This window comes from Aythya marila (genome assembly GCF_965140915.1).
Source record: "Aythya marila genome assembly, chromosome: Z".
Taxonomy (NCBI): Eukaryota; Metazoa; Chordata; class Aves; order Anseriformes; family Anatidae; genus Aythya; species Aythya marila.
In genome coordinates, this window is record NC_139080.1 from 63,345,506 (window position 1) to 63,483,363 (window position 137,858).

The 137,858-nt window shown below is 42.4% G+C and overlaps 3 protein-coding genes and 1 long non-coding RNA gene across 6 annotated transcripts in view; 1 reads left to right on the plus strand and 3 right to left on the minus strand.

Annotated features, from left to right (window-relative positions):
* TRIM36 (tripartite motif containing 36) overlaps positions 1–10,884 on the minus strand; it is a 22,250-nt gene extending 11,366 nt beyond the window's left edge. Inside the window, exons 1-3 of one of the 2 annotated variants that reach the window (XM_082782771.1) lie at positions 10,684–10,884; positions 9,824–10,058; positions 2,432–2,757 (exon numbers count right to left, since the gene is read on the minus strand). In XM_082782771.1, the coding sequence (XP_082638897.1) occupies positions 2,432–2,757; positions 9,824–10,058; positions 10,684–10,710 (588 nt within the window). In that variant the 5' untranslated portion in view covers positions 10,711–10,884. Of the gene's footprint in view, positions 1–2,431; positions 2,776–9,823; positions 10,059–10,683 lie in introns of both variants that reach the window. The other variant, XM_082782770.1, reaches the window with a different exon arrangement.
* Positions 10,885–30,004: 19,120 nt separating this feature from the next.
* Positions 30,005–67,694, minus strand: PGGT1B (protein geranylgeranyltransferase type I subunit beta). Its single transcript, XM_082784025.1, is given in 10 exon segments — positions 30,005–30,647; positions 30,650–30,781; positions 35,723–35,831; positions 36,105–36,289; positions 37,818–37,863; positions 43,250–43,382; positions 46,241–46,392; positions 53,917–53,984; positions 61,992–62,110; positions 67,450–67,694. Coding segments are annotated over 10 exon segments (1,116 nt in total). The 5' UTR covers positions 67,575–67,694; the 3' UTR covers positions 30,005–30,600.
* CCDC112 (coiled-coil domain containing 112) lies at positions 67,671–77,186 on the minus strand (the record flags this gene model as incomplete). Of its 2 annotated transcripts, XM_082784024.1 has the most annotated exons (10): positions 77,107–77,186; positions 76,377–76,492; positions 74,438–74,559; positions 72,614–72,703; positions 71,173–71,248; positions 70,186–70,576; positions 68,927–69,343; positions 68,135–68,230; positions 67,858–67,973; positions 67,671–67,773 (listed from the first exon to the last, which is right to left on the minus strand). In XM_082784024.1, the coding sequence occupies exons 1-10, from the start codon at positions 77,179–77,181 to the stop codon at positions 67,743–67,745; spliced, it is 1,530 nt and encodes a 509-aa protein (XP_082640150.1). In that variant the 5' UTR covers positions 77,182–77,186. The 2 variants fall into 2 exon arrangements, with proteins under 2 accessions (XP_082640150.1, XP_082640149.1); XM_082784023.1 differs by having other exon boundaries at positions 67,743–67,973.
* Positions 76,989–88,350, plus strand: LOC309890314. The gene is made up of 4 exons (XR_014319401.1): positions 76,989–77,006; positions 79,977–80,056; positions 82,029–82,120; positions 88,308–88,350. It is a non-coding gene; the product is annotated as an uncharacterized lncRNA (long non-coding RNA).
* The last annotated feature ends 49,508 nt before the right edge of the window (positions 88,351–137,858 follow it).

A 137,858-nucleotide genomic window follows, 5' to 3' on the forward strand; every position in this document is an offset into this window, starting at 1 on the left:
TTTAAAGAGCTACATCAAGCGTTTCTGTGATTTATCATGGATAAATCCTGATAAATTCTGTGATTTATCATGGCCATGGATATCAAAACTATTTCTTCCCCTTTTGCCCTCCTTCAGCAGAATTCAGAATTCAGCTGCTGATTTTTAAACCTAGTTTTAATCTAGATGTAGTTTAACAGCACGTGGTACCTGCAGGAGTACACAGAGACCATCAGATGGCTTTGGCATTTTGAGTAGAAATACTGCTGCAGTGAGGGCTGAGATACCACAGAAGCGAAGTTTAGGTGTGGTACAGCATTCCACATCAACAGGTAGAAGATAGCAGACAAACTCTTCATTTCCAAGTTTCACTTTTACCCAATAAAGTGGCGTTTCACAAAATTAACCACCTTCTAGCCCATTTCAAAGCATTTCAAGCACAGGCTTGCTGTTAACTGGAACGGATATGTTAGAAAGAACTGCACAATTCCAGATATCCACCATCTCCAAGCTCGCTACTTCTTGAGTTGCAAATTCTTCCAGCCTCAGAAGACAGAGCACCAGTAAAGAGCTTCTTACACCACCCACAACATTGAATTTAATGAAGTGAATCAGCACTCCCTGAACACGGTGGGACCTTCAGGGACACAGGGGCACCTGGGCCAATGCACACTGTGCATCAGACCCTACTCTCCTCATCACCTGGGTCAGCCTGCTCGCAGGGCACGCAATCCTTCCCCCCCTCAGGATAGACCCTGGGAGCACCTGGAATGTTTGCCTGGAGTAAAGGTATGTTAGCTTCACCTTAAATGCCTCTCCTTATGCTACATCCCTCCTAAATTAGGGACAGGAGCAATATGCTAGAAACTAGCTCATTACTGGGGCTACTTTTAATTGTTCTTGCCCCTATGCCCTGCCCCAAAATGTACAAGTAGAGCTATGCACCACGACACCACCTGCATGGGACCAAGACCCAGCAAGCTGTGAGCACAGCTGGTCTGCTCCAGCAAGTGCTAGCCCTGAGCACCACTGCCACGAGGAAATCCATGAAAATCAGCTCACTGCACTCTCCTCATCACCAGCCACAGGTATGCAGCAAATGCTGGGACACCAAGGTCTGCTGTGGTCTTTTGCCAGAGGGATGGCAGACGTGACAATTCCTCTTATCACACAACTCAAATGCACCAGGGCACAGCCTTGTTCTGCATCACACTTTGCAGGAGAAACAACACATCAATTTGCAGGCACTCTGTTTTGTCTGAACGCAGCAGCAGTGTGTGAAGTAGAAATTTTGCCATTACATCAGTCTCTCTTACTATAGCTAGAGAATTGCACGGTGTAATTTCAACTGAGACCTGAACTCCCATCCTCAGCCACTGCTAGATGCAAGAAGAAAGGCCAGAAAAAGATGTTTGTGTTGGATCAAGTTCAGGCTCAAAACATCCAAAGGGACCTCAGACACTCCTCACATGCCTGGCATACCCTTCACAATCTTTGCTGCCCTCCTTAGGACATTCTCTGATAGTTTTACACCCCTATACTGTGATGCCCAAAACTGCACTGAAGGTGAGGCCACACCAGCACAGAGCAGAGCAGGACTATCCCTTCCCTTGACCAGCTGGCAGTGCTGTGCCTGATGCACCAAATCCCACACAAGCTCAGAGCCAGCTGGGAGTCTGTCATTCTCACAGTCACGCTCCTCTGAATTAAGGCTCCTGAGATCCCAGGGTCCATCTTCGGTGTTAAAAACAATGGGAAGAAGGCATTAAACATCCCTGTTTTACTGGCATCCCCATCTGTGAGGTGCCCAACCTGCTCCTGCACTCTGAAGAGGTGGTACTTAAAAAGTGACCAGCACTGATGGACCCCAGTGCCTTCAAAAGCAGCTCCCAAGGGACCTTACCAACTCGTCCCCTGAGCAGTCGCAAGTCTGCTCTCCCCACACCCAGGACTGAAGTTTTAGTGGCAGTTTTTCTCCTGTCACCAAAGCCTTGAAGCTCAGCTACTTCACGGTGGCTGTGGCCAAGATGTGACCAATCACTACTTCACCCACGAGATCTCTCCGTTCACAAGCAACAAATCCAGGGGGCACCTCTCCTGGTCGGCTCCCTTATTGCAATTCTAGATATTCAACATCATTAAGTCTTGAAAAAAAAAAAAAAAAGGCAGAAAAAGCATCTCAAATGACAATTAACACAATCCATTACCAAAGTAAAATAAAATAAAATAAAATTCCAAACGCTTATTTTTAGGGTTGCCTTTAAGTGTGTTCTCAATGTATGTTTCAACAGCAACTACTTTAAAAAAACAAAAGCTTACGATTCACTCCAGAAATGACCGCAGGACTCAATAAAGCAACGCTGGTCCTTGAAAGGCCCTGCCGCAGCACAAACTCGTCAGAAGCAATACCTGAATACAGCAATCTGAATTCCAAAAGGTACAGTGTACTCACCTTGGGTCTGAAATTGGTGGTTGGTCCGACATACTCATGCTGGGCTTTGAGGGTTCCCCAGGGGTGGTGTACTTTGAAACACTCGTTGCAATAGCTTGCGCTGCAGTCCATGCAGCTCTTTGTGGATTCTTGAGGTGGAGGTTTGCAGAAGTCACACATGATAGCTATGGCTGCCCTGGCTGCCTGCCTGTGCCTTTCCACAATGGTTTCCAATGTAAAATTGCGAAACAAGCCATTGATGCCACGTTCTCCAAGGTCAATATCGTGCTGACAGCCAGGACAAGGGAACAGAGTTGTTCTAGGAGTCAGTGAATTGCGCTTTCTGCCTGTGTAGACAGCAAATCCTGATTTAGAAGGAGCACAAACAGAAGAGTTTTAGGTTTTAAAGGTAGAAGCGCGGGAGCTTATGAACCAATTCCAAACTACGGTAGCACATCATCCAGACCAGTACGATCAATACCAACTCATACACACTCTGCCAAGCCAAAGAGGGTAAGCTTGCCATGAGAAGGTACTGTCACCTTTGAGTCCAGGGGACGCTACAAACTACTCTAAAACTTAATCCTATGTGAAGGCAGATTTAACTGTTCCACTTCTACCTTCTGCTTCCTGCAGCTTTGTTTCTTGCAGTGCCAGAACAGTGACACCACCTTCTTCTTCAGAGCAAGCACTGCACTGCCAGGCACGAGTGCAGACAGGTCCTTTCCTGCTCAGAGCTCATCCTTGGTGGAGGGGACTGCCTCAGCTTGTGGCCTTGACCGGCCAGAGACTTTGCACAGCAGTAAATCTATGCCTTCCCAAACCTAAGGAACATTTATGTTAGCTACACACAGCACAGGGACTAGCCCTTCCCTGGATGAAAGGCCATGATAAAGGAGGACTGCTAAATAAGCCCCAAATACCAAGGGAGACACTGAGATGAAGAAGTTGGAGAGTTTCCTCCACCCTGAATTAGGGAACCATAACTACGGACAAATAACTACAGACAATTTTCTCCTCCTCTCTCAAATAAAGCGACTGAAGGCTTGAGTCAAGCTGCAAGCTGAAAGGAGCCTCTGGAGCCTCACGCAGACCTGAAAGCTATTTACAGCAAGCACAATGCTCTTAAAGCTACCTGAACCCAAGGGGAATGACGATCAAAAAGCAGTCACTTAAGGATTTCTGAAACAGGCTAAGCCAGCATATAGGCCTAGTGTGTACCTTCTCTGCTTCCCCTTGTAAAGAAGCAAAAAACTCATCCTCTGCAGCTGGACCATGGTTTTTAAATCCCTTTGAGAGGAATGCATGCTGCTGTAACTAACAAGTTCATGAATGGAGGTGACAAACCTGAATTCTTAGTCTTGAAATGGGTTCTTCTTCAGAAAGGGAAATTTGTTCTTATCTAAACTTAGTCATTACCTTCCCTTCAGAAATGTTGATGCCTTATTTCTTTTTGAAGCATCCTTTGACACCAGACAAAAAGACACTTGCTTTGCACTGCTCTTCTGCCGCTGCTTTACCCAGCACTTCACAACTCCCTTTCCTATCGTGCCCTTTCAAGTCTCTCTAATAAGAAAAAAGAAAACCAACACGCACAAAACCCAACAACGCTCCCACAAGGAACTAGCTCCTTTGAACGCCTTTGAAATGTGCCCCATGATAGTTATGTGTGATCGTCAGCTTAGAAACCACATCCAGAAGCATGAATAAGAGCGCACAAGCTGGCAGTCTCACACCTCAGCTGGTCCCACACCTTCCTGCAGGTTCTGAGCAGAACCACCCGACCACGTCTACAGGACACCATACACATGACCCAAGTCACCATGCACAACTCTCTGGCTAAGGGAAGCAGAGGATTGGTGGGTTTAAGTTTTTTAATTTAATTTTTTTTTTCTGGTACTTACTTGCAGTGTATTAATTACCCAAACTGCATGTCCTGCAATACCTGTAACTTGGCATACACAGCAACACACACATGCAATGCACAGAACAGCAGTGAAACACAAACTGGGTCTTGAACGTATGCTCCAAGTGAGCACTGTGCACAGAAACGCAGAGACCTTCTACACAGACTTGTACAATGGCCTCAACAAAAGGATGATTTTGCATGCAGTGCCATGCAGTCAATCGCTATAGAAAGGGATTCAGAGCACTTACATTTGCTAAAGCTAAGAAAATAATGGCACGGTGTTGTATGTACAGGGACTGCCTACAAGCAGTTTACTACAGCAGAGAGCAAGCAATGACAAAGCAAGAAAACAAGGGGAAAAAACAAAACAACATGGTGCAGTGGTCAAGTTTAAGAATACAATCCGAAATTCTTCTCCAGGAGCATGCTTTGGAAGCCTGGCCCAGGCGGCTCACGCGTGGGACTGGTGTTTGTCAACGCAAAGGTGAGCTCAGCTGCAGTCCAATTGAGGCCTTTCATTCTGCCAGTCGTGGGACAAAACCGGACTGTCGTCACGAGCCGTGCTCGGCAGCAGCTGGTGACACTCTTCTGCACAGGGAAGCCCCACACAAGTCTTAAGATGTCTCATCCCTTTTCTCTGAGAGCCAGTTTTGCTGCTTCCTGCTCTAAAACCTGAGAGCGTGCTTCCTCGGCTCTCCTGCGTGCCCGGCCAGTTCTGCAGTTCACAGTAGGGAAACATCCTTTTTTTTTTTTTGCCTCCAACAGGTGCTAATGCTTACATGCAGCATGAGGTAGCCTGCTTTCTCCAAGCATATGAGGTTCATATGCTTGTATGTTAAAAAGAAAGCGCTGATGAAGTGATAAATTACTTGGAGCATACCACTCCTATCTGCCTTGCATTCAGTTTCCTGAAACGGAGCTGCAAGCACTTCACACAGCAAGAAACTGGAGTTTTCTACTCAAGATGTGTGGCTCAGAGAAACTCAGATCCATCCCATATTGTCTTTTACATTTTGCCAATCCAGTTTCCAACAAGTATGTATTTTTTTACAAATATTAGGAAGCACCACAAGAAATCTCCCATTGCGGTTTGTCAACAAACCACTTCACTTGCAATGAGTAACTCTATGAGCAACCTAAAAAATAAGCACAGCATGTGCTCAGTCTTAGACTCCAAACCCACAAATACTAGAATATGAAGACTCGAGTCAAAGAGCAACCTTGCATATGCCTTACGCTTAAACTTCCTCTTACCAAGCAGAGGTGCCAACACTTCAAAGGCAGAGAAGCCCAACCTGAACCTCAGGGTTTGCAAAGGGATAAGACATCTTAGCGATAAAATTGTGTTTTCCAAGTGAACAGTATCACCAGCATTTCATGATAATGGAAGACATGAAAGTTAAATGTGTGAGTTAAAAAAAAAAAAAAAAGGAATATTTTAAAAGTCAACTGGATTTTTCATAAAACCTTTTAAAAATGCAAATGTCTATGGCCACCCCAAACTCAATTAATGCTTTTGGATGGATGCTTAGGAAGGAATAAATAAAAAAAAAAAAAAAAGAAAGATACTAAGTCAGTAGCTGCAAAGCATCATTTTCAGATACTTTAATCTTCCCCATATCCATGGTGCTTTCTCCAAAAAAAAGGTAATTTAGGACAGCTTTCTCAGAACTGTCCGTGTCCTGTGTTACCTTTGGTTTATGACACTTCCAGTCTTCACCTGAGGCAAACGAATGCCCACGTCCTACTAGCCCTGTTGCTGTTCACACTAAGTATGAAATTTGGATTTGTGTTTAGTTCTGTTCATTCCTTTCTCAAAGGACACAGTACCTTTAACAATTGCTCATGTGTCTGCCATTATTATGGTAACATGAAGCTTTTTTTTTTTTTGACACCAAAGAAAAAATATTTACGATAGTAAGCCCAAACAGTGTCTGAGATGCTCAGACTAGCTCAATTTCAGTAACTAGATATATTTCAAACCAAGAGACACTGGCTATTCCTTCAACCTGACTGTGTCACTAAGCACACCAAACACTACAAGGGTATCAGTTTGAAATATTTAGTTTTCCTCATGCATTCAGGCCTTGTACTGAATTGCCAGATCCAGAACTACCTACTCAGATTAACAAGGTGTAAATTTCAGTCTGCTTCTTTATCAGAGGCAATTAAAGAGAGCTCAGATACAGTGAAGAACTGGTTTTACCTTCCACTTAGAAGTGACAGCAAACCATGACCTCTTAATAGTTAACAATCAATAAAATATGTACACTTCACTACTAGAAAGATACTGAAACTTGAGTGTGTAAATTCCTGCATTTTTGTTTTAAGGGGAAGAGAGAACCTTTGTTACTTGCACCTATCAAAGTATGTTTAGCCATGCATACACACACGAAAAAAAACAACCCTTAATTGAATTTCAGTCCAGTTGACCTTTAAGTCAGCGCTAAACAGAATGAAAAGCTTTCCTAATAGAAGTCTGTTGCTTTACCTTTGCTCACTGCAAAAGCCATTTTGTGGACTTGACCACTGACAGAAAGCTATATGCTAACCAACAATATTTAACTCTAGAGTTAAACACTAAACTATCTAGAGCCAATACAAGAATTGAAGCGTTTCTACCTCTCCACCCAAAAGACCTCCTCTGTGAGGCTGCGAACAATGAACAGAAAGCTGTTAAGAAATTGGAAAAAAAAAAAAAGAGATATACCATTGGTTTACAATGGCTTAAATGAAGAGCATCAACTGTTTTCCCTCCTGGAGATGATAAAACACTGCAGGGCTGAAATGAAAGAGTGTTTAATTTCCTAGAACGACGACACAGCTGTAGCATTTAGGCAGAAAAGAAACAGGGAGAAAGAAGAGACGGGAGAGGAAAAAAGATCTATTTCAAACATTCAATTTCTGCATCGCCCATCAATTCTGCACAAGTGTCAACATAACCACATCACATGCTTTATTCTAACTACACCAACATTTTAATTACACTAACATTACGACAGATTAGCAGTATGAAATACCCTTTATTTTCTTTTCGTATACAGCAATTTCTTGTCAAAGTTATTTTATATACAGCACGTTGTTTTTTTTAACCTGCACATTAGATTTTAAGAACACGCACTCCATTTCAACTACGAGTTGTGGCCTTTTTAAGATAAATTGTATTTGTAAATGCAAGTTGTGTGTGCACAAGAACCACAGAACATGGACCAGTTCCTTCTGGGACTCAAGCATTTAAATGCCAAAATCATTTTTAATAGATTGTACTCCTCATGAAGTTAGTAAGGATTTCTTATGTGAAAAAAGAAAAGAAAGAAAAAAACACAACAGGAGGAAGATGTCACACGTTGTCAAATGCGATGACTTGACAGTGACATGCCCTGCACACCCCTATGAGACATTCTTGTGGTTTTTGGTATACATTTGAAGCCCCACTTTGGATGTTGCCTTGTGTCTCTGTGCTCTTATGAAACTGTTCCATTATCAATCCCACTGAGGATTACAGAACGAATTAAGCGAGGGGATGTAGTTTCTTCAGACGCAGGACGTGAGTGGTACAAATGTAAGCTGCAAGCTGGATGGATGTTATTGGTACCAAACCTGTGAGGGCAGAGCTCACACTCCACAGAGTGAAAGAGCTATAATACCTGTAACATCAGAAGCAAAGACAGCATAACCTGAATGTCCAAACGTGTTCTTTAAAGCTCCCATTTCCATATGCTTTTCATTTTGCAAATCTGAACTGTCTAGGATGGTAATTCTCCTATGATGTGCCTCTGCCCAATGCTCTTTGGGGGAACGGGGTGAAGCCCATTATTTCGAGGGACCAGCACTCTCCTGCTGCTCATCAAATGGGGACAAAGATGTTAGCAAAGCATTTCTCTCCCTCAGCTAACAGGTCAGTTCAGGAGATACCACACATTACTGCCTATCAGTTTGCTGGGATGGTGGCCGACAGCTGTGGATTTGAGGAGGACAATGCCTGCAATAAACTGATTGCATAGATCTCAGGGGGCAGGAGCACCAAATATGGGTCTTTACTGCCCTGCTGTTAAGGATGTAATAAAGCAGTAACACAAAACCTCATGAAAAAGGCTGTCAACAACTACTGCAGAACTGCAAACTCTATTCTTCAAACCCTAATTCTCAAGTCTCTGAGATTCCTCGCTCCTCCCTTCTACTACAGCCACACACAGGAGGATGCGACAACATTTGGTTCCTTGCAGTAATTCAGTGTCAGCTTCTCAGCTGAGCCTCTGCCTCCTTCAGTGCGCAGGGTGTGGGCTGTGCCATGCACCATGGAAGGACCGCAGCGTGTCAGGTCCTCACTGCTACTGGCTGATGGGGAGCAAGGACTACCTCCCAGGCTGCCAGGAGCCCCTTCAGTCAAAGCTTGTGTCAAGCCGCAGCTACAAAGGCTGGGTGGACTGCGTGTGGTGGCCACATCAACCACAGGGCTACCCATCCCACTCCCTGAAAACAGGGCTGGAATGGGGATAACTGCCCACCCCATCTGGGGATTCCTTCACGTTGTATAAGCACCAGTCAGCCAAGCAATGGCAGACGCAGCGTTCGCTTCTTAGACTAATTTGAAAGAGTATCTGTATAAATGAGTTAGGTGTTGTTTAAGACAAGACAGTGATTTTGAACTTTGAGAATTGGGAAGGGGAAGATGATTTTTTGTGATCTATGAAGTGCAAGATACAGATTTAGGGCGTGTCTTGCGAGTGACTTCCCAGAGCACTGCAGTGTGGTTTTATAGCACATGATTTTTTCAGCATGAAGCCTAAAAGCCAAGGTGAGGTTTCTGTTAAGCATAGCACACACAAAGTACTTCCAGTATATGTGTAAGAGCCGATCATATTACTGACGGATTAGAGAGCTGAGCAGAGTCAAAATCTGTATATTGTGATACCACAAAGAGCATTATGAATTCTCACGCTAAGTGTTCCTTAAAGGCTCAGGCAGACCACGCTGAAACAAACTGTTAGCACTTTCTTCTCACAGTCAAGTCTTCCAGTTCTTCAACCACACAATGATCACCATCTGTGGAAAACAACTTACTGCAAATATCAAGAAATGGGTAGGGAACACTATAATTTGTAAAGTCTGCAAAGCCTCAGAGGCAGGTCCAAACTGCAGAATTTGGGCTGGCCGAAATCTGGGAGAACAGCCTGCACAGTGCTACTGACAAAATTGCTGAAATCTACAACTTGATGCTCGACAGAAATTGAAATAAAGGAATAAACAAACACAGTGACTACAAGCATTTACAAGATGCCACAAAGACAAATGTATTCTGTATGAAATGGAGTGCATTGTCCTTAAAATTAAAACATTCCCATTGTTCTTTCCACAGAATGCACAAGACCTGCACTATCCCCAAGTCATCTATTCAACTGTGTCAGGAGCAGTGAGAAGAGATTTTACCAATGCAGATACCATTCATCTCGAGTCAGCCTAACACACAAAATAGGAAAAATGTGCAAAATCCAGATACATACCTGATCTACTAATCCTGTCAATCCTATCCATGCTGGGAGAAGAGATTCGAATTCGAGGGCTGCTCTGATTAGAGGATTCAGACCCCCCATCAGCGAAAGAGTCCTCAAGTGTGAAGAGTATTTCTTTCACGCATTTGTGACAGACGTTGTGCTGACACGGCAGGATCAGCGGGTGGGTGAACAGCTCCTTGCATGCTGGGCAGATGAGCTCTCTTTCAATACTCTTTGTGGCAACCTTCATGACAGAAAGAGGGGAAAAACAGGCGTGAGTGGTGAAGGCGTGAGCCGCTGGGGCTTGGTGCGTGTCGCGCCCGTGCATGCCACCAAACCCCAGCTCTGCCGAGCGATGGTTTCAGGTGTTGCGAGGTGTTGCGAGGTGCTGCCCTGGTTATCGCCGCCAGCAAAGCTTTATTTAACATTGATGAGCGCAGTGGCAGCACTCCTTCCAGGCGACGCGCACAGGCGGCTACCCTGCGCGGTTCATCTCTGGGTCACGTCTGCATTGCAGGGGGAGGCAAGCCGAGGCGGGGAGCAGCCCGGGTGGCCACCTGGGGACCTGCTGAGATGCAAGCCACCGTGTCGCCCCGCAGCAGCAGCCCCACTCGCCCAGCCGGCAGCCCGAGCCCTGCACACCTGAGCCCCGATGCCCGCAGCTCCCCCGGGTGGCACCACGGGGGCCACCTGCTCTCGCTCGTCCCTCGAAGCCACCAAAAGTAAATAAGTAAATAGATAAACAAACAAACAAACAAACACGTAAAAGCCCCAACCGCACGGGACGAGACGGGGCGGAGGGGATGGGGATGGAGGGGGGGCACGGTGGCGACATGGCGACAACGCCGCCCCCCCCCACTCACACTCACCTCGGGCTCCAGCCCGTCACCCTCCATTGCCGGCGCCTCCCTGTGCGGCTGTCGGGGCGTCGGTGGAGGGCGGAGGCCGGGAAGAGAAGGAGAGAGGAGAAGGGAAGGGAAGGAGGGAGGGAAGGAGGGCGGCGGAGGGACAGAGGCCGCCCGCCCACTGCCGCCGAGCGGGGCGCGGCGGCGCACAATGGCGGGCGGGAGGCGGCGGCACCTGGAGCCGCGGGGGGCGGCCACGCCCGGCGGCAGCGGCCCGGCAGGGGGCAGGCGCGGCTTGGCTGGGCTCAGCCCCCTCCACACGACCCCTGCCGTGTGGGCAGCCCGATATTTGCCCGTTCACCTCGGGGTACAGCGCCCAGGGACCCCCCCCACCTCGGCGGCAGAGCCCCCCGGGAGCGTGGCGCCCTGTCCCGTCCCGTCCCGTCCCGTCCCCACAGCCTGCCTCTCGCCTCAGCGGCACCCCGAGTGCACCCCTTGCACCCACAGCTGGGGCAAACAGGGCTCTGTGGTCCCCTCAACCGCCTTGTCGAGGCTATTTCTGAGGCTCCAAGCTGAGGCATGTGGTGTCCTTGCCCTACACAAGCGGAGGTTTAGTCCATGAGAACAGGTGGACAGTGGCAATCCCGAGACGCTGACCACGCAGCAAGCCCTAAAACTGACCTACGCGTTACTGCATAGCCTGCCTGAGAGGCCAGAAGCAAGGATAAGAAGTTCACTTCTGCTCTCAGAGTTGTACTTTGTGTCAGTCAATAAAACAGGCTTGAAATCAGGCTTGCTTGGGTTCTGGTCGTTACATGGCAGCTTCAGCAGCCTGGCCGTGAGGTCTGAACGGAAAATTTCACTCTGGAGTTACGAAGCCAGAGGAAGATCAGAGGAAGATCAGAGGTGATTACGAAGCCAGAGCACTACAAAGAACATTATTTAGAGAACACACGTTAAAAAAAAAAAATGATTTCACGTTTAGTTTAGAACCAGACTCATCAAAGTAGATGGGTGCTCTCGCAATGAGGCTGCCAATGCCTGTGACGGGCAGTGTGTTTATTCAGGCCGAAACACGCCACCTAACCAGCGAGGGGGCAGAACAGGCTGGCAGGGATGTGCTGGGCTGTCCGCCTCCCCACCAGGTTTTGTGCAGCCACCTGTGAGCTTGTGAGTAAAAATGTCAACCCCAAATCTCTGCTATTATCCCCAAATGTTACAGGCAGGCTTTAAAGGATGTTGCTTTTAAGAAGCCCTTTACTGCATTAGCGCATTGCTCATTGCCGACACTGGACGTGGTCAACTTGGGTCCAAATGAGTAAATTCTCATCCGCAGACCAGAATGAAGCCAGTTTGGCTCTGCTGCTGCCTTCAGTAGTGTCAAGGACTTTGCCTTGGGCCAGGAAAACCGCCCTGCTCCACATGCCGGTGGTGTGATGCCAGCAAAGGCTGACATTAGGGCAGGCAGACCTGGGGCACGCGTTGACTCCAGTCTCCCCGCAGCCCCGCAGGGGCATCCCCGTGCCAGCTGCTTTTACGGTCAGGACATGTGGGTGACTCTTCAATCCCCTGATAGATCGTTAAGGCATTAACTTGCTTGTGTCTGTTTGCTCTGGCTTCAGGGTACTTTAGAGCAGGATTTTAATTACCACCTCCTCCTACTCCACCACCATGTTAAGACATGTGCCAAAAGCTGCATTAGCACTGAGTTGCTGAGAGAAAAGAACAGTTAGGGATCACTGGTAAGTTAAAGAAGTGCGAGCAGAAGCCACGGCCAGAAGGGGCTCCTGCTCTTGGCCTCTGTGGAAGGGAATGGTAAGACCAGCGTGGCCACAGGTGTCGGCCCTACCCGTCTGCTTTGCTTCCAGAGAGACACGCATTCATCAGCTGGACACCTCTTGTGCTAGCAAGGGGTTTCTTTTACACCAAGGAGTCCCTGTAAAGTAGTGAAGGTGGCTCAGCCCACCCTGCAGAGCTCACTCCCACCCTCAGCTGGGGGGCCTGGCTGGGAGCTGCAGATGAAACTGGAGGGGAGCAGGGGCTGTCACCCCTGTTCTGCCACCTCCCTGAGGTTGAACACACTCGTTCATTTAACCAGGACTACCCAGCATTCTCCCATGCACTCATCTGCATTAATTATCAGTGCAATTCAAAGATGAGCAAAGTTTTCAATTAGCTGGAAAAATCCTGCACTTCTCTGACAGTATTTGGGCTGTGATCAGGGTCCTGCACTTTTAAGCAGTACAGCCCTGACCCAAAGAGCTCAGGACATCCTGGCAATGCCTTCACTGCCTTCAGCAGCCATGCTCAAAGTCACTACCAAATTTTCCAAGACAATTTTGTTTGCACTACTTTTGCATCCTGCACTCGTCTCCTGAACCGAACCACTGTCTGGCTGGCAGGAGAGTCACACCACAGCACCGCCAATGTGTACACAGCAGAAACAAACAGGATGCCGTGTGAGACCTGTTCCTGAGCTCACACGATAGTACAGGCACAGTCCTGGGGACTGAGGTACCGGACAGACACCTTCCTTTCCGTGCAATGGTAAGTATTTTCTGCCAGGATGGAAGCTGTGGGGTTTTAGACCATATTTACATCTCTCTGTAAATTGTCACTGGTGAAATCTGCTTCTCTACTTAGCCTTGAGAAATTCAGCCTTGAAGATCGCTGTTTTCCCCAGGACTTACTCAGTCCTGCAGGCTGAAAGACACATGGTTAGCTCAGCAATAAGGCTGGACTTTATGCTTCCTGAGACAAATGTGTCCATTTTGGCTTAGGAATACAGGCTCATCGTTGTCTTCCTGACAGCTACCATTCAGCTGCGTCATCCCAAACAGCCAGCAAGAGCCCACAGACCTCGGGTGTTTGAAAATAAAATTATAATCTCTTGAGGATTTCTGGGCATAAATTTAAAACTATCAAGCCCTAATCCTTTGGTTCTGGTTGTTTATCTGCCCTGCAGAGAAGTGCTACGTGCCCACAGCCTTCATGGTCGGACGGGTTTCCTAACGAATCCCATAACCTGATCAGCTGGACCGAACAAGTTTGGAAGGTCACATTAGCTGCTGCTGCTGCACACAGAGTGCTCAGCCAATAAAGACTGTGCTCATCAAACTGCCAGCATTTTAGGACTGTGCTCGGGTTTGGAAAGGATTTGTGTTGGATCAGTATATCTTGGCTTTTCCACCTTGTGCAGTGTGTACAGTATTCTGTTTCACGTCCAGGACGTGTGGCGAGCAACAGAATCAGGGGATCCAAGGAGCAGCCACAGGCAACAGTCTGCACAGAAGACACTGCTGTTTCCCTTCCTTACTTGTAATTACTTGCTGAGAAAAAGAAAGAATTACAACTGAAAGGCTTCCTAAAAGAATACAGAATTCAGACTGAAATACCTTCTAGCTCTGTTTTACAGGATTCTGGAAGAGAAGCATACCTGTGAATAAATACTACTGTTTAACAGAAATGAAATATAGGACTTATTTTTAAAAGGATTTAGAACTTTATGTATAAGAAATCCAAATTACCAGAAGCTCACCCATGGGCTCGGTTTCTGATGTTATATAAGATATGGTGTGAAAAGCACGAAAAATACAGACGTGGCAGAGGGTGGGCTGCTGTTCTGCCCTGCTGCCTTCCCTCCTTCACTTCTGGTGGCTGCTTTCCCCACCACCATCGCACAGGGGCAGCCCACTCTTGCCCCCTCACATCCCCTGCTCTTGTCAGCTCCTCAGAGAACCACTGCCAAAACAGTGAGGGCAGGCCCGCAAACACACCTTCCACACACAGGCTGACTAGCCCAGATAAGTAATTCAGATTAAAAGCTGCAAAGACAGGCAAATTGGATTTTAGTTCCTCTTAGCCACTGGATTTCAAACTCAGGCTCCTCTACAATACCTGGCTTAAGCTGTTACCTGAAACTGAACTCCATGTTACCTTTACAGCTCTTTTAACCCAAGTCTTTCAACCCAAGTCACCTTCCTGCATAAGCACTCCTCTCAAAACAGACATAATCAAACACTCATCTTGATGCTCTCTGAGCAGGAGTAAAATTCATCTTAAAGCAAAGCGTCTTCATGGGGACTCAAAATGTAGACAAGTTCTTTTCTGCTCATCAGGAGATATGAGAAGCTTTTCTTCTGAAGGATGAGGGGTTCATCAGGTTCACGTGAGTCAGGCTGCTCAGAGCAAACCTCCAAGTCCCTGCAGCAGTAATCTCTGCTTATTTCCTTTTTGCAGCTCCTCATGTGATTCATTTTTGTACCACTGCCCAGCTCTATCCCTTACCCCCACCTGGGGAAAGAAGAAATGCCATCACAAGAGAGCTGTGTATCAGTCACTATATAAAACCAGGCAGAAGACAGGGACAGAAACTGGTGTCACCTGCAGGGTCCTGGTGGAGAACATGCAGAATTTCAAATGCTTTTAAAACTATTCTCAGAAAGTTCTCATGTTCATATCATTTGGGATTTGGGGCTTGTTTCTAGTACTGTCCATTTCTCTAAATGCTTCTTCTGGAGAAATGTTATTTATTCCATTCCTCATAAATGACAAGTTCTTGATTTCTGCAAACCATACTGAGAGCAGGAATACATCTTAGAGCAGAGCAAAAGAATGAGATAAAAACAGAGAAGAGTAGGGATTTGATTAAAAACCAGAGTATACCGAGATCCTTATTTCAACAAAATCAATAGCTGTTGCACAAGGACAGTGCCAGTATTGCTGTCCTCTCTCTGAAATTCACACTATTTTATATTGGTTTACTGATTTTTATTCCACTTGCAGGAAAATGCCTGAAATGGCTCTAAAGAAGGGACGAGTATTATTATCAATCAGACCATCAGACACAAATATTTATTCACAGCATCTAAAAATACTTTGAAGTTAAAGCTACAAGAGACACAGATGAATTCCAATGAAGGAAACATAGGGCTGTGCAAGTAAAACAATTCTGAGTAGACTGAGGGTGAATAACTGCAGGGGTGTTCATGTGGCTGACTGCTGCAAGAGGAAACTTACACACAGTGAGAAGTAAAGAGAAGGAAAGAAGGTTGAAACCCTTTCTATAATATTATGGCACTTTTATGACAGTCCTTTCCTGTGATTTGAACTGGGATTTAAGAGTCCTGAAAGAAAGTCATACAATCTCCTAATGCCTTAGTGCCTCTGCTATAAAATGCACTTGATTGTTAATCTATCTCACAGGGATATTTGGGAGTGCTCAGATGCTACTGTGACGTTTGTGACAGGTGCCTTGGGGGCCTAGGATATCTCACAGAGCATTGTACTGAGCCTAAGCAGATGTCGTGGGTGTATGGATTACACGAGGGCTGCCTTCTTGGGGCTAGAAGTGTTACCCGCGTCTCTGTGTCCCAGGTATAATGTGCAACTTGTGAAACAGAGTCACAGGGGAATAATCAGTACAAATCATTAGGAAAGATAACAAGTTGGCAAAGTGATGTTCCCCTGGGGGACAGCAATATGCAATCATTTGCCCTGGTGTGAGGGTTGACAAGCTAAGTGGAAAAACATTGTGACTGCCAAAAGAGATAACGTGCCCAGGGTTCAGGCACTGGTGTGCAGGGAGGGAATTAATACCTGTTGGGATGTCACACCGCAGAGACAGGAGCGTGCGGGAATAAGGAATTGGTGATATATCCTCTTTCCCTAACAGGAGCTCTTTGTTTGGAGAAAACCAGATGCTTAGCAGTTAATGCAGAGTACGCTAACGCTCCCCGGCTTTGTTGCAACAGCTTTATTGATGCGAGAGGTTTGGAAAGGCAAAACTGGGGTAATGGGATCTGTAAGCAATAATACCCTGCTCCTAAGCACGTACAGTTTACCACACAGAAGCATCCTTTCGCTAGCATGATTTATGTCACCCGAGAAAGAAGCTTCATTATCGCAGCAGAATATCTCTCAGCTCCTGGATAACATCAATAAATTACAAAGGGGCTGTAATCTAAACCCCGGGCTGGAGGTAAGGACATGCAAGCGGAAAACACAGAAAGCAGGAGGCCTCCGAGGTGGCCCCTGGAGAGCTGGGGGCAGAGTGACCGCCACTATGGAAAGTCTGTAAAGGTCACAGGACAGCTACTGCTCCGCTTTCCTTCACACACGTCAAGCATCCCTGGGGCTGGGACTTGGCAATGCGATGCTCTGCGTACAAGGAACAGCACTGTTTGCAGTAAACATGCACATTTCACTCCAACGTGCGAACTCGGCTGTCTATCGAGGCATATGCTCTCGTGGAGGGAAGTCTGATCCAAGCTACCAGCACAGGCGGCACAGGCTGTCACCCTCTTGCAGGGAAATCATGGGCAAAAAGGGGTTTCTTGACTGAAACCCTTCATGATTTTGTGTATCATGTAAAATGGATGGGACAGGAACAAGACCCGGCCATCCAAATTGACCCAGGCGCCCTCGGCATGGCTCCTGCTGGGCCTTAAGCAGGAGATGACTGGGGCAGGCCCTCTCTCAACCAGGCCCAAGGGGTCTGCACTTGGAAGAGGGGAGGGGGACGGGGAGTTTGTGGTGGGCACAAACAGCAGTGTGCAAAGGCACCTCTGGAGCTGACACAGGACACATGCAGAACACGCACACTCTTCCAAATAACCCCTTTGTTTATCACTCTTGGGTTTAAGGCTAAAAATGCAGCGCTTGCTTTGTGTTTCCTAAACCTGTCAGAGCGGAGTCTCTGAGGGGAGGGGAGAAGAAGCTCCTTCTGCTTTGTATATGCACCAGCAGCTCACAAACACGAGAAGCTGGATTTATGACCCCCTTCTTGTGAGAAATGCACTGGCTACTTTCCCTCAAAATATTTTCAAGCCCTGAATCATTTCCTGCGGGTGCCACTTCCCACTCCGGCGCTGCCCGCAGCCAGCCCAACCATGGGTGACAGGAAAAGCACCCAGCACCCTGCCAGCCCACGTGCGGCCCCGTTGGAGCCCCATGTCCACAGGTCAGCTCAGGGACGGGCCACACGAGTGCCAGACGCCGAGCTGATGGGCCCAGCAGTGCCCCGCACGGCTGGGGTTTTGTTGGGCCTCCATCCGGCAGCCGCAGGAGTGTGCTGCGGGTGCGAAGCGGGCGTACATAATGCATCGCGCTCAGAGGCACGTCAATAAACAAGCAAAATAAATAAATAAATAAACAAACAATCAAACAATGATGATGGTTATAATAATATAGGATGATATAGTAAATAATAATGCATTATTATTTATAATGCACGTATATTGTTTATAACAATGAAATAGCACAAAACATAAAGAAATCATATACATAAAACAAAAATAAAAAATAAAATTATATAAAATAAAATAACACGAAGTATAATGTAATGAATGAAATAATATACATAAAATAAAATGAATAAAAATTAAAAAATGATAAAATGAAATGATACAAAATAAAATATGATGAAATGATATAAATAAAATAAAAATAAAATAACAATGAAATAAGATGAGATGAGATAAAATAGAATAAATAAAATTAAAAATGATAATTTTAATGAGATGAGATGTGAGATGAGATAAAAAATAAAATAAAATAAAATAAAATAAAATAAAATAAAATAAAATAAAATAAAATAAAATAAAATAAAATAAAATAAAATAACGTAGGATAAGGTAAAATAAAATAACGTAGGATAAGGTGAGATAAAGGCGGAGGGGACGTGGGAAACGCCGGGAGGAGGAGGAGGAGGAGGCGGAGGCGGCACCGCCCGCCCCATCCCAGCCCGGCGGCACCCCGGGGGCGCGCCCCTCGCCCCGTCCCCGGCCGCAGGGGGGTCCCGGCGCGGCCCCCCGCGCCCCCCTCTCCTCCATCCCTTACCTTCCCTCGCTCCAGCAGCTCCGCGATGTAGCCGAAGCGGCCGCCCTCGGCCGCCCCCGCCATGCCGCAGCCGCCGGGGGCGTTGCGGGAGCGGCGGCGGCCGGGCGGCAGCGCCCCGGCCGGCGGGGGGGAGCGGGGGGCACGGCGGGGTGCGGGCGGCTGGGGGCGGCGTGGGGAGGTGGGCGAGGGGCTGTGAAGGGGGCTGCTGCTGCTGGCATGCGGTGCAGAGCGGTGCCCGGCCGGCTGCATGGCTGGGGGGGGCGTCAGGCAGGGTGGGACTGGGTCTGCATGTGCTGCCTGCCGTGCTGCCGCCCGGGCGGGGGGGATGCGGCGTGCCTGGAGGCTGCCGAGGCACAGGGAGGGGTGCCGGCACCCTGCTGCTTGGGGAGGAGATCCTCGGGGTCTGATGAGGCGTTCAGCGGGGCAGCTAGCAGGAGGGACTCTGTAAAACGCCGTCCAGAAGAGCTGGGCAAGGGCACCCCGTGGGGTGGCCGGCGATGGGTGCTTGAGGCACGGCAGGTGTCGCAGCCCTGCTCCGTGAGGGCCTCCGCTCTCCACAGCTGGAATCACCTGCTAGTGATGGTGGGAGCAGGACGGGTCACTTCAGATGACTTCTTACTCCCCTGGTCCCTCGCCAGCTCTCCCCCGGACCAAAGGGTGGAAGGGGACAAACCGCGCTTACCCTTCGGATATCGGGTGGCCCATGGGGCACATCACCCCGGCGTGGTGAACGCATAGCGAAGGGTGTTTTATAACGGGATAACATATCCCTTCGGAGGCTGTATTTCCTAAGCTTGTTGATACAGTAGTAATGCTACACCGTATGCTCTCGGCAGGTTACTCACAGAAACAATATACCTTTCTTTCTCAGGAAATGGGACTCATGAATAGCCACCGGACTTTTCTGTTACTAGATACTGTAGAATTACATATATCAGATGACTCATTAATCAAATAGCCTGTTATTGGGGTATAGGGAAGCTTTCAGCATTCCCCGTATTGCTTTTGTGCAAGTAGCAAAGAGTTTATCGGAATAAACGATGGGCAGTGGCACGGTGGACAGTCAGTTGTCATCGCCCACGCAGCTGAGAAGCCTGTGATATATAATTTAACTCCAACCAAGATATTTTGCTCCTCTGATCTAATTCCAGCTCAACAAGTGGCAGCCATGTGGGGAAGCTTTGATGCTGTGGTTTTGGAGGGTATGAGCACGGCCAGGGGCTGGGTATGAGGGCTGTGCAGCTCCTCACCTGGCTGCACCCAGGCTCCCTGCCAGCCGCAGCACCCCGGCATCAGGGAGGGTTGCACCGTGGCATCGGCATCAACCTCTGAACGATAACCGGAGCCCAGCAGCAAACATACCTTTGACCGTGCTGGTCAGTAATGACGAGCCATGCAAAAAGCTGAGGAATTTACAGCCCTTCCTGCTCTATATAGGAAATGATGGCTCCTCACTGCTGCCTTCAGCTGGAGGTGTGTCTGCACCCACACCTCATGGCAGGGCTGTCACGTTCGTGATAATCGATGCCCTGCGTCCTGCGAGGCCGTGCTCTGACGTGGCATGCGTCTGTCCAGCGTCCTTCGGCCATGAATCACACTGGTATTTTGACCTAGCTGCTGCTTACAAAAGAGATGTAAATGTAGCCCAAGTCATGAAGGGCAAAGAAGATACAGGAGAAGAAGGACAAAGCTGGTGGTTCTTTCATGCCATCTATTTGGAGTGGTTTTGTTTCAGCACTAGCTCTGTTAGCATCCTGGGCTCGGGTGGCTGTCAGTGACAGGCAAGCAGGACAAGGTCACTGCCTGCTTTTGCATTGATCTTACATCTTTGGCAGTGGCATCCTCCCAGGTGGCTCTTTGTGGAAAGATCCCTGTACAACAGCCCTGTGTGCCATCAGCCCTGCAGAAGGGGGTATTCCCGCAGACTGTTGCAAGGCTTGGGGGCCTCATGGATGGGTCGGAATCACTCACATGAGCTATCCCCACAGATCTAGACTGGCCAGGGGTTTGGGACTGCTCCCTGCAGCAGATATTGATTCCCTTGGCTATCCCAAGGGGTCCTATCTACCTCCCCTGGGACAGAGGAAAGTTTGCACCAGCCTTTATCTCAAGCGGCTGCGGGCTGACAGAGGAATGTGTGCTTGGAAGGCCGGGGACAGGTGGAGAAGCCTCATGTTGTTGCAGCTGGTGGCCCAGGGGCTTTAGCCACACTTGGTATCTGGTTGCTGTGTTTCACGCAACCTTTGCAAGGTAGGCTGTATGGCAGAAATAGTGGGGAATGCCTCACCTGCTCCACATAAATCGCTGGTATGAATTTGCTTTCTCTGCTATTCCTCCCCCAGTTTTCTGTCTCAGGTTGGTTCCTTTCTATGGAACATCGACACCCAAAAATGCATCCAAAACTTCGGTGATCAGGAAATTATCAACGTCAGAACACGTCATGTTTTCTTGAAATTAATCAGTAGAATGATTCAATTTCCTTCATATCACTTAGACTGGAAGTGTCTCCAAAAAAGCAAGGATTCTTGGCCCAATTATGCACTAATTGTTTTATACCAGTGGAAAATCTGGTCCTGCATTCTTATCCTGAAATGTTACACGGCACAATGCTTTGCCTTGACACGCTAATGCAGAAAATAAATTGTAAAGGAAATTTATGTTTCCTGACCTGTGAATTACATTGATTCTCCCAGGACAGCAGTGACAGCTCTAGATTTTCTGGTTGATGTCCTCCATCTAAGTTTCTAATTCCTAACTAAATCTGCACAGTGAAGCCTGACACTATATTCTTTTTGCTCCCCCAGGATTGTAAAGTGTTTTCCCATTTACACAGTACAGATGATACACTCAAACATACACCTGTGGTAGCAGTCCAGCATCACCCTCAGCAGGGGCCTTGCCCCACTGCATGCCACATGTGAAGTTGTTGGCCATCGTGACCTGAGGAAATCTACTCAAAGGCAGGTTTGTAACCAGCTGCAGGTGGCCATACAGAAGGGGCTAATACAAATATTTCAGTACTAAGGAGATACAAAGTGCTATGCTTCTATTTTACGGTAGGAAATGGATAGTGGAATATTTACATGGAGGAAATGGATCTGTGTAGGTGCACTGCCATCTCAGAGGACTCAGATGTCACCAGCAGTTTCAACATCAGAGATGGCAAGAAAGATGATGCAATAGGTAGTGGAAAAGTGTGCTGACATTCACTAGGACCTACCTCAGTGTTAAAGTGTACATTTGGGCAAACATTTGAAATCATGAAAAAACAAAACACAAAACATGCATATCCAGGGATGTCTGCCTGTGGTAAGGACTATGGCGTGCATTAATTCTCCTAACAATTTTTAGAGGCCTACATCCGAATTGAGCAATAATGAAGAGATTTTCTGTAAATAGTTTATGAATTTTATGTAAACTGTTTCGTTCCATGGGGAGTAATGTTGACGGGAACTGTCACGAAGAAGAAGAAAAATTGTCTTGAAACAGATGAGACCTGATGATTGGAAAGATTTTGCAAGCAGGACAAATGTGACCAAACTGTATTTCAAAGCTTGCAGTACCTGCATGCAGATCTAAAGCTCTCTCTGCAACAAAACCCATCCCTACTAGTTCTTTTTGGGACCACAGGGTTGTTTCCATTCCCACCTTCATTGCTCTGGGGATAAACCCCATATAAGCCTTTTAGTAAGCAGTCAGGGAGCTGTCTACTTCTGCATCCATTCTATGTTCAGCTGAGGTTCCACCAAAGCCACCCCGAGAAGACAAACTCCTGCCTCACTCTCTGACACTGGTGTTAATAGCCCCTGTACTGGGTCTGGAGTGAGTCTGTGATTCCTGGGAATCCCCAGATCCCTTTCCACACTACAGCTGACTATTCACATCCTTGCTTCATGTTGGGGAATGTGATTTTGCCTCCTCCACGTCTCCAGTCTAGACTTCCTTAGCGATCTGATTTTTATTCCCCACCAACACAGTCTGAAACAGAGTTTTACTGAGTTTTGCATACCTCATTCTGATAGATACTGGCAAACCCCAAAAGATCACTAAACATGTAGCACGGAATATAGCACAGTTCTGCAGCTGCTCTGAGGCTAAGTGTGATGTTGTCCATCATTGATGGCCAGAAGAAACAGTCTCACCTTCAGCCTGTACCTCACATTTCCTTTATTTCTGGCTGCAAGTCCTCTGGCTAAGGCAAATTTAGTAAAATTAAAAGGTGAATTTCAAATCCACGATGTTTTGGAGCCAGATGTTTTGTTCTGCTATGTTCAACAGAGGGCAGCTGCAACTTGTGTTCAGACTTTTTGTCACCTTTAGGTATCTACAGGTATAAATCTGTATCAGATATATATCTCTCTACATCTGTCTATACAGATATCTAGATATAGGTACAGGTAGGTATCTACTTCTAGGCTCTAAATGGCAATGCTCCATTTAGAGAGCTCCATTCAAATACCATGAATATCTCTACCCAATACTTTTCAGGTATAAACACACAAATAAAGCACAGAGCTAAAAATGCATCCATGCCACATGAAAATTTATTTTTATGTATGATTTCGTCTAGACTTTCCCATATGACTCTAACACAATATCACACACCCCTGGGAAAAAGCTTATTTAAGAAATATGGGTTAAGTATGTAGATTATTATTAATATTTAATGTATTGAGTATGTTATTATATATTTATAAGGAATCAGCTAAAGTACATAATGATACATACCATGAATATATAATGCAATTGCCATTTTTTGCTACAACTACAGTTAATCAAGTTTGACAATGTAAAGAGAATTTCGTGTATATGTGGAGTTTTAACAAATACTGAGTAAAACAGCAGGCTTGAGCCTACTAATTTACTAAGCCTATTGATTTACTTAAAAGAATTTGTCTAATTAAATCAGAGACATGGAAATTGGGTGAAGATATGGGAAAGATGAGCCCTACCGATCTCTGCATACGAATGCAGTGATGCATATTTCAGTAATTTTGCATGTGATACAGAGGGGACATGTCTGAAACAGTGCAGGCACTGAGGAGGGGGGCAGAGCCCTGAAAGCTTTTTAGACTCAGCTGGCCTTCAGAGAATATCACATCTCTTTGCAGAGCTTGTCCAATTGTGTGTCCAGGGTTTGAAGGCAGCAGCTGTGCTCTGACACTTAACTATGCCAGGGTTGGGTTGGACTAACTTTCCTTTCACAGAGTAGCGTGCCCTGTGTTCATTCAATGACTCTGCCCTGTGCTTTTACCAATCTTTAATCCCTCCTGACAGTGTGTTCAGTTTCACTGTGGAGTGGCTTTGCACATCTGTGCAGGCCCTGAGGCCTGCTGGACACCTGCTGCCCGTCCCCACTTTGCACCAGGCCAGGGTTGCCGTGTCCCTTTCCTTGCCTGTCCCACAGGCACCTGAGGTCCTCCTGGCCAGGCCCTGCCACCTGCTTACAGCACCAGCGTAGTTTGCTCATGTGTATAAAGGGATGGGCAGCGCTGAGCTAAAGGCCTAAAATGCCACTGGCGGGAGGTTGTCTGAAGTCACAGCAAGGCAAAATGTTCCAGTTGTATTGACAGAAAGCCAAGGGTCAGCACTGAAGAGCAGTCACTCTCCTGCTCCCTGGTCCTGCTGTGAGGAGCACACAGGGGACGGGGTAGAGCAGCTCCAGCCCCAGCTGTGAGATGGATGCCAGGGCTGGGCAGGGACTGTGTGAGGCCAAGCCTCCCACTTCTGGCTTGTGCAAGTGCAAGCAGAGCACCACGACAAGCTGAGACCATGCAATAAGATAGCTCGGCAGTTCCTCTGGAGGATGTTCTGCAGGGCAGAGCGAGGCACCGCAAACTTGGTCACCACAGAAAGGTCCTGTCACACAGATCTGCAGAAGCACAGCCCCTCCTGGTGGGACTGTGGGTCCAACCGTGGGCAGACAGCTGCTTAATGTGCTCCTAAAGGTTCGTTCCTTTGACTTGATGTCTTCAGCAGTTCTCCATGGCATGTTTAAAGAGGCCTCTGTACTGCAGCAGCCTGACAGAGGGGAGTGGGTTTCCCTCTGGTTCAGCTGTAAGGCACAACTTACACGTTGCCCCACTTGCTTTGCCTTGCTGTGAATAGAGGAAAGTCAAAAGCACATTGCTCTGCCAGGGGTGGCTCCTCCCAGAGTCCTCCCCAGACAGCGCCCAGCCCAGGATTTCAAAATGGTTAAAGACCAGAAAAACCTTTCTCCCACTAGTTAGAAATATTGCCTTATTTGTTACCTTTTTACTGTTTTCATGTAGAGCCGTGACAGGCAAAATAAACTATGTTGGTGAAAAGGACATCTTTGTCTGGTGTGATTCCCGCTCCCCCTGTTTAAATTAATCAAGAATAATCTGCTCCTGATTGAGGTCTTCCCTTACTAGTGCAGTGCACAGACTTCCACCAGTGGCTGACATCAGAGCATTTATTTCTGACAGGCAAAAATAAAATAAAATAAAATAAAATAAAATTAAATTAAAATATAAAATAAAATAAAAGACTTCCTTCACTGTGTTCCTGCTCACTCCAAATCTAGCTGGCATCAAAACTCACCTCAAGGCTCAGCTTATTCAGAGGCAGAAGCAGGCCCATGGGTAGCTGCAGCAGGCTGGCCAGCCAGGAAGGGGACAGGAGGGGGGTCTGGCCCAGACGGGCTACCAGATCAGCAGCTGCTGCAGAATTTAATATCCTTTTATAGCAAGGAGATCGTGGGAACGCTTGCTCCTCATAGCCCATGGAGTCCTTGGCTTAAAAAGCTGCCCTCCCTGGGGACTATATGCCACGTAATATCCCAAACGCCAGCCTGTGCGTCTGCTTAGGTTTCTGCCACAGCCAAAATCAGCGTGTTTTCCTTTGCTTTGCACGGGGACCTGTAAACACCCCCCTGTTCTGGAGCTTGGGAACTGTGACTTGGAGTCACACAAGGTGTGTGAAAGCCTGCAATAGCGAGGGCTACAGCCCTCAGGCCTGATGCAGGACAAGGGGCGCCCAGAACAGAGGGAGAAGCGTGGTAAGAGTGCACACCACAGGGCATGGAGCAGGCTCTGGTGCTTGCTGGGGTCACCACCTACACAGCAGCCTTCCTACCAAGAGATGGTTTATGTCTGCTGTCACAGGCCCTACTACTACCAGCAGTGCCAGATTCTGCAAGAGGAAGTTGGTCAAGGCTGGGGCTATGTACAGTGAAAACAAAAGTCAAGGCACGGAGCCATCAGAAAAGTTTGGTAGCAGTAACAGTACTGGAAACAACCAGTAAGGTTGTTTCCACAGCCTGCGTATGAAGCTATCTATAGCATCTGGGGAGCCACAGAGGGCATTTTTTATCAACACTGAAGGATGTGTGCTGCCTGGCCATACACTTCAAGCCATATAGAGAGACATACACAAAAATAAAGAAAAGTCCAGTGATCATGTTGGAAAACCTCATCCAGACACATCTCTATCAGGATCTTGCCCTTGGCTGCACCATCAGAAGGATGCTGGGCAGGCAGCACTGCCCGGGGACTGCTGATCTGTAACATGTGAGTACAAAGGCTGGTGTGCAAATGTGCTCAGTTCTTCCAAAACTTCTGATTTTCTTTAGATTATCTTCGTATTATTTACAGAAACATCCCCCACCTTGCAGTTTAGTATTTTAAGTCTTACCAGCAAAAAATTAGTGTGTTGAAGCAGCACTGAATAACTTGTTTTGGTAAAAAAATAGGCCAGGAGGGTCCTTAAGAGTACACCAAACTGTCCTGAGGCAGGATAAGCTGTCCCTGTGTCATTCTTGGCTTAGTCTAACCTGATGTGAAAGGACAGCCTCACTGAAAACTCCACAGCTTCCCCAGGGCAATAGGTTTACAGAGATGCCTTTCAGGGCAATGCTCCTCCAAAATAAGTTTGAAGTTGAATAAGGTTTTTATGGAAATGTTATAATAAGCAGTAAAAAGGCTGGGCTCAAGATTAAAATGTAGTTTTGTAAAGTGAGCCTGTTTTTGTAAGGTACGGTCATGATTTAAAGAAAGTTGCTAAATGGGCAGCACAACACCAAACAAATATAGCTCTGTGCTTAGGAAAACCTTCAAATTACCCAAGGGCAGCATGCAATTTTAGCAGCATTCCAGCATATTTAGCTTTCCAGGCAGCATAAGCACCACTCCTTTTCCACAAACACCGAGGTGATGAACAGTGAAAAGCTGTGTCTTGATTTCTCTTCTGTCATTTTCCTGCCAAGTCATCCCTTTTGCTGATTCCCCATAAAATGGTCACAGGGGTGAGGCAAAGCCTGTGTAACATGTGCTGTATCAAAGGGGACGAGGGGAGAGATCCAGATGGAAATTCAGTGATGGCTCTTGCAGAATTAGCTTCATGAAGGCCTCCAGGCTATCTCACAAGGGTATTTGAACTCTGTCACTGCTAGCTCACAAAGTGGTTGTTTAACAGGACACAGGGCAGCCTCCTGGTCCTTGATAACCAGAGCCCAGTTGTCACCACAACTGTGTTAACACTACGAGTTAACGCAGAAGCCACCTTTGCATGAATACATGTCTGCCAAAACACAAGCTTCTCTATATAGACACATCTCCCTCCTTTCCCTTGCGAGCTTAACATAAACAGCCTAATCTGGCAAGTCAAGCGCAATGTCCTCACCACAAACCTTTCCCCTCCCAGGCACATTTTGAAATTCTCAGATTGCTGCTGCAGATTGTTCTCATATAGATTTTCTCTTCCTTGATGAACTTCTCATTTTTGTTGAGACAGAGCTTCTTCCTTCCTTGGGATCCTGCACATTCTCCAGCAATAGTAATTATTTTTATCCTGTCCCTAAGTACAGGGTCTGTACCTACAAAAGTACATTTTAAAGGGTGGTCACACACTTCAGTGGTCAAACAAGGCGTTTTGCCAGTGCTTCAGAAACTAAGGTAGTGTGGGATTTTCGCTGCCCTTGGTGGTGCAACTTGAAAGCCTCTGGACATTTTCACGTTCAGTGCCCAGAGAAGGTGCTGCGTGGGCAGTCGTCACTCAGAGCATGTGACTGGTTTGGAAAAACCCACCAACATGAGACACAGCTCACCAGAAATCAGTTTTTCCTGTTTCACAAAACAACAGGTCATTGATTTTTATTGAATTCAGAAACTAATTGGACAAATAGAGACAAGTAAGACAAACTTTAGAACAGTGTGTTGAAAGTGTAATTCTATAGTGTACTGCTATCACTTGGTAGAGTGATTTAGTAGTCATTTAGTATAGAGATAGTGACACTTACTCTGTTTCACCCTGTGGTTGCTGAAAGTGAGAGGAACTGCTTAAATGGTCATTACTTGCAATAGCAAACCAAGAACTTTTCAGGACTGCAGTATTTAACACTAACCAAAACAGACCAATATTCTCATTGAACAGATGAATTTCAGAGATGTTTCGTGTTTTAGATGCTCCAGTAGGATCTGCTTACCTGGGGGTTCTTTCTCTTTTTCATGTCCCGACAACGTATCTTCTACCTCATCAGTGGCACCAAAAGCAGTTACCAATATCAGAGTTCTTCTTGGGCTGTCCACAATAGCTCTTACTTTGCAAATCCTTCACCCTCTACCACAATGGAACCCCTAACAGAATGGCTAAGGACTCACTACAAAGCTAAATGTATTTTTCTGGGGACACTACTGTTTCAAAGGGATATTTCATTTTTGATACTGGCTTCCACTGAGAGCAGAGTATTTAACTTCTTCAGCTCCTTTTAAGTTGTCTTTTACTTTGCTATGGGGCACTGAACACAGAGCAAGGAAGCCTGTTATTACGTTTCACATACATACTTCAGATGTTCCTCCAATGTCCAATTTACTTGTTAGTCATTTTTTTTCATAGCATGTAATTGTTCCATTTAGAACCAAATTTCCTCTAGATGAAAAGCCCATAAATAAATATGTACATACTTAGCAACAGTTCTCCAAAGTGGTTCTATCATGTCTGCCAGCAGCTACGTACAAGAGATTAAAGTTGCTGTGAAAGCCTTAATGATGATGTTTAAAACCTCAGTCCTCAGATCCTATTGAAAGGATGCATTTAACTCCCCTCGTTCAACAAGCTACTTCAAAGCTATTCTTCTAGAATAGGAGTTGAAGACATTGTTTGTGAACAATCAGTGATAGGGGCATCCAGCTGACATATATTTGTCAGCTGAGCCAACATCACCGAGCTTTGAGTGCTGATGAGGATTACGTAAGGCATTAATTTTATAAATACAGTCTTGACAGGCAGGCAGAATAAAGGAGTGGGTCTGTTGTACCACACCATTGCTGGAACATCAAAAGGTTGTGGCAATGTAGCTGTTCCACATAATTAATGCAAGCAAGCCCTTATAGCCAAGACATTTTACACCCTCAAGGACATGTTAAAGTCACTGAAGTAATTAATTTCTTATTTAGGTTCAGCCTCAGCAATGTAAAACTGTGGTTAATGCAAAATTGTTACAGGTGGGAAGTAATCTGATGGATAGCTTTTGTAGCTATGCTTACATTTTACATTTCACATACAAGTTTACATGCATTTGAACTTCAGTTTTTAAAGGGATTTTAAGTCATTACCTATGAATTTTTTGTCTATCAACTTATCATTCATTATTTTCTAGTCAGAAGACATGGTAAATGCAAAAATGTGAAAGGCAATGCAGTCTAGTATTAACCACAGAAGTCAGTCAGGATCAAAACAGCCACTCCACAGGCACACTCAATGGCCATCACCTGCTTGTTTGATGTTAAGAATGGCAAATCATGTATGCAGTGTTGGTTATTAACACATATTTTTGTCAACTTAAAAAAGATTAAAGATTCCAAAGAAGTCAAAAAATGCTGTTTATGCCAGAGAGGTGTAAGCAGTTTGCTGGCTTGAAAAACAACTGTGGGAGTTAGTGGGAAACAAATACGCCTTCTGCAGGTTTTAGAAAAGGGAAACTCTGCTGTCAACATTCAGTCTGAGAAAGATGCTGCTATTTAGCCAGGAAAAAAAAAAAGTTGTAGAAGAACTGGTGCCCAAGGGGAAATGTAAAACATGTATTAACAAGCCATATAGGCATAGTAGCTTACAGATCAACAACAACAAAAAACAAAAACAAAACAACAACAACAAAAAAGAATTAGCTGCTTTTGCCCTATAAAACATTGTTAAATTACTTGCACTGAGAAATCAACTAGTTTTTCCACAGAATATGAGTTTTCACTGTTATGTCATGACTTCTGGTTCTCTACCCTGTTATTCTTTAGAATTGAGAACACGGTTAACAGGCAGTGAAACTCAGGAGCCACAGCTCAAGATTTTGCAAGTATGGATTTACTCCAAGATAATCAAATGCAGCGTTCCTCATGCAGCCAGAAAAGTATCAATACTGGGTCTGTCTGCCAGCAGAGACTTACTTAGAGCAGCTTATTTTGAGCATAATACCATATATCAAAACACCACACAATCATTAATATCCCATGAAGATGGTATTTCAGATAAAAACACTTTGGCTAACAATCCACCGCATATGTATAGAAGGTACCCAGGAGAACCATGAAATTCATTTAGTGATGCCACACAACTTTGAAAGTCCAGTATATTGAATAAAATAATTTTATTTTTATTTACTTGATTTTATTTTTTTAACAAAGTTTATGGAATCTGAAAGTAGACGATAACTGAGATTTAATATGGGAATATTCTCTACCCAAAAATATGTCAGACATCAAGATCATAAAGAACTCCAAGGTTCTGTGCTATACTGTATGATATGTAAACAGATTTTGAAAATACTTTCCCATTATATATTTTGACACAGTATGCACAAATTTAAAAAAATAAAATAAAAATGAAGTTTAATTGCCTCAAGGGATTTCTTAGTCATAAAGCCATTTGAAGAGCCATTTACAGTCTGTGGTTACAAGCATCTACATAATCAAAATATCCCCTTTTTCATAATGCAGAGTAACCTGCTGAAGATAATCCCCTATCAAAGTGATGCCAGCAACACAGATCTGATTGCATGACTCCAGCACTTAAAAGAGCACGTTGGTTATACATGGCTTTTAACCTTGGGCTACAATTATGCTACCAGAACTAAATTCAAGTGTAAATCAGTCATGTAGAGATGTCTGTGTCGTCTGAACACTGTTTAGAGTCCTTGTTTTCCAGATCTGGTGAAGATGGTGAAGGCGCTCTGAGGTTCTTGTGCTTACATTCAGGGCAGGATGAACTTTGCAGATGCCAGATTCTCCGATTAACGACAAGCCACAGATCCCAAAGTAGGCATGTAAAGCATCTGAAAGGAGGACAGAATATGAAAAATAGAATTGTGTGTCTTTCAGTTGTAGCAGTCAAGTATTCTGGGTTTCAGCCCTCCTGAATAATCACAGCCAAGGAAAACACACAGCTGTTACATTTTAAATTTGATATTTTCCACAATAAAACAATTTCTGCTCAAACTTGCCAGCATGAACTGACGGTCTACAATCTCTAAGACTAGAATAATTTTTATTTTATAACAATTCTTGCCCATTACTATACTTCCGAGTGCTCAGGCCAAACAGCAAAGAGTTTCAGGAGCTGGAAATAATTTCCTTCAAGACAGCAAATGTTTTTTCCCCAAATATGAAGGATTTTTTTGGCTATGTGGTGGACTGATGACTAAAGAAATACTAATAGCTGACAGACAGCAAGACTTAGAAGTATAGACTTACCTATCTTCCCCGCTTCCTGAGCAAATACCCTAAGAACAGGAATTCATTAAGTGGCTTGATCAACTGTAACAGATGACTAACAGCTCTTATTTCCCCTGCCCCACTCTGCTCCTGATGCCTACCTTACACAGGGACTAAAGCTTGCTGAACCTCCATGACATACAGCAACTCAGGAAACATATAAGCAAGTGTAAACAGACAGTTTTCTGACATTTTAGTGAATGAAACTGCTTTGCAGAAGGGTTCAATATACACCAGTGTTAGTGCAAAAACAGGAAAGGAGAATGCACCTGTAGTTGGGCCAGCTGGGAAGAAGAGAAGTGAACCTCCTCACCCTGTGCAACAGCAAGTCATTAGATTGGAATATCTGACCAAGAAATCACAGACTAAATTTGGAGAGTATTAACAAATTAATGTGTACATTACAAGTTCTCAACATGCAGTAATCTTTTACTAATGTGTAAGTGAAGTCGTATCTGACTAAAATGATAGGGGGACCTCTGAGAGAACAGATTTACGAAAAGGGGGAAAAAAACCTGAGCTGCCGCCCACCTGTGGGGCACCCGTGCTGGAGCAGTTTGCTCCTGGGGGATGGATGGATGGATGGACCCCGTGGGATGGAGCCATGTGGGAGCAGTGCTTGAAGAGCTTTGGGAAAAGCAGTTCAGGAAGGACAGCACCCCGTGGGAGGGACCCCACGTGGAGCAGGGGCAGAGAGGGACTGTGAGGGAGTGGCAGAGATGAAGCGTCAGGGACTGACTGCAGGCCCCATTCCCCTGAGCTGCTTGGGGGAAGGTGATGGGAGAGGGTGGAAGGGGAGGGTGGTTTTAGTTTCTTTCCCTTTTTTCTCACTTCTCTAGATTGTTAGCTATACGTAATAAATGTTATTAATCTCCCTATGCTGAATCTGTTTTGCCTGTGATGATCATTGTTGAGTGATCTTCCTGTCCTATTCTCAACCCCTAAGACCTTTGCGTCATATTTTCTTCCCCTCTCCCTTTGTGGAGGGGTAGTCAGATAGCAGTTGTGGTGGAGCTCAGCTGCCCAGCTGACTAAAAACACTGCAGTTAGGCAAGGTGAACTCAGCTTCAGGAGGTAATAAATGCACTAAAAATCATATACAAACCTAGTTACCTGTACATGGTGAGTTTAGCTATGAAGTTCAACTGTTCTGCAAACCCATACCAACTTAACACTCGCATTCTAGAAAAAACACATTTATGGAGTCTATGTACTACGCTGTTACAAGCTATAAAAGAACACGTTTTTTCACTGCTGAAATACATTTGTCCAAATATTTCATGAGCAACTCAAAAGCATAGAAAACAACAAAGTGTATGCACTATAACAGCAAAAACTCACTTTAGTGTTTTACATTTAGTAATCGCACACATTTTCAACTTCTTGCTCTCTTTTTTTATTCATGTTAGATCTTTTCATCCTTCTCTTGCAGCATGTGTAATTCACACATGCTTCCATTCCTTTTCTACTGCCTATCATTTACAGGTAACAAACAAGATGCATAACAGTTGCTGCATGACTTCCTGGGGCATACAGCTGTGCATCTAGCAACTTAAAAAAAAGTTTATAAGTTTATTAAATCCAGTAGTGATTTATGCTCAAGTTAAAAAAATATATGTTTATGTATATGTTCTAGGAAAATGTTGCAGTTTAACCTGGGTAGGCAGCTAAGCATCACATGGCTTCTCCCTCTCTTTCCCTCCTCCACCTCCAGCAGAATGGGGGAAGAGGAAAAGAAGAGCAAAAGTGAGAAAACTCCCTGGCTGATATAAAAATTTCAACTGGTAACGCAAAGGTGCGTCTGCCTGTAAAGCAAAACAAGGCACTCACTTAGTACTTCCCATCAGCAGGCAGGTGTTCAGCCACTTCAGGAAAACAAGGCTCATCACACGTAAGGGTTGCTTGGGGAAACGAACACCTTAAATGCCACAGTCTTCCCTTCCTCATTCCCCCAGCTATTATTGCTGACTATGATGCCATATGGTACGGGATAGTGTGAGAAACAGAGAAGACCTTGTTGCTGCTGTGTAAACACTGTCTGGCAATATCTAAAACACTGACGTCTTATCAGCACTGTGTTGGTCACAAATCCAAAGCACAGCATCATATGGGCTACTGCTAAGAAAATTAACTTTATCACAGCCACCAGACCCAGTACAAAAAAAGGAAAAGTTCTGTAGGACTGTAGGATTTGGGGGTTTAATGTTTGTTTCAAGTGGCATTAACCTCAGATAGCAAATCTAATTACTAAGAATGAAACTTTGAAAAAAGAAAATATCGCTTTCATCTGCCTCATACGGACATGTTCAAATAAGTTTATCAGACAGTTGTAAATAAAGAACTGAACAAATACAGTAGGTATGCAATTCTGTTTTGAAGTATGAATCTCCCTAGAAAGCCAGTGTCCATATATATCCCCTTTATACAACAGTAATAACACTACTACAGTGATATCCAGAAGATTCATCAGATAAAAACCTTTCCTTGGCACACTCTTACATTCTTACTACTTACTTACTGAATGTTATATCACATCTGAGTTTTGTAACAAAAACAAATTGAAGCCACTATTATCAAATGTTTAAAAACTCTAAATACTTCAAGGCGAGTGAATTATTTCATATTGACCCTCACCAGATGTGTTAACGTGTTTGCAAGATAACTCATACCATTCTCATTACCTTCTCATTTTGAATTTACATTAACTCAACATGAGTGTGTACACTTAACCACCAACATGCTTTTGACAACAACAGAGCTGCACAGATGCTTCACGTTAGCAAAGTGTGAAATCTTAATTGTGGCAGACATACAACATTCAAAAAGACAGCTTCCCTTCCAGTTTCTAGACTGAACTTGTAGGAAACTTAACTGTGCACATATGACATTGAAATTACAGATCCATAGAAAAAAAATTTGCAATGCTGCATTTATAGTCATTCTTCAGATTAAAGATGCAGTTAGCTTTTTTTTTCTTTCCTTCAAAACTTGAACACAGACTTACAGTCACTGGTTGCCTGAGGAAAGAATCCTGTAATAAACCCACCTATCACAAAAGTACAAATCTTCCGCTGCCCCTGAAAAATTCCTACAGCACTTAAATTCAGTGGTACCAAACATAATACCACCCAAAAACAATCCAGGAAGATAGACAATTTTATAAGATATGTGTTGTATGAATTGTCAGAGCAAACTAGAAAAAAAATCTGGAATAGCAGCAAAGTTTCTGTATGTTCATAGAACAACCTAGTTAATCACTACTCTACTTTAACCCTTGTGTTGCATTTCTGTGACCAGCCAGGACATTAAAGTAGTAGCTTATTCAAAAGGACATTCAAAAGTAGCTTACTCTCATGAGAAAATGTAAGAGACAGCAAAAGCTTGCTATATAGGAAACAGCAGTGTTCAGGCAGGAACATCACACAAATCAAAGCAAAACAGCTTTGTAAGAAGTCTTGCCTTTTTCAGGTATCTCAATCACAGCTATGTTAAAAGCTGGGTTAAGGAACTTTGCACATGACTGGCATTTTAAGCAGGTACGTTCTTCTTAGCCTGCTAAGTAAATGGTTCATCAACATAAACAGAAATATTTTCTTCAAGTGATACTGACTGTTTACCTACTGTAGGAAAAAAGATATTTAGTCCTCAGGAAACCTAAGCAGGTTTTCAGGGATACAGGGGGAACGTATCTATCACATACATTGTCTTGGTCTACCACAACAAATTCTCAACTGTTGCTCAGAGTGAAGTGAAGTGACAAAAGGATGAAATATCTGCACAGATTCAAAACGGTCTCATCCTTCATTACGTCTGCATTTTTCTCTTGTTTATTGAGTTTACAGGCTGTTTATCTTCCCTGTACAAAATGCCACTCAGCAACATTACTGGCCTGACTTTTACAACTTTGCAATACCTTTGTTGCACTCTAGCATCTTGCGAAATTATTTCAAATGAAAAGATTTTTTTATCTTTTCAAGCTTTTTGTTATTTCAAATTACACAATTGCAAGATGATAACAATAATTGACTTTCAGATATACTACTTCTTTCTGAGTCACTATAATATATAAATCATAACAATCTATGCTTCAAGTTGATTAAACACATCAATGACTTCTGCATAAGCTTAAAGGATTCCCTTATTAAGAAAGCGAATGGTCTGAAATATTTTAATCAAAACATTTATGAAGATACCCATTGTACAATGCATTCCTTAATTGGAACAGTTAAACACATTCAGAAAGGCTTGTCCAGCTCTGAACAGATAGTGATACTCTTTCAGTGTTAGTCTAAACAATAGCTCACTTGCTCAGTGGTTCAACAAGAAAAAAATACATCCCCTGTCTTTCTTTTAAATCATGAAAATTCCACTGTATATTTTTTTAATTTACTTTTTGAAAGAGACTGGGGAAGAAACTTCCCTTACACCTCTCAAATATCTGACTGCTGGAAACATACTTCTAGCTTTTAAAACACTTGCATGATTTTGAAAAGTAAATGTACCTGGATGGCTATCCGGCCACTTGGCAAATCCACCAACAAGGCGATCTTGAGTTGACAGGATGTAATTTCGGTTTTTCTCAAAATTTGTGTATTGGAATACGTTTAACAGCTGAAAAGAAGAAGGTAGACTGTTACAGTAATATACTAAACCTTAGTGTATTTTTAATACTAAAATACAGTGCCTACCTATGTAGATAAGCAGTGCAATAGAGCACTAAGGCGGTAAACCTCCAAATCCTGCATTCTTGCATGATATAAAACCTTTACAGTTTTCTGTGCATATTTACATACTGATGCCAAAGATGTAACTCTTTGAAATGGTATGATGTTTAAGGAAACCAAGACAAAACAGTAACTATCCTGTGGCTGTTTTGTACACTACCTTCAATGTGGCGCCCACCCAAAAGGAGTAGCAAGTGTCTACGGGTTTGTTGGGTCGTCCATGGTAGCCATTCTGTTGTCTCATTATACACCACCTTCTTATTCTGTTCAGTTCTTTTTCTGAAAAAACTTCTTCCAATTTACCCATCAAACACAGAGATGCAATACCACAAAATGTAGAGCCACCTGTGAAGAAATGGTTGTTAATGGTTGTTGCACTTCTTCAGGGAAGCCTGTTCAGTCAGAACTTCAATTAGAGTAGTGACAATTTCATCAATAGATTTCTGCAAGTATGAAAGCATCTTTTACATCTAAAATCCAAATAAAAATACTTCAGTACATATATCAAAGAAACAAACAAACGAATAAACAATTCTTGCACAAATAAATCTGAATTCATTTTACTAAATTTGGAGGGCCTTTCAGTGCTGCATAATTTACATTACACAGCAGCCTGGGGATGAGTAAATGCAGCAGAAAACATTTCTTCATATTAAACTTACACAAGAAAACTATTGAGAAGCTAGCAACTGAACTGAAGCAGAGATGACAAATGCAATTTCAGATACAATGCCCAAGAGAAGAAAACCAGAAGTGTCTGATGATCAGAAAGCCCCAGAAGTATTAGGAAAAAATTAAGACATGGTTAATGTGATGAAAAGACTGCTGGATTCTCATGGTTGTCACCAACACAAATTATGTTTCTATAAAATTTTTTGTTGTCAAGGAATCTGTAAGCAATTGGAAGAAAAATTCATGTTGTTTGTGCATCATTGCTATTACTTTTTAAAACCCACTAAAACTCATTCTGAGCCTATTATCTGCAATGATAAAGTTACAACCCGGGGAAAGAACGTAGGAGAGATGTTGATATATGACTCAGGGCTCAAAGTTCTTTATACTACTCCGGTGCTAGAAGACCACAGGCAACTATAAGGTTATCTTCTTTCTGATGCTGAAATGCAGGAAGGGTAACTGAAATAATGCTGTGTGTTATCAGCATTCTACAGTAATTTAGTTAAGTATGTTGGGGTATAGTTTAAGTTTTTCAACGTTTTCCTTCCTGCAGGAAGAAGACAGTTGGAATACTTCAGAATTTCGACTCCAAGGATAAAACTAACAAACATCTGAGAGATTTAGTATCAGTCACATAAAAGTAAGAACTTTCTTTGTCAGGAAGAGACCAACTACTTCATAGCATAGAAAAATACTTTGCTTAAAAATATCAGTCTCTTGGAAATTCCTATCTTCGAAGTTACTGTTTTTTTTACAAAAGTATGTGTCTTCAAGATTTGAGCCTCCAACGGGTGGTGCAATCTGTCAGAGGAAATGCTTCTAGGTTTAACTAGAAGGTGCTGAAACTGGAGATTATCAGGTGTATTGCATAAAATCTCATGCAGATAAATCCACAGAGTAGCAATGGTACACGATGAAAAGGTTTGCTCTGTCATCAAGACATGAGAGCTAACACCTTTCAACAAAACATTCATGAGGTAAAAATATCGGAGCTGGTATATCAAGTGTCAATCTGGTCTGATATTAAGCAGAAACTAAGAGAAGTAGGAAGATAGTATGGTGAGGCATGTTTTAGATTTGTTCCTCCTCATCCCACTTCCTTAAAATTAGAAAAAGAAGGAAAGGCATGACATACCCTGAACTTGTTACAGCATTTCACAATTCCAGTCTTAAAAAGAGAGTATTTTAACATTCTTACCATGAGATTCCAGTCCAGCTCCCTGTGCCAAGCCATTATCATAGGACTGAAGAAAAAAAATGTACAAACCAGTTACTTCAGAGCCAAATCACTTTTACAGACATTGCAATTTCTCAGTTTACTAGCAAAATTATCAGACTATAATGACCATTTAAAAATAGTTAAATTCTGAACCTATGCCTCAAGAAAATTCTTGGCACAATATTGTTAACTGATCAGCTTTGTTTCAGTACAATTAAAGTCAGCTTTTATGACTTTTTACCTCATTTTAATTAAGTGTCTAGAAATAGGTAAATATTTCTTTGCCAAAAAGGGAAAGCATATGATGCAGATAGATATCCACTTTCCTTTTTTGTAATGAAAAAGCTTCATTTTTTCTTTAATGCTCATGTAATTCCAAACAAAATTAAACACATAAATGAAATCTGTCTCAAAACCTCATTAACATACTAAAAAACAAAATGCACGTTAATACTGTATACACAACACTGAAGTATAAGAAATGTTTTAGTTAGGAGCAAGAACACCAGGCTTTAAATAAACTGAAGACTGAAGTGAGGGGAGACCAGAAGCAGCAACATAATAAGGCATGCTATTTTACCAAACTTAATCTATCCTGTAAAATATGATTGTTAAAAAATAATTCACAATGCTCTAAAATCACTTTGTTAAGTGAAAGAAGAATCAGGAGCTTCACTCTGACAAACAAAGCAGCAGAAATATTATAGTACAGATCTGTTATGAGCAAGAATCTAAGAATGGGTAATATTGTAAATGTAAGAATAACAATCTCTCTTCACTACAAATTCACTAAAGCATTCTGCATGATAAGGAACAAGAGAACACAGTAAGTTATTCATAAAATGGAACATGCTTATTTTACAAGTGTTTACTGAATACTTAATAACCAATACATTATCACTGGACAAATACCAAAGTGTTTAGTGGGAAGAAAAATAATTCAACCTTTTATGTTTAACTTTCAAAGTTAAATTACACAGATCCTACTCCTTCCGTATCAGCAGTTCAATTAATGATTGCTTCATGTTCTGATTAGATAGAGAACAATTATTTTTTTTTCTGGACTATGAATTTTTCATGTTTTCTTCAAAACATTTAATAGTGGCTAGAAGATACAGGACATCTTGAAAGACCACCAATGACTCCCATAGTCCTAACCAAACAATGGCTACAGCAGCTGTCACGTCCTTAGTTATTACCTAAGAATTATATTACTTTGTAGGTCTGTTTTTAAGGCTCACACTGGGGAGAAAGAAAAAGGAAACAAAAGCAGATGTGGAAGCAACACAAAACTGTATTTCTCAGTTTTTGAGTTGTTGCTGCAAGTTGAAGCAACTAGAAGCAACAAAGTTCAAACTGCAGCTTGAACTTCCAAAGTACAAACCCACTTTAAGTAATGACCATCAACATCTGAATGTTAAAACACAGTGCAAATTTACTTTAAACTCTGCAGTACCTTTCGCAAAGGCAATCCAAACGTGCTACCTCACTCCATGGACCCATTAATTGCTAAGCAAAGGCAAACTGATTAGCAAACCTAAACTGAGTAAGCTAATTAACTCTACAAACAGTAATTGTAAAAGGAGGTGGTTTACTTCATGTATGACAAAGTAATTAGCTCTGCAGAAAAGCTGTTAAGTAAGCATCCCAGACAGCTGTTGGGATGCACACTTACTGGGCTGTAGAATTAGCTGGAAATTTTAATAGGTAATAGTGGACTTCTGGCTGATTGGTACCTATGTATTTACAGGTGGCAGCTACTCTTTGGGGACATGTGTGTGTGAAAGCACTACAGAAATACTTTTAGTTCTTTGTCCTTTTGAACAGGACTAGGAAAATAAATGCAAAAAAAGCCGAGGTTTCTACTACTTGAATGCTACATAATAAAATACTGTCCTCAGGAAATATGTAGATCCAGTTAGGACAATCTTTACTTCACACTCTAAACCTTCACTCCAGAAGTTTCACAACCAGCTACTATATCACAATTAATCAACAGACATATATACCTGCATTTAGAGAGTACTCTACTGTATTAGGAAAAACAGATGCTACACTTAAATTCTTGCAGTATATCTACTTAAGGCCACATTTGCGGTAAATCAAGAAACGGTGAAAACTGTAGCATTTAAGAATGCATGTTTGCTGAAGTCATTCAGAATTTCAGCATCTGAGTGTCTGCTCTTTTTAAATTAGTAATACATCTGACCTTTGAATATGTAAGCCAAAATCGACTCATACTGATAAAAACTGTGAGACTAGAACCTGACAATTCTGATAACATTAAAAATGATCTTTTTTATTTTTGTGATCTGTATAAAAACTGTATATAAACAGTTTTTAGTCAATTGATAATAATCTTCTGTACAGGGGTTTCGTTCTTTTTGACAGTTACTTTCCAGAGTAAAGCAACACCATCATTTCACGTTACAGTTTGCTGCTCTACTTGATGCACCTATCTGTATGGATTCCCTGTCCTTTAGCTGTGTTATGTATGTCAGAATTCTGATACTGCACCACTAAAGAGGAATCCAGAAGGTTTTTTTTACAGTTCACTGTCTAAGCAGTGATGTTACTCTCCATACAAATTAGCAATAATTCACTTACATGCAAATTTGAATAACTGAAAAAAGTTTGTGAACTACACTTGTTTCATCTATTTGCCAATGACACAGGGTAGTCAAACAAAATCATACCTTTAGCAGCTTACTGGCAAGCAATGCACTCTCATTTTATGCACTTCTATTAATAATAGAAGCATCAAGACGAGGTAACATTGTAGGAAAACAGGAGTAAGTATTTTCAAGAAAGTCTGTAGTAATATAATAACTATACTATAGTAATACAGTAATAAGGGATAATAAATCTATGTTTTATACATTGTGATACTTGGCTCATATGATTGAATTGAATTTGAGCACATCTCAAGGCAGGTCATGGAAAGAGATGAGTGAGAGGAAGGAGGCACAACCACCGTAAAATGATTTTCACAACGGGTTCCCTCTCAATACACCTGAGCGTTCTTTGGACACATCTTCAGCTCTGCCATGTGACCAAGCATGAAGCCAAGATTTTGTGTGTTTGCCTAGAAGCGCCTTGTCACCCAGTTAGTGCACTGAGATACATACTGGTATGGCCACTCAGCAGCACAGCCAGAAAACCCAAACAAAACTACTGTGCATGTGTATACCAACTCTGCTGTACATTCACAATAAACCAACACTTTTAAAAAGTGTAAGTCCTACTGAACACAGAACATGGTCAATTTACCAGTTTACAGTAAACTTGGACAGAAATGCTTTATCTCCTGCTACACATTAGTATGCCCTAAGGAGACTGCTGCCTGACAAAATCTCCTGGGCTAAATCTCTCTTAGCTAGCCTTGAAAAGATCTAGTGTTTTTGACAGCATCTTCTGGAGTTTGACCATTTTTACTTTTTACCATTTTACTGTCCAGTTTTACTTCACTGGTTGACTGAAGTATTAATACGTGTGTTTCCAAGAGGAAAAGGTTTCTTGCTCTGTTCTGTTCAGGCTTCAATTTCTATATACATATACATATATATATATATATATGTTAGTGGGTCGTTTTTCCCAGCAGAATCACAGAAGTTGGAATTCACAGGTTAAAGAATTAATGCCAAGAGTCTAGAAGCAGTCTGTCAATTCATTTCAAGATCACTGTAGACAGCAACCCTCCAGGTTTTTCCACACGCCTGCTTTATCAGTAGCCCCATATGATACCCCCCAGTTCTCGTTTTAAAAACAAACAGTTGTTCTGTACTTACTTTGTTTTTCAGTGCCATTTTTTACTATACATATTTCTGCCCAATTCCATGTAATCATCTCATTTCTGATGTGATGTACAGAGCAACACGGTGAAGATTTGCTCTGAAGTGTACTAGTTATATATACTAACATACTAACTCATGTAATAGTATATTAAATTCTCCCCACACAAAAGCCACTTCATACCTCCGACAATTCAACGAAGCTTTCTTTTCAAGAAACTAGAACTAGTTCTTCCTAGAACTGCCATATCCTTTGGGACCAAAATCACACTCAGGTATAAAAGATAGATAGTAACTTACAACTGATGTGATGTACGGAGCAACATGGTGAAGATTTTGCTCTGAAGTGAGCACCCTGACTCGGCTGATCCCTCACGCTATCAAAGGAGATCAGGAAAACTGTTGTCCCTGGTGGGAAACCCACTGAGTGGAGTCTGCAGGGATATCCTCAACCTGGAAACCAGCGCTAAGCAGGGATTACATGGCTTCACATGGGATGCAGGGGAGGAGAATTCTGTGTCTGTATAAAACTTATTATGGGATGCTTTAATGAGCACGCAGGGGTATGCAAACACATTACGGGATGGTTAGGGAAAGGAACACAGCTGAGAAAAATCAAAGTGGATGAGAGAGGCAGTTTTCCACTTCTTTGAAAATCATTTATTCTCATCTTGGAAAATAAAATTAAACCAACAAAAACATCATTTAAAAATTATCTTTGCTCATTAACGGATATACCAAAAGTCTGCTGGATATATGTATTTAGAGGTATCGTGTAATTTTAATATTTAAACTAAGTTACACAGTAATTTAGATGAACTAGCCATATATAGAGAATTAACGAATTTAAGCATTAGTTTACTGCCAAGTACCTTCAAAAGTTCCACCCTGTGTTCAAGGTTTTTTTCTTTCTCTTTACAATTCACACAGATCGTGTCTCACATCATTTGTATGCTAAGAAAACACTAGTTCTTCAGCTTTTCTGCATGTGCAGCCTCTCATTATAATAGTCAACTCAGGCTACATGGTCTTTTAATACCTACTACCCAAACTGACACGAAACGTAACTAAAAACTCTCTCACTCCAAACAAAAACAGCTTGCACAGACACAGAAAAAAAAGTCATATACTAGTATTTTCCTTCATTCCAAATGTCTAATAAATAATTAAAGAAAGTGCATGACTGGCAGCTTGAAGGGATGGCAATAATTAGTTTTTGCTTTGATTCTGTGTATCATTTAAAAAGCAGGACTACAGCTCATTTATATTTGAGGATTTTACTGATCTTTTATGCATTTTTTTGTCAGCTGTAGGAGCTTCAGACTCCCAGTTTTAAAATCTTGCTTTCAACTTCAGAACAAGTTTTAAAGAGAAAAGGGGTCAGAGTTAATTTAACTTGAGGTGCTCATAAACAACAAATTATTTTTTTAAGTATACATATTACAATGAAAATAAAAATGCACAAAGGAAAGTACTTTTCCATTTTCATCTCACTGAAGTAGGAACAAAAAAGAAACATTAGCTTAATATTTCAATTTGGATGGACAGATTTTTAGTCATAACGAAATAGAACTAATAACTTTAAAGTGTAATAAGAAGTAATGCTTTTTGAATACTCACCATACTTCTTCTAATGTAGTCTATCGCTTTCTTCATATCCATGCCTGACCAGTTATCAAGCATGTAGCAGATGCAGGAAGCACAGTACACAAACCTCATATCATTCTCGCTTCCTTCCAGCACTGCACAGAAACTGAAAGAAAGGTTTCTCTCATTACATATCTTGTATAGCTTTTCATATTAGAAGTTGTGAGTTGCCTTTTAAGGAATTGCATTTAAGGCCTTTCCTTTCAAAACAAGTTACCTACTTCTATTTACAGTATTCATACAACTATAATCCAAAGGTACACTAGATTTTCTTTTCAGAGGGTGTTTCTAAGTCAAACAGAACGAACAGAACTATTAACAACTAGGGGCTTGCATAACTGTTTCCAGCAACATGCAATGACTTTATTTATCAAAATGTCTTTATTTATCCAAAGATGTTAATGAATGCTTACATTCTTTCACCTATCACACGATATACTGACATATGAGTTACTATTGTAGCACTTGCTGTTCTTGGCAGATTTTTTTGCATTCCTAGAAATCTTCATAGCCTACATAGCTTTTCTGACTGTAACTTCAGGATCAGATTCCCACGTATGTATAAATAGTACTCCCATCATTATTTCTAATACAAATATTGAAAATTACCTGCAATACAGGCTTTGATTTCTTATGGCTACATTCTTTCCAAAGAACATTTTGTTGCACCTATGCTATCCTGTGCTGTCCTGTATGATCCTGTGCTGAGATCCCAAAAAGGATGGATGCTGTGATTTGCTGTGTGACAAGTCTCTGTTTCACTCAAAGGGTTGGTTGGAATATTTTTTTTTAAGAATTAAACAGGTGCAAGAAGCCAGAACAATAAAAATAATATTTTGATCAGTCCTCCTGTCATTTCTCTTCTCAAAAACAAACAAACAAAAACAAACAAACAAACAAACAAAAACCACTTCTGACTTTAAAGACAGAAAGGTGAATTTCAAGTACCACCATTGCCACTATGACACTCCCACTTTGCCCCTGGGATTCCAGCATGTACCCTATTATCTTTTTGCATACAATAGCCTCCAATATCTACTGGGAGATCTTTTCACTTCTCTTAACCCCACCGATGCCAGGCCCTACTCTCTGCAGCTCGGATGGGGGATGAAAACCATCACTCTCTGGATATGGTGAAGGACATTCTGGGGACCAGGACACTTCTTGAGATGCGCCAGCATTGTGGTTTACAGCTTTTCTCCACCCCTAGGTGACAGCGCATCCATATACTTAAATCACATTCAGCCAAGGTAAGGTAGAAACGCAAACAGACACCTTTATTTAAATATTTACTCTAACACTTAAAACCCCGTTTTTTTAGTTAATAAAATACAAGAAACAAATCCAAAGACTAGAATACTTATACTAGGATAACACCAGGAAAATTTGTTTCCCTCATTTGGGTTATTTGATATTTCTACCTGGACAAGATGTAGCAAGTGCCTTCACACATCCTTTCATTTTGGTGCAGTAAAAGTGTTTTTTGTAGGTAGGAAAGTGTGTCATACTAGAAGTTGACTCCTGCCCAACAGTTCTACACCTGAGACAAGCAAAGCACTCTCCTACACCTCTAGGGTCTAGCTGGCTATCTTCAGCAGCAAATACAAAACACCGCATCAAATGTGAGTGCAAGTCTGCACATTAAAACCATTTGTGACACAAACACGTAAAAGAGGTTAACTGCATACTGCTCATTGCTGTGATCAGGCAAGACAGCAAGCAACTGCTTGAAGATGACAGCGTGTTGGGAGCACCTCATCCCCTTGTCAAGCTTTTGGATACTCTTTAACAACAATAGTCCAGTATCTAATATGAATGCTTAGAGGAATCGAACAGGCACCTCCATGTGCTTGAAGAAACTGTAAACTAAGGCAGACTAACAAATATTTGCATGTACACATACATATATGCGTATCTGTATGTATATATATATATATATATAACATATATATATATATATATGTATCTCTACACATATACCTGCGGCCCATTAAAGTCAGTCTGCGGTTGCAAATAACAGGTTGTGGTGCATCATACAGCTCATATTCACCACTTACATTCCGAATATTTTGGAGACTTGTGCACACATTACACTACATTTTAATAGTTCCGTTCCATTAAAGAAAAACTTTTAATTACAGAAAACATCTATACAATACAAAGTCTTTTGACCAGAACAACAGCTCCATAACAAGTAAATGACAGCAATTTCCTAGTGAAGTGAAATATAATTACTTCAAGACCAACAATTTCTGTAATTCTGAATTTCTTAGAGTATTTTTTCAAAAATTATTCAGTAAAATTTCAAAGCAGACAGATCATGGGCCCTAGCAGAAGCTTTCATTAGCTACCTGCTTCGGTTTGCATTAATGCCCACCACCACTCATGAAAAAGAACATGAAGTAGATCAAGTGGTATATACCTTCTATTAAAAAATGTATGTAAATGAATCTCACAAGGAAGTTTAGTAATACCTTTATAAAGTTCCTATTATAAGTAATATAGGTTAATTCATCCTGTACATCGATATCTTGAATCTGTGAAATCTGTGAAATCTTCATATTTGAATGGAGGTCTTTGTCCCACAAAACAGAGCAAACACTATCTTAAGAGTACTCCGGGGAATTACAAAAAAAAACAAAACAGAGAATATAAACACCTCACTTACCTGAATGACACAGCACAAAAAAAAAATAAGATCAATCCATTAACTTTCCAATCATATGTGCCCACAGCTGTAAGCAAACATCATCATTATACATATGAAAAAAAAATAGACACAAAGTACTGTTTGGTCTTGTACACTAGCATGTGTTCTCTTACTAACACTTGCCAAAATATTTACTGACAGAAAGATGATATTGTAAGATTGTTTTCACAAGAACCGTGTTTACTATGTTTCATTCCACATCTGCGTTTTATATTAATCTTCCAAAGTGTTGTAAAATATAAAGTGTTTTTTACCTTCCATCCTCCAGCTGGAGAGCTCTCAGTCCTGCCAGTAAGGCATCTTTATTTACTCGACTTAAATCATCTCCAAGAATAACCAGACATGACAGACCCGTGTAAGTCATTGCTATGTGCCCGCTATCGTAGGGATGAGATATACCCGGACCCTAGAAAAAAAAGGAGAAACAAAGCATTGATACACCATAAGCCCTTATATTGCAGTCAGGCAATCAAATAAATACATATATAAATAGGTAAACAAAGTTCATTTCTGTTGACTAATTATGGTTAAACTGAAAGCATGCTGCTCAACTGTTCTGAATCAAACCAAGCTACTGCACAGTTTGCAACCGTTGTAAGCAGCTGGTCAATAGCAAGGTTTGGAATAAGGTTTTGCAAAGACCGGTATTTCTGCAAGCTTTCAGCACGTCATCTATACCAAAATTTGCTCTGGCACACTGGACATGAGCTTCCCGGGAGTTGAGGAAGCAGTCTAATAAACATCCAAGCCTCCAGAAGTCCTTTCCACATTTTAGAATCTAATGATCTACAAGTAGAAAGCAGTGTGAGGGATTACTAGTAATCTCTCTTGTAAATGGAAGCAATAACAAATTAGCACCTCAGCTATTTTCATCTCTGCTTTAAAACAATAACCAGAGCTTAAACAAAGTATTCAGAAAGCAAATAAAGTCAAACGAGAAGCTTCAATTAGAGTTAAATGATGAGTAGTCACATGGTACAAATCACAAAATGGGTGTCAGGGGACATTAATGCAGCTGCACCAAATTTATTATTTTTCCCTGCGGTGTAGGTACATCCTGGATTGTACACTGCATTACAACACAAAACACAAATAACAGGATGGCTTTGAGTACTTGGGATGACCCAGTTTGTAGAAAAAGGAAGATGACTTTTTCTTTGTTTTTAAGCATGATAAAAGCTATTTCCATACTGAGCATCCGTGCCAAGCAAGCTTTTGAAACACACTTTACAAGGACTCTGTTAATTGCAATTTTTTTTATTTATTTTGCAATTCATCCTACAAACACATGCAAAGAATGGTACAAAAACAAGTTAAATAAGATGGCGTTGCAGGTACATGGTATTTTTTAGGCCTAATCATGCTTATTTCCAAAGCCAGGAAGCTTTACTTCAAATAAAGGTTGGACTAGATGATCTCAAGAGAGGACTAGATGATCTTAAGACGTCTTTCCCAACCTAAATGACTATTATTCTACGAGATGAGAAGCTGGGAGAAAAATGCCTACTACCTACTAGACAGCAAGGGACTGTCCTCACACTAGGGAATCACGTACAGTTGGGAAAGGGAGGCACAAAGCAAAGTACAAGTGGCTGCAACAGCACTGAAAAAGCTCTGTCTAAGCAACAGAGAAGGGGAAGAAGGGAATGCCCAGCGCTGCATCTTTCACTCCCTGATTTCCAGACCTGGCATCTCTGTTGAAAGATGGGGCACGTCTCCTTTGCACCTGCCTTCACCTATGTGTGTATTTTGGTGAGACCCCCTTGAGCCTCTCCTTGCTGAACAGCCCCAGCTCTCCCAGCCTCTCCCCAGAAAAGATGCTCCAGTCCCAGACAGGCTTCCCCACGGAGCACTCCACGGGCGGTGGAGAGCCATGTGCTCAAACACCTGTAGTGGTCTGACAACTACTGTAGTCATCAAACGCATTTTTCTAACTTCAGTGTATGACAGGACATAGTCCCAGAAAGAACAATTTGGCCTATCATACCAATTTAGGCATTATAAATCTAACAGAACTCCAAATCTGCTTCTCAGAATACCTTCCCCTTAAAAATTGTAATTATAACAGCTTAATGCTTGTGATGCACCAACATATTTCAGCTGTAAAATTCTGCCCCAGAAACCTAGGTATATGGGGTGATACAAACTTGTTCTGACACACAAAAACTATTCATTTTAACGTAGCTGATAAATTTATTTTTGAGGAAAAGAAGTGTCTGTTCTGAAAACACAGACTTAAAGCAGTTCTGGCCCTGAAAAGATTCTCAGTGTTCCAGGCCTGTAGTTAAAACTGCTCATGTGCTTTGTCAAATGAAATGAGAGACACACATTAGCAGCTGAAAATATATTTGCAAAGATTCTTTGTTATTAGGGCCTACAGAATGTCCCAGCAGGTCCAGTCAGCAGCTATGAACAAAGCTAAGATTCCAAATACCTGTAAAACTAAATTTGAACTGGAATACGGGGAACAATTAATTTCTCCTTACTTGGGATAACCTGGAAACAGAAGATGCCTCTGTTGATTTCACACAACGGAGCACACAGAGCCTGCAAATCAATATTAACTGTGCACCACTACCCTGTTTACATGTTCTTATAGCTAGCCCATCTCCACAGCAATGTTGATGTCAGGAATAATTGAACAGTAGCAGATACAGTGAAACAGCTCAACTTTACTTCTGAAAACATTACTTCTAGAGGAATTCTACATTTACTAAACAACTAAGTTTTACTCTAAGGACATTCAGATTTTTAAAACCGTATTTATGAAAATTCTACCAAAATCTTCTAATACAAGTGTGCTTGGATATTCAGGAAATTTTATAAGGCATCTATAGTTACCAACACTCTCCTTTAAGTGGCAACTTTTCATACAGTATCTACATAAAGTAACTGAAAACTCCTGGTTCACAAGATTTTATTTTACTTTTCTATACACACGCTAGTTCCATATTGCCTGTAAAGCTCTGGTAACCTACAAACATGTTTAAATAACTGGATCCTTATTCTTTATTGAATACAGGTATTTCTAGTATCACTCACTGCAGTAAAAACAGGCTGCAGAAGAAGTGTTATAAGCATATATACTGTATGGTCAATAAATTAAGTAATAGCATCCTCCCCCCGAAACTGTATCAATCACTTCACCATCTGGATAATGTACAAATTTTCTCCCCACTTCCTTCTCCTTGCAAACATTTCAACATGTAGCAGTATCACGCTGCTTCTCCAAATACAGTGTTTTAGCAATGCCAGAGTTGTGTAACTTTTGCAGGTGAGGTAGTTTTAAAAAGGCGTAAAAATTATACTTGCCTGACGCATATAAAACAAATAGTAGTCTGTCAGCTGTACATACAGTCATGAAGTTCACAGCTAAATTAGTCCTGCTACCCCCTTCTATCTTTGAAGATCATGCAAACACTTAGGTACAAGTAATACAGAAAAGATTGTTCAGGTGCATGATTTCCAAACATCATTATATAGGAAGGTGGTCTTGGCATTTGAGAATAGCTGCTAGCAAGTCATACAACTACCCTTACTACTAATAGCTCTCCTTTAGTAAAGGATTATCTTGTGGTAAATAAAACAATCCTTTACATAATAAGTTGGTATACTGATAGATATTTTGGTATGTAATTATTAAGAAAAAAAAACAACGGAAGTGATAGAGGGCCCAACAGCCAGTACTTGAAAACATTTGCCTGAGAGTCCCAAATCCCAATAAATATAGCCAGTATTATGATAGAATCAAAATAAACAGAAGAATAAGAAATCAAATATGAGATCATCCAGGAATCACTTACAAGGCATACTTGCAAAGGCCAAGATGAAGTTCTATACGTATAAATATGGTAGGATTTGGGGAGCTTTTGATGGAATAACAGATCTTTGTTTGCAACATGATTTGTTGTTATTGTTGTTTTTAATACGAATACAGATATGCACCAGAAGAGCAATAAATTTTGTTCCCTAGTCATAGTTATCCAACTTTTAAGTGTATTGGAATTCATTTTATCTTCAAGACTCCATATAATTATTTCAAGCTCACTGTGATATTACTCATCAGACTTTATTTTGTACGTATATACACCAATATACCATCATCAGTATGTTCACCTGCTAATGCAACAGACACGCCTGAGCCCAGATTACAGGATGCCTCTGAGGGGACACTACGGAGAAGAATTGGACGTTTCATTGAAAACAAACAAACAAACCCACTAAACTAAACAAAACTATTTTTTCATATGAAGAGTCAAAATTTGAGAATTCATAGTAGTTGTAGAAATCAGCCCCATGACATCACAAAGCAGGACTGCAGCAGCTTCTCTAGGAGAAAATATGACAACACGTCTCAAAGGTTTCAGGAGATAACTGCTAATACCTGTAAAATTTGGATGGCTAAGAGGAAGTGGTGTTATACTGTTTCTGCTGTAAAGGACAGTCAGACACTGTGCAAAAGCCTGTCCCAAGTTTAACAACGACACTATAGTCAAAGCAATTGACTTTTAACAGGCACCTGTAGAGTTGGTAAAAAGAAGTTGTTTTTAAGTTCTATACTATGAATAAAGACTAGTCTCTAGACTTTTAGTGCTAGAGAACTGTTTTGGCTCCCTGGACACTATAAACCAAAGCAACAGCAGCAACTACGCAAACTATCTGCCTAGGCACGAAAAGAACATTGCTGTCATCACCTGGAGCTGTGAGCTTCATGGGCCAAGAGACACAACACGGAGTTATTTTAAGAATGACAGCAGTTACTTGTCAAAAAAACTATCAACAAGAAAGCTGTTAAACTGTGGAACGATTGTGAAGCACAGCCTAAACAACTAGAAGAAATATATTTAATCCTCTAAGGTTATGTCTACACAAAGGAATAAATGCAGAGCAACACTGTGCTGGTGTCCTAGTGCCCACAACATGTGCACTGAGGAATTTGGGACAGCTGTGGTCCGTACCCTTGGTCTGTAGGCCCACTAATGGATAAGTGCACTTGGTGTGCTCCTTCCAGTTCAGTTTCATACATGAAATCCAGTTTGTGTGCCTCACTCTTGTGGTGCAAGCACATTTAAGTGCACTTACCAAGTTCTCTGATGATATGAACTAAAACACTGCTGAAGACATACTCTAAGACAGCACTGGGGATAATGACAAATAAAGAAAAAAGACCAGACCTTTAACGTAACTCAAAGTCATTACAATGGATTTCCAAGTTGTTAATTTCCTCTGTCATTTCAGAACAGTTTATGTGAACAGTGCTGGAGGTCCTTTAAACCTCTGTATACCAAACAAATCAAGCAAATCTGTTCCCTTTAACATAGATGCAATGAAAAGTATAAGAAGGCTTGAATAAAAAGCACAACCATCTGCAAATGGTTTTCCAGATGTAATAAACAAACTTAACTAATTTCCACAGGTTACACGATTCGACCACTTTGTTCCCTCTACAGACCGGCTAGCTCATTAAGAGATGCTGTTGGATTGCTGCGTTTACCACACTGCATGGCACTGACCCAAAACTCTGACAAAATATGATGGAACATTTTTATTATCTCAGTTTGGCAAAGTTATGTCCTTATTCATTCTGTAATGCTTTTATTCCACAATGTTGTATGGCACTTACTGTCCTCAAGAACCCTTCTGGACAAAATGTCCATCGTATAGCTAGACAAGTATATAATAAGAAGGGTGAAAACTGGCTGGTGAGATGGGCTCAGAAGATTAGACCACATGGGGTTACCCCAGGCTGGCAGCCAGTCACTTGTGGCATTCCCCAGGGCTCCATTCTAGGGACAGTTCTTGTCAATGGTTTCATAAATGATTTGGATGCAAGGCTTCAAGGTATGCTAAGTAAGTTTGCAAACAGCTCTAAATTGGGAGGAGCTGCTGACACCCTTGAGAGCAAGAGGCCTTGCAGAGGGACCTTGGCAAACCAGAGGGTTGGGCAATCACCAATAATATGAAGTTTAAGAAGAACAAGTGACAGATTCTGCACCTGGGAAGGGGCAACCCTGGCTGTGTGTACAGACTGCAGGACGAGAGGCTGGAGAGCAGCCCTGCAGAGAGGGATCTTGGGGGTTGTGGTTGACAGCAAGGTGAGTATGAGCCAGCAGTGTGCCATGGACACCAAAAGGACCAACCATAGCCTGGGGTGCATCAGGCCCAGCACTGCCAGCCAGCCAAGGGAAGGGATTGTCCTGCGCTGCTCTGTGCTGGTGCGGCCTCACCTCGAGCACTGTGTGCAAGTTTGGGCACCACAGATTAAGAAGGACATAAAACTATGAGAGGGTATTCAAAGGAGAGCTATGAAGATGGTCAAGGGCCTGGAGGGCAAAACGTGTGGGGATCAGCTTGAAGAAGCATCTGGATAATGTTCTCAGAAATAGGGTCTGACTTCTGGGTGGTCCTGTGTAGAGCCAGGAGTTGAACCTGATGATCCTTGTGGCTCCCTTCCTACTTGGGATGTTCCATGATTCTGTAAACTTATTTATGTGACTTATTAAAAAAGAAGACAACCAGTTTCCTTCTCACTAACCCCAGTCTTTGTTTTAATATATAACTATTGAAATGATTGTCTACGCTTTTGTTTTTAAGCTTTATTTTTAACGAAGTACCACAGTAAACCACCACTAGAGATCCCAAATTAGTTTAGCTTTTAAGCAGAAGTTTTGCTTCCTTCCTTCCTCCAAGCACAGTGGGTGGCAGGATTGCCACTGAGGTTAATTCCAATTAAAACACAGGATGAATTCATCTTACTACTACATTTGGAGCTCACTGCAGACACCATCTGTAGTGTAAAAAGGGATAAATACCAAAGCAAACCAAGAGACAGATGACTTTGCCCATCACATGCTGCTGTACTACCTGGTATAGAGATGTAGAAAAACCCTCCTCATATTTTTCCCTTGTTAGAAAGCATAACCTCTGAACATTATTGCCATGAGTACCGGGCTGACTCCCAGTGCCGAAAGTGGCTAAACAGTTGCTAATCTAGCGTAGATTAATATTCCTACAAGCTACTCAGAAGCATAAAGTTATGCTGTTAAGAGTAAATAAAAATGAGGCCAAAGCATGCCTCACACTCAAGCTAGTCCAAACATTTTTAATCTCCACTACAATCATAAGTATATCATAAGTATGTTTGGTTTTGCTCTCAATTTTGTATCGCAGGATTCATTCAGTCACATTTAAGAATTTTTATATGTCCTCCAGAAAAATTGAGTATTTATAATTTGGTATTCTTATAGATTTTTCATCCGCTCTTCAATGAGGTTTGACTCTTCATATTCAAGCACAACATAGAAAATACTCTGCTTCACAGTCCTTCCTGCACACTGGCATCTACATCCTTCTTACAACCGTATCAGACCTTCTGTATCATCTTTAGCAGCCTCTGCTTGCCTCTTTTTTACCGTGTACTGCTGGCACTTTCTATTTGTGTAGACTTACCTCTCTTGAACCTCAGTTCAATGGGCTATGAAGCATCCTTCTCTTATAGACACTGACAAACTGGAATGAGCAGAGCCTTGCCTATGTTTGAGTGGGTGCAATCAGATATCCACTTGCCATCATAGGAAGAGGAAAACTGAGGAAGGCACTTAATGCTGAGCTGTTCTGCCCTTCACTACCAAGTTTGCTGATAGTTCTTGAGGTACAGAAGGTTTCCTACTCATGCTCAGAAAAGCAGAGTACACTAAAACAAACCACAATCTGTATTTTACTTTCTTCACTGCTCCTGAAATACAAGCACCACCATTTTAGTAGTACTTTTAATTCCCAAAGGCTGTGCAAATGTTTCAATGCATTAACAGCACAAAAATCCCCATTTTCCAGACAATCCATGATTGTTTAGTTATTGTTATAAAAAAGACACAAGATCATCATTTACTACCTAATTGAAAAAGTTCCTCCCCACACTTGCATAACTGACCTTGGAGGGATTGAATGGCATTCCCAAATATGAAGAGCCTCTGAATCCACAGCGATCCAGGTTTGACCCTAGAAAAGATAGGAAAAAAAAAACAATTCAACTAATTTGCTTTTGCTGAAACAGTAATTATTAAGCATAAATCTCTAGTAAAATTCGAGACCTACTAATTCAACATCATTCTTGGGACTACCAGAATTTGCATGTGTCTTTCAGTATGTTACCAAACTAAGATATTATCATTCTGATTAGTAAAAAAACAACCCAAAAACACCCACCACAAAACAAAAAACAAATGAACAAACAAACAAAAGAAAGTCACAGGCAAACTCAACTCCTGCTGTAATGAAAAAGAAAAGCAACAGATTATTATTTTTTCTTTAACTTTGTGGAACTACGCTGTTCATATCAGCACAGAACTGTATTCCAAGCTCTTAAGAGTCATGGAAAAAAAAACAAAAAAGGACAAAAAAAGAGGACGACAAAAAAAAAAAAAAAAAAAAAGAAAAAGATTATTCCCCTGGAAAAGTGCATAGAGATAACAGATTGTTATCCCTTCTCTGGATTCCTGCCTGTTAATACCATCTGTTCCCAAGCAGAATTGTTTTTAATATACTTTGCAACATATACAAGGACAAACTGTTTGCAGTTTTCAGCTAGCACTGATTTAACTTGACACTGTCAGAGAGATACAGATAAATAACGTAAAAAGCAGTTTTTTTAATTGAAACCATTCTTCTTTCTTACCTGAAGCACAGGTACAAGAATATTTTAACTATCAAACACCTTCATTCAGGTATGATTTCTTTTAGAAGTATCACAATACCTAAGCCTGTGGTATACAGAAGTGTTTACCATATACTGTTTAGAGCTAAGCACAGTTTTCAGGGCTCAAATCTGTTTCAACACAGCTGAAGCTCAATTGTTTACCTCTCATCCTCTGAATGCAGAAGCCTAGTGAGTTTCACAGCACTCAGGTGTCCTTAGGTTCTCTTCCCTTCCTTTTATTCCCACAAATCATGGAGATTTTGGAAATTTGCAACAGACTAACTGAACAACAATAAAGCCTAAAGTCCTGAAACGATCACTATGCAATGTGGTCTACCAACTACAGCATAGTTTGACACATTCACTTCAAACTGTAAATGCCATAAATGTTTGTATGTAACATTTAAACTAGAAGCTTGTGTCAGTCTAAGTACTTCTATGCAGTATCTGAGTTCCTCTATGAGACCAGTAGGATTTAATTTATCTAATATTTGATCTTTTGATCTAATTTACATGGAATGAATTATGATTTAACAGGAAGAAAATACTTGCAATTCTCCAGTTCTTTCACCTTTCAACCATAAGTACTTTTTAATGATTCTGCAGGTGTAATGAAGCTGTAACGTCAGTTCAGCCTGCAATAAAAAATCCGTATGCTACAGTCCTTTGTTTTTTCTTAACAAAGAAAAAAAAAGAGTATCTGTATCTGTAGAGAAAAAAACAACAACAACAACAACAAAAAACCATAATCATTACATTTTGTTATCATCTGAATATTATCAGCTGGCAGTTTTCGCCTTTTAGTTCCTGGAGTCTAAGATTCATGTTTTGTGATGCAACAGGTTCCAGAAAGTACAATAAATATTATTCTGTAAGGCTAACCTATGGTCCTGTTACCCCAAAGGCGTCACAGTTTTAAAAATGACACGGAAGGAATGAATCCATAAGAGAAACAGAATTCCTATTTCTTAAATAACAAACTTCCTAGATGGCATAGTAGAAACAATCACCAATCACTTGTCCCATTTTCATTAAAAAACAACCTGTGTTGAATGTGCTTAAGTAAACTACAAAACACACTTTGAAATGGTACAAATATGGAAACCCTTCTTCCAGAAGAGAGTTTTTAGCCTACTGACACCACTAGCTAGTCTGACCTGCTGCAAAAAAAAAGTTGTGCTCCTAATAGGACAGCTTTGCAGTCAAACAGAATATAGTTTCTAGTTGCTGGATGGAAGGATTCAACCTGACAAGACAGATCCCCAACACAGAAATGGCAGCATGAATCCCACGTACAGTGTGCTATTGGTGGGTTATCTCGACTTGCTTTTATATGACAGGCACTATGAAAAAGAAACCAAAAATGAACTACTTGAAGGAAATCAGAATCTATTATTCCCTTCAGCTGTTCTATTTTGGGGCAGTGTTTTAAAATTTTCTTACACCACTGAACTGTTACCAACCAAGAACCAGCAAGGGTAGTTTTCAGATGCTGGATTTTTAACTGTATTGCTGTCATTGATTTAAAAATTTGACTACTCATTTCAGTGACTTCTGGTCTCCAGTCCCAGGCTTTACACACTGGCTTCTAGAAGAAACACAAGAACAGTTTGTGTTTACAGTGCCCCTACTACTGCATAATCTCCAAAATGAAGTTATATCTCCTCAAAAAAAAAAAAAAAAATCATTAATATGGACATAACAGATTCTCCCAAGAGCTTCAGGGTTGTGAGGGAATTGCTAAAGTTTATGGTTGCAGTTCTTGAACTACAGTATCAGTGCTGAGCTGATAAAGGAAGCGTTAAACAGGAAGTGAAAACAGCCCATTTCTGAACAGATGACTGCCACACTGATGTCACGTCTCAACTTTTCTTCTCGTTTCCTGTTGCACATACGGGTTCTGAACTAAAGGGGAACAAGGGAAAAGACTCCGTCTTTCAGTTTAAGCTCATAATCTCACTTTCTGTGAAGCTGGTTTTACTACCTCACTGCAAGCTGCTCGTATTGCATCTTTCAAAACACCTTAGTAGTGCTAGTCAAACTCTTGCCTACTTTTCTGAACTGGAGACAGCCAGAATCAGATTTGAAAATTAAACATACCCTCTTTAAAAGTGTATGAATCATAAATTGTGTCCCTTGTAAAAAATTGCTGGAGTGAGAAGTTCAAGCTCAGCCAGTTGAAGCACTGAGGAAAACTGCAGTTATGAAATGGTACCACCTAGTGTTCACTTTCAGAGTTAAGCATACTTTCTGAAATAGCCTGACAAAAACAAAAACTTTACAACAATCAGTGCATGCTTGTTGCAAGCTGATACAAAAAAAAAAAAAAAAAAAAAAAAAAAAAAAAAAAAAAAAAAGCCTAGAAAAATGATTCAGAAATAAACAAATTTGACCTTCTCCCCAAACCAAATAATTCCACACTTTAACGTCAAGAGCTGAGACTACCTTGAAGACCACGTCACTTAACTGTGCATAGGCCAGGAACTCCTTAAAGCATGTACCAGAGCTACAAGGGATAACCACAGGTGACTTATCCTAGGTGACTTATCCTAGAAGCTAGGAGATTTATGTTACAGAAGAGACATTTCTTATTCGTCTGTTTCATCTATGATTAGCCTTGGGTAAGAACAGAGGTAACTTTTACCATTATTCCTTCCCATTTGCATTCTCTATGCATTTCTCTTGTTCTAAGGCTTTATTTTCTCCTTTTGCTAAGCACAGTAGCAATCTGACACACTGTTAAATTCTTAAAATTAAAAACAAAAAAATTACAGCTGTAACACTGGCCAACAGTCAGCATACCTACAGAAAGGTAAACATAAGCAATTCTTACTGAACTAGATCTAAAAATAATTGTTCTTACAAATCAAAGCAATAGAATGTGTCATAAAATGCAAAGCTGCATTCTCTCCAATGTCAGTCCAATGATATATCCAGATAAATACTTCAAAAGTAACCATCAAATAGGGTTGTTTTGGAGGAGAATTCATATTTCTACTCAGGAAACTCATGACCTGAAAAGCCTACATGTAACAATGATCTCAAAAATAGTCAGTGGCACTTTCCCAATTTTTTCAGTACTGATAAGACATGTAAGGAAGAAAGAAGCATTATTGTTAAACTAAATTCAGACCCTGATATAAGGAGCTTTTTAGGTTCCTGATATAGTGTAACAGTTTTCAGCCTGATTTCAGCCTGATAGACACGATTTCAGCCTGATAACAGATTTCAGCCTGATAGACACGGATCCTGGGGGTTCAAAGCAGCAAATTAAAGATATTTCAGCTCTCCTTAGGGTGCAGTTTCTTAGGGCAGCAAAGCCAGTGACACATCCAGGTGTCAAAGCACACAATCTTGCTCCCTCTCCGCTGCTGGGCTGGCACTAGCACTCCCCGCCAACTAGGTTCACCAACACAACACAATAAATACATGCTTTTCTGCCACTTCAGCAAGCGAAACCAGCTCCCAGGCAGGCTCAAACAGATGTCTGTGTTGCTATGGGGGAGGACGGTGGATGAGTATGGCCATGGAATGCTCCTCCACTGTCTGTCCATAATTAACACTTCTTGAGTCCACCCTGTCTTTCAAAAGTGCAATTTTAGATGTCATCTGTAATATAGTAGGTTACAGCTTTCTCACATTGCGAAGAGTTGCACTTTAAGATAGTCAAAATACATTCTAAACTTTGTCTAGGACCTGCTTTATAAGAGGGAAAACATCAAAGTTTTGAAATGAGAAGAATCTAAAGGAAAAGCAGTTGAAACAGGTCTTTTGTCAATCCTTTTCCAACTGTACTAAGACTGAAAAGTATGGCTTATACATCATTTCTAGTAAGGCTTGTAAAGGAGCATCACCCCCTTACACTGCAAAAAGAAAAGTGAACACACAAACCAAACAAGCACACGTATTAGCCATGCATCTAAGCAGAGCACTTGCTAAATGTGAAGGAAAAGCAACAATGGCCAAAATCCACAGAAGACAAAGTCAATCAGTTTTGCTAGAGTTACAGAAGACAGGGGCCCTTTAAGTAAGTAGAAGATAGCAAGGACAGCAAGCATTCAGCTATGTAAGTTTCTGTGTGAGGGGCAGCTATGATGTGTTAGGTACCATTTTCTCCTCCTTATAACTGGCATTGTGTCAGTTTCTAAAACATCTGAGCTGAAATTAGTTATGGTACCTAAAAGGACATTATTTGTTTTAAACTCCTATGTTTCACAGTTACAGTAAAGCCACCGAAGAATATAACCTGTCCTGTTGGAATTTAATCTTTAGCTTTCTGTTGTGCATTTCAGTTTGGTTGACAAAGTCCACATTTCACTTATTAGTCAGCAAGATTAAGGTCTCGCTACCTTGCACTAATGAGCTTTAGTTTTGTGTAAAATTTTCAAAGGCTGCTATCCTGTGAAGTTTTCATTAGCCACCTGAAACATCACACACCAGTAAACAGAAACATACTACTCAGAACTTTCACAATATATTGTGAGACTTGAACTCAAGCCTTCCAGAACACCAAATGCTAAATCTTCCAAGTTCTGTAATACCTGGCTGTGGTGGGTTGACCCTGCCCAGCAGCCAAGCACCCCCCCCGAGACAGTCACACATTCCCCCTTTCTGTGTGGTGGGGAGAAAAAGGGAAGAAGGTGGGAAGACAAGTGGATGGAGGCAGAGACAGGTTATTGGGTGAAGCAAAAGCTGTGTGTGCAAGCAAAGCAAGCAAGGAATTTATCACTACTTCCCATCAGCAGGCAGATGTTTATCCACCTCATATAAACTAACGTGCACATGCAATTGGTACTCAGGAAAAGGCACAGCCACGCATTTATCATCATTTTTCTCCTAACTATGGTATAATTTAAATGTTTAAAAAACAATTTTCCCCAGAAAGAGAGATCTATCAGCATGCACGACTAAGAAGGTATCTCTTTAAAAGCAGAATAGAGACTTTCATTTTTTAACCTGGTAAGCTTCTGATGCATTAAGCTAGCAATCTTGATTTAACTAGAGATAACTTTTATTTAACTAGAGATGTACAAACACTTTGAAACCAAAAACTTCAGTGCTGCAGCCTACCAGAGTTTAGCTACTTCTCCAAAGAAGCCAAAAGAGGGAGTCGGAGCTCTACTGCTGGAATGCTGCCCACTAACAAGCACTGCACACACCCAAGATTAAAAATAAAAAGTCAATACATTTTATGGAAAGTAGATTCTAAAGGAGGCTACACATTCCCTTCTAAACATTTAGTCATCCAGTATGCAATTTGTTGCTCTTGACATCGTTTACATTTTACAGCATCTATTAGACAACACAGAAATGGAATAAAAATAATGCTGAAGTTTTAGAGGAGTCAAGCGAACACACAGAGTATTGTTGTTTGTAGACACAAGAGAATGTAAGAAGAACAGATTCTTTATAAAGTGATGCAAAGATAGATGACTTGAGGGAACTTTGGTCTTCTTTCTTAAGAAAGAGAGACATATTTAAAAGCACAGAATGCTCTGCAAAAAGCATCCTCCCCAGAACTACTGTCCTGTAATTTTATGACGGGTAAGAAAAAAAAAAGGATGTCTTATCTATTTCCTGGATTGTTAGACTTTGCATCTGCATGTTGAGAGCTATACTGCCCTCCCTGCAAGGCTCCTGACAATGGGACTATCCCAAATATTGGCTAGGTATGGAAAAAAAAATCACTGAGAATTACTGCATACTGTATCGAAGACAAATAAACAAAAAATGACTATTCTCTCTCCTCTCTATATCTCTCTATATCTCTTGCAAACTTGTAGACTTCACTTTTGTTTTAAAAATATACTCCTGAAGACTGGGATAGAGATCAAAAGTGTGCAACTCCCACAACAAAGCATGCACACCCTGGAAAAAAAAATCTAACACTGAGGGGTAAGTACATTCTCATGATTAAAAGCACCGTGGGGACAATTATGTGATCCAAAACTTTTTTCTTTTTTTCCTAATTAGTCCTGAAATATAACACAAGAAAAAACAAATCTTTTAGAGCTAGTGCCTAGAGTGGATCTGGTGATTTCCAAGTTGCCAGAACAAGAAAAGGGATCTCTTTGTTACTGTAAAAATCAAGCATCAGCAAGCTTGACTTCCATATGCTCACTTCATAAAAATGCTTTTCATTCATGGAACAGCTTAGACAGGCATCTGTAATTACCTCTGCTCTAAGACCAGCCTGGAGCTATCCCCACTCCAGCACTGAACATGCCAACACCTATTGTCATAAAATAGCAGTGTCTTGCCTGCAGCTGTTCCTTGCAGTTCCCTCCACTGCCATTAGCCATTCACCTGCACTGCCACAGAAGAAATGTGCATACCAAGGAGCCCATGGAAACAGCACCTCCCTGTGCTTCTGCTTAGGCAGTCACCTGGAGAGAGCCAGGTCCAGTGTGGTCCCTCCCCTGCTTGATCTGTTGTGCGCCACCCAGCCTGAGGACAGCTGGGTCACAGCAACAGCATTACTCCTAAAAATGTCAGGTTGTTGTGGTTTAACCCAGCTTGACCCCATAAGGTATGGAATACCCCTTTGGCCAGTTTGGGTCAGCTGTCCTGGGTCTGTCCCCTCCCAGCTCCTGCTGCACCCCCAGCCTGCCCGCTGGCAGGACACTGAGAAGCTGAGATGTCCTTGGCTTGGTGTAAGCACTGCTCTGCAACAATTAAAACACCAGCATGTTATCAGCACTCTTCTCATCCTAGTCCAAAACATAGCCAGCTACTAGGAAGAAAATTAACTCTGTCCTCGCTGAAACCAGGACACAGGTAAGTTAAAGCCACTGATCTGAAGAAAAGATTTTTCATTTTTAAGCTGTGTTTATCCTTTTCGTTTCTTAATCTTACACCTCCCTTTTCCAAAACCTGTTTTAAATAAACACACCTGTGCTTAGAGCTCCTGGCATAGCTACAATTTGTGGATGTCAACATAATCACTAATAGACCCATAAGGCTAATATAGCATGCATTTATTTTAGAAACAGGTCAAACATTTCTCTGAGATGCTTAAAGGTGCAACTTCATTATTATTTTATACTGTCTTATCTTCGTATTAATTTCATAGCTTTACCTTGAATACATTAAAAAAAAAGTTTAACTTTTACTTTCATTTCTGTAGAGGGAATTCCTATTCTATTTCTAGGAATTGATAGACATCACTACCTGAAATTATCAGGACAGCACTTCTGGAAGGTCAAGCTTGTATTTACAAAAGAACGAAAGCCATACACTATTCCCCCAGGTGAAAAGCAAAAGTAAAGAAGTTAATATCAATTAAAAAAAAACACTAAAAACTCACTCACTGTCTTCTGTGGGAAGGACCTGAAGGGAATAAATCCATTCTATTATATCATCTTTGTTCACCACATCTAAGGAATCCAACATATCCAGACCAGAGAGTGCGAAAAATGCAATTGTCAACCTAAAAGAAAAAGATAAGACTTACACTTCCCACCATAAATATCATGGGGAGATTAACAAACGGTTGCAGAAACAGATTTATCTATGAATTCTCAGCCTTTTGAGAGCGGTGCAAGGCATAGAGGCTAGCTCAGAAAGCATGAAATTTATCTACGGGACAAAATCGTGTTTTTTGTGCTGTAATCATTTCACTGTCTCAAAAGAGTTTTTGTACAAGCCACCCCTCCTATTATACAGTAATGATATGACACTTTAGATGTTAACCTAAAGGCCTGCTTACCTGAGAAAGACTACCAAAGTAAAGTAAGTTATTAACTTTTGGAGCACTAGTTCTCTGTGATGAATTCTTACACAAACAATCCTACAAATATGCAGTAAACGCAAGGTAACCCTGAACTGAAGCGAGCTGATGCTCACCATGTCCTAAACCCACTTTCAGAAGCCAGCTGTCAAACAGCGAGGCTTCCTTTGTAACCCATCAACGTGCAAACAGGGAGACAGGATTAATTACCATCTAGAGGTATTTAATTCCTGTCCTTTGGTACAGAAGACCCTCGATGACTAACTTAATTGAGCATGTAAAATTAGGCATGCCAAATCCAAGTATCCAGTGAAGTCTGGAGGAGTGAGCATGCTGAAGTTCTCTCTTGCCCACAGCTCATTTCCATCTGTAAACATGTGCTATCACAGCTGTTTTATAAGGCTACTCTGTTAACTGACAACTTATTTGGGGGGTTTGTTTTTGCCTCAAACCATTTCAGTGACCTAGAACAGCCCCTTGAACGTGAATCTGCATGAATTGCACTGACAGAGCACCAAGGGAACGGCACCGTGGTAGGAACTGAATCTTGTATATTGAGACAGAGAATGTTCACATGATGGTACCTGGAACGTCTGTTGTGCCATTCATGGTTGCACCTGCCTAAACTTCTGGAAATTCTCGCTCTCTTTTTACCAGATATGGTGATGGTTTGTGAAAACAGCTGCTAAACAGACAGAAACTGCTGCTTAGTGTGGTAAGGAAAACCACCAGTTGCATGCTGGCTTTCCTTAGGAGACAAATTACAATTTGCAGTTACCTCACAGGCTGCTGTGCCCCCTTGGCCACCAGTAGTGGGCACCTCTGAAGGTGAGGACAGATGTGAACAGAAGCCTTTACAGCCATTTAATTTCTGCCTGCGATTCTGCATGAGAACCAAACAGAAAGGCCAGAGAAAAAATGGTGATGTGAGTCAGCTCAAGGCACAGCTCAAAGGGAATTCTTCCAATTAAAACAGCAACCAAATGATGATGCAGCAGACACTCATCTCAACATAGTGGCACACCCTTGAAGGGTGACATTCCCATCAGTGGGCTGACCTGCTGCTATGGTCATGGCGTGGCCATTCGCAAGTGCCATCATCTTCTGCTTCTAAACTGTTATCACCTAGGATTACACGTTACAAGTGGTGGACACAAGTTGTTTAAAGAATGGTGACTTGTTAAGCTAAGGTTGCATCATTTTACACTTCGTTTTACTTCCACCCTGAGCTTTTGCATTGCTCTTCGATTCACTCTTGCTCGCAAAAGGCTTTAACCTGTCGTCTGCTTGGTACTGAGCACTAACACTCCCTGTTCAGAAAATTCCCTCATGCAACACAAGGTCTTAATGAAAAATATCAAACACAGAATAACACACAGCCCCATTACTTCAAGTGTTCATGTTAGAAAGAAGTGTGTATTTACTTTGTAATCACTGTATCCTAAAACATGTCTCTTTACTATTATTACTACTGATAATGTTTTTTGGAGTACACAGAGACAAAAACACTATGTTGCACACGGTATTTCTACATGCAACAGACTTTTGTAGCCACATGATTGTTATGACATAGTCTTTCAAAGCACAAGATTAAAACTTCAAGGCTTGTATCAACTTTTGGCATTGATCAGATCTGTGTAACCCAAAATCTCACTCTGGCTAACCCACAACTTTGAACAAAACCACTATTAAAAACAAAAATAAAAGTAAACATAAAAATAAAAAGACAGTTCAGCTACAGTACAGTACTTTTCTGAAACCCTGCACATGGTATTTTCTGATTTTCATAAACATTACGTTTGAAAATCTTCATCTGCAAATATTTAATGGCATTTTCATACTATGTTGCCCAACTTAGCTAAGCTAAGCTCCTCCCAGCAAAGCATGAGCCTGCCAACTCCAGGACTAGAAACTGCTGCAAACTAGGTTCAAAACCAGAAGGCTGTAAAGGACAAACCAATAAACCCTATCTACACTAAGATATGAATGTGTCCAATAAATGAAGGTAACAAGTGGTTATAGACGTAGACACGTTTCATTTTATTTAATTAGAGCAGATTGTGTTAGCAGTACCACCGTCATTAAGGAGCAGTCTGTGCGGGATGGCCAGGAGCAGCCGGCACCACTGGGTACAGCGAGCTCCTGGCACGGCGATCTGGACACTACATCTGACTCTCCATCACCCTGCCTCACGGAGAATTAATGCACACGCATACACACTCTCTGAAACTAAGAGACAAAGGATATCAGCTGACATAGCATGAAACCAAATCATTTCACATACACCGCTTCACACAGAGGGCAGTCCTTTGGGAGACAATCCCCAGGTTTGGCATCACTTTTGCTGTATCTTTTCTTCTTGTCTTCTACCACTTCAGTTACTGTGTGTATATTAATTTAGAAAGTGAAACATCGAAGTTTGACAGCTGAAATGTATTTGTTAATTGACCTACTGAATGCTTATGAAACAGGTATCGTGTATTAAGTTCCCATCCCAGACAGACGAGTAAAGGTACTTCTGATGACAGATTCAGAGTTCTTGGTCTTCAGGCCTGGAGAAAAACTAGTTTCTCAGTAGAATTCAAGAACAATTTGAAGTGACTGATGTAAGAAACTGAATAAGCATGCTACAAAAAGCAACATAAAACATCATACTCTGAAAGACTTCAGAGACTAGTTTTTTGTTCTCCCACCAAACTTGATGGCACTGAGTGACCAAGTATGAGATTACTTAAAATCTACTGTTGTTGATGTTGCAAGCACTAAGTGAAGACAAAAATAATTATGAAGGCTTTGGGCCAGTAATTTCAGCAAGGAAGGTGAAATGAGATTTCTTTATAGCTTTGCCTACTCCCTTAACATGTGACAAACTACAGGGTTAAGTGCTAAAGACCAGTGCTGTGTGGAAAACTTCACCCTCTACCACCTTGCCTTTGGACAACAAATGCAGTTGCTCCCGCTGCAGTGACCCCAAACCAATCCCACTGATAAACACAAGGTTTTTCACCAGTTGCTCTTTAATATATTTGAAGTTCTCATTCTTGATCGCTATGGAACCACACAAATGCAGGAACAAAGGAGGCAAGGATAGGGTAGCAGCTTTTCGTCCAGCAGCAGGGCCAGTTCAGCAGGTCTGGGGAACTCAGTGACCTTGAACTCATCAAAAAGGTGAACTTGGCACCTTCAAGGTCAAACCAGGGACCACATATTTATGGTTCAATCACTAACTTCAATTTTGCTCACAGATATCTCCAGAATAATGATCTAAGAATTGGTGTAGGAGAACTGAAAAATCTCTTCCTGTGTAAAAACTTCACAACTTAGGAAAAAAAAAAAAAAAGCATGAGTTGAGATGAGTGATTTTTATTCTAATTGAAGGCTTGAACTTGAGAATGCTTATTAGCCAAAAATTAAGGTGTCATGAAATAGTTTCAAAATGACAGTCCCAATTTTCAAAAAAGAGCTATTTCTCAGTATTGCACAAGCATTCAAGATAAAAATTTGTAACATTCTTTTTAAATATCAAATCACATGTTATTATACATACAGCTCAACACTACATGCATACTAGTCCTCACAGGTGAAAAAATGCATGTTTTTGTGAAGTGTGCTCTGAACTGATGGAAAGCTTGTACTGACAAGGCTTGACCAAAGTCTTAGAGCTTTCCTGACAGCATGACTTCCAAGTAATTACAAAGTGAAAGATAATTTTATTGGTTAGTAAGATATAAAATCTTTTACATGCCCCCAAGCTTTTTTTTTTTTTTTTTTGACGAAGGACAGCTGGAAAATCAAATTAGTTATCCTCCTGTGCCTCAGAGACAACTTACTACCTTATGTAAAGAGCTTAAGAATCACAGAATGATAGGACATCTTGGGTTGGAAGGGACCTTAAAGGTCATCCGGTTCCAACCCCTCTGCCACTGGGGGCACGTAGTGGATCCCACCCACTAGATCACCCTCTTGCCCAGGGCCTCGTCCAGCCTGGCCTTGAACACCTCCAGGGATAGGGCATCCACAGCTTCTCCAGACAACCTGTTCCAGTGCCTCACCACCCTCTGAGAAAAGAATTTCACCCTAACCTCTAAATCACCCCTCTTTAATTCAAAACCATTCCCCTTTGTTGTATCACTCTCTGCCTGTGTAAAGTCAATCTCCATCTTTTTTATAAGCCCCCTTTAAGTACTAAAGAGCTGCAATGAGGTCGGCCTTGAGCATTCTCTTCTGAAAGCTGAGAGCTAGGGATATTCATCCTTTCTTCACAGGAGAGGTGCTCCAGCCCTCTGATTATCTTTGTGTCCTTCCCGTGGACCTGCTCTAACAGCCCCACATCCTTCTTGTGCTGGGGGCCCTGTACCTGGACGCAGCACTCCAGGTGGGGCCTCACAAGGGCAGAGCAGAAGGGGATCTCCCTACACCTGCTGCCCACCCCTCTGTTAATGCAGCCCAGGGCGCAGTTGGCCTGCTGGGCTGCAGGCACACCCTGCTGGCTCATGTTGAGCTTTTTGTCCACCAGAACCCCCCAACTCTCTCTCTGCTGGGCTGCTCTCAGTGAGTTCCTCTCCCAGCCTGTGCTGGTGCCTGGGGTTGCCACGACCCATGTGCAGCACCATGCACTTGGCCTTGTGAAACAAATGCATTCCTGAGCCATGAATGGGGCTCTGCATTACAGTGAATAACATCTCTCAGTACTGCTTTACCATTTGTACTAGCTAATGCAGATTTAAACGATTCCTCTCACATTAACGAGAGCGCCCACTTGGAGCTACAGAAGGCTTAACTCATTTATTCCGAAATCGGCTTTCGGGGAAGGATTAAAGGAGCGAAGAACAAGCCTGAAAATAGATTAAAAAAGGATCAGCGCGCCTTCCCTCGCGGGCAGGGGGCGTTGGGGTGAGCAGGGCGCACACCTCCCAGGGCGACCCGTGCGGGTGGGTGGGCGACCCCCTGGGGACAGCCCCCGTGCTGCCGGGCACCCTGGGGCGGGGAGAGGCGGAGGGGCAGGGTCCGGGGCAGGGTCGGTGTGGCGGTGCGGCTACCTGCTGGTCTCCAGGGAGGAGTAGCGCTCGGGCAGGACCTGCAGGCAGCGCTGGAAGAAGCGCACATGCCGCTCCTTCAGGAAGTCCAGCCGCTCCGCCTCCGCCCAGGACGGCGACTCCGCCATCTTCACGGACACCGCCGCCTCCTCCTCTTCCTCCTCTTCCTCCTCCGCTGCTGCTAAAGCTGCCGCCGGCGCGCCACGATCGCGTCACAGGGCGCGGCCGCGCGCGCGGGATCGGGGGGGGGGCGTGGCCTCGGTGGCGCCGGCGCGCCCGCTGGTGGCGCCGGCGCGCTACAGCCCCCGGCGCCAGGCGGGCACGGCCCTGCGGGGACGGGGAGCAGCGGGGAGGGCGCTCAGAGGGGATGCCCCCCGCCGGCTGCCCGCTGCCCGCTGCCCCCCTGCGTACCTCCGGGGCAGGTGGAGAGGCGGCGGCGCTGCGGGGCTGGGCGCCTTGCTGCGCTCCTCCCAGCCCCGCGTCGGCTGCAGCAGGCGGGACGGGTCCCTGGCCGCACGGACGTGGACCTAAGGGAGGGGAGAACACAGGCGGGGAGGGGGTGGGAAGAGAAAGGAAGGTGGGTTTGTGGCCCCCGAGGGGCCGCCCGTTCACAACTCGTTTGAATGAGCAAGCCGAGCCCACCCGAGATTGAAAAAAAACAAAAACAAAACAAAACACCATACATTACCTTCTCTCTTAATTTCGCCAATCTTCGTTCTTTTTCTTGTTTCTCGGCTTCTTTGACTTGTTTTTGTTGAATCTTCAGCTGAAGTTTATGTAGGTCCTGAAACGTGTAAAAGAGGAAAAGCCTGTTTTATTTCAACGTATTCTGAAATACTCTGAAGTATGTAGGCATGCAGCAGTTTGTTTTTAATCCTTTTGCCATAGTGTAAAGTAACACTAGGTAGCTACTTGCTACAAGCTTCTCCTGTCCAAACTAAAATTACAAAAAACTGCAGTCATTCAACCTGTTCATTTCACCCCAAATTTAGTGTGAACACTGACAGTGATACTGGTTCTTGTGTTTATATTGATATGGGACCTAGGGGATAAACACCTTGTGTTTATATTGAGATGGGACCTTACACCTAATGAAGCCTGTAAGATCTTGAAAGAGCTTTTTTTCCCTTATACAATCATCACATCTCAGCTTTTTCTTTAGCAATGGTGAGCAACCCAGTCATGCTGTTTTTCCCAAATCATCTTCACATGGAAATAAACAAAACCATCATATATTTACAAGGAAATACAGGCCTGAAGAATCCTTTAAATGTTGAGGAAAAGGAACATCATGCTTTGGAATAAAGTTTCATACTGTTTCTTGGGTGTAGACAGATGCTGTTACACACAGTGAATCAAAACCAGATTGAGTAGAAGTAGGATATCTAGATTTTTTTTTTTTAAAGTGTTTAGCAGATTACAGAAGGAAGTAGGCAAATTTTAAAAAATCATATGGATGAGTAGAGAGGTATTTACATACTCGCTCTTGAAATTTTGTAATTTCTGCTGCAGCAGTTCTCTTCCTCTCCTCCTTTTCAGCTTCCTCTCTCTTCTCCTTTTCAAGCTTTTCAAGTTCCTCCTTTTCTTTCTTCTGCAAGGTATACCTTTCCAAGAGTAACTTCATGTGACGTTGGCGCTGGCGTTCTTTTAGTTGCTTTTTCTCCTTCTCTTCTTCTAGTTTTAGTTGTGATGCTTGTTCCATCGCAAATGCTATTGCTTCCTGTTTTTTCCATGCTTCAATTGCTGCTTGTTGTCTTTTTCTTTCTTCCTCTGCTTTTTGCTTCTGAGCTTCTTCATGCTGAAGCCATTCTTTCTTGAGCATTCTTTCTGATTTCTCTTTCTTCTTCAAATTTCCTTCTTTCTCTTGCTGCTGCTTCTCCTTCCATTTCTTAATTGACTGCAAGAGAACAGCAAGAGATAAACAATGTCTTCATAAAAACTGTACACATTCCTGTTAATTGCATCTGATAAAGACATATGCTCTAAGAATACAAACTGAAGATAGAAATTGGAAATCTACTTAAGGGAAAACTTAAGGCAAAAGACCACTTGTCTGCTTTGTCATAATCAAATTTTCTATTTTATGCATCATACAGGCAGGTTTAAGATTCATGAGTTGAAACTTTTTAGGTTGTGCCATATTATCTTAAAACAGTTAGGAATATTAGTGTAAAATGTTTTTCTCAGTGAAAATGCTATTTTGAAGAAAAAATTAAGACCTGAAATACAATTCCACTCACTATTTTATACCCCAATTTTTGTGTCAGTACATCTTTTGCATGCAGGTGGATAGTTCTGGAAGGCATCAGTTCTCTACACGGAACCATAATTATCTACAGCAGAAATTGATAGGTGTATTGCTTATACAGTGGGACAGACATTCTCCAGGATGTGTAGCAAAGAGTTGTGTTTTTCAAATAGGATCACTTACTGCTCTGGGATTGACATCTGACTTGCTGGACAACTTCCATTTATAAGCATTTGCAAAGTATGCTGACAATACACAGGCCACGTCAGTGTGTTGCTAGGTCTAAGCTTACTGATAATTCATTTAAGACAAATATTTTGGTAAGCATGCTAAAGAAGACTTCAGTTACGTATCACCAACTGTAACAGAAATCTACATAGCATTATGACCAGACAGGCAAATACAAAAGTAAGTGTGGGCTTTTTAAAAACAAATATTTTTTTATAAAAGCTACAATAGTCCTAGAAGGGGGGTGTTTTTGTTCATTTTACCTCTTTTTTTCTTTCTTGTAAAATTAGATACTCTCGATACCATTTGTCATGTTGTTCAATTTCTTCTTTTGTTCTTCCACAGAGATACTCAAGGGTTTCATCCATGTAGGACAGCTTTCCTTTGTGCTTTGCCCACACTTTCAGAAAATTTTGATGATCATAATCATCCCAGCCTCCCTGCCTCCCCCCTGTTCGCTGCAGAAATCTTTCAAACTCTACTACTTCTTCAGGTAGATGATTTTCCAGTGTTTTATCAACTGAGATCCTAGCTGATGGCAACTTCAGAACTTTTTCTGTTGTTGAGCTGCTTAACACCCACAGTTCCACTTTTTTCTCAAAGACGCTGAGCTCATTAGCGGCAGTTTTTTCATCCTTCAAAAGCTGTTCATATCTAAAAAGGGAACAAACACTGGAGTGTACGAAAAGAGATCCAGCATTCATTGCTCAGTGAAAATGAATTTTGGAATTGTTCAATGCCACACAAAAGCCATTCTTAAAAGATTAAGAACTGAAATGGTAACTAACACAGATGACAGCATAGTTGTAATGATCCCATAATAAAGCACTACACAACTGGAATTAAGTTACCCTTTTAGTGGAAGCTCACATTTATGGCATGCAAACAATTAACTCAGTCCCCTCCTGACACCACTAGGGAGAAGAAAGAGGGAAAAAAAAAAATCCACCCACTTAAAAAAAACAAAAAACATGAGAACAATATAATCTGTTCTGCAGCTTTTCTTGGAAAAGCCTCTTCATAGGCAAATAATTGTTACATTGAGTCAGTGAAGCAGCTATATAAACAGCCTCTCTAAAAAGTTGTATATCAATATTAAAATCTTGATAGTTTGAGTTTTGATTGACATACAACAGGAATCATGGGCAGAAGAGAAAAATCAAGAGAATAGTTTACTTGATTGATGCAAAGTTGTCATTGTGTATTATGAAAGCACTTTTTTTTTGTAGCTGAAGCATGTATAAACATACGTTTGCCTCTGTTCTTCTTTAAAAGCATTGATTGCATTTTCAATTTCTTCCATCATTTCCTTGAGCTTGTCAACAACTAAAAACGAAAAGAAGAACATATCACCTAAGAAGGTTAGAGTATTTACCAGTAAATCAGCACTATTCAGAAATGAAGCACTTGCAGAGAATTCTGGGATGCTTTTATTTCACAGTACAAAAAAGGCTACATTTCCATCTCAAACACTCTTACAAGAAAGACTCATTTATTCAAAAGGTGTGATTTCACAGTGATTTAGCTAACTGGATGCAAATCCCAGTATAAATGTTTATTTCAATTGAATAAAAACTCTTATTCTGGTAATCTTTAACAGATTCACAGAATGAAACAGCCTTATCTTAAAGTAAAGGGCTTCCACTTTTGTCTCTCATAACAATGCAGTAAGTGACTTAAGAAGCACAATCAAATCTTTGTTTTTTACCAGGCCGCACTAGCCATATGTAGCCTACATCTCACTACTTTCTACAAAACTGGGCTTACAAAGAAACTTCAAAGTGAGACTTCATATCCTGCACTTCAAATGCTTTAATCCTCATTTGGAGAAAGAGAGAGAGAAAGACAGTTATTTTGCAATGGTAGAAAGACATTTTACAACCTGAGTGTTTTAAACCAGTACATCTCTATGGACACATACTGATCAACAGTTTAACTAACCTGGCTCTAAAAAAAATAATGAATTGATACCGTTGTATCATCTAAAACTTTTAGCTCAGCTTTCATGTCTTGCTCCTTTACCTTTGCTAACATTTTAAGAGAGATGATACGTTTACAGTTTAAGAAGATAATACATTTTTTATAGAATAGACACTGAATACGTGAAATGACATGCATTTTGTTTAGCATCATGAGGTCCTTGGCTAGAAGCAGACCTGAAGCCTGAGTTCCAGATGGTAGGTAGTACAGGAACCATTATTCTGTGACACTATTTCCCAAGAGGTTCAAAACAAGCAAGCTGAACAAGTTGTCTCAGCACCTTGCATGGAACATTCCAACTTACACTTCAACCTAGGTGACTTCTGGGCGACTAGGAATCAATTCCATGTAGACCATACTCTGTGACCGCTTACTGGATGAAAGGGAGCTGTATCTACACATTACACTACAATACTGACTTTGTTTTGCATAAGGTCAAGAGTTGCATGTAGAAAATACTGGACTCTCAACAGCCTGAACATACAAACACACATCACTTCTAATAGAGAACAAGTTTATCTGTTCCCACAGAGAACTGCAAGAGGTTTTACCCTTATATTTCTCCCTTCTCACAATCCCCTTCCCAGATTCCTGGAAGGGCAGACAGACTACAGAAGGAGTATCCCAAGTCTGCAGGAGAATCGCAAGTACAACTATCCAAGAAACCTGTCTATAAACAAAACTGTTTTAAAATCTGTCAGTGTGACTTACATTCTGATGTATGCTTCACATCTTTCAATTGTTGTTGAAGTTTCTTCACATTATTACGTATTTTTGATAGCTGCTGCAGGATTTTAGTTTCTGTTAAACAAAATAAGGTGATGATAGTTCTAACAGTGTCTTTGTGCATTTAATTCAATAGAAAACAACAAACAATGAAGTGTCTAAACTGGGGATTTCATCTAATAAGAAACAGAAAATCTGTTTAATCATATGAAACTGCTGTAATACAAAGTATCTTAACATATCTAACTGCTTGAAGCTGAGTGCATGTGCTGTGTATCTTCCCACACACCATCAGAATTTAAAATTAGTGGTTCCATTTCAAAAGGTTTCAACAGTATAGTCACACTGAGATTAATTCAGTTTTCTCAAACCTTTTATGAGGTAACTGGAGTTTGGAGAACAATATTGCCGGTACAGGTAACAGCTCTAGAGTTTTGAAAGGGCTTTTACCTAAGCCTCAAAACACTCAGCAATGGAGAAAAAACAGACTTGAAGAGCATGTATGAATTTACTACTTCAACATGATTTATATATTTGTCATGTTAAGTGAAGTAGAATTAATGTTTTCAGGAACTCCAAGCATGCATATGCTTATTTGCTTTATTAACCAATTGATTCTTCACAACTTTACAAATAAAGTATTGATTTGAATGAAGTTCTGGGTACATCTAAGGTACTAGGGAGTCTAAAGACTGTCTTTTTAACAGGATTGGTTTAAAGAAGAAATAACAGAGACCACCACCTAAGTGTAACAAAACAGAGCCATGACATGACCCTGTTAGTTCAAACTATAACTATTTAAAATGCAAAAACTTACAGATCGTGCTCAAAGACCTCAACACAGCAGCACAGAAAATGAGACGCGTGGGGGTTCTAGTACACATCCTTATACCTCTCCTCGTGTTTTTTTTTTTTTTTTTTTTTTTTTTAATCTAATAACAGTATATCCCAGCACATCCACCCATACATTTGTGCTCCCTCTGTACACTTGGAAAACTTTCTGGACTTTTTAGCTTAGTCATTCCACAGAAATATTTATATTTTTTAATGATTTTAAGATGTAAAAAATATCTTAGGATTCCTCACTTAAAAGACCCACATTAATACATAGACATTTCTAAGGTATTTTTAGTTGTCTCCCTGAGTCCTTTCCCCTTCCTTCAACTTAATTTTTTTCATCTTCTTTATCAGAAGGCATAGCATGATTTATTTTATTACTTCGGTACTGTGTCCAGGCAGTCACTTTTGTTCTGTTTAATTAGTCTGGCAGTTGAACTGATAATAGAGGACGGACTGTGTATCTCACTGCACCATTTGTACTACGAATATCCATTATCTCAGAAGTTGAAAAATGCAGGACAGAACTGAAGAGTTCAAAAGCCTATTTACAGGCAGTAATAAGTGTAGAAAAAACTTATTTTATGCTAAGTACCTATTTATAGTACCTAGCTAGACGACATTACATTTTGCAGTACATCCAAAATTGCTTCTAAGTTTCTAAAACACAAAATTTCCACCAAGTTTTTTTGTGAGTAGTACCTGATACATTCAAGATTGAAAGAAAACGATAACACAAGAGACCCAAAATGCTTATGCTTCTGAATTTTGCAAGTGAGTTGGGGAATTCTTCTTCATAAGCAGTACACATGGTGAAATACCACACTTTTATCAGAATCTACCTCCCATCCACACTAATCTCTCCATATTGCTGATTGATAAAACATTTAAGAAAACAACTGTAGAGTAAAAATAAGTAAACCAACAGGAGGAAAAAAAAAAAAAAAAAGGAAAAAAGGAAAACCCACTTACTTTCAGTTTTCCTGGTGACAGTCATTTTATGTTCCAGTTCTTCTAGTATGCTGTATTCTACCCTGGAATCATTCCTCCTATTGTAAAGATGTCCATTTTTGTCCTTTTCAATATTTGCAAGCCTGGAAAACAAGGTTGCCACACTGAGCAAGCCGCAAATACTTATCAAAGCACAAGATTTTCCATGGTTAGTATCCAGCTGATGCTGTGTCAGCAGGACCATCTTAGATATTATCCAAGTCACTTGTTTGCTACTAGAGCTGATTTCAAGGAAAACCTTTCTGTAGTTACAAGACCATGCACCGAATTAACCCAAGAACTTCAACAAGATACAGATGTTAAAGAAGGAATTATCTCACAGACAAGCAGTGCTTCACACACTGGAACAGCATGAAATTTTATCTGTATGATGCTCACTTACCAAGCAGCCTTATGAGAATTTTCATTGGAAAGCAGAGGGGACACAGGCTGTATTACTGCTATTGCACACACAGATGGAGCCCCAGCACAGACAAATCAAGTACATTCCCTCAGGGTTACACTGACGGTAGTACTACTGCAACTGAATATTTGAATTCAAGTTCATTACTGTCAGCATATTTCAAGATGTTAACGTTGCTACCTTACTGACCATAGTTTATGTATAATATATGGATCTACAGGTCACTTTTGCTTCCCCACTAAGGTCAGAAGCCTTAGAATACAACTCACAGTAGGATTTGCTTTGCCTTGCTGCAGATAGGCAGTCTACTAGAGTTTGACCTAGACAACTGTTGATGCAAAAGGACTACCAATACTGCAGCCTTGAGCGTATCTGTGTAGGTCAGTGCCACCATGCTAAGAGATCAGAGCAGCACAATACTGGTGCCACCCAGAACGTGTTGATTCCCAATGTTAAGTATCACTACTGACAACCCATAATACTCTGTCTCTCAGTAGGAGGTTGGTTCTACAGTAGACTATTGCTGCTATATAGTTCAATCCTCTACATGAAGATGCCTTCGTAACTTAAATGCTTTGCTGTTCACTGGAGTGAACCAACCTGAGTAACAAAATCTCAGAGAGTGCACTAGAAGCCTTAAGAGCACAACTGCAGAAGGACAACTTGCCATAGTTAAATGGCATCCAAACTGCCTCATTTAAAGCTGCTCGGGAATCTCTACATTACCGAGCAGTCAACTTTTTGAGACATTACCCAGGATCCAGAACTAAGAGGATTCAGTCAGAGTAAAATGCTGCTATGAGACTTCAATCTCACAGTTCATTCAGGATTCCTAACTACAAAACTGCCTCCTTGAGCCCACTGGCTAGGCCAGCTCTTCCTCAGAAAGCTCATTTGTGCATGCAGAAACCTCACTGTTCTTTCAACTACCTGTATAGTTATTAAAGTCATTACTCAAGATGTGGGGAAACACATTTAAATCACGTCTGTGCTTGAGCTGTCTTGAACTCCCATATTCCAAAGCAATGGCCTAGATAATCTAGAAGCGCTCTCAATCTTCTCTGAGGAAGCTGTTGTAGTGCTGCTACAATTTTCATTTTGTAGACATCTTTTATAGGCTTTAGTTCATTAGAAAGGTAAGCACAGCTGAGTAGGAAAACTAAGAACTCAAGAATGCCACATGCACTGCACAGCTGAGTAGGAAAGCTGGGAACTAAGTAACGCCATGGACACTTTGATTCTTGTGTTATCAACTGGTGCAACAGCAAACTGAAGAAAATAACTGACTGAGGTCCCAGTAGTAATTAGAAAAACGGGTGATTTTGAAGCTCATGACTCTATCCTATACAACTACAACTGTAATAATCTACCTGAAGTCCTGAAAAAAAAAGGAAACCTTTGCCTAAAATTTTACTACCATGAATTCTTACCTTAAACCTTGAGTTATATTATCTCCAGAACAGCATGAAAATACAGTTATGGTTGTCTTTTACTTACTGAGTTCTTAGCTTTTCTGCTGTTCTTATGAATTCTGCTTTCTTAGCTTGTTCAGCTTTCATCTTCCAGTTCTGACACTGCTGACCAGAACCTGCAGTACTGAAACAGCTGTCATTCTGTACACAACAAAATGGAGTATTATTCACAAACAGTATTTTATTTTTAAATACTCAGGCTATTTTTAAGCGGACAACACCACAGTGCAGATAACAAAAGCACTACTTCTGTTTTTACGCTACAGTAATTCAAATAATTTTAAGTCACATGTGTGTAAAATTGAAGTGATGATGAGTGTATACAAAAATATGTTCTTCAAAGGAAAAATGGAAAGAAGGCAACATCAACTTGCTTTAGCGGGTGCTGCTGATCACGGTATGCATCACGCTAAATCAAAATAGCTGTTTTTTGAAGATTCGGAGGTAACTCGCTACCTGACTATATAATCTGATGTTATCTACATGTTAATCTGCATTAGGCGGACTACCCCCATTTCATCTCGCTCGAGGAAATCAGTCGCTTAGCATGATGAAATCCGCTCAAGCCGCCCTGCAGACTGCTACCTCTTCCTGACAGCAACCCCAAGCATCCTGAAGACACCACACACTGGGACTGCTGACAGCCACGGGCTCTGTATGACACTGCCTGCTGCTGCTCTCTCTCTCTCTGCTGCTCCCTGCCACACCGCCAGCCTGGCGAGCCAGCGGCCCCTGCCTCAGCCCTCAGCCTTTACCTGCTGCTGCTGCTGCTGCTGCTGCTGCTGTTGCCCGCCGGCCGCCGCCGCCACGGCCGTTGCCAGCGCAGCCATGTTGGCTGCGGGCAGCCGCCGCCCGCCCCGCCCCGCCCCGCCGGGAGATGGAGGCGGGCGGGGAGCCCCGCAGCCCCCGTGTCTGTCTTTCTGGCTGTGTCTGTCTGTTTGTCTGTCTGTCTGTCTGCCACGGTGTCTGGGTATCTGTCCGGGCTCCGTGGGGGTAGGAGTGCCTGGCGTTGGTAGTTACCGTAGTAATAAAGGCTGGCCGCGGTAGGGCGTCCCTGGAGGCGTTTCTAGCCACGCTGCCTGAGGGGGCAGTGAAAGGAGTTAACAACAGCCACAACAGCAACAACAATAAATTATAATACTTTGGAGCAGAACCCTGACTGTTTACGCGGTTCCACAGTGGCCATCTTTCGAGCTTGGCCAGCTCTTTGTGGCTTTATAAGAAGCGGTGTGACATGACGGGGGACTCAAGCAGTCCTGACACAGACCTGCTGGCTCCTTAGGGAGTGGTGGTCACCCGAAGCCCCAGAGCCTACAGGGATCCGAAAGGGAAATCTGACCTGAGAAAAGAGGCCTGAAATCCTGGGATTTCAAAAGAAGCAGGCGTGGGGGGGATGTTTTTGAACCTTTTTTGGCTGTCACCACCTTGTCAGCAGACAGTGACTACGTTATGCTCCCAGCCACCCTTGCTTTGGGTGAGAAAGTTGTAATCCGAAGTGCCCATGACCTTCCAAGCCTTGCAGGCGTATACTCAAGCTGATGACAGTGTGGAAAAGACAACAGACTCCAAAGGCCCCAGACTATCTGACCAATGCCATTTAACTCCCCTGAGCTTGTTTGATGAGCTGAAGCTACAGACCTAATGTCACAAGCAGGAGTCTCTTCAGAGCAATGTACTCAACATCCAGTAGCCAAAGCTGACCTGAGGTGTGTACACATCTAGGGACATGTGTATGAAGATCCATCAAATGCAGAGCAGCAAGTGATGCTTGCTGTCTGGTGTCACCATATCCTGCTTTTCCCTCAAGGGCTGGATTTAACTGGGACGAGCCATGTATGGTTGCAATTTGGCTACGACTGATTCACTGTCTTGGATGTTTGATTAAACACAGTCTCTTTCTTACTCTTTCAAACTCATGGAGCATACTTATGACCGGCTCAGGTTTTATTTATGTCAGGAGTTAGGGTTTTGTATTGATTACTTCCTTCAGGAAGACCAGACTACATCCTCATTATCCTGACAGGAAATAAAGAGCTTCATATTATTCAATGCATTTTTGAAATCTCAAGATTTTGTTTTTCACTCACATATACCAATCAAACTTTTAAGGAGTTGCTAATTAACATTTCTGCAGAATAGAAATAAGCTATTCATGCAGTGGCTTTGCTAGCTAAAAAGATTTTATGATCTGGTGTTTTCCCAGCTGTAGAACACAAAAGCATTCACAGATGCTAACCAAATGGCCTAAGCTGAAGACATTTTATTGCCTAATTGATGTTTTTAAAAGCACTTTCCTGATATATTTTTCCTTTTTATATTTTATGGCTGTGCTTACATTTGATTTCTTTGTATTTGCTGAATAGAAATTAACAAGTAAAGTAGAATATTTCAAAACCTGAAAATATTCATCAGCATAAATTAAAAAGGATTGTTCTCACAGATTGCTACCTGAAATGGCTTATAGAAGTGTTCTTTCCATAGCAGTGTTTCAAACTCTTCTTTGTCTTCTCCTCCATTATCCAATGCAAGAGAAGGAAGCGTATCTTCTAGAACTTGTTTGTATTTGTTTTTCTTTGGTGAGCCCTATTAAAGTATCTGATATTAGGATCAGCAAACTGATAACTGCTTAGGGATTATGCTACCATATTCTGCAAGCAGTTTTATCAAAATGGCTCTGCTCATAATGTAATTCAAACACTTCAGTAGTTCACCAGTTTCTGAAAGGTGAATCCATGTTATTACTGTTTGCTACATACTACTCATGAGTAACTCAGAATCCTGAGGGCTTTGTAGGAGATGTCTGAAATCATATGCAAAGGTATTTTAGGTGTCTGAACAGAGTTAGACTTTGCTAGTTCTAAGCGCTGGGAGGGGTCAGACCTCAAGCTGTGAAGCTGGTATAGGGGTAAACCCTGGCTTTCAGCTGAGCCAGGACCTTACATCATTCCTGTATGGGACAGGACTCATCCAAGTCAAAATGTGGCACAACAGAGGGTGACATCTGTGTACTTTTTGTTAACTATTAATCTGTATCCACAAGAAAACAGCTAGGCAATTACATGATATAATTATATTCTGTTCTCTTGCACATTCTCTATTTCTCCACTTAGTTTGGTGTTTGAACTACTATGGGAAACGCTTGATTTCTGTGACAGCTGTGCTTGATAAAAGCTTTCAAGATTTTGCCCCCCCTTCCCCCTTTTTGCCAAGAAGGAGGAGAATAGTTTTGTTTACTGCCTGCTATTAGTTATTAAGCAGGAAAAATACATGGAAGGAATAGTGCAGTTTCGTGCTCTCTCTTAAGAGTGAGTGAGATGCAATACCTGTAAGTGGAGAAGAAGATTTGAGTGGTGGAGGTATTCAGGCCAAAACTTTTGGATGTACAATGCTTCAGTGTTGTGGCTGCTGGCATGAGATGTCTTTTCTGTACTTTTCCATGTGGTTAAGCAATTGTTTCTTTTGCTGAAATCCCGCAAAGCTGAACGTGCTCAGCACTTCTGAAGAGCTTTTGGCTGGCCTACACATGACAGAGGGTTAGGGTCTGGGCATGGCAATGGTTGGGTTCAGGGAATCCAAAACAAGCTGTGCATTGTCTCCGTCTCTTCCCAACCATGTCTGTGCCCAGCTAAACCTGATGGCAAGATCTGGTGAAGGGATGTTTAGAAAAGTCAGGAACTGCTCAGGCAGGACCAGCAGCTGATTAAGGTAAAAATCTAGTAAAAATGAATAGAAAATGAAACTACTTTGAACGCAGACAATTCTCCTAGTAAAGGCATAGGAGTTAAACAGTACTGAAAACCATACTTCCTACCAGCAAGTGATAAATTGTGTTCGACCGAGTAGAATTCTCATGCAATTACAAGCTGCTTTGGTTAATCTGTCCAGCGCAGTTTCTGTCACTGATGCAACTGCTGCAGAGGCTGAAATGCAAGCGTAAACAGGGTTTATGCAGCTGCCAGTGTTTTAATGTGGTTATCTGAATCCTCTGTATATGCTGGAATGTACATCTCTTCGGGTGCACAGTATGATAGCATTTCACATCTCAGCAGAATAGGCCACATCCTGAGGTTTTTCACACAGCCTCTGTCTGGGCAAAATCTGATTGAAAACCACAAAACTGTTTCTGAATTTGGACATACGACATCCTGTTTGCAGAAAATGTTTGCATTGCTCTGGCAGCTGTGGATAGCAGTGACAGACCTCACTCTTGCATACAGAGAAGTCTGCAGAGAGAGCCTGAACACTGTCACTCTCGTAACTGTAAGCAGAAGGCATCTGAACTGAGATTAGGACTTCAGAGAATTGGGTTTGCTTCTTCGCTTTGCCACATATTTCCTGTGTCAGTTTGGGCAGGCATGTTTGTTCTGAGAAAAAGAGAAAAAAAAAAAAAAAAAAAGGCCATAAAAGCCCTTGCTACCTTGCCAGGAGAGGGCTGAAAAAATAACCATTTCAAAAAGTAGAGGTATCCTGGCCTGGATTTGTTCTGGAAAGGGCTGCAATCTTCCTTTTCACAGACAGACCCCACTTTACCCTCAGTTATTTCTGGCACTGGTGACAACTTTGATATCACTAACTACGTGGTCTCTTTGACGTTGGTGTCGTAAGACCTAAGAGCACCTGAGGGGAGGAAGTTTTAACCTGCTGTAGCCCCAAGAATGGACACTTGATGTAGTGAGGGAGGACATGGAAGTACACAGAGAAACAATAAAGCTGTTAAACGTTAAAGGAACGGGCTACACACAGAACAAAAAAGTCCAAACAACTGAAAAAAACACCCGTTCATCTGGAAGATGCAGTGCTGGCCATGAAAGCATTGATCACAGCTCCAGTGCTGTATGGAAGGAGCCTCATCTCTTACAGTGTTAATTGACCAATATCTCCTATTTTCCTGAAATCCTTCAAGCCAAATAGAGAAAAAGGACAGTGCCATAACACTGTATTGCCACCCATGGGATTCTTGGGGAAACCACCTCTCTTACCAGGAGACATCAACACACACGCACCTGGTGTGGACCCCCAGAAAAAAAGACTTGCCTGTGCAGATATTTCTTTCCAAGTGAACTCAGAGTGTTTTTGTTTTTTTTTTTTTTTTAATTGGTTCCCCCAGGTCATCAACAAGAATGCTGCAGTACAGTTGTAAAGCACCAAGCAGAAAAGACAGGTTTTTTAGACAAGTAATACCAAAACTGGAAGTAATTTAAAAAGGAAAGTGTGCATTAATGATCAGAGAAAATGAAAGTCTCTAGCCTTGTGGATACAAATATCCACTTGTATAAGGGTCCATAAAATTGTCTAAGTATCCTGAACTAGAAAAGCACCAAGTCACTGGTAACAGCATGGGCTTTCCTTGTATTTTTATTCCTAAAAACAACATGTTCATTCTAGCCTACTCTGATAGCATAGCCTCATACTCAGTGGTCAGAATTAAACCAATTCTGAGCATCAGACAGAATATGAAAAAATGCAAATATGAAAAAAAAAAAAAAAAAGGCAAAAAGAAATATCTGTGGCAGATACGGATATGATATGTGCATATTCGCTTGTTCTGAGGTGCTGCATCAGGATACCGAGGACACCAGCAGTAAGTGCAGCAGTGCAGATATCGGCTAGGATGCAGCTCTGCACAGTACAGTCTGCTCTCAGGCTGCCTTTCATCGCTTTCGCTTTTGTCCACCAGGTGTCATCTGAGAAGCACCTGATAGCTGCTGAAGGCATGGCCGTCATCTTTTCTTTCCAGCAACCAACAGCAACTCTGCAGTAACATAGCCTGTAAGTAACATGGACATAGTAACATAGCCCCGTGGCAGTCTGTATCCCTCTTTACAGAATGATCTGACCTGGCCCTGTACTGGAGCCATCTGCTCCCCTTCATCTGGTGGGCACAGAGCTGTCATCATCTCTCCTGTTGAGAGCTGTCCTGCAGGGCTAGCAGTGAGGTGGCCCAGGCACACAGGTGCTTGCTGCTCCGTAGCTGCAGCTCAGTGTCGCTGTCCTCCAGTACCGTAGAATCATAGACTCACAGCATGTCTTGTGGTGGAAAGGACCTTCAAGACATCAAATTCCAGCCCCCCTGCCACAGGCAGGGACACCTCCCACTAGACCAGGTTGCCCAAAGCCCCATGGCCTTCTCCAACCAGAAGTGGAGGAGCTCCAGGCTAGACAGTTGTACAGATGTAGCTGTATAGAAGACCCCCTTTTTTGATCCCCAGACAAGTACCTGGTCTACTCATCCCAACTCATTTTTGTGTAAATGTGTGTTTTAGGTAGAAGAGACTTGAGTGGTAGCACAACGGTAGGCAGTGATAGCCTGGCTTTCACATTTCATTCTGTGCAGAAGGACTCTCCAAAGAGAACAAGATGCAGAGAGAGGCCTGATCAATAGGTTAGCTTTAGTAAATGTCTCTAGATATGGAATACAGATGACAGTGATAAAGAAAAAAAAAAAAAAAGAAAAATGAAAGAAAAGATGAGAAAGATAAAAGAGCAGTCTTTATTTCATCCCCAGTAATATCTGCTCATCTAAACTATTTCCGTTACCTTCTGTGAAATATAGACTTTATCTTTCAAGAAAATAAACCTTTACTTGAACCCTGATAATAGTCTAGACATCATAGAAAAAAATGGAAGATCAAAAGGGAAATGAAAAAATGAACAAATAAACTTGGCAAATGCAAGGTTCCCAAATGAACTGAAGTACTGACCCCTTAATAATTCATCTTATTCTTTCCTTTTTTCCCCTCCAATTCTTTTATGTCCTCCCCCCTTCCCCCCCCCCCCCCCATTCTTTAGAATTTACTCATGTATTTTCACATCTTCTCTTAGTTTCTGACTCTTCTGTGATTCTTTCATTGTTCTTCTCCCTCAATTGTTATAAAAGGAAGAAGAAATGTTTCCCACAACCATCCTTGAAGCAAACACACAACAAGAAGTAGCAGGCAGACCAGTAAAATGCAGCACTTCCTAATCTGTTTCTTCTGTCTCAAAGGCTTTTTAAAAACCTTTCTGAATGCAATTAAGGTGATAGTTCTAAGTTCAGCTCCATCTTCCAAAATATCTTCCATCCTAGATCTGGAAAGCAGAGGATAGAAGTGTGCTCTGCCAAAATTACAGACAGTTTTAGGCTTGGCCAAACCTCAACACAGCAATGTTGAGATTGAATGCTCTCCCTGGTACACATTTGTATATTCAATCAACAACCTTAGCAGCTGCTTGTATTTGAAACTGGCACACTGCATAGGTCACACTGCTGACAGCATCAGTCATGCTGGAGCTTCAAGACCTTACTCAGCAGCTGTCTCTGCCACTTCTGTTTCATTGTGAGTTTTTAAATTATCAGCTCCTATGTTACTTTTCTGTAATTGGTTATTAATGCAGTCAATTGCAATGCAGTTTCTTAGGCATTCTCTTTCATTGGCCTTTTCTGCAGCTTCTGTGAAAAACTCTGCCCACTTTGGCCTGTCAGGGGCTTTACTTCCTTCTGTCACTTAAAGGCTAAGCATCCACTAACTCCAGCCAGCGTCAGCAGCACTCCAAAAACCTCAGATAAGTCAGGCAGATAAAGCAGAAGGCAGTAACATTATAATGAAGATTCTCTAGGGAAGTGTGCCCTGCAGAAATAGAAAGTTTCCTGAGTACATCAGGAAAATGTCTGGCTGGCAGAGCTGAGCTCAAATATCCTTGAGCAAGCGCGAGGATATTTGTGTACAAGAGCAAAACTGATGTTCCCCCATAAAGATAATCACTCACATAATGTCACAGATTTATGGCCTGACATAGATACAACAAAGTTTTTTAGAGTTTTGCACTAATTTCATAACGGACGCAATAAAGCTCTAAATTGTTATGTCTAACTTTTCTCACTTCTAGTCCTTACAGCTTGCTGCGGTAGCTGTAGGTGTTCAGTGATTACAGCAGTAGAGACCAGAGTTAAAAAGCTACATTTCTAATATTTGTTTCATTTGTAATTTCCCATGCTTAAGCAGCTAGCTGGGCATGTGTGTCAACTGGGAATGTAACTACACAGACCAGTACAGCAACATGCACAGCCAATCCCAGCCACAACTTTTGCTTGAATGGGGACAACAGTTAATATAGCCATGCCCACCATAAAGCCATGCTAATCTCAAAGATTATTCCAAATTTCAGTAACACTGAGTTAAAACAGAAACACTGAGGGTTTCACAGATCTGCTCTTGCAATGAAAACAAGTGGTTTAGTTGCAGGTTTTACTCACATTTAGTGAGTATTCTTTGATCTGTACTGATTTGTGAAAGAGAAACACTTTCCAGACGGTATTAAACATTGTGTCTAGTTTTACACCTGGCTTCAGAACAGTTTACTCTAACACATGACAGGAGCTGCAAGAATGTACCTGTCTGTACCTATATCAGTTCAAATAAGTGGTCTGCCAAAATGAACAGTAGGTTTTTGTGGGTGCAAGGTGTGATACTGATACAATTTTAGAGGAAAGGATATGGTGGAGATCCTCAACACATTGCCATGTTACCACTGATCTCTCCTACAACTTAGTACACTCCACATGAGATAAGAACTAGTTGAAGTCACTGAACAAGTTGACACAAACACCATTTCTGTCTAACTTGATGCATTTTACTTAGGTTTTTGACAGGTTTTTCAGGCTTGTAACACTACCTCTGGGCTTTAGGAGTACTTGTGGTCAGGTCTCAATCACAAATACTGGAGAACCAGAATTCACAAGCCACAAGAAGAAAGAGAGAGTTCAGGAGGCTGCAAAGCCCTTAATCTACACAATTGTCCAGAGCCAGACATTTTTACACAACATTTACACAATTTACACAATACCTGGAGCCAGAAGAACCTCAGTGGAAAAACCTTACAAGCAGAAGCAGATGAGAAAATAGGGCGAGGAGATACTGCAGGTTGATATTCGCAGGGACTGATCTGAGAGCCTACTTGGCATTCCAGCAAAGCTATGCCTGTAGCAGTGCCTTTTGGCCTCCAAGACACTGGTCTTGTTGTTCCCAGCAGCTGAGGCTGTGATGAGAACCTGAAAAATACTCTGCACAGATGATTTGCAGGTCTGTTTGAAGACACTGACTTCCGTATTTGGCCAACAAGGAACATCAAGTGAGAAGATTATATTTTTTTTTCTTAGATTGTTAACTACCTTAGAAGTATGAGCATGGGCATGATTGGTTTCTACATGCAGTAGAAAGAAAGTAGACAAAGTTTGGAAGTAGCTAAAAGTGAAACTGAATCCAAGGAATATTAGTAGTACTCTCCTGTCGGAAACCTTCATTGTGAGATAAATGTTGTGCTCACCAAAGTTGTGAAGGCCATATCAGCAAGTATCCCCGGGTCAAACTGAGATTGGTAATTTGTGGCGTTTGTTTTTTTCTTGCTTGCTTTTCCTGAGATATAAGTCTTGTCCCTTTCCAAACAGAAAATGAATGCAGAGCACTTTTGATTAGTCCCTGCACGTTGGCAGAACAGTAAAATACCAAGCTGTTATTTTCAGCAAAATTGGATGGGCTATCAGGATGTATGAAACACAGTCACTTACATGTAGGTGCAGAATGTTTTAACATGCATAATGCGGTATCAAATATGCAAGGCACTGGAGGTGGCTGGACTGGAATAGCTCATGGTGGAGGCAGGGCAATGCAGCAGACATGGAACTGCAGTGGAGCTTCGGAGGACATCACTGCTGCCTCCAGCACAGCCCCCAATTTGCTGAGGGACCGGTGGCAGGTCACAAAGACATCTCCCCTCCCTGCACTGGGAACACACACTCCTTGTGTGTGCACAGTGCTTGGAGAGGTTGGGTGGGCAGTGCTGGGTAATTGCTGAGTGCCACAGGAGTGACAGACCTGAGAGTCAACATTCTGCTAACCACTCACTTTGCAGCATGCAAGATCGAGTAAGTAGTCACATCTGTATTTGTGCCTGAACTGCTGTTAATCACACCTATAAAATATGTGATTTAGAAAAAAAAATACACAAACATATGTAGAGTTCATGTATAGTACCCTGTCCTTGCTAGGTAACAGACTGCAAGCCTGGAGGTCACAGCAGTCCTTAGTTAGCCAATTAGCAGAAATATGTTCTACCAAAAAACAAACAAAGTAGTGGGGCAGAACAGAGAAACTGAGGGGTTCTTAGCCCTCACAAACAGTATCTTGTACCAGGCTGAAGCACACTTTGGGCAATTGATAAGGAAACGCAGAAATCCATAAGGTGTTTTTTTTTTCCCTCAATGAAACATGTAAGGGTAACATTGTTAATTACATGTGTGACACAAATTAATCTGCCTTACATACTCTTGGTAAATGAGAGGTATGAGGAAGAGGAGAAGCCTGGTCATAACTTACAGAGCTCTCTGGCAGTCTGGGGACAAAACTACATTGAGCAGTAAACTGCAGTTTCAGAATAATACAAGCAGGTGGGACTGTTAATGGTGAAATTTGCAAGGATGATTCATCAGGAGACAGACCAGGATAATTACATATTTTTAACTGTGTATGAATACAGACCAAAATCTAAAGGTCAAGGCCATGTTACAAGTGGTTTAAATGTGGTAAGAGTAATATGCTCACAAAAGCAGCTGCCAAACAGATGTGTGACAGTGCAGGCTGCTCCGTAGCGCTGCTGCTGCTAATAACAACCACAGCTTTCCACTTTTTTGGTGTATTTCCCATGGGTACCAGTCACAAGCAGCATCCACTTCACACGTAAATATTTACATGACACTTCTGAACTCCATTCACATCAGCAATCCCCAGCGCTGAGGGAGCACTGAAGATTGCTTAAAGCTGTTCTTGCCTGTGCTGCTCTCCTCCGTGCTTCCTGGCTGATCACTTCCATACCCACTGGAGAGGGAACCCACAGCGAGCTGCAGGACTCCAGGGGTTTGCTCTTGTCAGAAGGCACATGTCTGTATGGCAATGCACACACACTGTCACTGTCCTGTAGATGAATGAATAGTAGTTATTATTCAAGCACAACAAAATGCAGATTGGCATCCTTTGCAGATGTTTTGCTGAATCTGTGTAGGGAGAGGCATTAAACCACAGAGGATGGAAAAGTCTATTTGATAACGTGCTCCAGATTGGCATATGGTAAGGCTGGAACACATCCCTCAAGATCAATATTCTCCTTGGAAATCATTTCACTGTGCAACTACACCACTAAACAAACTGTTATATGCTCTGAGAGACCTTCTCAGGCAACCTTCTCCATTTCCAAGCTAAGGTATTTTTTTTCCTACTGTCATTTTGCTGTTTTATTGTAGAACTCCAATAGGACTGATATGCTCCCTCTGTTCCATCATCTTACTTCTGACATCTATCAAGAGCTATTCCCATTAATTATGTTTTCTTTCAAGAAGAGAAAATCTGGATCCTGACCATTCCTGTAGGTCAGATGCATCATACGATTTATTATGGTGTGCCACCCTACAGAGAACCTTTAGTATCCTAATTGTATCCTGAAGTGCTAATCACAGTTAATGTACATGACAGGGTACTAGGAGTTGTTTCATCCCCACCCTCATCCCCCTTTCTTATTTTTTTTAGATTATAGTCCCTCTATTAACTTTTTTTTTTTTTTTTTTTTGTGAGAGCAGTACAGTAAGCATTCAAATGAGTGCACCATTTGATAGAACCCAAAGATAACTCATGTGGCAAAAGAGCATGTCATTAGGCACATGTACTCTCTGACAATGCTTGTGTGAGGTAGTAGTAGTAGTTCACCCACCCGGAGAACACTACTGCCCAAAGATGCGTGGCTTCTCCATTATCTCTCTATGGCTTGAGTGGCTCAAAGGACACACAGTGGGGCAGAAAGTCCCATTATTTTATGCTTATGTCTGATCTTATGTTGGAGGCACATTTTAACACATCTACGTGTACATATTAGTATATCAGTACCTCCTTTTATACAAAAGCAATCCTAACATTTTACTTTTTGTCTGCAGTGTTAGATCTTACCACGCATGAAGGTCACCTTGAGTCTTCTCCCAAAGCTGGCTAAAATTACCCTGAAGGATTTTCTCTATGCATCAGTGTCCCATCTGGCAAAGAGCTGACACCATGTCTCTTCCACATTTCCCAGCTGCGGGCGTAGGGCACGTGGCTGCAGGAGAAGGATGTTTGGAAGTGTCGGAGTCCACGCACCTGGGAGCAGCTGAGCTTGATGGGGATCTGGCTTGATGAGTTACCCCCTTGGGGAGCACGGCTTATCTACACCTCAGCATCTGTGGTTTTTCTTTCTATTCTGCCTTCAGTCCCCTTTTGGGTGCACCGAATGTGATATGACTGTCTAGATGCTTGGTTATTTTTCATGTGCCAATTGCTCCTGTCATGTTTACATGAACACAGATTTCTGTAGGCCTAAAGGGACAGGCAGAGTGCTGTGTCCACAGCCATGAAGTCAAAATGAAAAGCTAGGCCTTTCAAATCTGTCTCTAATTGTCACCTCAGAAGTTAGTCTTAGAAATAACCATATAAGAAGTGACCAAAATATACTTTAACCCTTTCATTTTGTACAGCTTTTACATTGTTTTGCTTTTATCAGATGAGATTTTACTTTGTAGATGAAGCAGCAGATGATAATAATGTCCTGCCACTGCTGCTGGACCACTTGTGTGAGAAGAGCTGCTTGATGGCCACAGAGAGAGCCGTTCAGACTGAGCCTGTTCCTGTCTGCTGGATCGTGTCACATGCAATCTGTCTCAGATGTAAATCCTAGTCCAAGTGCCAAATTCCAAAACCAGTTACACGCATAGGTAACTTGACAAGGTTGAGGACGTCCCCCGCAAAGCAAATATTGGTAGTCTTGGACTCCAAGATATTGAGGAGAATGTTACACAATCCCTATCCCAGGGCTGATAGCTATCCTCAAGACATATTCATTCAGAAACCTACTGATACATAAATATGGTTTCAAACACTCCTGAAAATAACCTTGCCTATCATTTGCTATCTAACACCTCTATCTTATCTCTCTTTGTTGTGCAACATCAAAGTTCTTTCCTTCTATTGCTGTGTCTAGTGTGCAAGAATAAATTCAAGAAAGCTGTGGTCTACCTTTCCTTTCTTCTTACATACCTAACCTGCTACTGAACTTTGTGAGTCCAGCCAGAAGGGAGAGTTATATTTGTATATTTATATTTAAAGAGTGATTAGACAATTTCAGTTTAATTTTTGTGTATCAGGAATATGAATTAGAAGTTCAGATATGCATTTTGTCTTCTTGCAGATTTAGATTTACTTTCTGCAGAAGGGAAAAATTGAAATCCTCTCAAAAATGATTCCAAAGGAGAAAGGGGAGAAAAAAAAAAAAAAAAAAAAGACATTTGCTTGGGTGATGATCGGCAAAGAGGAAAGAACAATGGTAAGGTAATCTACAGATGGTTGTGTGTCTCCCCAGTGCATCTCCTGAGTCACAATACAAAGGAACTCATAGTAATCCAAAACATGAACATCCAGTTCTCAATGCTTTTCATCCACAGCAACAAAATTATTAAAGTTTCGCTCATAATGTGCTTCCCAGTGAATCAGATATCGTTCACAATACACAATTCTTCTGAACTAGCCTCCAGCTGACCCAAAAGGTGGTCTGCAAGTAAATGTGATGCAAAATTGTATTAGGTGACCTGTGTCATAGCTGCCTTACGTGACACTTGCAGTCACCTGAGCCCTCCTCCCACAGGGAAAGCTTTGTATGGGAACCTACAGAATGGAAGCAACATCTTTCCTTAGAAACCTGGGCGTGTGTTATACCCAGTGCATTTCAGTGTGTTACATAATTTTACAGAACTGGTCTGCTATGGGAAGCAAGAAATAATTAAATTAAAGTACCTTTTATTGTGTTTAAGTGGTATTTGGGAAATACAATTGTGGACTTTACGTCAAAAGAATTGTTGACTTTTTACTTGAAAACATAGACAACACCTACTGAGTCTCAGATGCCTATGCTAAGAGCATATGAGGATCATATTTTTTAATACCCATAACAAGTAGAAAAATACACTTTTAAGATGAGTTTGGGCATGTTATTGTGCACAAGACTTCTAAAGGGCTGTGTTCCTATTCCCATTCAAATCTGCACTGTGGGTGGTATAACCAACTTGGCCTCTTGTGCTCCAAATTCAATTGCTCCTTGCTTAAACTAAAAGAGATCTTCCCCTGATTACCAGGACTATTAACAGGAATAATCGTGTATTTCCCTACATCTGCACCACTACTCGTAGTGAATATAATTGAAAATTTGATTTTAAGCAATAATTGCTACATTTTAAATTGAAATGACTGAGCAAAACCCAGTTGTCGAAAAGCCAAGGATGGATCAGTATTACAGATTTTATGCGTTGCTTGCAGAACTTCTCCAGAACACTGTGCACTCCAAAAATATTAATGACATAGCCATATCCCAGCTAGTCTAAATAAACCAGACTGAAAACACTTGGTGCATACAGAATTAGGGAGTTTTAACTGCTGTTATCATCATAATCGCCTAGATTATAAGCAGACTAGAGCATAACAGTATTTATGTTTTGAATAAAATACCATCCAACGTAAGGATCAATATAAAAAATTAAGGCTGCATAAACTTTAGTTCTCTTCTGGAAAATAGAAGTAAGGAATAATCTGATATTGATATAACATTCAATTAAATAATCTAATTTGACTTGGACTGATAGCTTGCACTTTTGCCTAATGAAATTTTTATGCCCAGTCCTGAAATGTACAGGCCTCTAAGTCTCACTGGTATCAGCAAAAGGTTGGTTTCTGTGTACTTTTTAAAGTTCTGGCTGTATAAAAGTAAGAATATAACACCTTAGATTAGTATTGATGTGATCAGGAAGAGGAAAATTAAAATCTTCAGTCCAAATAATCTGTTTTATTAGTCTTGGGGGCATTATCATTTTCTTGGCTTTTGTCGATATATTAAATGTCTTTCAGAACCTTTTATTAAAGAAGAATATTAGGATACTTAGGATACTTAGGATGTTATTCCATGATATCTAAACAAAAGCAACTATATCTGCTCTAAAATACATCAAACATTACAATGCTTAAACAGCTGCTTACATTATCTAAATAAATACATGGGCCTTTGCTTTCTTACTTTTTGTTTTTACTGCTGCAGTGTAAAAAGAAATAAATTTAAATATACACTAAAATAGTAAATGTGTTAAACTAGTCAATTACAGAAGTTATTGTCCCCATAAGATGATAATATTCATGTCATGTGAGACAGTTGTAGCAGACAAGACTCACCCTCTGCCCTTGCGTGTTGCAAATCCTTTAGAGGTACTGACTGAGCTTCTGAAGGGAAAAGCAGAGAGGGAAATAGGAAGGGAAGGGTAGCTGGTAAAACACAGTCAGAGCTGACAGGAAAATGACCACCATACAGCACAGTGCCTGCCTTTGCCTGGAAACTCACATCAGGACGAGAGCAAAGGAATGGACTGAAAACATGCTGAGTATACACGTGCCAGGTATCTTTTCCTTACCAGCCTGTACATCTAACAGATGTTTGCAGAAAAGGGCTCCACTCTTGTCTGCCCCATCATGTAACTTCTGCTATGAATGGCATCTGTTAATTTCACTTATTGATCTCTTTAACTGAAAAAAAAAAAAAAAAAAAAAAAAAGGCTTTTATTTTACCATCTGGAGCCCTTTAAGCTTTTTTCCTTCTGGGAGATATTTTTTTCCAAATGGGTAAACATGTCAATGCCCTCATATCCTTTCAGCATTTCATTTTCTGGGCACAAAATAATAAAAGTAGTCAGATGTGTAGTTATAATAGGCGTTCTTTAAACAAGACCCTATTCAAATTATCCTCAACAGTTCAGAGGATTTTTGCTGATGAGGTGTTGTCAGCCCTCTTCAGCTGGGCAAATGAAGGGAGAGACAAATGTCAGCAGTTTTAGCTCCACGTTCTTCCTCTTGCTTTTGTCAGCACTGCAGCAATGAGCAGAGGCCCTGGCAAAGATCAGGGCACTGTTTGTTAGAGCTGGTCTACATTGGAAGACTTGCCAGCAAAAGTATGCTTTTTCTGGCTGGGGCTCGTAGACCAGCAAACATTTGGATGGCAATGTTTCCTGAGAGAGACGAGGCACAGGCACGGACCAAGCGAGGGTACATTTTCAGCTTTCAGAGCTTAGGTCAAACATGAAATAAGCTGTAAGTTAGGACTGAGATAGGCACAATGAGTGGGTAGGGCTCTCAAGAAGCACAGCAGAAAGCCCAGGTAGATGTTCAGGCAGTTCTCACCCAACTCCAGCCCAGGCAGCCGTGTCCCACGGCGCTGTCTGGAGTCCTGTGTGCCGTGAGAGGTGGCCTTGCAGGCTCCATCCTGCATTCTTTAATGTCAGTAGTAAATCCATTAACTCCAATGAGGGTTGAATTGAGGTTGTAGATAACGCTCGCCAGTCCTTTACCATTAGGTCAATTAATCTGCAAAAGTTCCCCAAGGGAAACTGGAGCTCTGAAATTTTAAAGAGAGCAGAGCTTCCCAGAATAAACACTTTGGACTTGCAAGAATGCTTCTTTTGCCAGTGCTTCTCTGGGAAATGATTTTTTTTTTTTTTTAATATTTATCTTTCTCTACACCAAACAGCAAAGAATTTTTTATTCTCAGTTTCTGTAAGGATTTAATGAAGTGGCTAATAAGCGACTTGTTGCACCTCCATAGGAGCAAGAGGTCTGCTGCATTTCAAACAGTTGTAATGGCAGCAACAGGAACACTTCTTTCTCTTGTTCCTATCCAATTTACATTGTTTCCAAAGGAAAAATAAAAGCCTGAATCTGAAACAACATGTATGGTTTTTCAAATAGCTGGGGGAAAAGGAAAAGAGGGGACAGATATCCTGCCTTTTTTCTCTGAATAAATAAATAAATACATAAACAAATCAAGAAGCAATTCAATTTCTGAAGAAAAATGGCTGGGAAATGGATTTCTCTATCAAGGGGAACCTCTACAGAGAGGTTCTATCGACTGCTACAGGGAACAGCCCAAGACATCTCTTTAAGCTCAGAACTTGGGTGCCAGCAGAGCAAGAAGTTGGAGGCCAAACCTAGCTTTCCTTAGTAAAACAAAAAAATTACTTAGGATAAATACTTGAATATGGATTGTTTCAATTCCTTCAGAATTGAATGCAGTTTGTGGCATGCATATAATGATATGTTTCTGCTCAATTTTTCTGCTGCCTTAGGAGGCTGTAAATGTGCTGAGTATCTTCCTCTAGCTTGACTGAAGAACCGATAACAGAGTTTTAACTTTCAGGTATATTTGACACTTCCCTAGCCTCACAGCATGCATTTCCTGGGCACACAGTGGGCTTCTCTGATTTAATCAGCACCATCTCTTGGCTGTTATTATCCTGTTGACATCTACACAGTTGGTCTGGTTATCTCAATAGCTAGTGACTAAACAATTAAGGGCTCTGTTCTGCATGCTAAGCCCTTGGGTACCGACAGCAGTGCAGCTGCAGCAGGATGTACCTGACATGCACAGATCTGCCAGAAATCCTATTTAAGTTGCTGAAACCTGAGGAGTCACACTAATTTCCCTGTGGTTAGTTAGAGCTGGTTTAATGTTAGCTGGGGATTATGGACTGCAGCCACAAAGCGAGCTTGACACAGGCAGATGCAGTGTCAGTGAGAAAAAAAAATGAATAAATAAATAGCCATGTCTATTCAAGTGCTGCCTCAAATGTTGTGGCATCGGAGAACGTATCAGGAGGGCCTGATCCAACATGTTCTGGGTGCAGCAATTCTCTTTTCATGGCTTTATTACAACATGTCCTTAGACTCAAGTAGTAGCTAGAAAGCATTCAAGGAATGTTACTTCAGCAAATAATAACAATCTCTACCTCTTCATAGCAGGCTTATAAAGTTGTGATATAAGTACCAAATAAAGATACCTGTCATTTTGCATCTCCTGTGCAAGTAAATTCATGGGACCTTACCAGAGTTACATACACAATCTTCAGACATGCTCACACAGAGATTAGCCTGAGTAAAAGCTAGGACGGGTAAAGCAATTTGAAACTTGGAAATTGGAATGCATATTTTTATGGTAATGCCTTTCCTGATTTTGTATACATTTTTTTTTTTTTCTCATTAGAGAATTTCATTTATTCTCAAAAAGACAGTCTGTTTCTTAGGTTAAGATAACACAACATAAAAGTGAAGGTATTAATCCTTCAGATACTTGGACCTAAATGCAAAGCCTCATACTGTTCTGTCCTTCTCTTCCTAATGGAAAGACATTTCAAATGAATCTAAATATGTTCTCCAAGTAATCCACAATTGCTATGAGTATCATTGCATTGAGGCTTCAGTCTTGTAACATTTCTAAGGGCTGAATGTTGAGATCTCTTTAGAAAGGCATTTTCATGGTGTACCTTTCAAATTACACACAGCAGTTGTGCTATAGATGCCATTTCACCTGTTAAAGCTGCCTATGCAGCTCCAGACTGTGGGAAAAAGTCACTTTAATAATTCAGAGTGACAAATTCATGGCTTAAAAAAGGTCTACAAGTTTTGTTTCCCACATGCAATTTTGATAGTCTTTCCAACGTAAATAATGGGAAATCTCTGTCCACTGTGTCAAAAAGTCTCAGAGGAAGAAAGAAGTCATCAGTTCAGAAATTCCTTGTCTGTGGAGCTGTGAATGCTTGCTGCCTGTTCACTCAGCCCAGTGGTTCCAACAGCATCACTGGCAGTGGTCTGGCAGCTTACCTCTGAGAGCCCTGTGGATGGTCCAGAAGATGATCATCACATGTTGGTAAAACCACCAGTACATATTGGTGGGTACTGACCTGCTATTTATAACCTATTTATATTCTGAAGATGCTTAGAGCTCCATAAATAATGTTTTAGGGGTCTGGCTGTGATGGTTACATATTTACTGATGACTAGGTGTATTTATTTTTATAGAAAAATGAAGGAATTAAACACTAGTTTTCCAACAAAAGAAACATCCTCAGCTGATGGGGAAGCCATGAGGACCTGCCACAAGAAAAAACCTTAAGCATGTGTTTAGTGTTTAGTTTTAAGTATGTGTTTTCCTTTACATCCTTTCCATCCAAACAAAGGAGTTTTTTTCTAAAACAATGTAGAAGTTGCTGAATGTTCTGAATGTTGTTGTTCCATTTCAGAAGGCTGATGAGCTCCTCTGACAAAAAAAAAAAATAAAAAAATAAAAAAATAAAAATAAAAAAAAGCTCTTTAGGAGAATCACAGGAAGAGCCTGCAGTAACCCATACACCACAGAGTTTTGGCTTTAAGTGGAAAAGAAATATGTAGAGTGTGCTAAAATAGACCAGCCAGGCAAAGCTAGCCTGGGGTGAATGTGTGTGTATATATGTATCACACATTTAGTCAGTGTCAGTTCCTTTTTCATGGGGAGACAGTTTTGTATTGATTTTTTCCAATGTCTGTTATTTATGTGGCATTACTATTATTATGTGGAATTATTATTATTAATTTTGTAACATTATCATTAATGTGGTATTATTATGGTATTGCTAGTGTTATTATTACAGGGTATTTTTCCAACATCTGATATTTAGTAAACCATAGGCGCATTTATGGTTTAAGATTGGCATGCATGTGGCTAATCCATCCCAGAAATAGACTCTATGTAGGCGGCACTGCTTGTGTGCTGCTCTCTGCAGACCTACTAGGCTGTTTTCTACTGGGAAACCAAAAGGAGGTCACCATTTGGTCTGAACGAAGATGCTCCTGATTTTGTTTACATCACAAATGCATTCCTTGTTGACACATATAAAAGGCAGGACAGAAGCAAGCCCTGTGCTTTTGAGGTGGGAAAATGAAGTACCATTCGGCTATGAAGCTCAGACTTGCAGAAAATGAACTTCGCACAAGTACAAGCGTACGTTTATCAGATGGAATGTGCATCAACAAGTGCCATTGCCCAACTCACTGTGCTTTGATCGCATCATGTCGTTTGTGAAGCTTATCTAGTGAGTGAAGCAAGCGGTTGACATAAAGTGCTGCCTGAACATAAAATGAACTTTGATCAGCTATAAGGGAACACAACCAGGTTACTGGAATTGTTCACATCATGAACCTTTTATTTTTTTCTGTGGGGATCTGACACATTTCAAATTAAACTTGAATTAAGAGTTAATATGCATATATATATATTTATATATTTACAAAGCATTGCAAATGTACGTAAACCAAGAAGAAAGCAGAAACTTCAGAAGCATATACTGTAGTGACTGAGCAATCTAGATTTTGCCATTTCCATATCTGAAAAATCAAGAAACTTGAGTTTTGGAAACAAAGCTGTCTGTGTGAACTGAACAGGCCTGTATGGCTTTTTTGAGCAGTCAAAAGTAATGGTTCAGTTTGAGTTTGAACCAGCAGTGACACTATCTAATTGGATTTGGTTCCATTTGATTTAGTTTTGTGTTTTATTCCTCTTCAACTGTTCTCCCTTAAAAATGGAAGATAGATTCATTCATAGAATACATGACTGGAGAACCCACTAGAACATGTAGTGTTTTTTGTTGTTGTTGTTTGGTTTAGTTCAAGCATGAATGTTTACTTTCTTCCTGAGAGATTTAATTTCCATCCTGAGAGATTTAAAAGGCATCAGAAGAGAGGCTGGAAACCACTGTGACTGCTGCAGGACTGGGGCCATGGCCAGCCAGACCTCCTGAGAGTTTCGAGAGGGACCCCAGCTCCTCACGTTACTGCAGTCAGGACTTAGGCAATGGCCATCCTGACTTCCCCAAGGTCATGAGGCTCCTGTGTTTTTCGTGCTCTCCTAAGAAGGCCTGAGGGTTTGATATCTAGGATATATGCTGCAAAGATCAAGGTTCAAAGTTTTCTGGGCCACTTTTGCCATCTGCTCACTGTGGGGTAGGTCTCATCCCACCAAAATGTAGCTCGCACTTGGTATCTGTGCATTGTGGCTGCTATCAGGACCACCCGAGGACAATTTCATCAGTTCAAGAATTTCTGGGTGCAAAAGGGTCCCTTGGTTCTTGCCTCCCTCTCTGAAGTGAGCAAGAATGGAGAGGCAAAGGCAGTGCCAGGACTCGCTGCACATGAGGGGCCTCCCCAGAGCAGCATGTGGCTGCTGGCGAGCTGCGTGACATGGCTGAACGAGGATGGAGCAGCTGGCACACAGCAGAGAGTGGCACCTTGCATTTATTTAGTTTTCGTGATGGATTTGTTATCACGTATTAATAATTTTTCAATTATTTGGGCAGCAGGTACTTTTCAAAAAACCACAAAGGTCCTCATTTTCCCCAGAGTAGTGTGCCTGTTAACATTAGTACATCTGTCAGAGACTCCTGCTCAGCTTTTATGTCCTCTTTCACGTTCAGAGTGTGAGAAGCTTAGCAGATTTGAGAGGACACCAGCATTAAAAGCCTTCCTTGTTCATCAGTGGATACTCAGGAAATAAACGGGACACCGGTGCAGTAGGAGAACAAATGTTACAGCCACATGACTGCTCTGGCAAGCCCACATCCACTTCATCAGCCCAGCACAGCCTGCCCTCCTGCAGACCCCCCAGAGCCTTGCATTTCTCTGTGGCGTCGGTGCTGTGGACACAAACAGGCTATGTGTCCCAGCCTTGCATTTCATTTAACACCAGCTTTGTGCAAATAGAAACTGATGACTCACAGGGATTGTTCTGGGCCTGGTTCATTAGAGTGTGGAGAAAATATCACAGTGGCTGTTCCTGAGAGGGCAAAACAAGGTACCCCGAGTAAACACACTGTACTGGCAGGGGAGCTGCCTGCAATGGCTTGGCTTTACTCCTCCACATGCATATCTCTCTCTGCCTGACTCCAAACCAAGCCTATTTATGTCAAGGCTACTTGTGAAAATGAAAATGCTGTTCATCCAAAGCAGTCAAAAAAATGCATTGAGCTTCTGGCTGGCACAAAACCAAGGCCTCAGTGCTTTGCACAAAAGTCCCCGACTCGTGAGTAACACAGACAATATGACAGAAAGTAACAGCAGAGTTTGGCATCAGAAAGCTTTTACACAGTTTGGAGTCTTAATTATCAGAAATCCTCCAAAATGATGTATACACAGGTATATCTATGCTTGTGTTATAAATTTGTAGCATCAGTAGCATAAATAATTAACATTTGAAAACAAAGGTAAGGAGGACTAACGTAGCAATGGTAAACAGAGCAAAGAGGTGCCCTGAAGTGTTGCAGGGTAGCAGAGTGGAAAACATATGCTGTGAAACACATACAATGCTTGAAAACACCATATGTTGCTTTGCCAAGAACTCTAGCTGTGCCACTTAGCCATGCTGAGCGTTAGTCATGAAGCAAGTTGCTCTGCTGGGAGGGGATCGGAGTTAATGATCCTGCCTTTAAACAGCCTTCCCAACGCAGGAGCCCTCTCTAACCACAGACCTTCATTCTTCTAGCACAACGGGGGCTGTCATCCTTGTTAGGACTTCTTCTGTGATATAAATTATAAAAATAAGGTTTGTGAGCCTAGGTATGAAATGGTTCCTAGTGTGTTTTGTAGAATATTACTGCTTTGAGAGTCATTGCGAGGCTTGATGCCTTTTGGTAAAAAGAGTTGTGCCCTAGTGCCAGCAGCAGTCCTGCTCGGAGCAGGAGGCTGGCCACCAAGGTCTCTTCCAGACCATATTCCTACTCCATGGGCAACAACACATCTGGGAATCCAGCTAGGAAGATTTGTTAGAGCCTCTCTCTACAGTGTCTTCATTTATGCTGCCCTTTGCCCCCTTTAGGCAGATACTGCTGTTGCCAAGTGGCTCCAAATCTGCCAGATTGCATCCCAAGAGTATCCTCCAGTGTGACTAAAATCCTTGTGCACAAGGGACATGCAGGCACTGCTGGTGGAGAGACCCTGGTAGAATGTCAGCAAAAACATTCATCACCAAGCATCAGCGATCACTGATGTGAAGAAGGAGATAACATATACCCCAGCACTTAAACAAAATCCTGCCACCTGTAATGGCATTTTGTCTTCAGAATTCAGTAATCAGTGCAGAGCCTTGGCACCCCCAGCTCCCACATGTTCCCTTCTTTCCAAAGGAAGCTTGAAATGCAAAGAGATGGAGAAAAAGCTTTGTGGGCCTGAACTGGCAGTTGGAAGAGAAAATAAAAAAATTCGGAGAGCAGCACAAGAAAAATCAGTATCTTGCCAAGACTTGAACATAAATAATGACTTTCTGCTGTATTCTGCCTAAAATTCTCTTTGCAGATTCTGTCAGACAAGGTTTTAATACCTAATTCATTGTATTAATTTAGAGATTGAAGTGAGGAAGTTAATGATGAAGTGTGTCTCCTTTTGGCAACATGAAAAGGACTTGTAGAAGCTGAGGTGCATCCAGAGAAAATATCCACTTAGTTCTCAGCAATGGTAAAGCAGAGGTAGATCTGAGTTGTTTGGAAGAAGGTAAAGGACTAAAGAGGGAATGCCATCATGCCACTCTATGATGCATCTGCATCCTGAACAGTGCATTTGGGTAGAAACAGCTCAGAAAGACAGTCAATGAATTGAAAATTTACAGGGAAGACTGACAAGATTTTTGAAGCTAGAATACAACTTTTCTACAACAACAGTTCAAACAACTTGGGAACCTTCAGCCTAGCAAGGAGCAAATTCAAGGGTCTGTAAAATCTTGAGTGACTTCAGGGAGCTGGACATTATTCATGTTTTCTTCTGACACAAAACTCAGAGACGTTGACCAAAATAAACATAGGCAGGCTCCAATGAGCAAAAGGAAGTGGGCTTTTGCCAAATTAAAGAATCACAGAGTGCTTGAGGTTGGCAGGGACCTCTGAAGATCATCCAGTCCAACCCTCCTGCCACTTAGAGATCACATAGAGATCACATTGTGCAGGGTGGCATCCAGGCAGGCTTTGAATATCTCCAGAGAAGGAGACTCCACAGCCTCTCTGGGCAATCTGTTCTAGTGCTCCGTCACCCAAACCATAAAGCACAATGCACAATTAACTTGTATGACTTCTTGCTACAAGATTTTGTGAATGGTAAGTGCTGTTTGGGTTTCACAAAATAACTCAACAAATCCATAGGAAAAGTCCATCTAAAAAAAGTCTAACTAAAGTCTAACTAAACATAAAAATCACTACAAGTATTCGCCAGGTTTTGCAATCCCTTCCATGCCTTTTCATCCAGACTAAAACAATTCTCATTAAAGGTTATCTGTTGATAGTTTGAAAGATGCTGTTTTGTTATTACTTGTAGTTTATTATGACTTGTAGTTAGTTGGAAATCTATCTATCTGGGGAAAGTACCCATGATATGCAAAAGATGTAGAAAATGGTGGACAAATATTCAGAGATTCTATAATCATACTAGCAACTGGAAAGTGTGAATCCATCTCTGAACCAGTTCAAAATACTAGTAGGTCAACCTGCACACCTCAATGTAGCTTTGAGGATGGAGCTTCTGGTTTGTATCACACAACTACAATTGTGCAAGGCGATTTGAAAACTGGTTTGAAAATTGCACTGGCCTGGCCTTTAGTCCAAACTTTCCACGTGGTATAATTTGTTTGTCATATTTTGATCTGTCATCCAGGTCGGTGCCAAAAGCAAAACATCTACAGCTACAGAATGATGAAGAATAGAAAATATCACCATGCAAGTCTTCCCTGCTTTGAAAATTAAGGCAGAGCACAGCTGAGAGACCTGCACAAGTTATGAACTTTCAGCTTTACCTGTCCACTGCTATCTGATCCTGTCAGGGATGTTTCCGCATGAAGTTATACCTCAAGTCTTGCTAGCGTCTCAACAATTTCAGAGGATTTTTCATTCATATTCCAAGTTGTAATGGAATAGAAAATGTGTGTGTGGCTGAACTGTGATGTGAAATCTCTAGTATCCAAGGAAACAGAGCACACACAGGCAACTTATCTTCTAAAAAGCTAAACCAAATTATCTGTGTCATTTTGCTTGTCCAAGGGACTTATTTTCTCACCCAGATAAGCCATTGTAAGAATATGAAAAATGTCAAAGTGGAACCCACGCTGCAAAATTTAGATCACGGTCTCAAGCACCCTAGTTCTTAACAGGATTTTCATTTGCAGGTGTAATTTTTGCCCATTAAAATCACAATGATGAATCACAGACTGATAATTTGTCTCCATAAAGCTGGATCATTTCTTAAAATGAGATTATGGCAAATGGCTTGAGTCTGGACATGTTTTCATGCAAGTTGCTAGTTCAAGCCCACCAGTAATGAAAAGAAAATTAATAATTAGGTTGGTTAGGCAAAGAATAAGAAGTGCTGGGGGAAAAATACTGAAATAGCATCCAGTAAACTCAAAAGAACCACAAAGGAACAATTTCTCCTCATGTTTTCACTGCAGTTTACTTGCTGCCACCAAGAAGTGAGAACTGCCAAAATGCCAGGAAAAATGTTTCAGTCTGGAGCTTTCCATTGCAGCAGGGTGCTTGTGTTACATGTAAAAATGAGAAGAAATTTTTAGTCAAGTGGTATGGATAACTAGCTCCCTTAATTTGTTTTGTGTAGCTGAGCAAGGCCTGGCAATGTTTTTTTGTTTTGTTGCTTTTTTATAAATGTAAAACCATCATCATTATTGAGAGTTATTGTTTCAATGAATATTCAAGAGCAGACAAACTCTTAGGCTTAGGAAAAGTGGCAAAAAATACAGCCCAGGAGCTGTCTGTGAGTCTCCATAGCTTATTTTTAGAAGTAAATAAGAAAACAAGAAGAAATACAGCATCTTAATGCTAATTGGTATAAGAAAAAGATGTCTTCCTTGTTTTAAAGCACTGTGTTTTAGTATTCCCCACAGCACGCACTCACACACAGAAGACTGCATGCACACACACAAGCTCTGCAGTGTGCCTGAGACTGGCATATACAGTTAAAATTTTCTGTAGATAGATTTTCTGGTCCAGGGATGAGAGTATAATCTACTAAAAGACCAGGTTGCCCGAGTACCTGCATGTCTTTCTGTGGTGTCACCTGCAGGGTGAGAAGTAGACAGGGCAAGAGCTGCCCGGCCCTGGCTCTAGGCAGACCTGGCAGGTTCACACACACACACATATGCCTGTTCATATGCACATGTATGCATACACTGCTCTCAGGCAGACAGCAGAACACAAGCCTAAAATGGTCTGAATATAAACACGGTATCTCTACAGGCACAAAAATTGCACTGGCTTTGGTGGGAGGAGGGTTGGCATCAGGTGGCCAGTCAGCACTGATGGTGGCGTGGTGCACCCCTGTGTGCCCTCCATCCATCTGTCTGTGGGCAGTCATGCAATGCACGCCCCTTGCAGGCAAATGACAGCAGGTGACAAGGTGGCAGTACGACTCTCTGGTTGCAAGCTCAGGGAGTTGTCAGGCCTCCAGTGTGAGGGAAACCTGGGCATCTACTGAGGACTGGGAATTTAGGAGGAGGTAGAAGGAGCTTCTGCTACTTTAATGACCTTAAAGTGAATCCCATTGTTCTGTTGACAAGGAGTTGTCAAAAGTCAATGATTTTTGAATGTTCTGGGCTAGGTTCTACTTCATTTGTGAAGAAGAAAGCAAAGATCCATACTGCACAGCCAGGACTTCCCTGGTCAGTTCTCAGATCAGTGACCAGCTCCAGCAGTTGTGTGGATACAGATGAACCAAAATGTGGAACTAAAACCAAATTAGTAGTCAGCCCAGGGTACTTACTTTGCTTAGCCCAGCCACTGTATGACTTTGAGTCAAAAAATGCCCCATTGCAAAGACCCAGTTTGTGCAGGGCACTCACAGATAGGAGCTGACAAGCCCCATTCTTAGAACAGCACCACTGAAGGAGTGGTGGGACTGGGAAACTCCTGTTACTGCTTTCTGTGTTCAGGAGAAGAGAATATCCAGCTCTGATAAGAGCACGAAGCTTACCCAGGGGCAGCCTGCTGGGTTCATTTGGGACCAGCTCCTGCAGGCCCTCCTCTCCAGGTGTGTGGCTTTGAGCCCCAGCAGATGACTTTCTGTGTCAGCACAACTTACAGACACCGTAGGAGGCCTCAGCTCAACTGGGGATGACTTCCCTCATTTTCAGAGCCTGTTTTCAATCATTTCTTGTCATTCAGCCCTTTCTCTCACTTCTGCAGCCAGAAGAAAGTACAAATGGCCCTGAATTACAGGTGGTCTCACCTGTATCATAATTTATCCATTTATATAGTCTGCAGCATCTGAGGGAGCAGCCAGAGGTGTGTGGTGAGACCCAGTGTGAAGTGCAGCCTGTCAGCACCTTGAGCACTCGTCTGCCAGACGCTGGCTGTGGAAACCCAGAACAAAACCAAGCAAAAACACCTCTGAGGATGCGGGCAGGAGCTGCAGCAGCTCTGCTGCATGTGAAAGCTGAGCATTGGTACTGCTGCTCCTGAGGCAGCAGGGGGCTGAAGGGGGGAGCTGAGACTCCTTCTGCCCTTCCCTCTCACCACACCTCTCCTCACCTGAGGCCCCAGGAGGCACAAGCAGAGTTGGACTTGCCTCACTGTCCTCATGTGCACATCTTTGTTGAGCAAAACCCAAAGGAGGGGGATGAGCTGCATGCAGCGCAGCCCTGTGGCTGGTGCAGACGAGAACCGCTCATCCCAGGTGTTTCAAAATTGCAAAACCCAGCACAATAATATAATTAACTAGAAAAAATATCAGGGGATTAAAATACAGCCTGGGCCCTGGGTTCATTTTTTTAACCTTTAGGGCAGTATTCGGGTTGTATTTTCCAGATTTTCTTCACATCTGTGACAAGAATAAATATGCTTTTATTTTCTCTTAAAAAAAAAAAAATAAGAAAAATAAAACTACACTGTCATTACTTTAATTCCCTTCCTCATCCTGAATAAAGTGAGATTCAGGATTGGATTCTGGGAGGGGTATCACATCCCCCTCTCACTTGCAATGCCTGAAGGCCAGCCTTGCAGCAGAGCACCACCACCTGTGCTCTGACACTCCTCATAGCTGCTCGCCAATGTAAAAAGGAAGCACCTCATGAACTGAGATGATGGGTGATCCACATGATGGAGCAGCACTCCCCATCTCACGCTTTGTGATGCAGAGGTTTTTTCCCTCCTCTCTCCTACCTCCCGGACTGTTCCTCTGGGAGTCAGCAACACCCAGGTGTGCTTTCACAGCTGGGAAGATGTGCAGGCTGCAGACACAACCACCATGTTGTCCAAAATGCCTTTCCTGCTGCTTGCATGCACAATGCACTGGTTTTGTTTGAAGTGTTTCTTTCTGGCAAATTGAATGCCAATAGCTATAAACTCTCTGACAAAATGTGACATACTCAGCATCACCGGAGCCAAGCTCAATTAGGGAAGAGGGAGGCTGTTCTGCTGTTATTTGGGAGCGGCAGGAAGAGAACAGGCAGCTGAAAGCTGAAGCGTGATCCTGCCTGGAGATGAACAGTGCACAGCACAGGAAAGAAGGAAGCCGATGGACTGGGATTTTGCTCGAATTTTCTGAGCTGTGCAGTTATATTCTGACCTTTTCCAGCAAAACTTCGCTGTCATTAAAGGACTCCCAATTAGGATACGTACCAAGGCAAATGCATGCTATGACTAGGAGGACTGTGCTTGCTTATGAGCATCATCCTTCATCTGCATAATATATTTAAAGCAGTGCTGATTAAAGCCACCAAAAATAAAGCTTCCCCACACTCTACTGTATGATGTTATCTATCACCAAGCCTGAGGACCAGACTGAGACATTTTAAGCACCGCAAAAATTATATGCATAGGGAAGTCCTATAGGATTTTACTGAAACCCATGCTTTTATAAGCTTTTGAATCACTCTGTAGAATTTGTCAGGGACTGTCCCCAACAGTAGCACTGACGCGACATACAGCAGCTGCCCCTGGGATGTAAGTGTTGGTGTTACCAGCAATGCAAACTGGCATTACTGAGCCTGCCAGAGATGTTTCTGGACCCAAGAAAAATGTATGTCCCCCACCCACCTGGCAGCACACTGTGCTGGAAGCTTCAGGGTGGTGGTGGGTGCAACCAGGAGTCTTGCAGCACGGAAAGTGGAGGTGACGCTCAGCCTGAGCCAGGGTTGGGCATGGACAGGAGGTAGATAAGGGAGAGGGGCTCCCAGAGCTGTGGCAACACCTGGCTTCCTGGGGACAGGAATAGCTGTTTTCAGATGACAAGAAAATGTGTCAAGCAACAGAGAATTTGGAAGGTGAGGGAAGTCTCACTGTAGAATGATGTGTAAACGACGTGTCAGTGGCTGCCTGCTTTTTGCCTTTAGAGCCACTGCACTGAACTTGTTCATTATCGTTTTGTAAAGCACCTGGGAATGCAAAATGGAAGTACTGCATAAAGCTGAAATCCATTCTTTTTAGTGCAGCAGATGGGAAAAGGTCTGTACAGGAAAGCCACGGGTGGTCCTTTCCTTTTTTCCTTATGCCAAGTGAAAATAAGTCCTATTTGCATGGGAATCTGGGAAAATTAAGAAAGGGTAACAACTGAGTGGATATCTCCTGATCCTACAACATATCCTTCAGATGTCCAAAAAAGCCTCATCCCTGGTGAAAAAAACAAGTGAAAAAAATGAGGCAGAAAACAGGTGATGCAGTCCTCATTGCAGTTGCTGAACTGGGTGCTCCCTGCGGAGGCAAATGGATTTTACTGGAATCAGCATGACTCCCCACAAGAATAAACTTTACCCTCAAACAGGGGGAGACTGACAGGTAAGGTTAAATGTTAGATAATCTTTGCCACCTCCCACTCAATAAAACGTTTTTCGTACATTAAAAGGAGAGGGAGATTAGAGGTGGTAGTGAGTGCCCATGAAATACACAAAGCAGACTCCCATTTATTATACTAAATTGCAGTAATTTATTATACTGAATGTCTTTGACAAAAAAAAAAAAAAAATCTAAAGGTTTAAAACCAAGGCAAACTTTCTGACAGCTACTGATAACAGCTATGGCTGAGTCAGTAGTCAGTCAGTAGCAGTGTTTGGTGCTTTTTCTTGGGGAGGGATGGTGGAAAGGGCAGGGTTGGTGATTTTTTTTTTTGTTTTTTGTTTTTTCAACCTGTAGTTAAAAACAAATCTCAGGAAGGGGAAAAAAAAAATAAGCCCTTATTGATTTTTCACTCTGCCACAGCATGTGAATAACTCCGTTGAATAAAACCATCAGACTCGGTGGGAAAGGGCTCATACCCACTGCAGAAAGCAGCAGAAACTGATACCCAAGGTGCTAAGTGGGTTTAAATCATTAATAATTAGCACCATGCACCAAGGGAATAATTGCCTGTGTTAGCACATGCATTAGAAGTTTGTTTTGTTTTGTTTTGTTTTTTCATTTTTCTACCATGAAGGATGTGATATGAAAATTACTTTTTAGGCAGAGCTTTGACAAGGGGCTGAGGCAATCTTGAAGCACCCTCGAAATAGCAGGAGGACTGGAAGAAGTGTGGAGGAGAGGGAAGGAGTGGAGCGTTTTCAGACCTGCTGCAGCTCTCTGGCAGCCTGCTCTGCTCCAGTCCACAATTATGCACAGTAGTACAGTTTTGTCACCCACCACTTTCCCATTCCCCAGTGCGTACAGCATACCAATCACCTGCTGTGGTGACAGCCACAATAAATTTACTGTCACTTAAAAAAAATAAAAAAGACATCAGAAAAAGGCTGTCAGTAAAAGTCAGTGAAAAAGTCAAGGGAATTTGAAGTCTGGGAGTTTTTATTAGGTTTTCTTCTTTCGTTCCTTTTTTTTTTTTTTTTTTTTTCTTTTTTCCTTGACATCACGTTCTAGACACTGACATACACAAGTGCTTAAAATTATGCACACTTTTTAAATGCACACTTTTTTTTCTGCCTGCTATCAGACATTTCAACGACACTGTTAACAACGTTGGCACTGCCAGGCTAAATTGGATGAGACAGTGAGAGAGACAGTCTGCTGGTGTAGACTGCTGCAGTCCTGCTGAAATCAAGGGAGCCATTTCAATTTACACCTGGGGTGCCATTCCTTCTTCCAGAACCATCCTTCTTGTTCCATGCATCCCAAAGACCTTTTGAATTCAGCAAGAGATAGCGCACCAGGGCTTTTCTGGCCTGCCCTGGGAGACCTGGAAGCAGAGACTTGTGGAAGAGACTGCTCCTAGTGTTAATCATGAACTGCCAAGATCATTGTTTTTGTAGTGAGGGCGTTGGTGTCTGCCCACCTGTGTGGTGCCCTTGCACCAGGGGGACCCTGCAGCTTTTGGTCCTCAGGGGCTCATAAAGCATAATGATTTCAGATTTGCATTTTGTCGGCAAGAACAAACCGCAAGGCAGGGGAGCTCAGTCCCCTGGGCACCGTACAAACCCAGTCAGGCTGCAAAACACCTCTCTCATACCCACAGCTCTGCAAAAATTACCCAGTCTTCACTGACAAGTGATCCTCTTAGCTGTCAAATTGCCTCACATGTTCAGTACTCAACATCTGAAATAAAAGAGGTATTTTAGGAATCTAAATGCATTCTAGAGATAAGAAAAGCTATTTTTATGTATCTAATTAGTCACACTTGATAGTAATAATAGCATTGCTGGGGTTATGTTGTTATTAATATTATGCAAAATACTAGATATCAGTTGTGACATTAACTTTTCTTTTTACCACTAGACCAGAATTCCACCAAACAATACTGTAGCATGTAAACTCTTTTTTTCGTATGTTAATTTTACCTTTGTTATGTAAAAGCTGAAATGTACTTATGTTAGAGGAGCAGGAAAGAGAAGAAATCTTGGCAAAGACCAAAGTGTGAGACAAAGACCCCTCACTGGCAGAAAAATAGTGACTGTAGTGGATGGGGTTTTCTTAAAATAGTGACTGTAGTGGATGGGGTTTTCTTAAAAATGTTTATTTGCACAGCCAAAAATCTTTGTTTAGTGCTGACACCCAAATAAAGGCAGCACATACACTAGTAAGTGGCTGTTTGGAGATATTTCCTCTGGTCCTTGAACTCTGGCAGTCCATTTGGGCCTTCAAAATGTCGGATCATGTTGGTCACACCACAGCATACATGTGCCAGCACTGTCTGAGGAGCTTCCTCCAGACTTAATCAAAGTGGACTTCGGTCTTCATCATGTTTAGTTTAGCAGTTGACCCTCTGCACTGAAAAAAAAATCTTCCTCTTTTATTGGAAATAATAATTGTATAATAATTGTTAGTTTAAATAGATAGTTATGCCTTTGAACAAAAGACTTTTTTTTTTTTTTTTTTTTTTTTTAAGTGCTATGCTGCTTTTGTTTTAAAGGGGTTTGAGAATCTGCCTGGAGTTTTGGGCTTTCTAAAGTTTGGAGAAAGTCACTGGAGAAATAATAGATCTAGCATCAACACCAAGGGATTAGAGACAAACTTAAACTGAAGAATATTTGCAGAGTAATTGTGTAGTACTCACAAGAGAAGTACTGGGCAAGAAACCTGTATGCATACATTTTATCATGACTGGAACTCTTCATTAACTCCAACCGTGCTGCCTTAATGTCCTCGACCATCTACATTAGATGAGTGCAGTTAGTCACTGCGCACTTCTTGTCACATGCCAGTTCCCTCCTTTTTGTTTATTCTTCACTATGTGAAATCTTTTACAATTCTATTTGAGAAGCGGAGATGTGGTTTTGGGGTATATAGAAGAAACATTACACAGTATCTTTTTTACCTTGGCTTTATTTACAGCATCACTGAACTGTTAAGGTTAGCAGGGACTCTAGAGGTCTTTTGGTCCCTTTTGAGCTTGAGTTTGGTCAACTCTTTGTTCACCCATGCAGGCTTCCCAGTATTTTTTCCAGACTTTCTGCTCATTGGAATGGACCATTCTTGAACTTGGAGGAGATGGTCCTTGAAGATCAAAGGGCCCTTCTTCCCTCCAGGGAGTTCTTTTATCCCAAGGAAGTCTCTGAAAAGAAAAAAGTCTGCTTTCCTGAAATCCAAGGTTGTGATCCTGCTTTCAGACCTGTTCCCCCTTCTCAGGACCCTGAATACCTCCATCTCATGGTCTTGACCTTCACATCGCCAATGAGCCCCTCCTTGCTGGTGAGCATGAGGTCCAGCAGAGCACCTCTCCTCATGGGCTGTTCAATCACTTGGGTCAGGAAGATATCACTGTTGTTCTCCAGGGACGTCTGAGATTGCTGGAGTAGACATCAGGCTGGATGAAGTCTCCCATGAGGATCAGGACCTTTGAATGTGGGACTGCTAGTAGCTGTCTGCAAAGGCCTCATCCACTTGTACTTCCTGGGCAGGTAGCCTACGGTAAGCACCCATTACAATTCCACCCATACTCATTTGCTCTTTAGCCCTTACCTGTAAGCTCTCACTTGGCTCCTCACCCATCCCCAGGCTGAGATCCATGTACTCCAACCACCCTGCCCTATAAAGGACAACACCCCCTCCTCATCTTCCCTTCCCATCTTTCCTGAACAGTCTGAATCCTTCCACAGCATCCCACCACGTCTCCATGATCCTAATGAGATCATAGTTCTGCAACCTCAGTCTAAAACCTCTAACTCATTATGTATATTAACTGCATTAGTACATGCAAAGGGGCACCCCAGCATGCTGGTCTCTCAGAAAGCATCAGGTTTTGTTTGTTTGTTAATAATGGTGCCAAATAAAATTTTCCTTGTGAACACTGACGGCAGCCCTGCTTCAGCCCTGTTTTATTGATTTTGTGGTCCCTTCCTGTCACACCACTCCAGGCCCTCTGCTTCTGGACCCTGCACTTCAGTGCCCCACAGGGAGGTTGGTGGCTCTCTCCCTCCCCTGTCATTCCTATTTCAAAGCCCTCCTCACTGGGCTGGCCATTGTTCCAGTGAAATATCATTGCCTGACTTCACGAGGAGGATCCCATCTCTCCCAAGCAGGTGGTGATCCTCAGACAGGCTCCCTTGTTCACAGAAAGCAAATCTTGCTGCTGACATCAGCTGTGCAGGCAGTTGTTGACAGAGAACAGTGCCCTCCTCACAGCTCTTCCCCTCACCAGAAGGACTGAGGAAAGCATCACCTGGGCCACCTTGACTACTTTCCCCAGAGCACTGTAGCCACTTTAGATACTGTGCAGGTTGCCCCTGGCAGTGGCATTGGTGGCCACATGAAGCAACATCATAGAAAACATTCAGATGGTTGGATAAGCCTCATCAGTCTCCCCACAGCACCACAATCCTGTGCCCAGGAAGCAGCAGATGTCTGAAGGCAGCAGGTCAGGCTGTCAGGCGGGTGTCTCTGCCCTCTGATGCCCACTGCTGTCACTTGCTTTTCATCACGTCCTCTTGATGGTCCTGCATGGTTCAGGGTCTCGTGTGGTTCTGAAACTTTGCTTGAGAGCATGGCTGGTTCCTCCTCAGCCTCAAGGGCAGTGGTTTGTTCCATAGCTGCAGGCCTTCTGGTGAAGCAAGAGCCTTCTTGCCAAAGTCATCAGCTTCCATCCTTCCCCTCTCCATATGCACTTACTGTCCTGCTGGGCACAGACACCATCTGTGTGTCCACTGCAGCTGGAGTCCGAGGCTCCTGAAGCTGCTGCACACCCAAGAAGATCCTGTCTCTTTGAGTTCTACTAATTTTATTTGTATTTTTATTTTCTTAATATGTGGGAGTTGTTCTTGTCTGTTACTGTGATTTCTTTATTACAAAGGGAATGACAAGGCAATTAACTTGTTTTCCTGCAGGGAAGGAGAGCTCACATAAGCAGAAATTCTGTATTCAACATAATCTACTATCAACCTGAGCAACAAACATTGGAGACATGTTAGAATAAAGTCATATTTTTCTAGCTAGCATGCATTTTAAGGAGAAAACTTATTTATGTACAGGGAAAACAAAAGGTCATCTTGTACTTTTCAATCGTTTGAAATGATTGTTTAATCCCAGGATAGTGGTGGCAGCTGCAGTGGAAAATATGTATCTGTGAAAAGCAAGTTCTTCAAGCAAAATAAGTGGTCCTGTTTGTCCTGAATGTCCCTTTGGTGTGAAGCTGAGGAAAGAAAGGGCACACGGTAGGAGTTATAATTTGGCTAGGAGTTTGTAAACTAGAGTGCTTTCTGTGAGGTATTTGGGAGTACTCCTAATGTGAAACATTCAACTTTCTTAAAAACAAAACAAAACAAAACAACAACAAAAAAAAGTAATTTGCTTGAATGTTGAAACAAAGCCAAATATTTTCTGACCATCATGAATGCCCAACGTGGTGCTAAATCTCTGGAGAAAGCTCCACTACATGGTGACACCACCAAAAGGCCAGTCTTCATAGCCTGTGCCTCACCACGGCTCACAGAGTGCACAAAAGCAAAGTGCAGTCATTTCTTCCATACATACCAGCACAGGGAACCCAACAGGCTTTTGACTTCTTGAGAACAGGATCTAAAACAGATCTGTGGACTTTAAATTGTGGTTTCAGCAGAGTGAAAGAGACTCAAGGACGCAAGGCAGAAGATGAGTTGTTGGGTTCTGTATCTGCATTAGTCCAAGTGGATGAGATATATTGGGTATGGTTTATTAGTTGCACAAGAAGGCCATAGCTTCTCAAAACGATTCAGGAAGATTACACAGCTGACATACTTAATTCTGCAGGACTGATCCTGTTACCTGAAGAAGTTCACACAGATGTGCCTGTGAATTAATTGAGCAAAATTAAATAAACTGAAAATCACATCAGCGCTCTATAGCAAAGAGAGGTAAATACCTGGACTCATCAAGTTATCATCTGAGGCACTGCCTATTCAGAAATACATTATGAGCCATACCCTCAGCAACCAATTTAGTTGGGCAGACCCAGATAACAGTGCAGGGCATGCCAGCCCATGTCAGAAAGGAGCTCAGCCCCACTTAGGGCACTGCAGGGTCCTTATTCCCTCTGTTTTTTCCCAGGTGGCTAAAGAAGTTCTGTGTATCATTCCCAGACTTAATCTGACACCAAGTCCATCCATATCTCAATCCCAGACGGTGGTACAAGTGTAAAGATTTACTACATCCTGAGTCCTGCCAGGGTGAGGGACTGGTTTAGAGCAGCCAGGGACGAAGCTTGCCTTCCCTGTGGCACTGCTGGAGGCTCGCTACAAACTCCACACCCCTGCCTCAAGAAGCCTTGCTTGTGCAAAACAGGCCTTGGGCAGTGATTTGGCTCCCTTGCTTGGAGGGCAGAACTGGAGTACTACATGGTTGAAGAAATATTTGGTAAAAGGCTGTACACCTGAGTAATCACAGAGGTCTGTTAAGAGGATGTTGCCTGTGCTCACCACAGCCTAACCCTTTCCTTTTCCTCTTGGTTCTAGGCACAAAGCCCACCGGAATATAAAATGCTGCAGAGTTGCCATCCTTCGGTGACAACTTTACCTGGAACTCACACAGCATAGACTACCAAAGAAGTGTTTCAAAGACTTTACCTGTGTAAGGTGCCAAGGGAGTCTGATGAGATTGGTGAGGCCAGCACAAATTTTCTTTCTACCTCAGGAAGGTTTTCAGAAGATCCTTAGAGCTAGTTTCATCCATCACAGGTTGGCATATCAACCCAAAATTACAAATTCTTGTGCCTTTCTTGAAGGGTGGGAAGTGCCAAGCCCCATGAGGGTACAAGGACAACATTGTTCTGTTTCTTTCCTGCTTACGACAGGTTGTAAGAAAAGATCAATTTTATATTTATTATCTAGAGAATAAAAAATTAATTACAGTATTAAGCTCATAATCTTGTCACCCTTGGAACTATTACATTGCATTTCCTTGCCCTAATCTTCCCCTACTAACTCTCAAACGAGCTGCCTTGTTGTTACCACCTTGTTGCTACATCAGTCCAGGCAGTGCCTTTTTTTTTACAAAGCTGTCACAAAGTGTTCAGGGTTGCTGCCCTGCCACACTGAAAGCTGAGCTTACTGTTTGCCTGACCATCAAAGCAAGCACCCGCTGTTACCCCTGTACCCACCAACAGGTACAAAACCTGTGCTTTTATCTCCCCAGGGCCAGAGAGACGCTCTGCCTGCTGCTGCCAGGAGCCTCAGAGGGCAGGAACGTGCCAGGCTGTGCACACACACCTGTCATGGCATTATCCCTGCTCCCCCCCCATCCACACAGCACTGCTGCTTCTGGCTTGCCATGGCTGGAAATCTGACCTCCTGTTATTTTTAATACAGGCTCCATCGCTCTTCTGCTGGAGGATCAAAGAGAGTACGTCTCAGATAAAGGGCATGGGATCAGCTTGTTTTCTAAGAAACAGGTGTCAGAACTGGGTAACAGATTGGAAATGAATCATTTCCTTTCAGCTACAATAATGTGTGTGAGTACGTTTGTGTGTCTCCAGCCATTACCTTGCTGTCCCGGGTTGACCTGGGCTGCCAGGTGCCCACCCAGACTCTCTCTCTCGCCCCCTCCCCAGCAAATACAATTAAAACCTTGTGGGTTGAGATAAGGACAGGGAAATCACTCACCAATTACTATCACAGGCAAAGCAGACTCAACTTTGAGAAGATTAATTTATTGTCAGTTAAAAATAGAGTAGAATGGTGAGAAATAAAACTAAAACCACCTTCCTCCCACCCCTCTTCTTCCCAGGCCCAGCTTCACTCCCAGCCCCTCCACCTCCTGCCCACAAGTGGTGCAGGGGCTGTGGTCAGTCCTCGACAGCTCCACTCTGCTGCTCCTTCTTCCTCATGCTCTTCCCCTCATCCTGCATGGGGTCCCTCCAATGGGATGCCATCCTTCATGTTTGCTCCAGTGACAGTCCTTCCAATGGGATACAGATCTCCTCTCACAGAGGCCACCCCTGCAACCCCCTTTTATCTTCCTAGTGACTAAAATACCAGGTAATCTCTTGCCACCGCGCCACTGAGCTGATGCTTGGAAGAGAGGAGAAGGGCAGGTGGCATTGGCATTGGCCTGTACTTTGACAGAATATGTTTGCATCTTCAAAGCACACGGATACACTGATGCCAGATACAAAATGCTAACAAGATCGTGGTTTTGTTATCTGACGGCTGGAGGTTTTGGTTCCCTGCAGCTTCAGTAGGTTCTTTGAAATATCCACAGATTGATTTATGTTCTTAAATTTGGGGTGGGGAAAACAAACAAACAAAAAACAACAAAAAGAAACTAGCATTCTACTAACAATGTCTGGAATCACTGTGTAAACTGTGCTTTTCTATAGGCCCTTCAAATTTGTTGAACGTGACTTTACAAAGATTTGTGATAAGCTGTAATAGAGACTTGTCTTGATACCTGTCCTGACTGACAGTCTCACTTGGCATGCACCATCTGGAGCCAAGAACCTGTTTGCGTCATTAAGCATGTGTGCTTTAAAAACAGTTCCAGAGGTGTGGCAAATTGCCTATTTCCCTCCCATCCAGTCCTACGTCTACGCCCACTGCATAACTCTGAAGCACGACCTTTCACCAGAGATGCCAGCCACATCATTATCCCTTCAGACTTTCCATGTAGACAGAGAATGAGCCATCACTTTTAACTGTAAGCCTGGACTGAGGGATTACATTCTGCCTGCCTAAATCCTGTTCTTCACAGTTTTAATTAGGTATTCTTCCTGTCCCAGTACTTGCACAAGGTCCACGTGTGAAGTCGTTGCAGCATTTCACATTGAAGGTGATCTCAGGCAATACGGCAGGCACAGCAGCTCACCTGGGGTGCTCACTTGTACATCACTGCCCACTTAGGTATATGGCACTGTGATACATCCATGCACATACAGGGGCAGATCTTCCCCTCCGTTCTCGTGGTGAGCTTTGGGTACAGATGAGTAATACACATGACTAGCTCAATTCTGGAAATTGTCATTTCTGCTAGCTCATAAATCCCACATAATTTTTGCACTAACATCACAAGGGTCTCTGTTTTCCTGGGCTTTCACCAGGCTGACCTGTGTATTTGCATTCCCAATATTATAATTAACACATTGTCTGTACTTGGTACCTTGCACCTCACAGCCACCAAGAGCTGTTCCCTGTATGGTGGCATGTTTTTTTTATGAAGCTGCATTGGTTCTTAGTACACTTTTGACTTAATCATAAGCACAGTGGTTTATTTCCATGGAGCTCCAAGAGCAATTGCATTTTTCCTAACTGTAGCTTGCTGTTGGGATGATGCAGGTGGGTAGGACATTTCACTGTTTCACTTACTGGCCAAAGAGCAGCAGTTTCAGGCCACTATGTAATGCACTAGAGAACAAAGGAGGTTAAACCAACAAATCACATCAACAAAGGACTAGCTTTCCTTACCCTAAATAATTTTGTTCTCGTGCATTTATTTTTTTGGTATTGCTTATCCTAATTAATTTTGTTCTCATGCATTTCTTTTTTGGTATTGATGAACAGAAGCTCACAGAAGCTCTGTTGTGCTGAAGGAGGGAGGGTGGATATCTATTATGAAGAGGCTGTAGTTAATTATTTCTTTGAGGGTACAGACCTCCTGTTATTCAAAAGAAAAGTACTCATCAATAATCAGAGTCTGTTTTTTGTATGATCATACTCACTGGTTCTGGCAGAAAGCCAGTCTCCTCCAAGACAACTTGAAGTCAGCTTCTTCACATGGAGAAGTGAGACTTCACCATGTGACTAATTAATTTCCTAATTGGCAGCTGTCAAATTGTTATTATTTTTAATTAACCAATCAAACTAATCGCATTCTAAAACAAGCAACATTTCATCATTAATACAGAAGTTCGATCCTGGTATTTATAGGTTAGGTCAGGCTAATATGAAAGTCAAGCCCTACAAGATCTGTGCAAAGCCTGCGCACGTCTGGCTGTCTCTGTTTGCACGCAAGTGTTCCTTGCTGTATGCACAAGTCAGTATTTCCAGGCACAAATGCTTTCACACTGACATAACCCTGGCCTGCACACATACCCGATTCCTACATGCATTTTTCAGCATGGCTTTCGTCCGATGTTTTCTTTCAATGTTTCTCGTGGGCGGTTTGGTATCTATGTAGGAATGAATCAAGCTACGTGTGCAGTTTTGCCCAGGAATGCCCTTATGTTCTCCTTCTCTGTCTCTTGAACATTAGACACTCCAAGGTAAGTTTTGCTATTCTGAACAATAATTTGTATAAACAAGTACAAGCTCCTTTCAAAGCAGGCTGAAGAGCTCAGTTGGATTCAACCAGTTGATCCCTACAGACTGTTTATGCAGCTGTGGCTTTCTACAAACTTGCTGCGTCATATATGTACCGAATAAATATAACTTACTGAGAAGTATCAGGGGCCATAAACCCTGGAACAACCAAGAAGGTATTAATAGAAGAGTGGTCTGCAGAGCCCAGGCTATATTAGAGCAGGTCCTTGTCAGCCTGAAGCCTGGCAAGTGGAAACTCCCCAGGAGGATTTATTCCTATGGGGGAAAGGGTGGTGGGAGGGTGGGCAGCCCGCAGCCCTGGCTCCCTTGTTGGGAGAAGAAATTCTTGAGAAAAAGCTGTTGGAGCAGCAAAGCCAGGCCTCCACGTCCAAGCACTGTTTGCTGTAGTTTCCTACAGAAACAGAGTTTACAGAGGGATGTCCCCTCTCCCACTGACCCCCTTCATCTGCCCCCTCCAGTGTCTGAGCAGGATGCCTGCATTTGCTTCGTGTGGGCCTTCCCAGTGCCACCGGGACACGTGGCAGCCTCCAGAGTGATGAAAGCTGGTTGTGCCAGCAGAGGTAATTGACTGTGGGCTAAAACTTGGAGTTTTTACACTGTTTTTTATTCCAGGGAATAAAAAGGAATAGAGAGCCAGGAGTCAGCCTGGGCAACGTCTAGTGAGAAAGGTGAGCAGCAGCACTGCTTTGAGCCCCCCACCCACAGGCCCAGAGGGCCCGTCCTAAAATCCTGGGTGCTTTCCACTCATATCAGAAAGAGAACATGCTGGGCAAAGCCAGGGCCATCTGGTCCAGTGCAGAAAGGTCAGTCCTCAGTAACTTCAGGGTGTGCTTTCCGCAGGGGCAGGCTCACTGGTGGCAACCTCCAGGCCCTGTGGAACGGTGCCAGCATGCTGAACGTCTCCATGTTCAGAAAGAACTGTTCCTGCTCCTTGGGAAATGCTGTATAATGAGTTTTGCTTCTACCTCATGGCTTTCGTGAGGTAAGGGCAGTTTGTTAATTTTAATGGCTCTGACATCATTATCAGGCAGGGATTTACTGAAAGGATAATAGGGCACTGCCTTTAGCATTAACCCTGTGGTATGTGCACACCTAGCCACATAACGCAAGTAGCTGCACTGCTTGCGTGTTCACCTGAGGGCTACAGTTCACACGTATTTTTTTATTTTTTTTTAAACATACTCAGCTTTAGTGCCAGGAAATTGTACTAGCAACTTCACTTGCTCTCCAAGCATCTTCTCGGTGGATGTTTTGGAAATACCAGCTTCTTCAAGTGGTTGAGAAAAGGGAGGAGAACTTTATTCTTTCCCATATCAGAAATACCAGAGAACATTCAGATTTTCAGTGGGCTAGAAGATGCAGGAGTATTGTTTCTTCCTTGTTTGTCTGTTTATTTTTAAACTGATGTCCAAAATCTCTCAGCCTAGCCAAATTTTCAACCTGCTTATATTTTACATTAATGAAATAAAACATCCCAAAGTCTATTTATTGTAATCAAAATCAAAATACACATTGGCATTTGGGTGGTAATTCTAATCCATTTTTCCCCTTATATAATGACACACATCTCTGTTCAATTAGGTGACTCATCATATACTTCATCAGCAGTGTGCTCTGAAAAACAGAGCAAAATGCATTCCCAGCAATTAACTACTTCTTTAAAAAGTTATAATCAATCAATGTTGATAGAAAGAAACAAGGTTAAGCCCCATTTATGTCATTTAAAATGATAGTGTGGTCTATTTCACTGCGCCATTCATTTTTAAAATGGCAGCATGGTTTGTGATTCATATCCATACCCCCTGTCACAAAATCACATGTTTAATTCCATTTAGCCACCTACATACATTGACTTGCTTTTCACCTTTATTGTTTGCTCTTTCATGCTTCACTGAAGCTAATGTGGTCCTCTAAAACAGCAACGAGATATGTTTAATATTTATTTTATTTTTAAATTGCACTTATAGGCTGCCAATTATTCTCCAAGTTTGACGCACGGTTGGTTTGCTAACATGTTACCAGAAAAATCCAACTCTGCTAAAAGCACAGCAGACATGTCTAAGAAGAGGGATTCTTGCATTTCACAGAAGTTGCACCACAAGCAGCACAGAGAGGAGGTTGGGATGCTTCCACTGATCAGTCCCTCCCAGGACACAGGGCCCTGCAGCTACAGCAAGGTCATACACGTGGAGGATCCCAAGGCTGGAGTCCCTCTCACAGCCACATGGATTGACATCCCATTGCTCAATTAGTTTGACTTCCCTGTGCAAGCATAATTCAGAGAGTGTTTTAAGTGGATGTTCTGGTGAAAGTTGTCATCCAAACTCAGGAGCAGATGGGGTTGACTGTCATTATCAATTTCAACCCTCCAGATGCTAAAGCCAAACCATGTAGGCCTTGAGCATCTAGCCTAGGAGCTTTAGTTTTAGATAATACGAGGAATCACAGCATGAGGCTGATGCTACTATGTCGTCTAAACAACTGAGACCAGCGGGTGCAGCAACATCCTCTGCTGTGGGATCACTGCCAGGTGCCAGGCACATAAAGCATCATGCCCGTGGGGTCACAGCCCATGGGACGTGGGCCTCCATGGCACAGCTGTGTATCTAGCAGGAAGGGAGATGGCTTTGAGGCTCCTGCAATGTGAAAAGAAGTGCTTCTGCAGCTTTGAGATTTATGTATCCAGTATGAGTAAGGAGCTGACACAATGTGTGATGCCAGTTAGAGATTTACCCCAGGAAAAATGGGATGAAAGTCAGACCCAGACGTTTCAGGATTTTAGCCACAAGATATAAGGTATTGCAGAGCCACTATTAGCTCAATAGGTTATTCACAAATATTATTAAGATCTGTACTTAAATATAATGGCTCATAATTAAGTAGGCAATAAAGAAAAAAAATAATACAATACTACAAATAACTCAGAGGATGAGTAAACTTAGGGTTAATCTTGTGAGGAAAGAGTTACAAAAATGTTAACAAATATAAAAACTGAAGATATCAGTACAGCTCAGAAGATGTTTAGCAAGCCAATCTGTGACAAACTCTACCACAAAAACAATGCTGAAGATTTCTCTCTGCTAAATAAACATATCCTATTTGAATGACTTACTTGTTTTTGCCTTGCCTAATGAATTGAGATGTTATTCAGATTCAAGATTTAGGAATTAATTGTATTTTTTTTTTCTGTGTGCATTCATTAAAGCTGTTTTAACTCATGGGTTACTCCTGAGTAGGCTCTTTGGCTCATTGCTATCCGTTTTTCACAGCACTGCTTCCCCAAGGCTTACTGAAGCTTGTGCTCAGGGACTGGCTGCTTGAAAGCCATGCAGCAAGGAGGAATGAATGGCAGTGAGCCAGCTACACCAGTTGAGCATCACGCTTCAGATGAATGACTGCACAGACCTCCCAGACCTTCTCTGATGCACAAATATTGGTGTTTGGAAGAAAGGATTGTCAAAGAACAAATAACAGGGGTTCAATCCAATGAAGCCAATAAACTCATCACATGTTCACAAAGCATTAGTGACTCACTGTGCTGTCACAGCCTAGAGATTTGTGCAGCCACCTATTAATAAGGATTATTAGAATCAGAGCTGAACCTCTAGTTATCATTCATACCTGAATTTTTACAGTACAAATGTCACAGCACTGAAGTACTGCCTAATTTCCAGATTTTTATTACGGTTCAGATTAGTTAAACATTAACTTCACCACTAACTTAGTCTCCCTGGCTATACTGTTGATAACTAGGTTGAACACATTTAGTTAAAGCCTAAGTATATCTTTTTTTTTTTTTTTCCCTCAAGCAGAAAAAGTTAAATCAAAACATTTAGTTATAATATTTTTAAGAGGTATATTTTCCACACCATGAGGAAAAAATATTATGAACCTCAGCAAACATGTCTAGTAATTTAAACTCATACAGCAAACAAGAGTAGCTGACAAATTGCCTCCAAATTGGCTGCAGTGATGTTTTTTCCTCTAAAATACATCAAGTGAAACATCAAATCAGCCTGTTTGCTAGATTCGTGACTGATGGAAATGTTTTCAGTTCTTACCCAGGGTAATTCTGCTAATTTCACTATGAGTGAAACTAAATTGTGCATCAGTGGAGGCGGTAGGAAAGCTAAAGGTCAGTGCTTAAATTTGGCAGCTCCCTAATCTACAGTGCATCTAGAAGTCAGCCCACCTTGTCTAAGAAATGTGTCACCACCCAGAAGGAAACAAAACTGCACCTGCATTAAGAGACCACCTGAGAAGTTCCCAGCATGAACATCACAGCTGGGCTGAGCCACAACCCAGTGGCTGGAGAAGGAGTCCCTCCAGGTGTAAGGGCTCTGCACCCCTACCTCATCCCATTTCTTCAGGGTCATCTCTGTGCTCAGGGGAGGCTCTGTGCAACAAGCAGCTCCAGATCTTCATGGATGTTTTGTACTAGCCCAGTCTGGATGAAACTCTGTATACTGGTGCAAACCGTGCAGCTAGTAAGGATGTAAACATTTTGTCCAAGATACAGAAGGATATTTATACAAGGAATTTACCCACTGGAGTTTCATTACAAAACTTGATGAAGGTAATAGCAGAGAAATTTAGGGAGTCCTGGCACAGCCAGTCATCAGATGTGGTTTTGAGCATGAGAGCAGATGAATGGACAAGACACGTTACCTCAGTGGCACAGGAAGTTGTGAAAGCACTGATCAGAGAAAGAGGGAAGAATGCTGAAGTTAACATAGATACTGTAAGCAGAAATACTGCTTTAATGAATTCTTTTGTAAAATGAAACGACTACTATGAAAGGAAAGAACCAAGGGATTTCCACTGCATGAGCTTTAGGACTTGTTTTGACATGGCAGTGATAGCGGAATCGTTTAATAAGCTCAGTGCAGTGGGGTAAAGACAAAAACAGGTATTTAAAGCTCACAGAGTAAGTGTCACAACTGAGAGGAACATGAGAGCTGGAGGAGCTTTCAGTGCTGCAGTGCCTTGCTTGGCAACATCATAAAAAATAAAAAGATTGAACGAGAATAGAGCTGAAGTACAAAAACAGAGAGAGAAAGTTGCTAGAGCTTCTGAGGGAAGAAACCCCATGGGGATACCGTGTGGAGGCTTCTCCGCAGCGGGGGGGTGCCACGTCACACACACACACAAAATAATCCTGTATTGGGAGAACTGAGGAGAGACAGGGGAGGGCAAACCTACGCTACATACAGGTTGGAGAAGCTGCTAATTAGCCGAGAGATGTTAACAACAGCTTCAGCATAGCAATTCTAACAGTGTGATATGGTTAAGAAAGACCAAATATTTAAAGGAGAAATGGAAATACCACCCAGATATAAGCAAATACCTACCTCTGCTCAGGCCTTCTCCTGTCTGTCCAAACAAAACCTGTTGGTTTTTGCACCTCTATAACACACCTCTGCACTCTTCATCATTACTGCCTGCAGCTCTGGTATGAGCTGTGCTTTGCAAGGGCCTTTTCCCTTGCATGCCAGCAGGGAAAAGCTTCATTCAAAGAAAAGAAATACATCCCTCCTTGACACCTGGCAGATGAGCTCTGCCGCAGTGCTGCACTATGGCATTGACACCAGCAACCTGCACAGCCTAAACCTGCATGCAGCAGGCACATTTTTATAAAATGAGCCTTCCCCGGGCTCCTGGGAGCCAACGGGTGGAAAGTCACCAGTTTGTTTGCCTTCAGGATGCGTCTGGCCTCAGCCTTCTTTGCTCTGTGACAAAAGTGAGACTTTACAGAGGATCAAAGTAGCCTTATCTGCACCAGGCATCTGCTCTGACCTCACCTCATCATTACAGTGTGATCCACGGCTGTGTGGAGTAAATACCCAGTTCAGGGAGCCACCTAGTTATCCCGAGCATGCCTGTAAGCCACACAGTATCATTAGAGCAAACAGGTGAGAGAAGAAGTCAGTGATTGCCTGTTTTTTCTCTCCCCTCAGTCCAATTTCTCACTGCAATTGCTGCAGCTGTTTTTCAGCTCCCTCCATAGAGGGAAGACTCTGAGTGAAATAATTACAGACCTTCTCTGAGTAGTGCTCCGTGAAGCACAGACAACACAGCAGTGTGTTTGCTGATTTGTCCCTGTGAAGAGGAGCAGCTGAGAATAAACCCAGGCAACCTCTTTTATATCTCAGTGTCTTTAGAAACTTGGAGGAATTTGTTTTTTCACCCTGCATTTTTCTGTTCATGTTATCTTAGCTAAGTGTATGGTAACCCAACATTTACCTCTGTAAGTAGCTCCGAGCCCTTTGTGACTTCTACCCTTTCCTGTAGGAATGTTACAGATCACAACAGGTTGTTCCAACTCCAGTTGATTTTTGCTGCACCAGATGCTCATTGCATTCCTGCCTTGCGTTTGCAACCACTAATTTGGTTAACAACAAATGCTCAGTCATAGAATAGCCTAAGAACATTGTGCACTTGCAAAAGTAGGGGCTTAATGCACTGTTTTGAGTAAAACAACTTCCCAGTTTTCACAACAGCTTTAGTAAGAAAAAGAAAAAGAAAAAGTAATTATCAGTTCCATCTCAGTGCCCCCAGGCACATCAGGCAGTGCCCCCAGGCAGGCATGGGACTGACACCCACGAGAGAGCCCTCTGTCCCAGCACAGAAAAGGCCTAAAGGAAAAGGTGCATAAAGAACGTGGCTACATGGCAGTTAAAATACAATGGGTGATTACATGGTAGTTTTAGACCCTGTTGGACAAAGATGATGTTAACAAAGACTAACTTTCACTGCCCGTGCTGTGCCCAGAGGGCAGGAGTGGTGCTTGCCTTCAGAGCCTTTCTGGTTGAGAGCACTGCTGGGATAAAGGCATCGGCAGCTTTCCACCAGCACCCACATCCTGGTGGAGAGTCATCTGAATTTCGGTGGGATTTGTAAAGCACTATATGGCAGGAGAGGGGATGCCCCCAGAGCAACTTGGGCACATGGCCAGCAGAGCCAGCAGCCACACAGCCCCTTGGCAAGCCTGAGCTGCAGCAGGCTGGGGACATGAGCAGCAAGTGAAGGGACTTGCAGGCAAAGAGCTGCTGGTGCAGAAGTTTTTAAACTATCATTAATTATGGAGACATTTATTCTGTCTCTGTTATATCCAGAGCTGAAATTACAAGAGATAATTGCTTCTGAAGTGCATTTAGGCTGTAAAATTGTTATATGAAAAAAACCAATGTGCTAATAAAATGCTTCTTCTGGTACTCTGTACATTAATGACTTTTTGAAATAAGGGACTGCTCTTTGCTCAGTGCTGATGTATGTAGATTTTTTTAAAAAAAGATTTAGTAACTGGTTCCCATGGAGCTGTGATCATTTTATGGTTTTTGTTGTGACCTTTCTATTGTTCCACCAGTTAAGCCTTCTCTACACGGCATGACTGCATTGAACCCAAGATGCACTGCAGGATAAAGACAGGTAGCAGCTCTGGTTGATAAGAATGGAAATGGGATTTTCTACCGACATTGAAGATTTTCTTTTTCATACTTCTACAGGTGAAAATAACCTCCCTAGGAGCATGTCTCATACTGCAGGCAAGGAGGAGTGGCTTATGGCCAGTAGTCCCCACAAAGAGATGACCCCACCATTCATAGTTTTGTCCGTTGTGGAAGAAAGCAGAAAAAAAGTGGCTGCTCCTGGTTTCTCAGTTCACTGCCAACATGACAGTAGGACTCAGCTGAGCCCCAGCTTGTAGTTGGGGCTCCAGTAGTGCAGAAAAATAAATGGCTCACTATTTGTGCAACCACCAAGAAAACAAAACTGGAAGGAGTGGCTGGTACGCCAGAGGGTCATGCTGATATCCATAGTGACCTGGACAGGCTGGAGACAGGCTGACAGGAACCTTGTGCAGTTCAACAAGGGGAAGTGCAAAGTCCTGCACATGGAGAGGAGACACCATGGGCACCATGACGTGCTGGGGCCACTCAGCTGGGAGGCAGCTTGGCAGGTGGCCCTGCTGGAGCAGGGATTGGAGCAGGTGCCTTCAGAGGTCCCTGCCAGCCTCAGCCCTTCTGTGATCTACTGTTTTGGGGTTCTGTGAAATCTGAAGGCAAAGAATTAACTTTAAAATAATAATAATAAATTAAAAAAAAAATTAAAAAAACAAAACAAAACAAAACAAAACATCAGAAAGAAAACAGCCACGATCTGGAAGAGCAAGAGCAGTAGCAGATGCAACCAAGCTGAGCCTGTCTGGCAAGCAGGTTCCCTTCTGCCTCCAAATCATATATATGTGGTTTGCTCAGACATTGGCAAAACCAGGCCACAGGTCTTGTCTTGAGCGCAGAGCTGAACAAATGCTCTGCTGGTACTGCAGTGTTACCAGTGTGGCATTCAGAGCTCATTCAGGCATTCAGCCTGTGTGGCATTCAGAGCTCAAACCAGCCTCACAGAAGCAAGTGAGATCCAAAATGCGTGCTCCTCACAACTGTTAGAGCAATGTAGGTGGAAATGTTGGAAAGATGGAACTGGTGCAGTGAAGGAAGTGGCCAACTGGAGTAACCAGAGCATATGGTAACAAGGGAGAAGGAACAGATTGGGTCAAATCCTGATGTCTAAAAATAGGGTTTCAGTGATTTAATTTCTGGATGCTCATGTGTGGAGCCAGGAGCTGGGCTTGATGACCCTTGTGTGTCTCTTCCAAATCAAGATATTCTGTAGTTCTGTGATTATGTGAATGTCACCATAGCACAACTGACCAGGTGCACCTTTAAATACTCCTCCAGTAAGAGGGGTATTTAAAAAGAAACTCAAAGGTGCTGTAGCAGATATGGTGAGTAGGAAACATGCTGCATATTTGGTAGGAGCAGGGAGTGTGCTCAGACCAAAATTCAATTTTTCATTTTTGCAGAACCAGAACTAAAGCAGGCACCATTATCTTAATTTTTTTTTTGGCTCTTTTTAGCAGTGAATAACGACGCATTTCTAAAGACATTGTAACCATAGAGCTGAGATCTCCTATGAAGAATGACTTCCACCCCTCCTTCACCCACCAGCTGGTCTGCCTGGGCTCTAATGGTCCTTGCCACTTCTTTGTACCTCACACTCCAGCACAACCCATTGCATGTGGTTACACCCAGTGTCCCCAGCACCTGCCCCATCACGGCACCCTTGCCAGTTTTAGGGGTTGGTATTTTCCTGTGTCAGCCACGCTGATGTTCCCAGCCTTGGTGGCCTACCATGCTGCTGTTTGTTTGCTAGAGCTGGAATAATTGCAGACTCATCTGACCCAGAAGATTCACTGGAATTGTCTCTGCTCTCACTCAGTGCTCCATGGAGAACATGCACAGCAGGCTTTGGTGAGGTCAGAGCTTCACTACAGCAAAAAAAGCCAAGCTCCAACAGAAACCACAGGTACTTTCTGGGACACATGGCGGGGTCTGCTCAGTGAGAAAACTAGTGATAAATATAACAACAAATTGCTGCTTAATGAGTGAGATTTCATTCGGCAGAAAGAGTTGCTCCACCAACTTCATTGGCATAAACACTCAAGGTGTAGGAAGCCTGGTAATGTAGATGGTGAGCATGGTGGGGGTGTGGTTGGGTGTAAATAGCCTTAATTTAGCATTGAATACATTCTCCAGTATTTTCAAAACCTGAACAATACCACAAATTTTCACACAAGAACAGGAAAATATCCAAGCCTGAGAGTCTTTTCAATGTGACAAATAAAGTGAAATAAAATGTGTTTATTGCAAATTATCCCTACTGGAAATAAATACATTTCCAAAGGAATAAAATGCTATGGCAAATGATTCCTATCAGAAGGAATATATATATAGCAACTGTTTGTGAATGGCGTTATTTGCTAAAGGAACAACAACAACAGAAAAGGTGAAAAGCTTTCCAGATTTCCAGAAGATCTTGTATTTCCTGCATTTGTAAAATAAATACTGAAGATGCTGGAGATGTGACTAGACCACACTGGTGATATAGTTAGCAAATGGGTTGGGAAATCTCAGTTCCTGCAGGTCTTGCCTTGTTTCCGTCCCTTTGCATTTGTGATTTTGGAGCTTCTAAAATCAAACCTCTAATGGAGTGCAGAAGCTGTGTGAAAATATTAATGTGTTGTCCATTGTTCAAAGATCTGGGAGGGATGGGGTTTAATTTCCCCCTGGGTGGGGGTGTCTGTGCAGAAGGGGTGGCATTTAGAGCCTGAGCTCCACAGTGCCCAGTGCCCTCACAGCACTTTGTGGCTTTCCCAGGAAATCTGCTCCCTTTGCCTTTGCTCAGCGTGTGATGCGAGTTGGCAGCGCTTGTTCTTCATCTCCGTGTGGCTGCAGGCTGAAATAATAGCCTGAACTGGCTCAAGTGCAAGCCTGAAGAACAGGAAACCTAATTATTGGGAGGTTGCAATTAATACAGTGGTGTGATTGAGAGTGCAACTGGTAAACAAGTGGATAATGGGCCAGCGAGAAGGAGGTCTGGAGTCCATCAGAGGACTAACTGGGTCTTCCACGAGACACCTGTGCTAGTGAGTGACAGGGCAGCCAAATATAGCACCTAAAGGGGTACGGCATGAACCAGCACGTGGTGCAGCTGGCAGCGGGTGCTCGAGTGCATGCTTGGCACAGGGATCAGCTGCTCCACTAGAAAACGCGTGCTCAGTGCGCAATGGGTGCCAACAACTGGAAGGCTGGTGTAAAGCAGCAGGGGGATGGCTGAACCCACGTCCCGGGCAGGTGGTGGGGCACACCTGGCCTGCTCCGGAGCACGGGTGGGGATACCTGGCCACCCCAGGCTGCTCTGAAAGGAAGCTGGTCACTTATAAAGGTTTGCAGGATCAGCAAAATGAAGTAAGAGGAGAGAACTCTAGGAGAACTGGTTAGTTTTAAAACACCATATGTTGAAGTCTGTCACTTTTCTTTCTCACTTAAGGGTTAAAACAGCTCTTATGAGAGGAAGGAGGTTAATGTGATTTATATTAGAAATTATGATTGTTATGGCAGAGAAATCAGGGCAATTATTTTTATTCATGCCTACGTTCTGGCAATGACATTTTACGTCTCTTATGCCTGTGGGACCCTGCTGAAGAGCTGCAGATGATATTATCTGCTGTGCCTCAGCAAGTCAGCACAGTTGGTGTGCTGGCAGGGCAGAAGCAGAAAGACCTGAGCTAGAAAGCAGGAAGAACCACTTCACATTTTACACCCTTTTCCAGGGTAGTTATCAGTGTGCTCAAGCCAGTGGGGTTACATCAGAGATGAATTTAGCCTGTTATCTGCAGAACTTTCCAATAGCCTTGTTGTTGCTGTCACTGTGTTGCCACTTGAAGACATTCGTGGCATATGGGATGTACTGAACACATAAATCCTTCAATTACTCACCAAATGCCGTGAAACTTGTAGGTGGCTCAGTACTCAAGCAGGCAGCATTTTCAGTGCCTGGTTACTAGCAGAATGCTACGTATGAGCCCAGAGAGAACTTGAGAAATTTGTAGATAATTAGTGTGGACTGGGAGATCTGAAACATTTCAGATTTTTCTATAGGTCACTAATCTAATGTGCCTCAGGAGCTGAGTTTGTAGCAGCTAGTTCACAGTAAAGCACGTTGGTAATACCAGGTCTGCAGCTCTTTAAGGCAGAGCCCACCTTAGCTTAGCATGTGCTTAGCTAGATCTCAACCAAACCAAGCTCCAGACACATATGGGTTCCCAAAACTCTAGCTATTGTAACAGAGGTAAATAAATGCATAAAACACAAGGCTGTCTTGTCAGAGGAAGCTTTGAACAGCTATATTAACTTCTGAATAAATAATATGTTAATGATTGACTAACGTGTAAGCAGAAGATTTCAGGTTGACAAATCACCTTTGGTAGGCTATACAAAGAAGAATATAGCAAATCATAGAGCTCATGTCAAGGAATTATTTAGAAAGTCCTGAGGGGAAAAGAGATCATACAAGCAACTGGGAAAGTGTTGTAGGAAAGCAAGGGGAATATCCTGCAATATAGGTTATGACAGCTGGGACTGAGTATGTTATTTCAGATCTACTTAAATTGGCTCAAGATTGCTTTGCCTCAGACTGAACTAGAAAAATAAATTGGGAAGGAGCTGCTTCCCCAGCTCTGAAGAGGGTGGGAAAAGCCAGGTGGCTTGGGATGTGCAGAAGGTATTTTGGGAGCTGTGGATTAAAAGAAGGCAGAATTCTTGCTAGTGTGTCATATCGCAGGGACAGTTGCCATAGCACCATTTACTGCTAAGAATAGATTTGTATAGCCCAGCGGCAGGTCAAAATATTTATGACTTAAGATTTTTTTTCAGGACCAATTCAAACAAAATGCATTTTCCCTGTACACAGGTGTTGAAGAGCACAGGATGTAGCTCACACACGCCAGCCCCAGGTGAGGACGAGGTGGGTTAATCTGGCGCAGACACTTGCCGTCAGGTTCCACGACAGCAGAGCAGTCGGAGAGTTGTGGCCTATTGCACCTGGATCGTATTTCGGGATGCCAAGTGACAGAGCTTGGGTTGTGAGGCATCCTGTTTTAAAACAGAAGGTTTTGTGAAATAGGGGAATGACTGAGACAAAACAACGATCGGCAATGATTTCTCTCCTCACCCAACAGTGTTTCCTCTGCAGGGAACCTGGCAGCAAGTCCCATGCTCAAGCAAGGAGACTTCAGCGTCCTGAACAGTGATGTCAGTTCTCCACAGCTGCCTTCACAACTTGGTGAAAGCCACTGGGCAACCATCAGAAGCAGGTCAGAGGCACCAGGACAGCCTTTGCCAGGTGCAGAAGTACCTTGTCTCCGAGCAGAGCTTTGGAGGCAGTGGCTGGAAGCAGGCTGCCTGGCTGAACCTGGGCTGTGCATTGGGGCACCACGGGAACTGCTGTTGCACCCTCAGTAATCAGCAGGTAGAATCACAGGGATGCTGACCAGCATAAAGCCATTCCCAGCTGTGGGAAACCAGAATCTGACTGGGGAAGCATGCTGTTAATATTTCACCCTCTGCCATGCAATGGGCCCACCTTCACTGCCTCGCCTAGACCGGGCTGCACACCCAGACCATGGGGGAAAGTCTTGCAGAGCATTTGGCCTGACTTGGATCAGGGTTGGAAAGCAGAATGCAGACAAGTCTTCAAGAAGTAAAACAAAAGATGAAATGACAGACTCCATAAAAATGACCTCTTTTTGTCACTTAGGTCACTTCTAGCATTAGACAGCATTCATTTATGCGATTCACAGTGTCAACCCTCATCACACACTTGATTAAACCCAAGAGACCTGCTACAGAGACAGGCAAGCTGCAGGCAGGGGATGCTGACTCCGTGTCAGCAGCTGCGGGGGATTATTGTGTTCTAATGAAGTATCAAAGACGGGGAGAACAGGGTGAGGAAGAAGAGAAAGGTAACCATAAGTCTGTCATCTCTAGGGAATACCAATTAAGTACACTGACTCCACGGAGAAATACCGATCCACGTTCTGCTTCTTCACACTGATGCAGAAAAATTAGCTTGTTCCACGCAGGATATCTCCTAATTGCCTATCACCACAAGACTGCTGTCAGCACAAGTTCGGCATTTTGGTACTTGGGTAAGTAACATTAATGAGATGGATGGGGACACATATTCACCAGAAAAAAAATAAATAAAAATCAGTTCTTAAAAGTCACCAAGAACTTCCTCTATTATTATTTTTTTAATTATTTTTTTACATGCTTGAGCTACAGACAGAACTTCCCAAAGGATGATGAAACCTTTTTTGCTTCCTCACTGTGACATTCACAAGAAGACGTCTGCTGACTGCATGTATTTACTCCATGAACATCTGCATGGTGCCTTCTCTTTCTCTTTCTGTTTCACCCAGGCCTTTCCATACCCGCTTATCTTTGAAATGGTTAAATCTTGTCCTTTTAGGGATTCCTGTACGCCAGGCTGCAGTACAAGCCATTGATGTACACATATAATTTCCTGAGGATGTGCAAGAGGTGGGATGTGAACAGACCCTTTATCATTTGCGACTTAGTGTTCATCATATTGTAGAGAACAGTTACCAGCCTATTGAGCAAGGCTACCAGGAGGAAACCAAGACAAGCCAATGGCAAAAAGTAGAGCGAGCCTTCCTGCTTTCAGAGCCTAATTTACCAGTCCAGCAAAAAGCATGGCCCCACTCATGCTGACCTGTGACCAGGATGGTGCTGACAGCACAGCTCCCAAACAGCAAGCAGCTGGCAGTCAGCACGGGGACAGTCAGCGCGGGGATTTCTTGTCACTCAGAGTGCCCCATAACAGGTTCGTCCCTGAGGCTGTGTAGGAGGAGTGTGAAGAAACATGGATCCTCTACGCAGATGGAGCTCTTTGCGGCTGTGCTCTCGGCGTGGATGTTTGAGGCTTCGGTGTGGAGGCGGACAGCATCTCCACACCGAGCTGGCAAAGTTTAAACCCTTGTGAATCTGAGGTACAGACTGATACTCGACCTGCAGCCATCCTGCCAAAGCAGATCTCCCCGGTAATTGCCCTGCCTTTCTGAGGGACAGAAGGTTTGCTGCATCTCCTGCTGGGGGACGAGAGCCCCTCCTGCAGCCTCTTGGCTGGTGGGCTTCTCTGTAGGCTTTTTGTTTGCCAGCTGGTAGCTCTGCTCTAGTCTAGAGGTAGTATTTATCTGTATGACTAATGCACTTTGAAATGTAATGCTCATGTTGCAGGAAATGTAGTGATAATGCTACAAATTATCGATATATACATATATTCTGAGTCATTGCCTATGTAGAAAGGAAAGGGTTTGGGTCATATTAAGACAGAGACATTTTTTGCCATGATGTCTGAGATCAGATGAACGTATGCACATGCAAAAAAAGATTCTTCTGGATGAAAGAACGAGCACGCCCCCCTTCTCCATGGCACTGACAGCTGAAGCACTTCACCCCTTACTGGGGTGCCATATTTCCTGCATCTTCCATCTTTGCTATTGATTCCTCATCCATTTCCTTTTCCCCCACCTTTGCTGTTTCTTGTTTTCTCTCCCCCTTCACCTTCGAGCTGTTTCTCCACTGTGCAGAGATGCAGACAGTTAACAGCCCCATCCCTGCCAGCTGTGGCTGCTGCCTTTCCCAGCCACCTGCCCAGCTTCTGCGTATGCCTCACATCGAGCTGCTGGTGGGGAAGGCACTAACCTTGAAGGCAGCAGCAGTGGAAGGAATTGAATTGTTGTCCACTCCCTGGGGAGACCAGACCTGTGTGATATATTTTCTCAATATAAGTTGCTGCTGGCAATAAGAGGAGAGAAAGCCGCCCGTTGCTTTCCCTTCACACACTCGTCCCTCCCAGTGATATATGTACTCTCTGTGTTTTCTTCTCCTCAAATTATGCCATTCACAGGAAGTCTCCTCGTCTAAGAGATTAGGGAGAAAATAACTGTTTACACAAATCAGCTGCAGGCTGGAAGATGTTACACGCTGCAAAAAGCCAGCTGGGTCTTCTTATTGGAACCTGTTGGTTAAAATTATATCAAGATACTGGGACGAGAAGTCCAATTAAAACCTTCTTGTTTTTTGTTTTAGCATCACTGAAAGGTACCCCATGGACAAGAGACCTGTCCTGCAGTTTTGCAAAATTAATGCTATTTATGAAATTAAACTTCAAGCAACTAGAAAGTGTGGCCAATCTGGAGAGTTAAAGGTATTATTTTTTTTCTACACTAAGGCAATAGATCAAACATTAATGCCAAATATGTTTTGTGTGTGGTTTATATAAGGCAGATAAATAAAATAATCCCAGTAGTCATATCTGTGAAAGAGTAGCTTTTGCCATTCCTCTTTGAAGGGCTCTCAGCAGGCCTTATCTTCTCAAAATCTCAGACTGCCAACCAAATTCTGGAAATGTGAAAGCAAAGCTCCAGAAAAAACATGAATTTAATAGGCACAAGCAACACCAGAGATGTCATTTACCAGCTATGGATGGCATCACATCTGGACTTGGTGATTATGGGAAGCCATTTGATAAAAACATCAGAACAGGCACTTTTTTTAAGGAGAGATATTTTATTTTTAAGTGCAGTCTTTTTTTTTTTTTTTTTTTTTTTTTTTTTCTTCCAGGCAGAGGTTTTGATGTTTTGCCCAGATTTGGCTCATCTGGCTCCCACCTCAGTGCCTGAACCTGTCCAAAATCCCACTGCTGCTCAGTGCAGGAGCATGGGGTAAAGACCAAGGCAGGCTGGCAAGCAGGGGCTTGCCACCCAGGTCAAAACCAATCTGGGCTAGCAAGCATGCTTCTCCAGTAGCACAAAATGATGTTGGCTTTGTTCCTTTGCAAAAGGCACAGGAGGGCTGCCAGAGCATGATACTAAACCTGTCTGCCAAGGCTGGCATTTCAAAGCAAGAGTGCGCCTCCTCAATTTTTTATTAAATTAAAAGAAAAAAAAAAAAAAAAGAAGAAAAAAAAAAAGAAGAAAAAAAAAGTCATGCTTGGGGACAACAAGAAAACAGACATGCTAGAGTTTGCCTTGCTTATGGGCTGGCTGCTGGTGTCAGCCTGGCTACTGCGTGCTGCTCTGCTCCTGGCATCCTTCGCAAGAGCTGTGCTTTGCAGCCTCTCCTCCTGTTATAAAACACAACTGAGAGGCACAAGAGCCATCATCCTGGGTCAGGCTGACACAATACGTGGCTTTAACTTTGATTGCCCAAGTCCTAAACAAAGTCTTAAATACAGGTTTTTTAATTAAAAAAAAAAAAAAAGTGTCATGCACTAAACAACTGTTTGCACATAGCCTTGGTGTTGCAATCCCATTTATCAAAGTGTCCTGAAGGTCATCCCTTGTGCTTCCAAATGTATTTGGAAGGCTTTTTTTCTTTTATTTTTTTTTCTGTTGGCTTTCCAGCCAGATGGGCACCAGCGCTGGTGTGTGTCACCCCAGCAAAAACACTACCAAGGCAGCCACTGAGCTCTTTGTGGCTCCCCCACACCTCTGTGTTTTGCGGGGTTTTGTAAGGCAAATTCTTTTCTAGCATGCTAACCACTTCGTGGCCACGCTCCTGGCCACTGCTGTGTGCCAGCCTCTGCTTGCTGGGGTGCGTGAGGCTCCCACAGTGCAAGCTGTGCTGTGCCAGACATGGGGCCTGTGGCTGGAGCTGTGCCCTGTCCTGGTTAGCTAGGCATTCAGTGCAGGCTCAGCCAGCTAATGAGATGAGAAAAGAAGCACATTTGATGTTAGCTTAACTGTACCGGTCCATTTTCTCCTTCCTCCTATTATCCCATTATTTTTTTTTTTCCTCTCTGACGCATGCACAGTTCTCATATTTTGGAGGAATTAACTTGTGAACGAAAGTGCTACATTTCATCAGCCATGCTATTTATTTTTTGTGAAGTCCTTTGCTGCTGCTTGCAGTGAAAAGCCTCTTACCACGCTATTATGTGAAAACGCAGAACAAAACATGCACCTTCCTACTGCTATTACTTTTTGTCTTGTTGCCTAAACCACCCTGGCAGGAAACAAGTTTCTTCCTTGGGGTAAAATGCTCTATATAACAGTTTCACATCCCTGAAGGAGAAAGGGATGGCATTTCTCCAGCTGGTCTGGCTGTTTTTCCATCTCCATTTTGTTAGTTTAAGGATGGTATTTTGTAATTTTATGCAGGTCGCTGTGACAGGGAGCACTGGACAGAGGAAAGTCAAGTCAGTCAGCAAGTCCTCGCAGCACCTGCAGCAATCACCCCTCCAGGTGGGGGCATTAACTGCGCTGGACCACCTGTCTGCAGGTACACTTATGGCAGTCATGCCATGGTATGTTATGTTCAGCAACAGACCTGAACCCCCAGAGCAGGGGGGTGAAAACTAGATGATCTTTAAGGTCCTTTTCAACCCAGGCCATTCTATGACTTTCACAGCTTCACGAGAGTCATGTTAGAAGAGGTCTTACACAAACCACAGCTCTCTGGAAACTGCTGCAATAAAACGCTGGTGATGTCAATGAAAGGGACAGGGAAAAAAAAAAAAAAGTGAGATTTTGGTATTCAGAAGGGCCAACATTCCTGTACTTACTAACTTATTTGTTTAAAGGCAACCTCATTAGTGATGTCAAGCTGAGCTCTCCAGAGGCCTATCCTGGCAGCTGGCAGTGTGTTTGCTTTGTTTTAATGGTGAGATATTTTTAAACAGGGCCGAAGGAACTGTGCAGTGTGACCTTGCCTTGCACAAGCACTGCATTTTCAGAAGCTTAGGAAAGTATTTTTGCCCTTGGAAGAGCGCGTGCATATTTTAGCTCTTATTTCCAATATTGGAAATCATCTTTTCATATGCAAGTGCTGTAACAGAGACGTGGTATCTTACAGGCAAACCTGGTTTCCATAAAGAAGCTGCAGCTGACAGCACATAGCCTGAGACCCCAAGAGACCCTGGCTTCCTTCCTCCCACTCCTAAAAGTTTCCTGTGTCATCTTGGCAGCTGACTATTTCTGTGTTCCCGGTTTCTTTGCCTATTAGTAAAATGGCAGTGCGTCTCCTGGGGATGTTTTGTGACTTAAATCACTTGCTCTAAGGCCCTGGGATGAAAGGCTCCATAAAAGTCCAGTGATAAATACAGCCAAGATTGCAATTTAGTTAAAGAGCTTCAATTATTTATGGAAAGAGGAAATGTAAACCAGAAGCTGCCAGATGTTCGTTGCACTCCTTTTGGAATACCCTTGTCAATAGCTTAGCATGATGTGGTGCTGCTGGGGAGATTTTTCGGCTCCCCACCTCTTCGTGCATCTCCTGTTAGAAAGAAATCCAGACGAGCAGTTCCTATCTTAGCAGCTCTGTGTATCACTATCTGCACACCTATGGCCTTCCACAATAGATATTGACACAAATAAAATATCTCCTGATGTTTACTCTGGGATAAGACATCCCCATTATCTTGCTACTTGGCACAGATCACGCGGGAGGAAGTATTTACACCCTCTCCTTTAAAACACAATCCAGCTGGGGAGAGAAGCGTGCGTCACAGGGATGGGAGGGAGGATTTATTGCATCCAAGTTGGAAGTATTTAAATAAATATGGGCAACAGCTCTGCACTTGGTGTTGTGTCTGTACTTCCAGGTCTGCTGCAGAACTACAGCCCAGAAAGCCACGGTGGCAAGCAGTCCTGGTCCCAGAGCAGGGAAAATGCAGAGCATGCACAATGTGCTGCCTGGGGCTCTGGGGTGGGCAAGGCAGCCCAGAGCCACTTCAGGTCTATGGCTTCACTGCCAAAAAATGAGCAAAACAATGCTGAAAACAGGAGTCACTCCCACAGTCCCAGCACAGAGGTTATGCAGCTTGCAGTGCTTACAGCAACTGTCCTGTGCTGGGTGCACGCTGCTCTCGGTGTGTCCTCCCTTTGGAGGTGATGATGGCTGAGACTAGGAAGGAATGACTAAACCCCCCTGTAGAAACCTCCCTTCAGAGACAGCCCTACCTAGAGCTGGTTCATGTGGAAAGGACAGGTGGTTATTTTCTCAGGAAAAATAACTTTGGAGAGAAACAAAGGCACGTAGCCAGGAGACAGCCATGCTTCACTTGCAGAGGTCCTTCTAGTTGGCTTAGATGTTACAGATAATAACCAGGAGGACAGAAGTAGACTGCTAGGGCATGTGAAAACATTTCATTATAAATCAATCACAGCCTATTAACGATTGTTTAATTTCTTTTGTTGAAGTTCTTGGCACTGATGGTGGAGTCCTGCCTACCGACAGCAGGCCAAAGACTATGCAGCGCCCTGTGCCGTGTGTTCTGCTGCTCGGAGGATACTAACCACCTAGGGACACCCAAGTGTCAGATCCCAAATGGCTGTGCAAGAAACTTTCCCATGAACAGAATCCAAATTTTTTTTTTTTTTTTTTTTTTTTTTCCTCCAGGGGAGACCTGTTTGTGTCCCAGTGTGGCTGCCATAGCCTCAAAGTGAAACACAGGCCCTCTCCAGTATGGCCAAATTATGTTCAGTAAAACCCCCATACAGACCCATATGCATATTATTAAGGGTGAACACATAAATCCCTCCCTTTTCAGACTCCTCTACCACATTTCTGAGTGGCACCTACATGGGCAGAGATGGGCACCATGAAGTGTGGGGTGGGGGAGAGCTTTTCTGCTGAGCCAGGCTGGGACGATTCTCCCTTGCCCTTTATTCAGTGCTTTTACTGGCAGATATTTAAAGCCAGGCATAAGCCTCTCATGAATTGATTTGAAATACTGTGCAGAAAGCTTATTTACTGTTTCACTTACATCTATTTCCAGCCCTTTCCCCATTCACACGCTTGCTCTGGAAGGGGATGGCTGAAGGTGACCCTCCGCAGGTCACTGCAGCTCCCTCTCCTTACCACCTCCCAGCTCTTTACGTGGGATTTCATCGCTACCTAGTAACTCAATACACATGGTCAAAGTAGGTTGTTCTGAATTTAGTTACTGCCCTCCTTTTGTACAGACCCAACCTCCTTATGCTCCTGCAGCTACGCCGTGCTGGGCTCACCAGGGGACACTGCTGTGGGACCCCAAATCTCCAGACCTTCCACCCAAGATCATCATCCTTACAGTGGACGTCGCAGCAAGCAGTGGCCACTGCCACAGAGGCCTTAAAGTCTAAACAAGCAGCTCGTGAATGAAAGGTGATCTTCATTTTACCAGTGCAAAAATCGAGCACCAAGAGCTGGTGCATCCATCCCAAGCCTATGGCAGACGTGCTCTAGCATCATAACACTTGCACCATTTAGCTGTCAGCATTATTCTCTGCTACAGATTTGATTTCCCAGACAGATCTCTGGTCCGCAGGTTGGTACTTGAAATGTATTTGCTTTTTTTTCTGTGCAGAGTGGTTACATATTTTTACATACACGCTTTTGCAGGCCACTGCAGAGCTGAAGAAATCTGACAGATGAATCTCTGCCTGATCCACACGTGCAGAAACCCCAGCATATCTGGCGCTTACACCATCACGCCTACAGACATCACGCAGGCTTGAACATTGCTTAGTCCCCCATTTGGGCAGTCTCAAAATACCTGTGTAGATGAAGAGGCAACTGCCCCAGCACAGTGGGCTGATTCAGAGCAGAAGACCTGACTGGCTCTTCAAGGAGAAGGAGAGCTTGCAGAACTCAATTTTCCAGGATGTCTCTTAAACTAGTGGTCTCCAGGCTGTTTTGATTATGCGCCCCTATCAGTACAAGCTCTTTGAGCATGCACACCTGACATATGCACATTTATTTATAAATTATATGCTTATCCTGCTGTGCTAACACACTATGTACATTACAAAACATAAATAGAAATTCAAAAAGGATGAGATAGAGATGAAATAAACACTATTTTTAAAACATCACATTATTTTTTTTGTTTATTAATGGTTCAAAGAACACATTATTCCCACGCCTCAACAGATGGTCCTGCGCATCCCTGGGGAGCACGCACCCTGCTCTGGATGCCGCTGTCTGAGGCTAACAGATCACTGCAGCAAGCCATTGAAAGCTGGTTAGAAGGGGAA